Genomic DNA, 144,179 nt, shown 5'->3' on the forward strand with positions numbered 1-144,179 from the left:
ACACTGACTCTAATTATGCAGCACATGGAGATAGTAGAAAGTCCACTTCTGACCATGCGTTCACTTATACAGGAGGGGCTATCTCTTGGATGTCCAGGGCGTAGAAGTATACAACTCTTTCTACTATAGAGGCCGAGTATATTGTAGCCACAGAGGCTTACAAGGAGGCTATTTGGTTAGGCCGTTTGATTGTAGACCTTGGTATGACAGATGCCATGCCTAACTGCATTCCGATTCTACGAGTGCCATTTAGTTGGCCAATAATCCGGTCCTCCATGCAAAGACGAAACATATTGAGGTGAGGTATCACTTCATTCACGAGGTCATTGAGGATAAGTCTGTTGACCTTGTCAAGATTTCGACTAAGCAAAATCCTACAAACTTGCTCATGAAAAGCCTCACTACTGAGCGCTTTGCCTTCCTCAGGAGATTGATGGGCATTGGATGAGATGATGTCTTTTTCCTCATCCTGTTGTACATGTGTACATGTTATACTGTTAACCCTTAGACGAACAAGGTGGAAAATCTGGAAAATCTAAAGCAAAAGACAAAGGCCAAGGAAAAAGTAAACTGAAGACGAAGGCGAGCCAAGAAAAATATGGAAACACAAGGAGTGAAAAAAGGTCCTAAATAAAGAAAAAAGCCACAGCACAAGTCAATACTTTTGTAAAAGAGTGCAAGCGCATCATGATTTAATTTAAAGAGCGCCGGGCTCTAACCCGTGCAACTTGTAAAGGTAGATGGGCAGTAGGAAGGAAGCTAGGAAGATAGGAGGACAATGGGAAAAAGGACCTGCCATGTAAAAAAAGGAGATGGCCGCCCAAAAGGGATTTAGGATTTTGTATATAAATTTGAAAAGTGAATGAGAAGCTCATTCTTGTGTGTAGCCAAAAGGAGCTCTCTTCTTCTTCTTCTTTTGCTTCTTCTTGCTTGCTTGAGCTTGTGCTTGAGAGAGGGAGTGTGAGAGTATGAGGGAGTGAGTGTGTGAGGGTGAGGGACCGGGGAGGAGAAGCTCTCCATCTTCTCCTTTCTTCTTCTCTTCTCTTCTCTTCTCTTCTCTTGCTTGTGGCAATGGAGCTTGGAGTGCGGAGCTTGAGGACGGAGCTTTCTTGAAACTTGCACTTGGATTGTGGAGCTACCGGAGTGCTCGGGAGAGGAGGTAACTTGATCGGGCATGGAGGTAAGCTCACTACACCCGTAGAGATGGAAGGCGCATCGGCTATGTGAGAGATAGCCGTTAGTGCTCGGCTTGGAACGCTTGAAACAATAAACGGTCCGTGGGTCTTGGCAGTTGAGCGAGAGTTCTCACATTTTGGTTTCGTAACCGGGACAATGGATTCAAGTCTTAGCGCTTGTGCACTTCGAATTGAGCATCAAAGTAGGGTTTTCCCTGAACCGGTGCTTGAGGTAGATAGGTAGGAAGTGAGGGAGTTTGAAGAGATATTCAAACTCCTTAGTAAGTAGGTTTTTGGTTTTTGGACTTGAAAAAGCATAATGGAGTAGTGTAGGTATTTCCCTTATGATTTTTTCTTGCATTTAGGAAGAATAGGAGCAAAACATTGGAGCACACAGTAGGGTCTTCTGTTGCTGTATAACATGCTAAAATAGGGAAAAAAATGAAATGAAATTTTGGGTTAAATGTTAGTAAGAGAAGAAAGACAAAGGCGAGTACAGGCTTGGGCAGGGTGATAAGGGGCCAGGAGTGGCAAGAAAGGCCACATTTTGCATTGCAAGGTTTCACGAGAGGAGGAGAGAGGGAGAGAGCTTCATCGCATGGACTACTGCGATCTGGTCATCTAGGAGTTATTTGCCTAGCCCAGGTAATTCCACACCTTCCCCTACATGAGTAGCTTGAATCTGGAGGTGCTCAACTAGTAGGAAGGCCTCGATCGCTCGATGCGACAAATTCTTTGAAGTTCGGTGAAAAAACGCCAAACGCTCGGCCCATCCAAGTGACGGTGATTCTGGACCGAGTCCCAGAATCGGCCGTCGGACCACTCGGCCATTTGGCCCTCTGCAGCTGAATCAACCCTTCGGCCCATCTTACTCGGACACTCTCTGGTTGGCCCGCCCGTCCGAATCAAGCATTCGGATCAACTTTGAAATTCGGCCCTTAGCCCTACCGATTCCCAACACCACTTGGATAAGTTGACACTCGGCCCGAACAAATTCACCATTTGGCCCTCAGCCCACTTGACTTGGTCCATCTTACTCGGCCCTCGACCAGTCGGCCACTCGGCCCCTCCGACAACCACACTTGGACTGGCTGAATTTGACATTTGGACCAGTTGCATTTGGCCCTTTCTCATTCGGCCCTCGACCATTTGGGTGGGCCGAATCGGGCATTCGGCCCCTGCAATTTGGATCTGTTGGCGAATTTGGATCCTTTCAAATTTTAAGTGGTAGACCCTGAAATTGACCAAGAGACCATATAGAGCCGCAACCACATCATAGATCTATCATTGGGTTGAAATCTAGAGCAAGTAGTTCAAAACTTGGCTATAAACGATCCTTCAAATCGCGCATGGTGTTTATCGTAACGGCCCTACGGGCCGAGGGGGACTACCCCCCCTCGCCAGACCCTCGTAGAGGGGGCTCTACCCATTCTACGAGGTGCGGAGGGAGCTCTGCCCCTCCGCACCTCCCCCAAGTAGGTTGAAGAGAAAAAACGTGCCGTGATAGGTCCTCCAAATTATACCCTAGTGTAGTAATGGCTCTACACGAGCATGGATTCTCACTTGCAAAAGAGCAACCAAAAGCCCATACCCGAACAAAGACAAGCAGAGACCGTAGAACCTCAATGAGCCAATCTAGCCAACAAGGGTAAAAAGGCCACATTGCAAAAACATGTACGTGTTGCATTCGGACTACATCTAGTCAAAGAGGAAAGCAACAATATCAAGGTACAATGGCGAGGATGACTAGATATGACAGTCCTAACGATAGATATACCTTGAATAGCACTGCACAAACGATCCAAGACATCAGTGGAGAATCCACATCTGGTCATGCAGTTGGGGACTTAAGGGCATGCATTTGTTGGAAGGCTTAAGTTTATAAGCCAAGACCTGGAAGATGAAGACATAGTACCGCCTGCTTATCTTAGGGTCAAACTCACTGCGAAAAGAGAGCACACTATCGATGCTTTGATTGATGAAGGAGCATATTTTAATATCTTGTCCTATGAATCATGGACCCTACTAGGCCAATTAGAGCTCACACCGACTAATGCGACTCTTAGTCCTTATGGAGGATACCCACAAGCACTTGTAGGGAAGTGCAAATTCCTCGCGACAATTGAAACTGAAAGCTTGCCTATTCTATTTCATGTTCCTACAAATAGTGCTAGTTGCAGAAAGGAAACCCTCCTAGGAAGACCCTTCAAAAGGGCGACAAAGTGTAAGGCTGATTACGTAGCACAGAGGATACATTTGACACTACCGGGTGTGAGGATAGTCACAACCTTTAGCAACAAGGGTGACCTCATCGAACCTCGAGGGAAAGGCAAAGAAGGTGCTAACATAACAGGCAAGCCTAGTAATGAGAGCAAGGACCTGTTGAAAGAGTTGATACAAGCACAGGTTGAACAATGAGAACCAGTGAGTGAGGCCATGCTTGAAATAAGAAGGTCATGAGACAATGCTGAGGATAGGCTTTGGACTTACAAATATCATAGAAGACCCCAAAAGAAGCCCAAGCCTTATAGACGAAGGCATCAATGGAGAGCTAGCACAACGCCGCGATGGATACCCAAAGCATTGCTACGTGCACATGGGTATTACACAAGTAATCAATGGATTTGGGTACCAAAACCCCCTGCTAAACCTCCTCTGTCGACTGAAGGCCAGGATGTATCAAGAGAAAAGAAGCGTAGAAGAAAGTCCAAACGAAAACCAAGTCTCAAGTCAAAAACATTAGAGTGACCGAGCCCCTCACAATTGAAATCAAGAAACCAAACGAGACTAATCAAATGGTAGATCCTCAGCCTAGCGTACTTGATAAGCAGATATCAGATGTAATCATTGAGGATACGCAAAAACCACTAGTGCCCAATAAGCTTTTGATTTCCCAAGTGGATAACAAGCATCATAGGCACAACTTTGCTCACGGCAAGGCAAAATGCTCAACAAAGCAAAGGGAAAAACCATTTAGCAGCCACGAGCAAATCTTCCAGCCACAGTTTCAAAGCCACTTAGGAGTCCCAAGTCTCCTACACCCTCTTTCCCTAAACGGACACATGAAGCACAACAATAGCCGTCAAGTGCCGCTGCTCAATCCCAATCTCTATCTCCATCTAAGCTTCCAGATGTCCAAGAGGTGGGACATGACACCACTCGTAGCTCTCGGCCCAAGGATATGCCCCTACTATCTATTGTGACTAGATCAACCGAGGCTCGATCTGCATGAGTGAATGCTCAAAGGGCAACAAAGGACACAACCACTTCTGATCCGTTTGAGGACCTGACACTACAATCTACTAACAGTGGCCAATCCACTGAACTAGTTGCTACTACTTCCAATCAAGGATCACGGTAGTCATAGCCTGTGGCCATGATGACACCCCTTGTGGAATACATCCTTAGCAATTCACCTATGGAAGAGGTTTGGCAACCAACATCCTTGACACCCCTAGCACTTCCAAAGCACCGAAAGCCTAGGCTTGAGGAGCTAAACAGAGAGGAATTAGCTGAAGAGCTAGACTCTCCAAAAAGAGAGGCAGTTGTACCCTCATAACCTAGCAAGGTTGTCCAGCAGGTCGCAGCTATGTCCCATGAGGACACACCAAAGAAAGGGAAAGCTGAGGCCCAGCCAAGCACATCAACGGCTGACCTAGTTCAAGGACTTGAGTCGTTAAGAGATACATCTTCACTAACAAGAAAAAGAGGAAAAAACAATGAAAACAATAGCAGTTATAAGTGGTTGTGGACCCCAAGGACATTGAGACCAAGAGCATTGAAGAGCCGAGGAATAAAGCATTGAGTCCATCCACCAATGAACCCATTGATGTCTCTCCTAATAGCGATGAAACCTCAGACACATTTGGTGTTTTGAAAAATCAAAGCAACCATTACCATAAACAATTGCTTGCAACACCTCAATCCACCGACAACAGAACTCACATTGACCAATCAAGAGTGGATACAACAGTGTCACAACAGGGTGACAAGATTATACCGATCACATCCAAGGAGAACCATGACACAATAGCAATAAGGCCTCAGAAGAAACATGGAAACCCCAAGAGCATAAGCAATCCTAGCATTGACCAATCTTGCTCATCTGGGCCTGAGCCCCCAGCTATGCTAAAGCCTAGGGAAACTCCTAGAACCTTGCATGAGATAGCAACCGAACAAGCCCTCATTGAACATAGAAGTGTTGGAGAATGCTTAACTGAGTTGAATGCTGAGCTCAAAGTGTTTACACATGTCTACGTCCTTGCAGACATGGGTGCATTCCCTAGGGAGCAGCTTGAAGAATACTTGCCATTTTCCCTATCCTAGGAAGAGCAAGAACATATTGACGAGCACTATAACAAGCTCCTGCATGAACGCATGCGACTCATCTCTGACGAGGAAGTCGATGAACTATGCTTAACTGTGACATTCAATTATGTGCTCTGCCAACCAAATCTCTTAGAGATAGAGCAACTAAAGTGACAATCAAAGAGTCAAAGTCAATTTGAAAAATGCTATTTTGAAAACCACGTTACAATGGCCAAACTAGGAGCCCAAATTATGACGGTTTCAGAGGAGCAATTGGCCAAATGGCGGTCTCAAAGAGACCCAACCTACGTGGTTCCGACTTCCTTTCGAGTACTGACGACCAATCTGGGCATGGATTTAGCTGGAACTAGCCAAGAGAACTCTCTAGTTGATAAGGTTCTCAGTGAGGAGGAGCTACATATTGCAAGTAGACTCAGACAAGGTACCATGCTACTCGATGTTGCAAAATATCTATTGTTATTGAGTAAGCTGCCACAAGTACTGGATGTCTGTGCCACACTCCAGTACAATCTTGAGTTCTACAATTGGTTTTTAAGTGACATGGATTCGTAAATATGTACATAAATAAACAATGAGTTTTGTGACCCTGTATAGATAATATCAACACACACAAGCAATGATAGTCAAGCATAGGGAGAAGAGTTGGGTTTGATAGGCTGAGCTCCTCAGGTCCTCTCACCACACGTCTAGAAGTTGTGTGACCATTCCCGCCTCTAGGTGGAGGGCATGCAACCCTCATTACCGCCATAGGAAGCCCTAACCAACACCTCTAAGGGTGTAGACGAGGCGTCATCCCCTTCTATACTCCTTTTTCCTTTCCCATCTATCCTTCCAAGGACGAGCCCTACTCCACTCCATGACAACCAGTCCACATAACTTAGCATAAGCCAAGATCTACTATAGTTGGAACACGCCCTGCAGTTGAAGCAAGACAAATGTCATCATAGGGGCTGTCCTTCTACAACAAACACTGCATGCCTCACTGTACTCCTCCTCATATGCGCTTGATAATCCACTGTTTAATCCCTTTCATGCAAATAATTCGATCCTGCCTCAAAGCCTAACCTTGGTTCTCATTTTGCAGGTTCCTCTACAGTAGCTGTCATGGAGCACCCAGTGCAGCTGGCTTGCAAGGACGCTATCCACCTAGATGGAGCATGTGGCACAAGCTCCCTCGCTAGAATGCTATGTGCCTACTCTTAAGAGGTATGCAAAGAAATGAGGCCCCAAGTGACACCACCCTGGACGTAGGCCAAAAACTTCCCAAGCCAGGAAAACAGAAGCTCAGGGGAATGCCCCGGGAGTGGCAACCCGACCGTGCAGGCCCTCCCCAGAAGCTCGGGCACTAGGTGCTCAAAGGAGGAGAAGGAAGCTCGATCCAAGAAGGAATTTGATGAATTATTTCAAGGAATTCTTGAGATCGAGGCAGCCAGGGACTATACCTTTTGGGTCCCAACCGACGTCTTCCCTACCCAGGCTGCCATGAGCCCACCATCGACACAGCCTCAGTCGCCTGATCACCCGAATTCACCCCGCCTCATACAAATCAAGTAGGCCCTGTGTTGTATGAATTGCTTGCCAAATGCCATCCTGCCACAACTTTTTATTTTAAGTGGTTAAAGGGGCAAGCCTCCCCCAACTGTACAAACCTTCCTTACTACTAATGCATGGCACGTCTTGAACAAGCTCTGATGAGATGCATCGCAATCAACACCATAGGATTTAGATGAAGTAATATATTTTTACATCGCAGTTGTTCATCATAATTGATGCATGTGATTTTCATATACTCTCACGAAGCGTCAAGTGGATGCATGATGACACAGGTCTTTGTATGAAAGTGTTCAATGCCAAGACCACCAACCTCACAAGAACCATGACGGAAAAAGAAAAAAAAAAGGAAACAAAAAGAAAAGAAAAGAAAAAAGCACTCACAATCACAGCACGACACCTAGGGGTCCTCAAATTAGGTATGCCCAGTGACCTTGGTTGGCTAGCTTCGTCCCTAGTCCCCTAGCCCTCTACACATCCCCCACAATTGTTCATGGCACATCAAGGGTAGGACATACCTAGGAAGCTTGTCTCGCCTATGGTTAGACCTGTCACCCTGACCCATTTTCATGATTCATTTTTGCACTCCGCCTTATTATCATTGCAATCGATCGTGGTAAGCATCGCACGAATGGCCATGAAATGTACACCGTACTTATCGAGCAAGCCAAGTAGCAACCCACTATCAAAAGTTCGATGTCAATGTGTTCAATTATGCTACATCATGTTGTCACAACGCAAAGGATGTCTCATACACCTTCATGTGTACTTCTTCTCAACATGGACAACTTTGCTTCATCCATACGTTGTAACGAGGAACCAACCATCGATCTTCTAACTACGTAATATCTAAGTATGCACGAGCACTCACATAATATATGCACCAAAATATATACACTATTTGGGTCCTTAAGTGCAGGACAATACTCTCAGCTTGCTTAGAGTTCAACCCATCTCCTAAACTAATCAAACTACGTCTTGTGCACGATATGAAGACTAGAACTACCCCCAAGGAGAGACCACATATGAGAGGGTTTCAATCCCAGGTACTGAAGACTCCATCAAATGCATCATTAGCTCTTCATCATCACTCAATTCTGACCTCTTGACCATTCCTATCATGCAAGCCCACCAAACAAACAGCTTGTGCAGAATCCCCACAAATCACCACCTGTACCTGCCCCCAGTGCAATTTCCAGCAACGAACAAATCTTTCCCCAACTCCAACCACCCTACCACCAGCCACCCATGCCAACAACATGGCCCCAATGACCTTCATCCACCCACCACCGGAAATCCTCCAAGGCAATCACAAATGTCCCTTCCACCTACATCTTTGATGCATGCTAAAGCCTGCTACCCACAACTATGAGTGCCATGGGACCGGCACTCGTCTAGGAGGGGAGTAATGTTAACCCTCACATGAACAAGGTGGAAATTTTGGAAAATCTAAAGCAGAAGACAAAGGCTAAGGAAAAAGTAAACGGAAGACGAAGGCATACCAAGAAAAATATGGAAACACAAGAAGTGCAGAAAAGTCCTAAAAAAAGGAAAAAGGCACACAAGAAAAAGTACAAGTTAATACTTTTGTAAAAGAGTGCAAGCGCATCATGATTTAATTTAAAGAGTGGCGGGCTCTCACCCGTGCAACTTGTAAAGGTAGATGGGCAGTAGGAAGGAAGCTAGGAAGATAGGAGGACAATGGGAAAAAGGACCTGCCATGTAAAAAAAGGAGATGGCCGCCCAAAAGGGATTTAGGATTTTGTATATAAATTTGAAAAGTGAATGAGAAGCTCATTCTTGTGTGTGGCCAAAAGGAGCTCTCTTCTTCTTCTTCTTCTCCTTCTTCTTGCTTTCTTGAGCTTGCGCTTGAGAGAGGGATAGTGAGGGAGTGAGTGTGTGAGGGTGAGGGACCAGGGAGGAGAAGCTCTCCATCTTCTCCTCTCTTCTTCTCTTCTCTTCTCTTCTCTTGCTCGCAGCAATGGAGCTTGGAGTGCGGAGCTTGAGGATGGAGCTTGCTTGAAGCTTGCACTTGGATCGTGGAGCTACCGGAGTGCTCGGGAGAGGAGGTAACTCGATCGGGCATGGAGGTAAGCTCACTACACTCGTAGAGATGGAAGGCGCGTCGGCTATGTGAGAGGTAGCCATTAGTGCTTAGCTTGGAATGCTCAAAACAATAAGCGGTCCGTGGGTCTTGCCGCTTGAGCGAGAGTTCCCACATGTACTCTCTTTTTTTTTCTCCCTTACTGGGGAAGATTCGCCTTTAAGTGGGAGGTTGTTGGGGGTAAAGGCGCCTCTACCTAGTCACATGTGTATTACTACACTAATAGTACCCACCATTGAACATTGCAGGTGGCGGGCGCCTGTCACAATCACTTATTCTTTATTCTTTTAGTGAGAGTTTGAATAAATGAAGACCCGGCCACACATTGTGGTTGTTGGAGTTTCCATTTCTTGTTTGTCTCTTTCTTGCTCTTGCTCTCCCGCCATAGCTCTCGCGTGCACGCTTCGATCCTTCTCACCTTTCACGCACCTACCAATAGTGATGGGCTACAAATGGGAGTCAGCGTGCCACCCCTGGGCTAGATCCTGAGGGGAGACTAGAGGGTTGAGGAAGTGGCAATACTCTATAGGCAGGAGCTATAGCACATTGTACAAGTCATGAAGAGAGATGATGAAGCCCATTTCATGTGGATCATGATACATACAAACTGCCCACGGGATATATATGTCGCAGTATGCTACTTCGTCCTGGCAAATTCCCCATATACGACACCAGGAGGGTTGTCCCCATACCTACCCCTATATGAGGATATCATGCACTACTCAAGCATAGGAGACGTCCTACTGATGAGGGACTTCAATGCTCACACAGAACATAGAGCCAAGTCCCCTTCTTTGAGAGCGAAGACCACATGTATCAAGAGCTGGCACTAGATGAGTTGGGGATCAGTGGAACATCACATGACACAGCTAAGTGCACAAAGTATGGAGACTATTTACTAGCACTAGGAGGAGCACATGGACTATCCATCCTTAACATATTGGCGATGCACTCACATGCTTTCCACATAAGCATGCATCCAAAGGCTTGGGAGGAGGCACCACAGTGGACTACCTGTTAGGGCCGACCGCCCTAATCCCGGAGATACAGGCCTTCAACATCTCACCACTCCCACTGGCGGTAGCTACAAACCATGCATACCTCCAATTTAGCATCACATGTAATTATGAGGGGCCTCCCCCAATGAGTAGCCCTCAAAGATTCCCCAGATACCACTTCACCAAGATGATGGCAAGTGCCTATTCAGATCATCTATACTGGAGCCTACATGAGATGAACCCACACACACCGCTGGAGGAGTTCATGACACAACTGGTAAGGACCCTTCACACATCAGGCATCATGTACTTCCCCCACACATGTCCCCACTCCACCCCTCCTAGCAAGAATTCCCTGTGAAAAGCTGGTATGACAAGGAATGCAAGGAAACCCACCTCTGCCTCCAACAAGGGGGGAAGCCGAGGGACATACACACACCACCAAGCTCGCACGATCTTCCATTGCCTAGTGTGAAGGAAGAAGCGGACATACCTATCCAGGCTAGAGCATGAGTTTTATTAGCTATTCCTAGGGCAGGACATCAAGGAGGCGTGGAAGGCATTCCAAGCACCCCGAGTAGAGACAACCATTACCTCCCCACAAACATGGCATAGCTACGCCACCTCACTGTACCATGTGCCAAGACAACCCCCTACCTCGGCCGCCAGCCAACTGCCTCCATCTTCTTCAAGACCAAAACAGTCTGTGATGCCATTGATAGACTCGAGAATGGTTGGTGGGCCCAGGACCATGTAGGACTAGTAGCAGAACACCTCTCATTCTCTAGAGATACAATTGCCCCCCTCTTAGCCCACCTATTCAACATGGCACTACGTGAAGGCTTCCCAACCAGTTGTTCAGCTAATACAATAGTACCAATCCTAAAGGTCAGACCCCATGGTTCCCACAAACTACTGAACGGTCATGCTCGGTTGGCTAAGCTCTATGGATCCATCTTGGAGCATGAGCTTGGCAAATCAGTGAAGACACACCAACACCGGGCACCGGGGAAAGCTGGCTTGAGGAGAGGCTTCTCTACACTTGACCACATCCTCACACTCCGAGCCATCATTGAGGAGAACAGGGCATAGGGAAAGCGGGTGTACTGCTACTTTAAGGACTTTCGCAAGGCCTTTGATACAATTCCCCCAACAAGACTCATGCAGAGACTGCAGGTGCTCGAAGTCCCGGTAGAGATGAGATAGGGAATCGTGGCTCTATATGAGTTTATCTCACTGGACAAGTTCGAGCAACAAGAGGGCTGTCAAAGAAGATTATTAGCACTATTGGGGTAAAGTAGGGATGCCCCTTCTCCCCCACCCTATTCGGGCTCTACATCGAAGAGATATTAGTTTATGTGGATGGACTTGGAGGGGAGGGGTCTTGCCTGGGGGGGACACTAATACCCATGCTACTATATGTAGATGATAAAGTTCTCCTCTCTAGCATGTCAGGGTCTGTAGCCCCACCTAAATGCATTACGCACCTTTTGCAAGACATGGACCTCATAGTGAACTTGGTGAAAACCAAGATCATGGTATTCAACGGATCCACCCAATGGATCCGTTGGTCAGTGCCCCACTTCAAATATAGAGAGGATATAGTCGAGGTTTATATGGCAATCACATTCTCAGGGCCGAGATTCACCCTGAGGAAGGCTGTGGCAGACTTTGACTAACACACAACTACGCTACCCTGGGATCCGTGGAAAGCCAATAAGCACGTCTATAATTTCAGGAACCTCGAATGAAGCTATGGCTCTTTGATACCTTGGTCACACCAGCACTTCTATATGGGGTCCTGGTATGGAGGTCTAGCCTCTACTATACATGGAGAACCACACAAGATTAGCCTCTGCCTGAAGGGGAGGAGAGATACGAAGGATGGGAGCAGACGGAATACCCCCTGGTGATGATGATCTCCGATCTGATCAGGAGTAAACCATCAATACCACACGAAATCATGAGGATAGAATTGGGAGTACCACCTATAGTGGTCGAGACCCTATCCTAGACAGTGACCTTCCTGCATAGGCTTTGGAGCCTACCACAACACAGATACTCCTGCCTCACACTAGAATCATCCAAACAATTCGCATCACAAGGGGACATTGAATGTCGGTATGCCCATACTCAGGCCTGGCTGCAGTTGCATGGGCTACACATGGACCACCTTCTACCCCTACAATATAGTCTGGACTACCCCCACCTGAAGATTAGCCCCAGGAGGAGTTGAACTGCATCATCAGGGCATATATTATTTAGGTACACACTGTTAGGACATGGGTGTTACCAGCCAAGGATCTAGGGAAGAAGATGGCCTTCTATCGAGAGCACCTCCTACGCCTCACACATGATGGATTCATTATATGGCCGAGATACATGGATGTATACATGTCCCATGGGGTTTGAAGTGCCATCCAACAACTCCGTATGTCATCACACCAGCTACAGATCGAGATAGGCAAATACAAAGCGGACTCTCTCCCCCTAGAGGACATGATCTACCAACTCAGTCAAATGAAGCCAGAGACAGAAGAACATTACTTATGTAGATGCCCAGTGTACTACGAGATCAAAGGCCACTTCCACTATCTCTTCAAGGTGGGCCACTCTCCCAAACATTAGACTTCCCCGACCAAAGATGCCTCGGGCTCTTCCTCTTGAAGCTATGCTGACATAGAGACCACCTTCTACGAGTCTGGGAATACACAACAACACACCCTCCAAGAGTTCTACAGACCCTCAACCACCCCCTCTACAACAAGGACTATAGCCAACCGATGAGTGGCCCCACCTTGACGAGTCACCTCGGATAGAGCTACAGAGAGAGGTAGAGCTCGCTGCCCACGCCCCCGCAAGAGACATCACCTACAAATACAATAGGTACTACAACACCACTGGGGAGCCATACCTTGCCCCTTCAACCTCTCCATGCTAGATAGCAGGTCCATGCAAGACATCTTAAGATGACCACGCTCCATGGGCAGTTCCACACTGCACTTGAAGTGCATCTAGATTGTATCGCATTTGTATACCATTTTGTACCTACTCACCTAGTTCACCATTACACTAGATAGTAGCTTTACTGGGACTTAGAAAACTTCCCAGACATTTTGTATGTAGCCTTTTGGTCTCATAGGCCAACTTGGCCTTTTGTAGATGTTAATATGACTTTCTTTCTCTCTCTCTCTCTCTCTCTCTCTCTCTCTCTCTCTCTCTCTCTCTCTCTCTCTCTCTCTCTCTCTCTCTCTCTCTCTCTCTCTCTCTCTCTCTCTCTCTCTCTCTCTCTCTCTCTCTCTCTCTCTCTCTCTCTCTCTCTCCCCCTTTTGATTTTCTTGACAACTTATAATTATCCAATTGCACCCTATCTATCCATTATCACAATAGACCTTCTTGGCCAATATAAACTCCATCTATATCACATTAGAAAACTTGAAAGCAAAGATACCTACATGTGGTGAAACATATATTTGTCAAAGGCCCAAGCTAGTTTGCCTTAATCCAATGCAACATCTCTTTGTCAAAACCAAGGTACTATTCACCTTGACTATGACTCACCACCTCCATTGGACCACTTTCATTGCACCATATAGGCTAGTTGCACATTGCATCACACTCTAGCTAATGCATCGACTTGACTAGAATTAATCACCTTCCTTGATCTCAAGGTGATCATCGCCTCTACTCATTTTGTAAACCACTTATGGTGATCCTTCACCTTGATTGAAGTAGCCCATTCAAGGTGATCCATCACCTTAATTGCACAAAGACTACATACTATCCACCACCTCCACTCAAGGTGGTCTTCAATGTGAGTGATCTTCACCTCTACTATTCATCACCCGAATCGAGGTGATCCATCACCTTGATTGGACCACCTGACCACCTTGACCAAGGTGATCTACTACCTCTATTGATCAAAAGGTCAGCTAAGCTATCCATCACCTTGATTGCTTTGGGTCAATGTATTAACCACATACTTAGATTGCCTCACCTCTAGCGCACTTATATAGCTTCAAGCTTGCACAAACTCCACACATATCTATAATACCTCTTAGTAATCTAGTAGCTAACTAGTTTATCAAGTAGCAAGTAGTGTTGATTGCTTTGGTCCAATAGCAATTGGACAATTGCATATCTTTTAGTATGTATCTATCTACCTCATACAAGGTCCTATTCCTTCTCTTTGATACCATTTTGCTAAGGTGTATAGTTGTAAGTAAGTTGGATATTTATCCCACGTTTTAGGAGGTATTGGTTGAATTATTTGGATAAGAACTCTCCCCCATTATTTAATGTGAATAGTTTGATTCATCTACTTATCATAGTCTCAACCATAATATGGATGTAGTATATATGTCCCCTATTGAAGGTGTGTGGGCTAATTCACATGCATCAGCATGAACGAGAACAAGGAATCTCTTTTGATATTTTTGTTATTCTTGATAATCTAATTTTTTATTTCTTTCCAATGCAACATAATTTACAAACTTTGCTAATACTTTTTATTGGTGGTATGCCCAAAACCATGCCTTGAGACTTCAATATACACATGCTTCAAAAATATAAGTGCCCATACCTATTGTGACATAGTTGAATAAGAGAAAGATGGGCTATTATTTCATCTTTTATACCTATAAATATTGAAGGTGATTCATCGTTTGAAGAGTTTCCCATGCTTCTTTCCTTCAATTACTACTTTGTAGTAGCGATCTTTTATGTCTTTAATGAGGCATTTCTAGCCTTCAAAATCCACTCTGAAGCTTTTTCTATCATGGATGTAATTGATGTAGATTGTTGGGCAATGAGGATACCAATATGACATTTCCAAGTGTCTTTTTCAGCCCTCTATTTTGAGCTGGACAAGTATGTCTCCTTTACTTGTAATAGCACTAGGAGTACTATCAATAGTATAAATATTATCATTATAAGCAGAATCCAATTTATAAAAACACTCAACATGGGAAGTCACGTGGGAGCTTACACCACTATCAATCCACCATGGTTCTTTGATGATTGCAAAGTCCACACTATCGGCTTGTGTAGTTTCTTTAATAAAGAATAAAGAGTTAACTTGAGAGAAGCATTGAGAGCTTCCTTATCCATCCACAAAGCTAGCTGATTTTTCCTTCCAATCAACTTGTTTCTTCTTATAATCTTTCTAAAAAATGTCCATAATTTGAATAATAATGATATTGAATTGAGTTATGAGAACATCTACTTCTACCTCTTAAGGAATGGTTCCCTCTTCTATAAGAAGATTGATTATCTTCTTGATGTATTTGATTATTATTATGGCTGGGCTAGTCTGATTGGTGTCTTCCTCTTTCTCTATGGGTGTTGAATCTTTCTCTTCTTCTTGCTAAAAAGAGGGCTTTGTCAATTGTGTTAGTAGAGGAAAATGTACAATTGCCATTGTGAATGTTCTTCATAGTTGCTTGTCTTTGAACTTATAACTATGAATATGTCCTTATACAAGTACTTCATATCCTTCCTTCAAACCATGAATGATGATTATAGATAGATCATTGTCTACCATTTTATCTCCCATAATAATCAATTGTTGATGTAAGTCTTTGACTCTTTTGATGAACTCTGTGATAGTCTTTCCTTCAATTCCCTTTGTATTGATCAACTTAGCTCTCAAGGTTATTTGCTTTTATGTTCTTTTTGATTCGTATATGTTCTTCAAGGTCTTCCAAGATTTCTTAGGAGTTGTCACATCTATTAGATGGATGAGAATATTTGAGGAATATCCTCCTTGGCACTCAACTTCATCCTATGGACAACAAACATGGATTTATTGTCCCATTTGGTTAATTCTTCTCTAGTAACCTCATCTGATCTTGGTCTATCATAGAGATCAACTCCTAATAATCTTGAAAAAAGAGGAACAACTCCATCTTTACTTTCCAAGTCGCATAGCTTATGCCATTGAGCCTATTAGCTCCCTACAAATGTAGACTATGTAAACTATTCAGGATTTTCAACTTTAAGCAAATAATGTAATGAATGAGAATTTTCACACACGTGAGGCTCACACTAGGTATGATCCTAAGATGTCTACTCTAGTACCATGAGAAAATTTGGCGCGTTGGTGTGAAAGAGAAATGGATACACAATTGTAACCGTATGACAATGTAATAGTACAAATAAATGTGTGTAGAGAAAGAAATAGTACTAAATAGTGTATTCATAACAGAAGGGCAACAATGGTTGCCAAGTATAAGTGACGGGCTAATCCCTAAATCTAAAACTAATAGTGAGGAGCTCAGATATCTATGATCTATCAATATATACAATGATGAGAGTGTGAGCTACACTTTATACTCTCAATAGTGCACCTATGTGGTGTATGATTGTCTATTGCTATACCCACAATCCAAGACTATTTGAAACTGATTTAGAATAGTTGATATATTTTTATAGGCCAAGTGAATCTTGAGGAGCCTCTCATAGTTGGATACTTCATGTTGTAAGGAACAAATTTTCTTCAAAGTTCATTTTGAGATAATGTATGTAGCTCTAGATATTTACCTTCCCAAGTAGGTAGGTGTAGTCTAAATTCCTATGAGTAGGTAACCAGTGAAATTTTGGCTATAGAGAATGATATGTTGATTAGATTTGGAATATTCAAATAGTCAAGTTGTAGAACGCAAACATGTGAACATTTCATCTTTTTACTCTTCCAAAACTTAATGTCTAGATTCATAGATATTAGGTTTAAAAATTTGCCTATAGCAAAGGTCATAACCAAAAATCTACTCCTTGATTAAAGGAGATTTTTCCAACACCCAATGTCATGTGTTCTGTACTATCAAAAGTGCCCTCATAGGTTAAATGTATGACTTTAGGAATATATTTCCACATCATATTACTATTGTTAGTTTATACTTAACCTTTGTTAAACCAAAAGCATTGTTCATACCTTAGCATAGAGATGGTGTGAGCTTGTATACTTTAACATAAGCTCCCTTATTTTACTCTTGATATCCATTTCTTGTGGGAGGATTTTGGGAGAGAAGTTGTCTTAGAGCTTGAAAATAAGCTATATCATACCCAAATCATCTACAATTTTCATGCAATCATAGGGACTTCAAATATTAAGAAGGTAGATGGTTGCCTCCACAATGTACATGTGGGAGCTTTCGCTCAACCACCAAGACCCACATGCCGCTTATTACTTCAAGTGTTCCAAGCCGAGCACTAATGGCTACCTCTCACATAGCCGATGCGCCATCCATATCTACGGGTGTAGTGATCTTACCTCCATGTCGATCGATTTACCTCCTCTCCCGCGCACTCCGGTAGCTCCATGATCCAAGTGCAAGCTTCAAGCAAGCTCCATCCTCAAGCTCCACGCTCCAAGCTCCATAGCCACGAGCAAGACAAGAGAAGAGAAGAGAAGAGAAGAAGAGAGGGGAAGATGGAGAGCTTCTCCTCCCTTGTCCCTCACCCTCACACTCTCACATTCCCTCTCTCAAGCACAAGCTCAAGCAAGCAAGCAAAAGAAGAAGGAGAAGAAGAAGAAGAAGAGACCCACTTTTGGCCACACACAAGAATGATCTTCCATTCACTTTTTGAACTTTATATACAAGCCTTAAAATCCCATGGGCACCCATCTCTTTTTTTACATGACCGGCCGTTGTGGCAAGGTCCTTTCTCTATTTCCTCTTCTAGCCTTATATCTTTAGTCTACACCTGTCTAATATTTTACACTTGACACAGGAGGAGCCTTGCGCTCTTTTACACAAGTTTTTGGAGTTTTTTGAGGCGCCTTTCGTTTAAAATTGCGCTTTTGGCCCCAGCTTAGCTTTAAAGGCTGCATGCATGTCTTTGCTCTTTTTCCATCATTTTTTCACTTTTTCATTCATTTTTCCACCTTCTTGACTTGGGGTTAACATTACCCCCCTCCGAGACGGGTGCCAGTCCCATGGCACTTTTAGCTAATGTTGGGGTTTAATAGATGGTTAGCAAAGTAGTCGTGTGAGGGTAGGGCCACGTCTAAACTCGAGTGCTTGTGGAAGCTTGGTAATGAGGTTTGTTGGAGAAGCCAAATGGATAGCAAGTGGATAACGAGGGCCTTCGAAGTCGTTGGTTTGTCGCCTTTGTGATGCCGAAAAGGAAAAGGTGCGGTGCTCTACTTAAGGGGGGTGTCTACCTTATTATGTAGGGCATTGTGCTCGTGCTGGTGGAATGGGGAGTTGGGTCTAACCACAGGCTAGCCTGGATGATGTCCCACACTTGAGGACCCCATTTGTACAAAGGGAGGTGTGGTGCAAGTAGCTTAGGGTGACAGGTCTAACCAGAGGCGAGTGTTACCTCCCTAGGTATGTCCTGCCCTTAATGGGCCCTAAGCGTAAAGTGGGGGAGCAAAAAGGGCTAGGGGGTTAGGAGCGGAGCCAGCCGATTGAAGCCACCGAGCATGCCTAACTTGAGGACCCCTAGGTGCAGTAATCGTGCTTTATGTGGTGCTAAGTGCTTCTGCAAGTGAGTTGTTTTATCCAATCCGTGTGTAATATTCTTCTTGCTTTTCCTTTCATGTTTATTAAAATATATATATAATAGTATTACATTAGTAGAATGACATCCAATGCCTAATTCTCCTTGTCTGAATTAGGCAGAGGAGGGGGTCGGATGGATTTGCTCAAAAATTGATAGCTTTGCATGTATCCTTTCAGATTCATACGGACGTGGAGGGAGGTGGAGGAGAGGAAAGGATGATTGCATCTAGTGAATTGACTGTTGTTCATATCTTCTAGAAGAGCTAGGCAAAAAGAGGGGAGGAGGCAAGCCCTCATCATCATATGTGCCATGGCATAGCTGTCAATGGCGTTAGGGTCAAAGTAGAGGGGAGACATGGCACGTTCTTGTGGAGTCGAATTCTGCTTAAGTAATAACTTAAGTAACCTAAGATAATTACATGTAGTTACAAAAGCTGGATCGGGGCATGAAGAGAAATCCACGAGGAAACACGTCATGGAGTCATCCAAGCTTCCCAAGTTGAAAAGGAGGGCATGTTCGAAGGAGAGAGCATTAGCATTATAGATGATAGGAAAATCATAACGCCCATGGAGGGTGGCAACAAAATCCACACCTACCCTACGAGGGTATGCCATGAACATGGGCTTATTCCTCTCGTAGGGCAGGGTGTTGCAAAAAGCCATCCAGGCGAGCATGCTGATGTCTCACACCTGCCTCCTCCATAGGGGTTGGTAGTTATATCCCTGTACGGTATGTGGTACTTCAAACACCTTGTTTTGCCAAAACTCAGCTTCTTCATTTCCCCAAAGAGTGGGGGTCTTCTCCCTTTCCTACAGCCACTTCTGTCCGCGTCGGCTGCCAGTCACAAGCACCTCCTCCATCACCTTGAGTGGTAAGACCCTCCGCAGGCTGTTGGGCACGAGGAAGCTGAAGGTAAATGGGTCTTTTTCTCTTTTTTGCCACTCCTAAATCACCAGCTCTACGTGGAATCTAGCAAGAATGTCATCAGGGCACGGTGGGAGGGGTGCGAACAACTGCACGACTGGTTTGGCCCTTCCAGGCTTAGCCTAACCTTCACAAGTTGGGGTGGCATCTGCAACCCTATGTGCAGAGCTCTACGTGCGATACTGAGTTTTTTCTATACCACCCCCAATGACTCTCCTTCTTCTGGGTGGGTGGTGTCCATTAGTGTGTCAATGAGGCCTTTTGCTGGGCACTGAAGGCTATCAAGGTGGCTTCTGCTTTGTTCTCTGCAAGGATCTTTTCTTTCTCTACCAGAGCGAGGCGCTGAGCCAGTGTCTTAACCCTCTTTTCGTTCTGCATTGCCCATTCCTCTGCTCTCTTGTTCATCGCTTCCATGCTCTCTCCCTGCTTTTGTACCAGGGTTACGAGCTTTTGCTCTTTGTCTTTAAGTTCCTTGCTCATGTTCTCTTGCTCTTTCTTTCCCACGTGTAGCAATCGGTCATAGATTCGATCTCCTTTTGTTGCTGCTCCATCTTTTGCTTTCTCTCTTCTTCTTTGGCATTTAATTTCTCCATCATTTGCTCGATGTTTGCAGTTTTTGCCTCCAATTTTCCATGTTGCATCAGGAGTAGCTTATACTCTCTCTACATTTGCACCAATTCCTGATTTTCATCCTCCAGTCGTTGCTTATAGCTCTCCTTGATGTCCTCCTTGGCCTCCAATTCATGTTTGAGATCGGAGATCTCTCTTTGCTGCATGGCTATTGTGCGAGTCTTTTCAAGCTGGAATGCAGCTACCGACTCCTTTTCCACCACCAACTCAGCCACATCTATATTCTTTTCCTCCTTAGCCTTCTCTAGTTGTTAGGAGAGCAGCTCGGCGACGTACTCGTCGTAATTGGCTGGTGGCATCACTGTTGTGTGGATTGGAGTGGTCGAGGCCTCCACTTTCTAACGTTTCTCGTCCTGTCTCGACTCAGCATCTTCGGCTGGTCTCTTTTGCCCCGTGGCTGTGGTCTCCATGCTCTTTCCCTTGGCCATTTCTTTATTAATAAGATACTGTATCCATGCTATGAAGTTGGAGACCTCTGTGCTGGTGGGTATTCTAGGGGTGAGGGTGGTTGGTTCGGTGGGAGACACCATGAGGATAGGGATAGGGTGGATAAGGGCCTTGCCTTTTCTTTGCCTTTTCTTCTTCCTGTTTCTTCTTCTTCTCCCTCTCCTCGGCCTCCTTGAGGGATTCTCTTTTTTCCTTCTCCAAATCCTCTTTCTCCTTTTTGCGGCCTTCATCCTGCTTATTTTTCTTTTGTGTCGTCTTCTTCTTGGGTTTCTTGGCCTGCTTTTTGCCTCGATTGTTCTTCTTATTCATGTTCTTCCTTATCACTCTCGGTCTTGCACTGGACCTCTCTTGGTCTTGGTGAGGGGGTGACCTGTCAGGTATTTCTCCTTCTCCTTCTTCTCCGCCTTGTGTCTCCTTCACTGCCTCCTAGATGAGCACAGTCAAAATGCTTCCATAGCCAATGAATGAGGCTTCTTTCTTTCTGTGGCCTTGGAAGCTGGGGACTTCCCACCTGTTGGTGTACTTCCTAAAGCTAGTGCTTTAGCCGCCTGGTCAATGATTTTATGTACATATCTGTTCCATTCGACTTCATGCAAGGTATGAGTTGCTACATTCTCCAGCACAAGCACGCTGATTCGATGCATTAAGGAGTTGTAGTGCTGGCTGGAGAAGAGCAGATGCACTAGCTTTGCTTGTAGTCTAGCTTCCGCATCAGGAATGTCCTGGATACTGATGCCGTCATTAGTTAGCACATCCTTCCTTTTCATTTTCAGCATGGCATACACATCCCTCTTCTGCTTTTACTCTATCCTTGGCTCCAATCCCAATGCCTTCTCCACCAAGGCTAGGTTTAAGTGAACCTGCACATGTTTAGCATTTTCTCCCCTTCCCACCGTCACGGTGCCACACTCATGGTCAGAGTCGTATGTCCTAAGAAACTCCACACACTTCGTGTGGTCAGGCTCTTGTGCAAATTTCTCAAGGTACTTGGTGAGGTTGCACTGCTCGATGACTCTCTTGGCCGCTTGCTCCTTGGCTACCACACCCTCTATGTTATGAATGGTTCAGAACTAAAGCTAGTTGTAGGCGCGGCTTTCAAGGGTGATGCGGTATTGCGTTTTTTCCTCCTCTGTGAACGGAAGTCGGTTGGCACGATCTTGCTACGACATCTTTTGTTCCTGTCATGATCCCAAGTTTCCATTAGTGCTTTCAAAATAATAATTTGCTGGAAAAGTCATAATTAAAAAGAAAGACTCTATATATTTATTGAATGAAAGCATTAAAATCCAATCCAGTGTAGAATCTTCCCTTCAGACTTTAACTTTTTGCCCTTTATTTCAAAGCTCTCGTGCCATTTTTCCTACCTCGTTTGTTGTTTATGTGTTTATGCGTTTTGCTTGATTTTCCTTGGTTTTAATTTGATTCACCTCACCCAGCTCGAGAAGAATCCTTTCGAGGATTGAATGTTAGGAGGTTGAGGGCATTCTACAATGGGTTTAGGAGTTACCAGCATAGGAACCAAGTATAGAAATCGGGGGTTGTACTCTAACTGAGCTTCGCAGTCCAGATCAAAAGGTTGAATGCCCACGTGGGTGATGTAAGTGAGAACATTTGTTAAAAAGTCACCGGAAGCGACACGACTAGCAATATGCAACTCTTCCTCAGTTAATAGGCGATCGAGATAAGGGTGTCCTTTGATGTGCTCTTCCATGGGTCGGCCACAAAGAGTAGTTAACACTCTATAAGAGGTTGGCACGATGTAAGTGGGGTCGTACTCCGCTGTTTTGATTGCGCGGTGTTGCTCAGCGTTTGTCATGCACCTTCAACTACCCATTGCAACCTAAGAGTGTACCAGTGCCTCAATAACGGGGATTTAGTATCAACAAGTTTTGATAATTTTGCAATTTCTTAGTCAGTGATGGCAGAAGTGGTTCGGTGATCATATGACGTGATGAGGCACTGCTTGAGGGCTTGCTCTTTGGAGTTCTCGCTATTGAGCAATTCAGCAGCAAAGTTAGCTGCTTTTGCGAAGGCAAATTCAAACGTCTCCCAAGAACAAGGCATTGTACAAACTTCGGTTGCAAAGGGTTCGGGCAACAAGCCTAAGTCCAAGTAGTCGTAGCTTAGAGCTAGCTCTCTGAAAGTGGCATCTAGTCGTGTAATACAATCAACCACGTCATCCCCCATATCTTCAGCTAGATCTGAGGCCAGTGTCAAAAATGATTTTCACTCATAGGAGGGTTTAAGACGTGCTGGTGGTTGGAGTTTGATAGCACTAGAGCCTTTGACAATGAATAGTTGTGGTTGCGGGTGTTCTTGAGATTGCGATTGGACCTCTTGGATTAGGACTGGGGAAGTAGCAGCTACATCCGATGGGCTACTACCTTCAAAATGGATCATTGTAGTCGGATTGGCTCTAGCGGGTGATGGATCATGTGACAATGTTTGTCGTTTGGACCGATAGGCTTGTTTGACTCTCTTGGGCATGGGAGTGGATGAGCTTGATGGATGTGGGTCTAGAAAGTGCTGCAACTTATGGTTTTGAGGTTCTATGGGACTTGGGGTGATCAAGCTTGAGGGCAGCGTACGAGCGGTGCCTTTGGCCGTGTGGGCTTTAGGGATTTATATCCAAGCATTTCCCTCATAGGAGCCTTATGCATGCAAGAGGGCTTTAGGGACCTATCTTTACTTGATCATGCATTGATTTCTGTGATGACTACCCCTTGGTTTCCTAGGTTTAGAGTTTCGGGTCTTATGAGGATGTGTGCGTCGACTCCTAGGCGGTGATTTTGCGCCTGTTTAGGCTTCCATTGGAACCTAGGCTATTGGGCCTTAGCTTTTGCTGCTATGAGCAACGGTTCTTGAGAATTGGTGGGTGGTGGGGCTGAGCACTACCCCCCTCCTTAGATTTGGCTGCTAATACTTCTACCGGTGGCCTTGCGAACTGATTAGGTCGCGAAGCCCTTGCTAAAAGTTGTAACAATGCGAACGTTGCCCATGGCGAGGTGGATGCACTGCAACTCAAAATCAACGTTGCAATGAGTTTGCTTTTTGAAGGTTCGCCCTAGTAGCGACTCCATGCCTGCATCTTTGGTGCTTGGGAACATGTAGAAGATCATCGGTACAGTCTCAAACTTGATAGAAACGGCGGCTTTGCACTTGCCGAAAAGTGCATATGAGCGGCCCCCATGTGGGCTTAATTTGGCATTAGTGGGCTGTAACGGTGGTTTGCCAAGTTGGGTCCAATGCTCATGAGTCAAGACATTGAAGTTAGCTTCCTCGTCGATCAAGGCATTAAAGGCGCATGTTCGCTTAGCAGTGACCATGATGTGCAGGTATGCGGACTCTACGACTTCCTCATCCTCATCATCGATTTCAGTGATTGTGGCTACTCGTACTTTGACATGCGGTTCCAACATTGGTGGCTAATGCAAGGAGGTAGTACTTCTTGACACGATTGCCATTGAAGAAGCCTATTCCCTCACCATCTGGAGTCTCGAGCTCGATGTTGCCCGTTTGGCCAATTGCACAAACTTTGAAAGGTCCAAGACCTCTAAACTTCATTTTTTGCTTATGCCCCTTAACTGAGTATAGGAGCACTAAGTGGCCTGGTTTGAAGTCGCGTTGCTTAACGTACTTGTCAAACCAGCTCTTGCGTCATGCTTTCTCACATATGAGCGCATGAGTGGCTAGAAGGCGAGTCTTCGAGAGATGTTCGAGCTCAAATAGGCTTTGCATCCATGCCTCTTTTCCTTCCCATCGTTCCTGAAGTGCTATTCTCAGGCTAGGCATGAAGAATTCTACGGGGAGAATTGCTTCGGTTCGGTAGGTCAACCTAAAGGGGGTCTGACAGACAGCCATTTTATAAGCTGTGTAGTAAGCCCACAAGGTTGCTATCAGCTTGTTATCCTAGTCAATGCGCGAGGCAGAGATTACCTTGGTCAGGATGTTGACAAGAATCTTATTTGTGGATTCTGCCTGGCTGTTTGCTTAAGGGTAGTATGCAGAGGATTTCCGATGGATAATTAGGAAGGTGGATAAGAGATGTGCTATCACTTCATTCATGAAGTGTGTGCCCTGGTCACTGACTAGTTTGATGGGGCAGCCGAATCGTGAGATTACATGCTCCCACAAGAACTTGGCAATCGTTCGAGTATCGTTCTTTCATGTTGCTCTCGCCTCTACCCATTTCGTTAGGTAGTCTGTGGCCACAATGATGTATTTGGCCTGTGAATACTGTGCAGCGGGGCTGATGGGTCTTATGAAGTCGATTCCCCATTTTTCAAAGGGTTGTCATGCAATGATTGGGGTCAAGTCCATTTGATCCTTGCGAATCGGAACCTTTGTTCGCTGACACTTGTCACAATGCTTAACAAATCGTGCTACATCACGAAACAACATTGGCCACCATAGTTGAGACTGCAGCACCTTGTGGGCCATCGTGTCTCCGCTAAAGTGTCCACCAGCAATTCTGATGTGTGCCTTTGAGAGCACGTCATGTATCTCATACTCACACACGCATCTGCGCAGCAATCCATCTTGCCCTAGGCGATACAGTTGTCCTAATATCAACTGGTAGGGTTAGATCTTGAGAATGAATCACCTAAGTCTTGCCTTCTCTATCAATCGCTCAGGTAGTCCGTGCTCAAGCACTTGGACTATATCATCTGCCCAATATGGCATTAGATCGGCCTTGAATAAATCTCTCTCGTTGGAAAGGTTAAAGAGATGGACGTCTGGCAATTCATTGGCAATGCCTTCTCCAATGGCTTCTCCTGTGGGGATGCATGACATATGGTCAGCCATGTAGTGTTGTTTTCCCTTTCGTACAACCACGAAGAAGTCAAACTCCAAAAGCAGAAGGAGCCACCAAGCTATGCGTCTTGTAGCGCAAGGTTTATTCATTAGATATAGCAAGGCTTGATGGTCCACAAAAAAGGTAAAGTGTGTACCCAATAGATAATGCCGGAACTTCTTCATATCAAACACCATGGCCAAGCCCTCTCTTTCTGTCATCGAGAAGTTTATTTTTGTCTCAGTGAGTTGTCTGCTAGCAAAGCTCACTAGATAGTCTAGGTTGTGTTCACCAGGTTGGCACAACATTGCCCCCACAGCAAATTTAGAAGCATCGATATGCACGTAGAAGGTAATGGTCCAATCTGGGGCTCGTAGAATTGGTGCTGTGGTTAGATCCTTCTTCAACTATTCATATGCTCGTTGACAAGCTTCAATCCATTCAAAGACAATCAGTAGCTTGTATAAAGGTCTAGCCATCAACGCGTAATTCAGCACAAACCGCCGATAGTATCCTGTATGGCCTAAGAAACATTGGGCTCCCTTATAGTTGCTTGGGGGTGGAAGGTCAACAATAACCCTAACTTTCGAGAAGTCAGTGGCAATGCCATTCTTCGACACCACGTGGCCTAGGATGCATCCATGCTTCACCCAAAACTGGCATTTTAAGGGGTTCAAGGAGAGATGATATAGGCAACACTGCTCAAAGACTGCTTGGAGTTTGTCTAAGTGTTCTATCCAGGTCAAGTGAATGCAGAGGTCATTGACAAAGACTTCCAACTCTTTGTGAAGAATGTCTTTAAATATGGTGCACATAGGGCATTGGAAAGTGGAAAGGGCATTAGTCAACCCGAAAGGCATGACTATGTAAGCGAAGATGCCCCACTCAGTGGCGAAGGCAGTCTTATGCCTGTCAGGAGGATGCACTTGCACCTGATTGTATCCTGAGAAGCCATCTAGAAAACTGTAGGCCTCCTTTCCCGCCACTCTTTCAAGCATGTGCTCGGTGTATGGCAATGGGTAATTGTCCCTCTTAGTAGCAGCGTCCACCTTCTTGTAATTAATGAACACTCTGATTTTTCTGTTTTTCTTCATCACGATGACTATGGATAATACCCAGTCCGTGTGCTCAATTTCGTAAATGAGTCCTACTCTCATCAGCTTATCAATCTCTTCCTTGACAGCATGAGTGTGTTTTGGATTCATAAGGTACGATTGCTGCTTCATCGGCATTGCGTCTGGTGTCATGGGTATATTATGAGTCATTACACTCGGATCTACCCCTTTGAGCTCTTCCAAGGACCAAGCGAATACATCTATGTACTCTCGCAAGAGAACAACAAGACTCGTTTCTTCTTCCTCGGTCAAGTCATCAGCAATGAAGGCTGGTCGGGGTGTCTCCCCTTCTTGGGCTAGGTTCACCTCCATGACCTTGGCTGGTCCCTCGATTGGTTCGCTCGTTTGCCCTTGCCGTTTGGCACCCAACAGGATCACTACCCTATCTCCTTTCTTGAATTTCGTAAATCTTTTAGGGAGGTCCCATGGTTTTTGTTGTTCGTCTGTTTGTGTGTCCCTGGATTGTTTCACCCCTTCCTACTTCAATCGTCTGCGCCTCAAGTGGACGGGTAGGTCGTCCTTGTTGCGTCGGGTCTTTGGCGACCCAAGTATTTTTGGGTCCCTATCCAAACTTACCTCGGACTTAAAGTCGAACTCCTCGTCTTCGCTAGAAGAAGTGGTCTCCCCTGGTGGTCGCAGTTCAGATGGTGATTCTGTCCTAAGCACTGGTGTCATTCTCGGTTGGGCTAGGCCTGCTTGCTCAAAGTTTATGGCTCCTACATGTTCTAACCAGGCACAATCACAATCCATGTGCATGACCCCTTACTCTATCCTGAAGACACTCTTTTTCTGTGGCTTGGAGTCTACTCGTATTTGTTCTATTTCATGTCCCTCAGTGTCATATTCTACGGTATCTATCTCACCCTCACTTTCGTCACTGAAGGATTGGCAGTCTTTGTACTCATCATTAGAGTCCTCTGCGTCAGACCACTCGTCGTCTCCTAGAGCTTGGTATATCTCTTGTTGTTGATCAGAACTAGGGCCCAATTGTACATGAGGTTTAAGTCATGCACCCTCGTTTCGTCTAAGAGGTCCTGGAGTGGTTTGAAGTTTGCTGTTGGATTGTCAGCTAGCTTGTCCGTTAAGTATTCTAGAATCTCCTGGAGTTCTCTTTTGTTGTTTAGCACTTGGAAGGCGATGGGCTTAGGTCTCCCACGAAGGGTTCCTGCCATCATGCAAACTGGTAATGGAGGGCATGCCATTAGACTTGCCCATCATCTTGATGGCTTGCTCATATGCCTCCTAATCCGAGAACGGCAGGTCGACTGTAGCAAGGACATGCATCCAATGTCATTCCTCCTCTGGGCATGGGATATACTTGGTCAAGGGTCCATAAGACTTATTGACTTGAGCGTTGCCTTTGAGCATCGCAAAGATGGCATCCAAGCCGACTGGTGAGGTCTTTCAAGTGTCCATCTCTACCCTCACAGCTTCCGTTCTATTGCCTAGGACAATTAAGCCGTTACCCCAATCTTCGATAACTCTGGCATTGCGCATCCAGGGTCGGCCTAATAGAATATCGTAGTCCACTCCCTTCATGACTATAAAGTTAACAGAGAACTGGACACCTGCAATTTTCACTGGCCAGTTTTTAAGTACCCCGAATGGCTTCACTCTCATGCCATTTGCTAATGTGACATTAAATCTAGCGGTCTCGACAGGTGGTGCATGCATCTCGAACCTTCCCAGAAAGCATTAACGTGCAAGGATTTTGGCACAAACTGCAACGTTAGACTCAGTATTTGTGTTTCTGCATCATGGTTGTGCAGATCAACAGCTTGTTCTCATGACCCCTCAACCCACTGCTTCAGGTCTTGCCAGAGGGTGGGATGCTGCTTAAGCAGGTCTCCCTGGCTTAACGTCACATGAGTAGTCATTAACATGGTAAGGAGGTCGTTGGCTACTCATCTCTCTTCTAAAGTGGATTGTCCTAGCCAATGCTCATGATTGATTTGCGGTCCTACAGCATCAAGGCTTGGCCTAAGCAGTGCTACTTGTGGTGCAGTTGCATCTCCAAACTTTGGCCGAGGGGGTGAGACTGGCATGGTTATGCTGGGGAGATCATCAATCTTGTCCTCTAGGATGGGCTCAGCATCCTTTAAGTACTCTTGGGCCTCTTTTACCTAGTCCTTCACTTTCTCTATGGCCTCCAGTTGGCGCTTTGGATGCGGGTATTCCCCTACCTTGGCACTTCCCTTTTCGAACATCTTAGGGCCTGAAGTTTTTGCCTCTGCGTCCGTAACCTTCTTTCCAACAGATAGAGTTGTAGCAGTCTCAATTTTCAGTGCAATCTTAGCTTTCGACCTCTTCTTTCTCCGCCTGTGGCTCTTTTTCCCTATCGAGGCTGTATCGAGATTGCTAGGTCCTGGTAGTGATATGCCGGCCTCCTTTGTCTAGGCATGGGACATGACCCACAATGGGATAGGTGTGGCCTCCCCATCAAGATTCTCGATACCAAACAGCCCCAATGAAACAGATGGTACGTTGGCTGAACTTGAAGAAGGTTTTCACTTTGGGCAATCGATGAAGAGATGGGTGATTCTGCACCCAACGCACTTAGGTCAGCTTTGTCTCTATTCTGTTACTCCCTCTCAGGGCAATGTGATGAGACATGACCTGGGTGACCACAAGTCCAACAGATGATTGGATCATGTGTCTGCCCTCCTAGGCCTCTACCTTGTCCTCTCCCTAACGCCATCACTGGTACTGGTCGATAGTCCATAAGGACTACGTTGCCCTCGTCGTCATGAGAGACGTAAGGGTATACGTAAGTCTCTTCCTCATTTGGCTCTTCCATGTAGTGGATTGGAGCATCACTCGGTGGATGGGTCACGTAGGGACCAAGCGGTCTCGGTATGCCTGTAGGGTTTATGTCCATCCTAGGAACAGCCGGCTTAATGTCGTTGGAGCAGGAAGGGCCGATGGGGCTCCCCTTCTGAAGAGTGGCAGGGGCCTGTTTGCTAGGTAAGGCTAGCCATATGGTTACAAGTACGGAAGTCTTCTCGACAATCTGCAATGCGCGACGTCGTGACCGAACCTGCCGTAGTTAGCGCAAGGTTTCAACCTAAGGTCTTGACACTCGGCTGGCAAGTGGTTTCCACCACAATACACACATTGGGCGTGTGGGTGCATTGGTTGTCTCAACATGTCTTGTAGCTTGGCTATCTCCATCTTGACATCATCCAAGTCTTGGTTTGTCTCGATGGCTTTTCCCTTATCTTGGGATGATGGGACTGATCGTTCACTAGAGGCTGACGCTCTCTCTGAGCTTCGCGAGTTGGATTCTTCTGAGTTCGAGCTCCTGGAGCTCCACTCTTTCAGCTAATCGTCAACTCTGATGGCTTCCTCAAAAACCCTAGCTAGTGTGTCTCACTGCAAGCTCGAGTTGCCTGCCAAAGCCTTATATAGTTCCTCATTTTGCTACATCAGCATACAAAAGCAATGCATTGGAATTGCTCATGGCAGTCTTGAAGGTATCCCAGCTCTCTGGCAAAGTGCAAAGCAAGAACGTAGCTTTGAACTCATCGTCAATATTGAACTTCAAAGCAACAAGCTGGTTGAAAATGGAGTTAAACTCACTAAAGTGAGTAGACATTGCAATACCCTCTTTCATACACAAATCCATGAGTTTCTTCAACCAATAGACTTTGCTAGCAGCACTCTTCTGGACACACAATTCTTCCAGTTGCTTCCAAATGTCATAAGCAGAATCCAACCCTTCAATGTTAAATAGCAAAGCATTAGAAATCAATAGCTCAATGTTCGAGCGTGCAAGCTCATTCAGCTCATCCCAGTTGTCCTGCTCTACATCAACTGGTTTTGTTCCCTTTACTTTAATCGGCTTTGCTTACTTCTTCTGCAACACAATATTATAGCACTACTTTTTCCAAACTACAAAGTTGTGTGCTCCTTCAAGCTTCTTGATATGCATAAGATGATTGCCACTACTACTAGCCATGATTCACATCAAATAATTGTATGACAATAAATGACAGCTAATGCCAAGCAATGGAAGCTCCAAAATCCACTCACTAGTATGTTAGGAATATCCCCAAGCATGTACAACAAGAACATACATCAATTCATTGCCAAAAATGCCTCAAAAGCATTCAATGACAGTAAATATACCAATTTCTTGACAAAAAATAGAGTGCAATCCTGAAATTCCTGACAATACAAGTGGTTGTCTTGCAATTGAAGAGTGTAGTCCAAAATTTCATGATAATACAGGTGGTTGTCCTGTAATTTAGGAGTGCAGTCCCCCAGACATTCAAGAAAAATCTGTCCTAAAAATTCAAAACTGAAATAACCTCTCAGGCTGACTAAGATTGAGCTCCAAAGACCATGTAAAGCCGCTCAAAACATCACCATAATGTTCTTGCATAGAAACATATTAAATTTCCTGGCAGTGAGGTATGCTATCTTAGATATGCAAGGAACCATCTTGAATGTAAAGTAGTAGACCTGTAAGTAAAGCTAATCCAAAAAACGAGCTTTAATCACTTCTCAAATGCATTTTGAAATCAAATCCAAGCATGTAACATCAACCATAAGCATGAATACATGGTATAGAATGCCCAAGACCAAGTCTAGAAGCAAGACATACTGCATACACAGTCAAGATGTCATTCAGCCCTATTATTCTAGCAGCCAAATCTATGTCAACAAAACTAAGTGAAATCTTAGTCAAAATCATCCCAAATGCACTTCAATACACATGCATATCATTCCTCAGTGCATTGACATCGCTTAAGCATATATATGCATCAACATGCATGTCTAAGGACCAATGTCATTAAAGGACAGAGAGCTACATGTAAATTGTAGCCTATGGATTATGTATTCCAGCCATAAGAAAGTCTACAAAGTGAGAAAAATGATTGCCAAGATTAGGTCCAAATAACCTTAAGACAATGCCACATGGTCCCTGGGACATCCAACATCCATTGACATCCAATAACCATCAAATGAGCATGATCTATATGCACAAGACACACAAAGATATATGATGCCCTATTTATTTTAGATTTAAATACTGTGTATTTTTTACCTAAAGTTGAATGTATATCAGCCCCAAGTGTAATACTACACTTCAATGCTCAATGCTAAGCATTAGATGCAAAGTTTGGAGCACAACCATGATGCCAAATGAAGAGGAGCACTTGTTGTAGGTCCTAAGCATGTTAAAAACCAGATATGCATACCCATACCAATGATGCCTTCAGCCCTAAAGAGATTGGAATGCTAGTCTAAGTGTTGGAGATGATGAGGAGGGTCCCCAAGTGGCCAATAATGGCTACCAACAAGCTCAAATGAAGAGGGAAGCATTAAGCTTCAAGAAAAAGCTTTAAACCTTGTTGCCCTGCCTGCAAACTCTTCACAATGAACTCTTCTTCAACTTCAAGCTCCTACACCTGAAGAAATGCCAGGTTCCTAATTGCTTGAACCAAGCTCTGATACCAGTTTGTTGAGTTAGTTGCGATTGAGCTTCTATGTAGAGATGTAGGTTGAGAGAGACAGAAGAGATAGAGACAAACGATTTGTGGTACTAAAAAGTATCTCAATAATGTTTTAGATAGGTATATGTACTATGTACAGCCTGGCCCTTACAGGAGGACATGAGCACTGCCCTTTATCCCAACAAAAGAAATATCAACAAACAAAACAAAAAATGAATTGATCTCCCGTTGATCCACTCTCCCTAAAGTAATTTGAGTATTGTTTCAAGTGTGAGCTTCTATTTTGTTGAATGGTAAATAAAGTGTATGCCTTCATAGTCGATTTTGTGAGTCCTAACAACGGAAAAAAATATTGCCACATTCACAAATGCAATGCAATTAATGCAGGATTTGAATGAACTCTAACTTTTTCAAGAGCTTCAATCAATGTAGTTATTGCTATCTATCACCTAACCATCTGGTGCTCTTTCTCACCGATCTATTCCTCCATCTTTTAACACCAAAAGCATGAAAAGTTGAATGATGAGGAGTGTAGTGAACTTGTTGACTCACCTTCTCATTGTAGTCAAGGTTGAAAGGTGTATTAATGGCTCCATAATTTGAATGCAGCTCTCGAGCATTCTCTCTTTCCATTCCTCCAAAACTAATCCATGCAAGCTCTATGCATTGAGAGGAAATAAGAAGAAGAAGAAGAAGATAGAAGATAGAAGATAGAAGATAGAAAATAGAAGAGGATAAGAGCTTCTCCAACTATCTCGTCCAACACTCATAGTCACAATGAAGTGTAATAGGACATATTTGAGGATAGCCAAGCTCTCCTAACAACCTCCAAAGACACCCTATCTTAGAAGTGGTAGAAAATGTTGCTCTATACTGCACCTCAGTACATGATGGGACAATAATGGACTACTTCTTACTACTCCTAGAGACTTGATTAGAACAAGTCACAACATTCACAAGAGATGAACATGAATATGGTTGGAATCAAGAACCCTAATCTTGAATGCTCTATGAGTGGCATTGCATGAATGATCTATGATTTCAATGCACGAACTGCATCTAATAGTGAGACTATGAATTCAAAGATTGTGTGAATCTAGGCCCAAAAGACAATGATCTTATACCATCTACCTATCCAATAGTGCAATTAGGAATTCAAAGGTTTGCATTTGGAAAGTTGGGTTTGTGAACCTAGGCCTAGAAGATGATGATCTTATACCATCTATCTATCTTAGGGTCAAACTTACATGAAAAGAGGGTATACTATCAATATACTCATAAATGAAGGAGCAGACTTCAATGTCCTAATGTACAATGTATGGATTGAAATAGGTTAGTCAAAACTCACTAATGCAACCCTGAGTCCTTTTAGGGGAAAGTTGGACTCTCTCCTAGGAAAATGTAAAACCCTCACTATCAAAACTAAAAGCTTCCCCATCTTATTCCATGTACTCCTAAACCATGAAGATGTGGGAAAGGAATTACTCTCAGTAGAGCTTTCGAGTGGGCAACAAAATCCATGGTTGACAATGTAATGTAATGAATACATACGACCCTTTTGAATGTGAGAATAATTACAACTTTTAGTAAGAGTAATCTCATTGAAACTTGAGGGAAATGTGAGGATCAAGGCCTCGACTCAAAAGAGACACTTGGTGAGGGAAGGAAAGAGATACTTGAAGAGTTGCTTAGGGCACATACTGAAGCAAGGAAACCACTTAGCATAATGACCTCTCAAGTAGAACATCAAGATGATAATACTAAGGAGTCTAGTTGAGAGTTAGGCTTAGCACTCATATGAATCGTAATATATTTTGGTGATGGAAAGGAAGATCTCTAGCTTGGTAAAAGTGCATAGGCTTTTGTTTGCTTTTGAAATTAGTCTATCTAAACTTCCTAAGTGTGCATGAAGCAAGAGTGAAAAAGGAGGGGTGGGTGGCCAAATTGAGTGGAAGCCTTGAACTAAAATCCTATGTATAAAAGCTAAAGAGTGAATGGATATGCTCATTCTTGTAGTGTGCAATAATGAGTTCTCTCCTCCTTCTTTCTTATCTTCTATCGTCTTATGCTTTGTCTTGAGAATGGGGAAGAGTGACATTGTAAGAGTGAGGGACTTGGGAAGTGAAGCTTCTCTCTTACTTCACATTCTTCTCATGTTCCCTTCCTCTTGGATGCAAGGAGGAGTGGAGAAGAGTTTGGGCTCTTCTTCTCTTCTCTACATTTCTTCTCAAAGATCAATCACTCATGAATTGGACCAAGAGCTATGGAGCAGTGTAGGTGAATCGAGGAGAACCAATCGAATTGCGGAGGCACTTGCAAGCCTTCAAACCATGGTATTGACGGAAAGGTAAGGAGGTCAGCTCACTACACCTCTTGTCAAATTGTGCATTTTTGCTTTCATGGAAATTTAGAGAGGAGCGAGTAGATTTATGAAAGAGACATATATATCGATTAAGTAAGAGATAGCTATAGTCAGCACATTTGAAGTGCTTGAACTAATGAGCGTTCCACCAAGTCTCACATTGTTCAAGAAGATTTGACAAAAGCAGCAACAAATAGAACCATTGCAAGTAGGATTATGGATACGGTAACCTTCTAGGTAGTAGACAATGCATGGCTTTGTGTCCAAACCATCCACAATTTGTGCAAGTTCAAAGTTGGGAATCATTGCATTCCACGAGAAGGTGTTTTGTCACTATAATGAATGCATCACACATGTGGACTTATGGATTATTTTAAGGCATCTTGGAGCTTCACAAGCTCTAGGTTAATTATTTCCTAGGTGAGATCCATGTCCTTTCCCTTGTCTTGCACTTTAGAGATTGGCTCTTCACCACAAATGCTGGATGTCTTACTATATATGGTAATGAGCTTGTTGGTTAAATAGTTGTAACATTTCTTTCTTTCAACATGTCATTCACATGTATAGCTCCTTTTTAAACTTTAGCTAGCACCCATCTTTGCAAAGTTGAATTGTAGGCTAGAGCCTTATAAAGCTCTTTGTACAATTCCTTGTTCTCAAAGACTTGGTTATTGCTTCCCTAGATGTGACTAAGGATGTGCCAAGGTGTTATGTTCTATTTGAGGATATTATAAGCAAGTGTTGTGGACCCAAATGTGTGTGCATGTGAAGTCCTTTCCTAGTCCTAGATTTTATAGCTGAGTATGTTAGTATCCTAGTAGGTGAGAAGGGATTTGCCTATTGGGCATACTTATATGCTTGTAAATGTGAGTGCCACCTTTATGCTTGTTGTATACTAAGTGCTTGTGAGTATACTCTATGTGGTCCAAGAGAGGTTCCTATCCATGAGTGCCCACCTGACCTACGAAGTTGATTGTGACCCTAAGCATTATTGGTGGCTCCTATGTGAGTAATGGGTGTTTGCATGTTTGTGCTACGAGTGGAGAGTGCTAAGTATGTGGTGCACCTCACTAGATGTGCACAAGTGAGTTGTTAAATATCCTTATTGCCTGTCTTTGTAGGTCCCCAAATGGTTAGCAGTTAAAATGAGAGAGGTCTTATCCAAGTTTTCTAGGTGTTCCATACATTAAAAGATATGCATTCAAGAAGGGGAGTTCTATAGCTCTATGTCCACAAGTCTCCAAGGTATGTACTTGCCCAAAGGTAGCGTTTCTAGTGCAAGACCCTTGAGGGTCTTATCCAAGTGTTCTAGGCAAATCATATGCTCAGGGACTTGTACTCAAGAATGGGAGTCCCATAGCTATATGTCAACAAGCATCAAAGGTGTTAATTTCCCAAAGGTAGCATGTCTAGTTCAAGTTCCTTGAGGTATGGCCAAGTTTCGAGTCCAAGACTCAAGTCATCCACTATGGGCTTTGGTGCGATGGTAGAAAGGAGGATTTTGGCCATTCAAACTCAAAATCGGTTTGGTCCCCATGAGGTCACTAGTTAATCCAAAATCATTTAGGGTATCCTTATTAGCCAAGGTCTTAATGGATTTGATTGAGGCTTCATGAGAATATGAATTCCAAGATTTGGGTAACCTCAAACATGGTAATGCTTGAATTAGATGACATAATCATAAGCCTGTGCAAGTCTCTTGATCAAGGTAATGCACAATCTTGGTTTTGTTATTGAAGTCCAATGCCTTAAATCATGTAAGTAGCAATCATATCATGGTGTGAGTACCCAAGCTAATGTTAGTGGGCCGAGGTGATGGCACATGGGTGATATGGAGCATTGTCTGTTTGGTGGTGGAGTTAGAGCTTGAATAAAATTGGTTCATTTCTTCTTCTTGTGTTCGTCTTGAATTACTTCTTCCTTTCTGCTTAGTCTTGGCTCACCTTGCCACCAATTGTGTAACCTCAACCCTTAGCTAAAGAGTAGTTAATTTTCCCTTTTACCACCCTCCTTCCTTCCTTTAAACAGGGTTGCCCATTGGTCTCAGCCCTCAACTTCGTCCCTTAAACAAGGTTGTCCAATGGTCTTAGCCCTTAGCTTCATTCCCTTGGTTCCTCATGCCAACAACTCAGCCACCCTATTGTAGGCTACATTAGGCCTAAGTGGAGAGCTAAGGCCCACTAGGCACAACATCCACTAGTCTCGACCCAAATGGGGTATGTGTATCACTACCTTGGCCTACATGACTTGGCTCATCCCTGTGGACCTTATAAGCATCAGCCCTTAATTGGCCCATCACATGTCTCAAGTCCACTTGAATGGCCGAGCCACTTGAACGGGGGTCAATATCATTTGCCTATGCCACTTGAACTCATCCTCAAGCCTTGGACACGGACCCTCCATAGGTCCACACTCACTTCCATCTTGGATGAGGGTGCTCGGTAAATGCCACCAACCTTGGACATCAATGTCCATTTGAAACAAGTATCTTGGTCAAAGAGAACCACCTCAAACATGTGTGCCTCAAGCCTTAATAATCACAAATGATCATCACAACACACTAAACTTAGCAGCTGGCTACCTATAATAGCACTTCAATCTTGCACTCACACATCATCACGATCCTTGTCACCTCTGATGGTTGCTACTTGTGAGTTGTGAGTGCTACCTCTCTCTTCTTCTTCTCTTTTCTATTGAATGCAAGCATTCATATCCTTTCCTCATGCCACTATCCTACTCTCCCTCTTCTCAATGTTCCTTGCTACCTCACTTATTGCAAAAATTGATAGAAGTAACACCCTCAAAATGGTCTCCCATTCTCTTTTTCCTTCTCCCCCAACCAAAAGAACTTAAACACATTCCATGATTTTCTTAGTTACCCCGTGCGAGTAGCAAGAGACAATACTTTGAGTTTTTTTTGGAGTTTTATGAACCTTACACTTTCATTTTTTATGCTTTTTCAATCCTACCTATCCAATGCTCAATTACGAAAGAAAAATTAATTTAAAAAAAGAATCAATCTCCCCTCGATCCACTCTCCCTAAAGTAATTTTAGTTTTTTTTAAAAGTGCAAGCTCCTATTTTGCCGCACGGCGAGAGTGTGCCCCTTGCGGGTCAATTTTGTTAGTCCTGATAATGGAAACAAAATGTTGCCACCTTCACAAATGCAATGCAATCAATGCGGGACTTGAAGGAACTCTTATTTTTTGAAGAGCTACAGTTAATGTGGCTATGGCTATCTCTCACCTAACCATTATGTGCTCTTTCTTGCCAAGGTATTCCTACGTCTTTCAATACCAAAAGCACAAAAGATTGAATGACAAGAAGTATAATGAACTCATTAACTCACCTTCTCGTTATATTCAATACGATATTAATGGCTCCAACATTTGAATGTAGCTCCTCAAGCATGCTCTCTTTTTCTTCCTCCAATTGATCCATGCAAGCTTCGTGCATTGAGAGGAAAGAAGAGGAAGACGAAGATAGAAGACGATAAGAGCTTCTTTAACTAGTCTCTCACTCTCTTCCTCAACCTCTCTTTGTGTGTGTGTGTGTGTGTGTGTGTGTGTGTGTGTGTGTGTGTGTGTGTGTGTGTGTGTGTGTGTGTGTGTGTGTGTGTGTGTGTGTGTGTGTGTGTGTGTGTGTGTGTGTGTGTGTGTGTGTGTGTGTGTGTGTGTGTGTGTGTGTGTGTGTGTGTGTGTGTGTGTGTGTGTGTGTGTGTGTGTGTGTGTGTGTGTGTGTGTGTGTGTGTGTGTGTGTGTGTGTGTGTGTGTCCCTCTCTCTCATCCCAACACAAGCAACCAAGAAGAAGCAAGACGTAAGAGACAAGGCTCTATCAAGTTTGTGTATATACTAGAATGAGCTTATTCATGTACTTTTTGTGTTTTATACACAATGTTTTCAAAAATGAGATCTCCCTTCAAAAATCCTCCACTCTTTTGGCTCAAGTCTAGGCCTTGTTACTTTTATGCACATTTCTTAGGTTAACTGGACCATCCCAACCTTGAGGTGAGTGGAAATTCCATGCCCACAACCTTCCAACCATTGCGGATCACTGTTCCAATGCAAAAATATTTTTGCAAATTACATGGGAGTGAGCGCAACTCTTGTATTAGATCGAAATAATTCTTTGAAATTTTACAAGGGCCTAAAATTTATATTACACACAAAAATGTATTATCACACTTGTCCCACACTTGTCTCCACTTCCACTTTTTCCATTGTTTGGTTTTTTTGCCTTCTTATGCCTTTTGAGATTTGGGATGCTTTGATCTTGAATGGTGGTTAATAATCTCATTAGAATTTATCAAATGTTTGAAAAGAAATAGATTGAAGGAGAGCTTAATGGTGCTAAGGAAAGAAATGGCTCCTAGATTGTTTAGAAGGCAATAACCAATTTGTGCATGGATTATTTATATTCTTTATATCGACAACCTAGATCCTATAATCAACATGTAGTGGTGGAAATTCTTAAGCCTATCCCCAAGTTGGTCACACAGGAATAAAATAGGGCATTGATTAAGAGCTTCTCATTAGAAGAAATAAGAAAGAGCTTATGCAACAAAAAACTCTATCGATTATGATGGCATCGCTATAGAGGCAATGATACAATTTTGGCCCAAGTTTCAACATTCATTGTAAATCTTACTTTGGGAAATAGAGGAGCTCTTAGACTTTTGGACCAAGATCATCATATGTCTTATTCCCAAATAGTTCAAGTGCACACAACTAAGCCAATGGAGGCCCATCTCTTTGATGGGGGTTCTCTACAAAATATTCATTAAGGTGCTAGTTGAATGGGCCCTATTATGTAGGAATACAAAATTCCTCACCAATATGGTTTCATCAAGGGGAGAACCTTGTTGATAATGTGTTAAATGTAGTAATAATAGTTGAACAAATGGAATCATCAAGGTGGGAATTTGTTTTCTTGCAAAGCAATGTGGAAAAAACATTTGACTTTGTTAGTTAGGCTTATATAAGGCAACTAATGGTGAGAATGCAGTTTGATAAAGAAGTTGACTGATATTCCATATTTGATAGTAGCAAGAGAAGTGTATGCATTCATGTTCATGAATGGAGCCTTAATTGAGCCATTTAGAGCATGCGAGGGTATTTTTTGAGGATGGCCTTTGACTCCCCTCCTATTTGCAATTGCAACACGTCTTCTTTTTGTTTTGCTTGACAGTATAGCACAAGAAGGAAGTTTGGAGGGTATGAAGTATAAGGGGATACAACTAGTAGGTTAAGGGTTTGCAAATGATCTTTTAATGTTGCTTAGGGCTAGCTGGGCTGATATGGACAATGTAATGGCTACTCTTTGAAATTATGTAGCCTTGGATTAATTTACATAAATCATGCTTGATTAGTGTGACAAAAGCCACATTGCACAACTTAGGTTGGAAAGGCAAAGTGGTGAGAAGACATTCTATTTTTAGATATTTGGGATTTTCCTTCGGAACAGGAGTTAGTGAAACTACTAAAAAAAATAGGATTTTAGAGAAGCTAGATGAATGTTCACTTATTAGCTATTGCATGCTAAAACTAAAATCACGAAAGTCTTCATGTACCCAACATCGAGCTTTTACTTGCCATTGATGACATTGAAGAAAAAGCTACAATAGAGCTTGAACTTATTATCTGTAGAATTTAAAAACACAAAAGATATTGGACTTATTATTGGTAAATTCCTCTAGGGGAAGTATGGGAAGGATACTTACTTAGCACCCATTACCATGTAATGTCTTAAGAATGATTATAAATTTGGAGGGATCCAATTAATGAGGGTGGATATTGAAGCTAATGCTTTTTGAGTGAAGCTTTTGAAAGTTTACAATAATGCCCACTTGAATCCATCATAGCAAAGAATCAGAAATGATGTGAAAACTAGGGTTTAAACTAGCTAGATACGCTTTTTTATTATCCTTAGATTTATCTCGTCTTGCCGTCACACTCATCAAAGAGAAATGCACAAAGTAGAGCATTGGTTGGATGCATTAGAAAATGCGGCATGTAGGAATATGGGGGAAGACAAATGGACATTGGCCAAGGTTTTTAGTTTGACTTGGCAGTTAGTTGCAAGGATGCTTTATTACACAACAATAGTGGAATAATCATGGACAATAAAAGGTTTCCCCTTCTCAAGCTAGTCATAGGGAAAAACCTAGACATACTCTACATAGGGAAGGCAAAAACCTTAATGTAGTCCAATTGTAGCATAGTGAAAAAGGTAAGTAATGCTAAAGGAACCATGATGTCTAAATATAGACTAAGCAATGTGATTAAAGGCATTTGGGCATTGAAATTAAGGGAGAAGGTCTTTGCTTGGAGGGCAGTGGTTAGAGCTTTTCTATCAATGGACAAACTAACCTAAGGAAAGGGAAATTATAGATGGAAGATGCAGATGTGGTGAGGAGATTCCTCGAGGCACACATTTTTGGCATGGCTTTATTGTAGTAGAGGCTTGAAAGAATGTCCTACCTCACATTGGCTTCGAAGCCATGAATGAATTTATTATGCATGCATGCATGTTTAGGGAATGCAAAATAAGAGGGTGGACCAAGTGAATGATAATAAACTCCTTTGAAGTCTTGATGCTTTAGGGAATCTGGGATGTAAGAAATAAGTAGCGTGGATTGTAGGTAGAATTGAAAAAAAGGGCATGGCTAAAGAAAATCAAGCTCATTGCTTATTAACTAATAGAGACAGAGGAGGTACCTGCACGAGAGAGAGAGAGAGAGAGAGAGAGAGAGAGAGAGAGAGAGAGAGAGAGAGAGAGAGAGAGAGAGAGAGAATGTGTGCGTATGTGTATAGGACTAGGTAGGTGCAAGTCAATTGGTTAGGTGGAATGCGTAGTGAACTTGAAGTCTTGGGTTTTGACATGGTCATTTAGCATGAGTGTAAAAAAGGGAGATTTGAACCCGAGTCACTTGATTAATAAAACAAGTGGCCTCCAAGTAGGATAACTAGTAGATTATCAAAAGAGAGAGAGAGAGAGACAAAGGGTGTGCGTGCGTCTCTCTCTCCCGCAGGGTTCTGGAAGGGCTTAAGGGTAACTTAGCTTGGCTGAAGGATTTGCATCTGTTACCTCAAGGTAGACGGTTTCCCCTCGGCAGAGCTATACTTTGAGGCAGTCTCCAGCCATGAATTACCGGCAGGGAGAAATGGAAGAACTGCAGCGCCAACTTCAAAGAAGGCTAGAGGCGGCTGTCAAGGACGCGTTTGCTGAGATCCAGGACCATGCCAACTTCACCCTTCAGGTCTTCTCTCGTTGCGTGCGTGCGTGTTAGTTGTTTTCTGACGTAAACAACAAAAAGTTTGGAAACTGATGCTGTCTGAGCTATGGTGGATTCTTGTAGTATGTAGTTCCACTCAGAAATATGAACCACAAGCAGGGTCACACGCACATGTGCATGTGCATTTGCGTGCGTGCACACACACACACACACACACACACACACACACACACACATGCATGCACTCCCACAAGCATGCATGCATGCCAGCATGCACATTTTCTTGGTGTCATGGGAGCACTATTGAATCAAAATCAATGGACACTGTTTTTTTGAGGTAACATTTAATGTTACTGTGTGGGAAACTCCAAATGGGTGGAAACTCACCATGAAGCTCAAAGAATATCACTATACCCTGTTTTCTTCATAGACTAACAGTTAAATGAAAAAGCCAAAAATCCAAAAGTTGATCAACATATGCACCTGCATACTAATGTGTTTTTGTAACATTTTCCCTCTTTTGCTTACATATGCATGCACATGCACCAGAAGTATGCAATGGAATAAGACCTTTTTCTTACATACATCTGCCATTTATCTATCAGGATATTTTGTAGCCCTCTTGTATTTTGTGCACATGCTTATTTTTTACTGAGGATATTTTTGGTTTTCTGCTGTGTTAGCGAGCATATTTCAAGTGCGCATATGAATGCTTCGATAGGCGTATTGAACAGCAAGAAATCACTCATTGTGTTGAAAAATGCGGGGTACCAGTTCGCAAAGCAAGCTCACTTTTTGACAATGAGATTGCAAAATTTCAGGTGTGTTCAGTGCACAATACTTTCACTATAAGTTGGCTTCACTTTATGGAGCTATAACCTGAAACCAGTGCCAATATTGATGTTACCAAGATAACCCTTCGTCTCATGCAGTTGAGCTCTTGTTCTTATGTGCATCATATGTTATGTTTTTTCTGGTTTTAATCACGAAACAAGGGTGTTTTTTAATAGCTGACTTGGAGCAAATGAAAGGTGTTACAAGCATTGGAAGTATTATTGCCCTCTAATTTCAAGGTGTCCAAGATATTTGTGGATGTATCTCATTGAGCCTTGATGGCAAAGATTCTACAGACTAAGAAGGTTAAATGGGCCATGTTATTGACTCGCTCCATTCTACAGACTAAGGAGGTTAAATGGGCCATGTTATTGACTCGATCCATTAGAGAAAACTTGTAGGATTCTAGAAAGGTAACTTGTGTGGATTTGCAACACTTGAAGGAAGCTTCCTCAAGAGAGCCATTGGCAACATCATGACGACCACTCCAGTAAGCCATGAGTGATTGTAATCAAGGAGAGCCAATAGGATATTGATAAGTCTTCATTAGAAACAAGGAGGAGATAGGTTTGAGACTACTCAAGAAAGATATTATGCTAGCAACCCTATCCCTTATACAAAACATAGGATTTGACTTGTTTTGAGCCTAAACCTACCCCCATGAGTTCTTAGACACAAGTGATGAAAGCTCTATAGATTTGTTGGATACTCAAATCTATGTGAGTCTAATAGATGCTCAACCTAGTAGTGCCATGTATGATACTATCAACACAGTGTATTCGTGCTGAAACAATAGAGGTCAACAACAAAACGAGACTTTGTAAATCAAGTGTGCGTCTAACAACTTAAATTGCTAGCCCAAGTATATATGGTGGGATCATAAAGGAATGGGCTAGCCACTATGATTGAGCTAAAAAAGGGTGTTAAGGCAAGAGCTAGATCAAGAAAAAGCCATCTAATAGATACTCATAGCAAATTTTTGAAGCATGAGAAGCTTAGTATATGTAGTAAGTTTACCAAATGGAAAGCTCAAACTACTGCTAGAAACTATGGATCAATGGGACATGCTTGGGAAACTTCGGAATCATATGGGTTTAGAAGCCCTTAGTGTAGTAAGGATAAAAAGGAAGATTCAAGAGCTTGAAGGCCAACATGACAAATATTCAATTATTCAATTGGTGCTAGTTTAAACAAAAACGGTAGGGTTTGATAGCTTGCCTATGTTAGTTATGTCAGCCTATCATCTCTTGGTTGCGAGCTTCTTTGACGGAGACACAGGAGCTCTGGCAGTTTAGATGTATTTTCTTTATTTGTTGGTTTCTTGTGTGCATATCTAGGCCAATTACTACTTTTCAGAGTTTGCCTATACTTGCTAGACATTGTCATAGTCATCCGGGATATTTTCGGGGTCACCCCTATTTTTTGGTATTTTTTTCTTCAATGACCAGCATTTATTGCTGGGTAGCTAGCATTAATGGCCTCTCTTGGTGCAGGTCAACCTGATTTGGGCATTTATAGCTATTTATCGCTAGCTTCCCCACTTGGCAGATATACACACTCTTCAGTCTTAAGTCTTCCCTTTATAGGTGCATACTCCGACACTTTTGACTCTTTGTGCTTGGTGTTGCCATTGTCATCGGCTTGATGTGGTGCCCTCATTGGCGCTTTGGGCTGCGTGCAGGGATTGATCAGTCCAAAAAGTAACAAAGTATCGTGCACCCCCATATGAAATAATAGGCATAGTGCACACATCAAAGTGTACTAAATCAAGAGCATTGGACTTCTTAACGACACTAGAGTAATAAGGAGACTTTACATGTTTTTCATGTATGCAATCATTACAGAAGTTGAGACCAGAGCCTTTTACATCTAATCTCTCGAAAGAGGAGAGTACTTGAAGGCCTTTTTGGCTCATATTGTCACAACTCTATAGAAACAGAATTTGTATCCTTTTTCATTAATTTGTCTATATAATGATTTATTAAATTTGTTTCCTTTGCACTAATTAGATATAAAGAAAAGTGCATTGGAGCTGGCCACTGATGAGTGGTCACAGGTTATGGTGGACCCACGCGGTGGGTTAGAGAAAAGATAGTTCACACTTCCACCTATATGGGCCGATTGGGTGCCTGTGACCAGAACTCACGCATATCAGGGTTAGACTCGCATACAGAAAGGATTGATGCCTTGAAGTGTGGGCTAGATCCGCCAGAATAGACAGTTACAATCAATAAGATGGCATGGTCATGAAATGCTTGTACACTGTGCATGTGCGGGCTGAAAACTTGAAATGCACATTTCTTTGCATAGGAAAGTCACATGAAGATTCTGATACCGTTTTTGCGATGTACACGGAAAAAGCTTTCATATGACACCCATATTGGGGGGGGGGGGGAGTCCCTAAATTTTAGAAGGTCCCTAAATTTTAGGAGTCTCGAATTAGCCTAAAAATGCTAGTCCTAAAAAATAGGGATGCCATTCTAAAAATAGTAAATTCTGTACTCTGACTGTGCTTACTAAATTTGGTTGTTTCTATTTTTGATAGTATTCAGTCCAAAAAGGAAGGCCATAGAGAAGAGACAAGTGTCAAGACACTTGTCACACAAGTTTTCAACTGTCCCACCACTTATCACATCTCATGACATGTGGCTGGACACTTGTCTTGTGCTACTCCACTTTCCCCTTTTGTACTAGCTCTTCCCTCTTCTATAAATAAGAGCTCGTTTTTTTTCATTCAGCATCATTTTTCTTTGCTGTAAACTCATGTACAGCATCCACAGATAGCTAGAAACTGGCCTTATCCATCCCCATTATCATCCCCCACTTCTCCATTATCAAATTCCTCCATATTCCCTCTTCTATCACTGCTGTTTTACAATATAGCAAGCCTGTAAATTCATTACAGCACCTTCTCGAGCTCTTTCTTCCATTTTAGCAACAAGAAGCAAGCCCTATCCATGTACTGCTGATCAACGATGGAGAAAGGTTGATTTTCCCTCTTTCTTCTCTCATACTGTAAAGAAATAAGTTCTTATCATTACATAATAGATAATGCATGTGTGTTTGTACATCTTTGCATGATCTTGTGAGGGTGAGAATTACTTCTCCTCACTCTCAGGTTGATTGTAACTAAGCCCTTCCCTAAGGGACTTGGGTTGAGCAGAAATACATTCCTTCGGGGGGAGGGGGGATTGCCCATCTTCAATCCTCAATCTTGTCTCCATTACTTTTACATTTTCATGGCTGTTATTTTGTGAGTAATTTTACATTTTCAGCTTTAAGTGTTCATTCTCTTTTATATTAAATCTCGAAAACAAGCGAATATCGTAATTATTAAGCATACTATGTTGTTCAGGGCATTTATAGTGGTATCAGAGCTTTGGCTCGGTCCTCACCCCAACACTGGTAGTGCTTACAATTATAAGTCTGTTTGTTTTCAGCCCTTGCATTGAGTGCTTGAGCATATTTTTCTTAGAGTCTCAATGGATCAGTCGAGTGCTATCCTTACAAGCCATTCAAAGTCTTAGAGAGGAGAATCAGCAAAGTCATGAGCAACTTCTCAAACTAGAAAAAGTTGAGAATCCCAAAGAGTTCAAGGAAAGAAGCCCATTTGCTTTAAGGAGACAAAGCCATACCAATGAAAGGAGCCGATCAAGAAGTCCAATTACTTCTAAGAGGCAGTCCCATTCTACTTCAAGACAAAGAAAGAGATTGCGTCGAAGCTCATCCTCTTTTTCAAAGTCATCTGGCGCGTACTCTGATGGACCCTCTTCTAGTGACGAAGAGTCACACCCTTCTCGTGGAAGACCTCATTATCGTGAAAGGCGTCGACATTCTTCACCCTCGTCTCCATCTCCATCAAGCACTTCATCATCTTCAACCTCAAGATTCGGGCATGGATGAAGGCGTAAGAAGAAGAAGAAGAAGACTAAGTCACTATCTCAACTTGAAAAGAAGATCAAGTTCAGTATGTATGATGGTTCCCGAAATCCTAATCTTCTTCTGAAGTTTATTCGTCAATTTCAAATTTTGTATGGTCGTGACAAGTATAAGGAAAAAGAAAAGATTAAGTTTGCAGCTTTACATTTGACCGAGTTAGCCCATACTTGGTGGACGGGGTTGGAATATGATCATGCTGTCCCAAAATCATGGCGGTCCTTTGTTCGCATGATACAAAGCCAATTTCTTCCTGTTCATTTCAAAAGAGATGTAAAAATGGAATGGGATCGGCTTTGGCAAAGGAAAAATGAGTCACTTGGTGACTATACCAAGAGATTTTGGGAGCTACTTTTGAAGGTCCAACATTTCAAGAAGATCAGCAGTTCGGAAAAGCTTAGGAAGTTTCAAGGAGGTTTGTATTTTAAACTTCCTAGTGCTCTTAATCATTATCATTGTTCTAGCCTCAGGGAACTCATTGACCATGCTGAGATATGGGAAATGGAGCACAATGGCAACAAATCATTCCAAAAGAATGATAAGAAGAGAGTAGCTGATGATGAGGAGTATTCAGCCCCAAATGAAGGACAAAAACAACGGCAAAAGCAGCCATCAAATCAAAAGAAGATGAAGCCCTATGCACCTCCTAATGCTCCTCAATTTCGCTCCAATCTATATCCACAAGCAAAGCAACTTTCCGAAGAAGAAAAGCAGCGCCTCATGAAAGAAGGGAAGTGCTTTAAATGTGGATAAACATGCCACATAGCGAAGCAATGTTCAAACAAAGGACAAAGCAAGGTTTTTGACAACAAGCCTAAGTCGCCAGTGAAAATCAATGCTATCAGTGATGTAGTTGCAAACACAACTCACACTCTAGAGATGCGCAAATTATTAAAAGCTTGGGGACAGTTGCAAGGTAAGCAAGCACTATTCTTGATAGATCTTTGGGCGAATGAAAATGTCATTTCCTTGCAATTAGCTAAAGAGCTTGGATTAAAGAATGAAGAGATGGACACTTCGGGAGAAGTTCGCTAAGCTTTAAATGCCGATGAAGGTGACACAGTGAAGACTGTGACACCTTACATTGGCAAGCTCAAGTTTCAAATTCAAGGCTATAGTGACGAAGATACCTTTTGTATCGGAGACCTTGATGGTTGCGATGTGATTCTTGGCATGCCCTGGAATCATAGAGTAGAGTCAACCATCTCTCAGAAAAAGAAGGTAGAACTCACCAACAAAGGCAAGAAGTACGAGATCCAAGCTGGAGTTTTTGGAGACACCATACCTATGGTAAGCCATATGCAAGTCTCTAGAGCAATTAAGGATTGTGTTCAATGTTGTTTGCTTTGTGTCACTGATGTAAAAGATAATATGAATGCTGAAAACCAAGAGTGACTTCAGCTGTTGGAAAAGTATAAAGATTGTTTTTCGGAAGATCTTCCTTATCAGCTTTCCCCAGAAAGGCCAGAAGACCATCATATTGATATTATTCCGGGCAGTTCTCCTCCTAATATAGCACCATAACGTGTGAGCCATCGTCAACAAGAAGAAATCAGAAAGCAAGTCGAAGACCTACTCAACCGTGGGCTAATTAGGCCAAGTAACTCACCATTTTGTTCACCGGTTCTTCTTGTTCAAAAGAAAGATGGCACATTCAGGATGTGCATTGATTATCGAGCCCTCAATAAAATCACTGTGAAGAATCGGTTTCCTATTCCCAGAATTGACGACATTTTGGATCATCTAGGAGGCTCAAAGGTTTTCAGCCGCATTGATCTAAAGAGTGGTTATCATCAAATTAGGGTAATACCATAAGATGCACACAAAACTGCTTTCCGCACTTCATACGGTCTTTATGAAATCTTGGTGGTTCCTTTCGGATTAACCAATGCACCAGCCACCTTTAATCGAATGACGAAGTGCATCTTTAGAGAGCATCAACAATATGTCGGTACTTTCTTTGATGATATTCTTGTCTTTAGCAAGAATGAAGAGGAGCATTATCAGCAGTTGGAGATTGTTCTACAATTACTTCAACAAAATCAACTCTTGGTAAATGGTAAAAAGAGTGAATTTTTCATGCATAAAATAAATTACCTTGGGCATGTCATCTCTTTTGAAGGGATTCAGATGGATCCTGAAAAGATAAAGATAATCCAAGAATGGCCTCATCTTCATGATGTACATGAGGTGCGATCGTTTCTTGGCTTATGCTCTTATTACCGCCGCTTCATCAAGTATTTTGCACGTATGGCTTCTCCACTTCATGACCTTACAAAGAAGAAGATCTCTTTCCAATGGAAGGAAAAAGAGAAGGCAACCTTTACAAGGCTGAAAACAGCTCTTACTTCTGGATCTGTTCTTATCATTCCAGATTTGGTAAAACCATTTGTGGTGGAAGCAGATGCTTGCGGTGATTATATTGGTGCAGTGCTAAATCAAGAAGGCCATGCCGTAGCCTTTGAAAGCTGCTGTCTAAATGATGTGGAGAAAAGGTATGACATTTATGAAAAGGAGCTCTTAGTAGTGGTTCATGCTTTGAAGATATGGAAACATTATCTTTTAGGCAATGAATTCCTTATTAAACCTGATCATCAGAGCTTGAAGTATTTCAAGACTCAAAAGCATTGGCAGGAGAAACATGCAAGATGGGAAAATTTCTTGTCTATGTTTCATTTTCAAATTATGTACACTCCAGGGAAACAAAATGTAGTTGTGATGCACTTTCTAGAGTGCTTCGCATTGCAACTATTACAGTGGCTCATCATGAAGATTTTCAAACGATGAAGAATACTTATGATGAAGATATTGATTTTGCATCAATTTGGTCAAATTTACAGCAACAAGGAGGTTCTCATCCAGGTTATTCCATCAAAGACAGTTACCTTCTCATGAACAATCGCCTTTGTGTCACTCTTCCTGTTCGACAAAAGGTGCTTGAAGAAAGTCATGAACCCCCTTATGTAGGGCATAGAGGGAGGGCAGCCACTCTAAGTGCAATTGAGCGCTATTTTTATTGGCCAACATTACGAAGAGATACACATAATTTCATTGAGGCTTGTCTAGTATGCCAAAAATCCAAGTATGATAGGCAGAAGACTCCAGGATTGTTGCAACCTCTTCCAGTGCCCAAAGATCCATAGGAATCTATCACAATAGATTTCATCTTAGATATTCCAAGAATACCTCAAGGTCATGATATGATTTGGGTCATAATTGATCGATTCAGCAAGCAATCACATTTTATTCCATGTCATAAAACATTGAAATCCGCACAAGTTGCAAGACTTTTCATTCAACATATCTTCAGATTACATGGTATGCCTTTTGAGATCATTTCAGATAGAGACTCCAAATTCACAAGTAACTTTTGGCGTGCTTTATTTGAGAATTTGGGAACCACTTTAAAGTTCTCCTCAACTTTTCATCCTCAAACTGACGGCCAAATAGAGGTGATGAATCTCACTCTTTTGGATATGCTGAAAGCTTATGTTAGTGAACATAAGTCACAATGGGAGAAATATCTTCCATTATTGGAGTTTGCTTACAACAATACAGTACACTCATCCACAGGGAAAGCTCCAAATGAAATAGTACAGGGTAAAGTGATTCCTCCTCCAATTATTCGCACTAAAGATAAGATTTTTGCTGCTGATGAGTTTGCTTCAGATTTAAAAACAGCAATGGATCAAGTTCGAGCCACTATCAAAGTTGCCCAAGAGCGACAAAAGAAGCAAGCAGATAAATGAAGAAGACCTTTGGCTTTTGAAAAAGGTCAATATGTCTTGCTAAAGTTTGATAAAAGTAGACTCAAACAAGGTTCCTGTCAAAATTCATCTTTTCCAAAGCTCTCCAGTATATACTTTGGACCCTTCAAAGTGATTGAGAAAATAAATGAAGTTTCTTATCGACTTGAGCTTCCTGCTCATTGGAAAATACACAATGCTTTTCATGTAAGTTTGCTAAAACCTTACATAGGACCAGAACCAAAGGAACCCATTACTGAAGATCCCCTAGAAGTTGAAGAAACAGAGCAACTCTTGGAACCTGAACAGATTTTGTTTCACAAGGATCGAACCACGAGAAGTGGCCTTGTGATACGAAAATTCTTACTAAAATTCAAGAATCTACCCACAATAGATGCACAGTGGTGGGTAAACGAAAAATTCATGAAGGATTACCCAGACATTCTTCAGCCATATCAGGAAGCTTTTCAACTGAGGACGGCTGAATAAAAGCCAGAGGGCTGTCACAACTCTATAGAAACAGAATTTGTATCCTTTTTCATTAATTTGTCTATTTAATGATTTATTAAATTTGTTTCCTTTGTACTAATTAGATATAAAGAAAAGTGCATTGAAGCTGGCCCACTGATGAGTGGTCACAGGTTATGGTGGACCCACGCGGTGTGTTAGAGAAAAGATAGTTCACACTTCCACCTATATGGGCCGATTGGGCGCCTGTGACCAGAACTCATGCATATCAGGGTTAGTGTTTACCGTGTTTACCGCAGCACAGAGGAGCGGGAAAATGGAGCAGAGGAGCGGAAAAATGGAAAAAAAAGAAAATAGCAAAAAGGCGCAGTATAAAAGAAGGAAAAGGCGCCTTGATCGGTAACCAGACCCCGAAAAATTTAAATGTTCGGGCATGACCCCCAGAAGTCTCAGTGTCGCCCCGAGACACCATTAAGTATGGAAGCGCTCCCGAATCCTTGTAAAAGAGTGCTAGGCTCGCTCCTGTGCAAATTGTATGGATTAGTTGGGAATAGGATAAATTAGAATGGTGGGAAATGAGAAATGGGCTTAGGCCAATGGTCGGCCTTGTAAAAAAAGGGGATGACCGCCCAAAAAAGAGAGGGCATATATATAAAGTTCAAAAATGAATGAGAAGCTCATTCTTGTGTGTGGCAAAAAGTGGCTCTCTTCTTCTTCTCTTCTCCTCCTTCTTGCTTGTGTGTGCTCTTGAGAGAGGGAGTGTGAGTGTGAGGGAGTGAGTGTGTGGGAGTGAGGGATCAAGAGGGTGAAGCTCTTCACCATCTCCTCTTCTCTTCTTCTCTTTTTCTCTTCTCTTCTCTTCTCTTGCACGTGCGGCTATGGAGGATGGAGCTCATGGGAGAGGAATTGAGGTTGCTTGAGCTTGCCACAAGGATCGTGGAGCTACCGGTGTGCAAGAGAGGAGGGTTCTCGATCAAGCATCAAGGTAAGCTCACTACACTCGTAAGGTAGGCATGGCACGCTGGCTATGTGAGAGGTAGCCATGGCCGCTCGGCTTGAAACGCTTGATCAATAAGTGGTCCGTAGGTCTCGGGGTAGAGCTTGTAGCTCCCCTTCATTTTGGTTCCGTTGCCGGGACTGACGGAATCGAGCCTTGAGCGCCGCGTGCATCAAATCGAGCATACAAGTAGGCCCTTCGCCCGAAACGGTGCTTGAGATAGATAGGAGATTTAGGAGGTTTAATCGTTGGAACAAGCAAGTATTTTGATGAGTGCTTGAGTAGGTAAATACAACTTATGCTTGGTTTTGTGATTTTTTGTTAGCATTAGGTAGGATAGGATTAAGATTCAAAACTGAAAGGGTAGGGTTTTTGTTGCTGAAAATCTGGTTGCAATAAGAAAAAGAAGGCGAAAATCGTGTTTTTGAGGTGAAAATCGCAACGGGGAAAGGCTCTAAGGTTAAAGAGTGGTTGGGCAATGCTATGTAAGGCTGGGGTAAGGGGAGAAGAGCTCATTTGCATTCTGATTGAGTTGAGAGAGAGTAAGAGAGAGTGAGAGAGCTACAGGCACATGAGAGGAGCGGACGCCCTTTGATCACTTCCGGGGTGCTACAGGTATACAAATCTCTTCCCCGGCATGCACTTGTGTGTATTTAACAACCTAGAATAGCTAATCGTCAGCAAAACACTAGATTCGGCACCATTTTCATTGTCCGAAGTGTGCCGACCCCGACGCGCTCGGACGCTTGAACCCCAGAATTGGGTAGTTGGCTGCCCCGAACCTAGGGTTTGGCGTTCGGTCTTCGGGTATTCGGCCACGTGCCATTCGGGCTTCGGCCTTTGGGCCGCCCGAACGAAGGCATTCGGGCTTTGGAGTTCGGCCTTCAGGCCATCTAGCCATTTGGACCTTATCATTCGGGCTTTGGCGGTTTGGCCCCTCCGAATTCGGATTCGGCCATTCGGTGTTCGGACGGTCGAGTCGGCCCGCCCGAACCCGGCCATTCGGCCCAACTCGACTTCGGCCCTCGGACTCGGCCATTTGGCCTTCGGCCCGGCCGAACGAGACATTCGGACTTCGGCGGTTTGGACATTATTTTAATAATTTAAGCCCAGACCCGTGTTGCCGACACTAGTGCGACCTTATAGGTGCGAGAAAACATAGAAAACTTGGCCGTGTGGCTAGGAAACCTAGTGGAGTGTATTGACACAGCCTAGTCGCAGTCGCAGACCAGACATCAGACCCCCACATACCTGAGAGACACGGCAGAGACCCAGATTTTAACCAGGAAGCTGTGTGCTGACCTCGTACCCAGTGGCCTGATTTTGCACCAAACGCACAGACATCACACTGAGTGTACATAATTTGAGGATTGGTTATAATAACAAGGAATATACTCGGACATAATCATTCAAGGAACCCACCAATAGGAGTGAACCCCAAGACTTAGCAGACAAACAGGGTTAGGACCCAGGAGGACGTTAAGTGGACGTGAGGATCCAGAAGACGACAACATAGCGGATCGGGTGCTGCCAGAACTACTCGAACTGATCGACGGCCTTGTAGAATTGGAGGCAGAAACAATGTCAGGATCAAGAGACGATCGAGAAGAGGACCGGCTAGACCTAGGAGAATTCCTAGTCTCAGTACAGGAACTAGTCCATGACTACGATTTACTTACTAGGACCCTCCCAAGTTTCTGTATAACCTTGTGAACTCGATCGTCACGCTCAACTTGAGTACAACCCTGCATTTTATGAGTGGCTGTTGGCCGGAACACCCCATCACAATCACCTTTGATATCCTCACCACTTCGTTCAAATCCTAGGAAGGATTTTCATCTTTCCGAGGGGGAGGAAGGCCAAGAAGGCATAAATAGTTGTTGAAAGGTTGAACTCAGTAGTGATCAAAATAAAAATTAGTGAGCAAAATTGTTCAAGTTCTTTGCATTCCTGTTTGCGTAATTTTCATGCTTAGCTTCATTTAGCCATGTTTCCCTTTTCCACTTGTGATTAATGAAAAGTATTTTTGCCGGGCAGGAACCCAAGATGGCTCATCACGATCGCGCTCATAAGCTTCCCTTCACGGAAGAAGAAAAGCAAAAATACATGCTGAATCTGGAAATTCAAGCTTACGGACGGCTGAATTTCCGAACTGTCCATAACCTATCCAGGGTCGTGGAAACAGAGGAAGCAGCTAAGCAGGTTATAGAAAAGTGCAAAATGACCAAGTATGTGGAGAAGACGGAGCAAAGGGTGGATCATGCAAGGTGTGTTGAGTTTTTACGAACTTTGGACTCTGCCTCCAAGAGTGCCACGGTGACTGTGGGAAGGGGGGATGCTGCCAGGCAAGTCAGGGTGCCCTTAAGCAAGGAACTGGTAGAAAAGGCACTGGGCCTGGAATCAAGAGCCGTAAAGAGACCAAAAAGGGACGTCTTCGCCATGCTAAAAATGGACAGGAACCAGGTGCGGTCCAACGACGAAGTCAACATCCAGGACATTCCTGATGATGAAATCCGCATGCGTGCTAAAGTTATGCACACCCTCTTCTCCATCCATCGATATACTGCCTATATGGGCAGAATAAATGTGCCTGTGCACGAAAGCCTCGCGGCCAATGCACCAGAAGAGGTCGATTGGAATGAGTATGTACGACACACAATCGAGAAGGCCGCCGTAGCATTGGGTTTGGGAAGCCAACCTGCTAGAGGTGAATCCCCAGTAGCAAAAGACAGGAAGAAGGCTGCCTCCAAGGCATCATTCGTTGGATATGGAGGTGTACTAACCGCCCTCATTGAAGAAGCGGTAAAGGATGCAGGAGCAGCAGAGGAGCAGGAGAGACCGCCACCCTCACCACACTATAAAGAATCCTCTGGCTCTGATGAGGAAACAGAAACTAATGAGACTAGCGATGAAGAAGAAAAACAGGAGGAACAGCGCCAGCAGCAGCAAAGAGAGCAGCACACGCTTCCAACAGCAAAGGGAAGAAGAAAGAAGAAAGAAAGAGAAAGAAGAACTGCAAAAAGTACAAAGAGTGTCAAGAGCCCAGGAAGCAGAGAGGAAAAGGAAAGAAAAAGAGGATGCACAAAGAATGGAAGAGGAGTCTAGAAAGGCCGAAGAGGAGAGGAAAAGAAGGGCTGAGGAGGAGGAAGAAGCCTGGAGGAGCAAAGAAAATACCTTACACAGGTAGGCCTGACGGTGCAAGAAATTGACGAGCTTGGCTTCACAGAAGAGAAGGCGCAAGAAGACGTGCAAGCAGAAGGGGGTGAACCAGAGTTTGATCTGGGACCTCAGGAGGAGGACTACGTCCCACCACCCCCTCCTCTACGACAAGATGAAGTGCAACCCACTGACACATCCGCTGAGAGGAAAGCAGCCCTGGCTAAGTGCAGAAGAGAAATGGTGGAGAAGGCAAGGAAGAAGCTGAACGTTAGACTTGTCCCAAGACAACCTGCCCCTCTCCCACCGCGCTCTGAGGACCTTCCCGCTGGCTTCCATGCAGAGCTGATCATCTGGGAACAACAGGAATGTGCCGCAACCCCTTCGACTTGAGCTTTGAGCTTTCCACTACACTAAATAGAGTAATGCCCATTGAACTTGTAAATGATGTAATCGCTATGGGTGCAAGGCTCAAGGACAAGTGGCTAGCGGAGCGAGAGGCCAACCCAACTGCTTGGGGAGCCGAGGACCGCGAATTTTGGCATGATAAAGTCCTCCAGGTGCCTAGATCGGTGGAGGGCTACAATTGCCAACCCACCTGGAGAAGACACATTTTTGATGTCAACCTTGACACTTAGATGGCGTTTTGTAACACCCTTCCTTCTGAGAGAAACGATCCCATTTTCATGCCGTATCCTCCAAGGGTAGGCGTGGATTTTAATCCGTCCATCCACGGCAGGTTCGACTTCCCTATCATCTATAACGCCAATAGCACCTCCTATAAGGATGCCCTTGTATTTACCCTCCCTAATTTGTACAGTTCCATAGATAGATTCCTTAGTGAGTTCACATCCTGTCCTGACCCCGCCTTCATAACAACCTGTAATTATCTTAGACTAATTAGGGTCCTAATCTACCAAGAGTTTGCACCTCAAGAACGCCACCTCCCACCCCTTTACTTCGACCCCAATGCCATAGATAGCAGCACCATGACTCGCCTCATGATGCGCACTACTCTTTTGCCATCCTTCTGTATTGCACTGCTTGAGGATATGAGCGATAGTAAATTCACACAGTGCAACCACCCTTTCCTTTCCACCACCACTCTCAAAACCCGCCTCAATCTCAAGGGCTACTTGTTGGGTCGCAGATTCCTTAACAAAGCCCCCCGCCCTCCACAATCCCCTACCCGCCATTCGGATGACGAGGATTAAACTCCCGTCATGCCCTTGTATCACATGCATCTATGTATAGCCTCTTAAAAAGAAAAAGAAAAAAGCCACAAGGCAACAAAAGAAAAGGCGAACTTGAGAGAAGAGACAACAGCAAAGAATAGCAAACCCAAGGGATGAATCTACTACTAAGCAAAGATAAGAGAGAGGACTTCACATGATGCGCTTGTAGCTTTCCTTCGCCTTGTAGTGCACCACAGTCATTGCACCTAGGGTTCTCCCTAGCCCCTTCCCCACTTCACATTTAGGGCACATCAAGGGCAGGACTTTCAAACCTGTCACCTTAAGACTTGTACCGCACCTCCAACGACACACGAACTGGGTCCTCAAGTGTGGGATATTACCAAGGGCTTGCCCAAGGTTAGACCCATCTCCCTGTTCCACTGCCACGGGCACCACGCACTACACGGAGAGGCAGACACACCCCTTAGGGAGTACATAACTTTTCTTGCAGGTTATATTCGAGTTTCAAGAACCGGCTACTCAGCTGACGAAGATCACCCACGGCATCCTGTAATGACCAAAACTTTTTCCATGTGCCGGACATGACACCATTGCTGCTGTTTCAGGAGCTTTTCCGCATTGGATTGGACGGACCAACATGCTTCATGTCGCCAATCATTTGCCTGTTGATGACTACCATGATTGAACCAAAGCGAGCAAAAGGAGTACTCAGTAATAGATCTGCCATTGGCATAGATCTTGGAACCTCATCTTCCAAAGATGCATGCCTAACGCCTCAAGATCTACGGATCGCTTATTGATTCCACAAGCCTGAAGATTTTCAATGCAAGGGTGAAGATCTTCAACGCAGCTTTGAAGATCTTGAAATTAAAGACAAAGATCTTCAAATCAAAGATACAGATCTTCAATACGAAGACGAAAATATCTTTGTCAAAGCAGACTTCGGGGGGTTTCTCCAGAATAAATCCCTCCAATACCATCCTCCTAAGGGATTGCTTATTGATCAAGCGTTTCTGATGCACGAGGGACGACCGGCTACATATTCTTCACCAGCCAACTAGATAACCTATCAGCCGTTGCCGAATGGAAACAACTGTGTGAGAAATGCCGAGCATCTTCATGAAGCCTAAAGCACACCGGAATCTCTCCTGGCATCACCATTCAACTCCATCACCTCTCATTCACACCCTCACCTTTGAATCTGTATCATCTACCCACCAGTTCCGCTTAGCAGCGACCCAACTATCCCACTACTTCCCACTGCAGTGCCATGGGACTGGCACTTGGCTAGGAGGGGGGTAATGTTTACCGTGTTTATTGCAGCACAGAGGAGTATGAAAATGGAGCAGAGGAGCGGGAAAATGGAAAAAAAAGGAAATAGCAAAAAGGCGCAGTATAAAAGAAGGAAAAGGCACCTTGGTCGGTAACCAGACCCCGAAAAATTTAAATGTTCGGGCACGACCCCCAGAAGTCTCAGTGTCGCCTCGAGACAGCAAAAGAGTAAAAGGCGCACCATTAAGTGTGGAAGCGCTCCCGAATCCTTGTAAAAGAGTGCCAGGCTCGCTTCTGTGCAAATTGTATGCATTAGTTGGGAATAGGATAAATTAGAATGGTGGGAAATGAGAAATGGGCTTAGGCCAATGGCCGGCCTTGTAAAAAAAGGGGATGACCGCCCAAAAAAGGGAGGGCATGTATATAAAGTTCAAAAATGAATGAGAAGCTCATTCTTGTGTGTGGCAAAAAGTGGCTCTCTTCTTCTTCTCTTCTCTTCTCCTTTTTGCTTGTGTGTGCTCGAGAGAGGGAGTGTGAGAGTGCGAGGGAGTGAGTGTGTGGGAGTGAGGGATCAATAGGGTGAAGCTTTTCACCATCTCCTCTTCTCTTCTTCTCTTCTTCTCTTCTTTTGCGCGCGCGGCTATGGAGGATGGAGCTCATGGGAGAGGGATTGAGGTTGCTTGAGCTTGCCACAAGGATCGTGGAGCTACCGATGTGCAAGAGAGAGGAGGATACTCGATCGAGCATCAAGGTAAGCTCACTACACTCGTAAGGTAGGCATGGCGCGCTGGTTATGTGAGAGGTAGCCATGGCCGCTCGGCTTGAAACGTTTGATCAATAAGCGGTCCGTAGGTCTCGGGGTAGAGCTTGTAGCTCCCCTTCAGTTAGACTCGCACATAGAAAGGATTGATGCCTTGAAGTGTGGGCTAGATCCGCCAGAACAGACGGTTACAATCAACAAGATGGCATGATCATGAAATGCTCGTACACTGTGCATGTGTGGGTTGAAAGCTTGAAATGCACATTTCTTTGCATAGGAAAGTCACATGAAGATTCTGATACCGTTTTTGCAATGTACACAGAAAAAGCTTTCATATGACACTCATATTGGGGGGGTCCCTAAATTTTAGGAGCCTCGAATTAGCCTAAAAATGCTATTCCTAAAAAATAGGGATGTCATTTTAAAAATAGTAAATTCTATACTTTGACTGTGCTTACTAAATTTGGTTGTTTCTATTCTTGACAGTATTCAGCCCAAAAAGGAAGACCATAGAGAAGAGACAAGTGTCAAGACACTTGTCACACAAGTTTCCAAGTGTCCCACCACTTGTCACATCTCATGACATGTGGTTGGACACTTGTCTTGTGCTACTCCACTTTCCCCTTTTGTACTAGCTCTTCCCTCTCCTATAAATAAGAGCTCGTTTTTCTTCATTCAACATCATTTTTCTTTGCTATAAACTCATGTACAGCACCCACAGATAGCTAGAAACTGGCCCCATCTATCCCCATCATCATCCCCCACTTCTCCATTATCAAATTCCTCCATATCCCTCTTCTATCACTGCTGTTTTACAGGATAGCAAGCCTGTAAATTCATTACAGCACCTCCTTCTCGAGCTCTTTCTTCCATTTTAGCAACAAGAAGCAAGCCCTATCCATGTACTGCTGATCAACGATGGAGAAAGGTTGATTTCCCCTCTTTCTTCTCTCATACTGTAAAGAAATCAGTTCTTATCATTGCATAATAGATAATGCATGTGTGTTTGTACATCTTTGCATGATCTTGTGAGAGTGAGAATTACTTCTCCTCACTCTCAGGTTGATTGTAACTGAGCTCTTCCCTAAGGGACTTGGGTTGAGCAGAAATACATTCCTTCGAGGGGGGGAGGGGTTGCCCATCTTCAACCCTCAATCTTGTCTCCATTACTTTTACATTTTCATGGCTGTAATTTTGTGAGTAATTTTCATTTTCAGCTTTAAGTGTTCATTCTCTTTTATATTAAATCTCGAAAACAAGAGAATATCGTAATTGTTAAGCATACTACGTTGTTCGGGGCGTTTACACATATGGCCAAGTCTTTTGTGCCAAAGTTCCATTTGTGAATGAACTTTAGCCACAACCAAAAACTTGCTAGGTAATGCTTTACGATGCAAATAGTACAAAGTTTCCTTTTTGTTATCTTTAACAATTAGCATAGAGCCCTTGTGGACAACCTTTCAAGATGTACCACCAAAGGTAGTAAAATGTCCTCTTGCATCAAGCTGCCCAATTGACAATAGACTTTCCCTTATGCCAGGTACATATCTGACATCCTGTAAAATCAGCTCTTGGCCATTTTCAATGGCCAAGCTAATGGTACCTACATTCTTTATCTCGCGTTTACACATATGGCCAAGTCTTTTGTGCCAAAGTTCCATTTGTGAATGAACTTTAGCCACAACCAAAAACTTGCTAGGTAATGCTTTACGATGCAAATAGTACAAAGTTTCCTTTTTGTTATCTTTAACAATTAGCATAGAGCCCTTGTGGACAACCTTTCAAGATGTACCACCAAAGGTAGTAAAATGTCCTCTTGCATCAAGCTGCCCAATTGACAATAGACTTTCCCTTATGCCAGGTACATATCTGACATCCTGTAAAATCAGCTCTCGGCCATTTTCAATGGCCAAGCTAATGGTACCTACATTCTTTATCTCACATGCATAATTATTACCCAAGTAAACCTTGCCTAGATAACCTGCAGTGTATTCAGAAAATGACTCCTTTGACCTATGTTTAAGATGATAGGTTGAACCACTGCTTTCTCCACCGGACTTTATTACAATCTCATTGAGAATAGAGCCCCCTAACACCATCAAAGATTAAAGCAAGATTGTTGCTTAGTGAAACAACCAAAGACTCCCAGCTATCAAGCAAAGTCATCAACAAGAAAATAGCCTTCAATTTATCATTGAAGGGCTGCAAACCAGAGTCTTGCAACTGACTCAAAATCCCTGTGAAAGCACTCAAATGCTCCGATATTGGCTTAAGACTCGTCCAACTCCATGTTCACAAGCTTGCACATGAGATGCACTTGATTTACTGGAGTTGTATTTTCATAAGTGTCCATCAACTTTTTCCATATGGCATAAGCCGTATCAAGACACTTAATGTTTGTAAGTACATCATCAAATATAACCATTTTAATGTATGCAATGGCCTTCTTGCTGAGTCTAGCCCAATCCTCATCTATCATAGCTGCAGGCTTGATTTCCAAGAGAGCATTATGACAGTCCTTGAGAAACAAAATGCCTTGCATCCTTTCCTTCCACAAATCAAAGCCAGTGCCATCAAACCTCTTGATTTCAAGAAGGGATTTAGTGTTAGTGTTGCTAGAAGCATTAGTGGCCATTGTTAAACAAAGTGCCAAGTACCAATGCTGTATTTTATGACAGTAAATATTAGGCTGAATATTCAGCTAATTTCAGCCCAAAATTGCAGGAGATAAGAACAAGATTTGATCCAGATTCATGTATAGCAGTAGAAGGGATGCCTTCAACAATATAACTGAGATTTCAGCATATAATCCATGCATACACCATTGCAAGGTGATTTCCACTTCAGCAATGTCAACAAAAATACATTTCCAACAATCCTAGATCTACAAATGATCACTAAAACTGTTGCACCATGAATATTCAGCAATACATAAACTCAATGGGAGCTGCCAAACATGTGTACTGCATACATATGTGCCCAAAAGCACTTTTGATACACAAAAACATCAAAATTCTTTGCAATTTATTCAGAATATCACAAGTGGGAGATAATAAACTCAAATTTCATTGCTTACAGCACCAAGATTGCTTCAGCAATGTCCCCAATGTGCATCCTACCCATCAATTTTGCCAAAATTCACGAATTTCAGCAAAAGCCCCAAAATTTCATTGACCAGTCTGCCCCAATTGCATTAATATATGTTCCGAAGAGCATAAGACAAGCAAATTTAGCAAAATTTTGTAAGAGCCCCAAATTTCTTGGGTTCAAATGTGCATCAATGTTAGTAATTTCGGCTTAGTTGAGCAAAATTTCTCTGAGACATGAAAATCCCCAAAATTTTCAAGACCAATGTGCACAATTTTTGCAATTTTTGGGTCCAATGTCATGGTTATGTATGAATAGCATTGAATCTGGAAAAACCCCCAAATTTTGAGACATAAATATGCACAAATCTGAGAGCTGTGCTTATGCCTATGAACCCTTTTTAGTAAGAAGGAAAATAGACTGCAGCATTAAAAAAAAAGAGATGAAAAAAATGATGAACGTGATGCCATTGATCTGCCCGCTATCACGTTGTCTCTACCAGGTCGTCGCCTAATCACCCTTTGGTCTCCAACAGGCCGTCTCCTACTCATGCCTGTCCTGACCAGGCTGTTGCCTGCTTACGTTGTTGACTGCTTCAGGCTTGTCCTGACCACGTCAAAAATGACCTATCGCTTGTTGATCCATTGCCACGCTAGCTTGAAAAGATGCGATTGACCAATCTTACCAGTTGCTTGATCAAGATGAATGCTTGCTGCCCATCGACTGGCTAAAAGATGAATGATCTAATTCCTTCTTTGCATGCGCATGCTAAATTGACTCACACTATCCTCGTGAAGCATGCACACTCTTGCCGCAACTTTGACTAGTTTGTTGAGGTGAGTGCGCAATGAAGTGTGAGATAGAAATGGAGCAGGAACAATGTTGAGAGTGAGTGAGAGAATCCCAAGATGAGTGTTGACACACAAAAAATAAAATGTATTTACATGTTAGGGTACAAATGAGGGTCTGTTCACACCTGTATAAGTTTGCACACACGAAGATTAAGGGACTTTACACCACACCCAACACAGGAATGGCTTCGATATCTGAGTGCTAGAGGGGGCAAAGTCACCATTGGTGACAACTCTACCGTTCCTGTTCGAGGAGTGGGGACTATTCTTTTATTGCCAAATAAGCAGTTTTCTTTGGCTAGAGTTCTCTATATACTAGATTTAGGTTTAACCTATTGTCTGTTCATGGTCTCTGTCAGAAGTGGAGCAGCGGTGGAAGCATAAACATGTGCTGAAATAAACTGCTGAAACACAAGACAAAAAGAGAAAAGAAAAGAACACGATACAGATGAGAACTCAGATGTATGCACGGGAAATGGAATCCATATATCTGAACACGAGACAGTCGCATACAACAGTGAGTCACTGGCTGCGTGGGCACTGGCACTGGCTCCTCTCTCCACAGAGTCTGCAGATGGTGAAGATGATGTGACTGACTGAGGAGGCGCCACTGAGTATAAATAGGCTGAAAAAGTGGGGAGCAATAATGCTGGTCGGACAGCATTAAAGCTGGCCGACTGGTGCATAAAATGCTCCACTGGCATAAAATGCCACACTAGAAAAAACCTAAAATACCTAAAAAATGCCCAGCCCAGATCAAGCTCAGACTCACACATGAGAGTCGTGAGGGATGACCTCATCACCACCACTAGAAAGCAGCCGAGGAAGGGGCCACCAAGCCTTTCCCACGATCCAAAGAAGAGGATCCCTTCCGAGCCTTGGACTTCACCTTGGTCGGAGGATCGGAGTCGGAGTCTAATGAAGGAGAGGACTCATCGGTAGAGTCAACATCCCGCTTTGTCTTCTGCTCCTTCTTCCTGGAAGCCGCTAACTTCTTGCAGTCCTTCCGCAAATGTCCCTTCTTGCCACAGTGGTAACACTGGGCCTTCGACTTCTTCTTCCCGTCACCCCTCTCTGAAGCTACATAAGCCTCACCTCCATAATGGGCCGGAAGCCGCCCCTGTAATCTCAAGGATGCATCATGGTTGTCCTCATCAAAGTCTTCAGGAAGAGGAAAAGGACGGAGAGGTCGAGCAATAGCTCCACAGACGATGTACCATAGCCGCTTCTGCACAAACCAAGCTTTCATGACAGCACTCCACGTGAGATAATTAGGTCCATGTAACTTATCATCAGTGGAAGTGCACGGAGGAGCCATATGGAGAGGATAAGAAGAGAAGTAGAGAAGAGATGGAATTTAGAGAGGAAACACAGCCAAAACACAAGCACAGACTACAGAAAACGAGAGTTCACATGCAATAGAACCCAAAATCTGATCAATAGAAGACAAAATCTGCTGCAGAAAGTCAAAAAATCAGTCTAAAACTGCCAAAAACAGCAAAAACGGCCTGAAGTAACAGCCACCCAGCCACGAGAGATGCTGAATCAGCAAAACGCAGGCTGTAAACTGGAGAAAAACAGGTAGAAAACTGTCGCCAGCAGCTGCAAATGAAAAACGCAGGCAGCAGAGGGTGCGTAGGCAGCAGAGGGTGCGGAGGCAGCAGGCGATGGCAAAACTGCAAAAAACGCAGGCTGAAAACAGCTCCAAAACAGGTCGCCTGGCTGCGACAGCAGTCGTCTGATCACCAGGGGTACAAAACAGTCCTGAAATCAGCAAGAAAACACAGCAGAAACACAAATCTTGAAAACTGATACTATGTCAGAAGTGGAGCAGCGGTGGAAGCATAAACATGTGCTGAAATAAACTGCTGAAACACAAGACAAAAAGAGAAAAGAAAAGAACACGATACAGATGAGAACTCAGATGTATGCACGGGAAATGGAATCCATATATCTGAACACGAGACAGTCGCATACAACAGTGAGTCACTGGTTGCGTGGGCACTGGCACTGGCTCCTCTCTCCACAGAGTCTGCAGATGGTGAAGATGATGTGACTGACTGAGGAGGCGCCACTGAGTATAAATAGGCTGAAAAAGTGGGGAGCAATAATGCTGGTCGGACAGCATTAAAGCTGGCCGACTGGTGCATAAAATGCTCCACTTGCATAAAATGCCACACTAGAAAAAACCTAAAATACCTAAAAAATGCCCAGCCCAGATCAAGCTCAGACTCACACATGAGCTGACAAATACTCTGCTAACAGTCTCATGCGGTTTGGAACCCATGTGGTCTTTACAGAGGATGCAAAGACAGTGGAGGATGCTTCTACAAGTACCATTCTTTGGATAGGGTCCTAGGAGGGGGGCTTTACATACTCATAGCCTTAGCTGCATGGTTTTCCCATGAGCTTGGGCTGCTTTGGCATGCTTGTTATGATCATCTTCATCTTGATGTGATGTGACCGGCTTCTTAGAAGAAGATGGTGGAGGGACTTCCTAATTTCCCTCCTATTCACACTTTGTGCCCTAGCTGTTTGAGGGGCAAGCAACATAGGCAGCCACATCCCTAGGTTGCTACTAAGAGGGCTTCTATAACGCTTGATTGGTTCACACCGACCTTTGCGGACCTATGGGCACAGTCTCCCTTGGGAAGGCCAAGTATTTGATGTTGATCATAGACGATTTCAGTCGTTATGTGTGGCCTTATTTTCTGGAGTATAAGAGCGAGGTGTACTCCCAATTCTGCGAGTTGAAGGTGTTTGTGGAGACATAGACTACTTCGAAAAGTTTATGGTGTGCGAGCAAATCATGGTGGCGAGTTTACTTCTAACCTCTTTTCTTATTTTTGCAGGGATCATGACATTTTTGTGGAGTATATCTATGTGAACACACCTTCGGAGGATGGTGTGGTGGAGCGTGCGAATTGAACCATGCTAGAGATGGCTCAATTGTTGTTGGAGCATCGGGGTGTTTCTCATTTCCTTTGGGGTGAGGCACTGGTTACTGCGGTTCATATCCGCAATTGCTCCTTGACTTCAGCGTTACAAGGCATGACTCCTTGTGAGGCGTTCTTTGGTTGAAAGCCTTTCATGTCGCATTTTTGCATCTTTGGTTGTGATCCTTTTGTCCATGTGGACAAGAAGAAGAGGAAGACCAAGCTTGACTCGAAGTCAAGGAAGCTCATCTTCATGGGCTACAACACTATCACGAAGGGCTATGATCCAATGACATGGAAGATTGAGGTGAGTAGGGATGCGATCTTCGATGAGGCTTCGACCTTCGAGGATTCGATTGATGGTTCTATTGTAGGTGATTCTTAGTCATCGGCTGACCCTCCCCTATCCTCAATTCCTCTACTCCCCTCAAGGTTGCCTCTTCGCATCCCTTTTTCATCTTCGGTTCCTCTCGCTCCCTCTTCTTTTTCCTTTGCTCCGATGTACCTACCACCCCTGATAGATACGACTACTTCTACTTCATCGCATACTACTATCCCTTTTGCCTCCCCTTTGGAGGCTTTTAGGAGTGTTGAGCTGTCTGAGAGGGAGTTTTCTTCAGATGAGGAGGATTTACCTTCGCTTGGTGAGGGGGAGTCCCTACCCCAGAGAGGTGCATTGCAGCTATCGGAGACTCCACAATCTCCCTCGTAGCAGGATGAGCCTATTTGGATTTTCAATGGTACCAACAGCTCATGTAGGATTCATGTGCTTCTCACTTTTTTGCTTCTCCTACACATCCATGGAGATCGGCTCGCTTGTAGGTCAAGTGGAATTGCTCACTTTGTGTGAACTATCCTTCTACGTTATAGATTCTTCAGGATAGTAAGCCTACTACAGTTGAGGAGGCTCTTGCACAGGATATCTGGCGTCAAGCCATGTTGGAGGAGCTCGATTCCATTGAGCATAATCAAACTTGGGAGCTAGTTCTGCATCTCTCGAAGCAGAAGGTGATAGGTGTGAAGTGGGTCTATAAGACCAAGTACCTTGCAAATGGTTCCTTGGACAAGCACAAAGCTAGGCTTGTTGCCAAGGGTTTTGCTTAGTGGGCAAGGTTGGACTATTTTGAGACTTTTGGACCTTTGGCTTGGATGTCTACTATTTGGGTTATTTTGGCTCTTGCAGCCCACCATTGTTGGCCTGTTTATCAAATGGATGTAAAGTTTGCCTTCTTGAATGGTGTCCTTGAGAAGGAGATTTATGTTTTACAGCCTCTTGGTTCTCTTGTGCAGGGGTTTTGCTCAGTGGGCAAGGTTGGACTATTTTGAGACTTTTGCACCTACGGCTTGGATGTCTACTATTTGGGTTATTTTGGCTCTTGCAGCCCACCATCGTTGGCTTGTTTATTAGATGGATGTAAAGTTTGCCTTCTTGAATGGTGTCCTTGAGGGGAGAGATTTATGTTTTACAGCCTCTGGGTTTTGTTGTGTAGGGGAAGGAGGTGTTGAGAAACCCTTTACCCGCAGTTTGCGTTTTTGCGTTTTTGCGTTTTGCATTTAGGGTTTGCAGCCCCAAAAAGGGGCGCCATCCTAGACTGACTCTGCCTATTTATAGGCCACTCTCTCATTCATTTCTCAGGGCTGATTCATTTAGTCCATCACCTCTTCTCTCTAGCCTCTCCACTACCCTCACACCCCTTCAAGAGGACATTGTGGTTCGTGGTTCGTAGCTGTCTTCATCATCTTCCTTGTGCTACGGTACCCTTGTTCCCTTGTATCACATTCACTCCATGATTCATAACTTCATTCCATTCATCAGAGTTTCTTCTCTCTTCTCTTCTCTTCTCCATGTTTGCCGAGTTCACTCTGTGTTCCTCCCCGCAAACCCTATTGTCTCGTTGGTGCGTCATCTTTTGACATGGTATTAGAGCTGGATTTGCTCAAACAACGGCAAAGTTCCTCCACTCCAGTGAAGGCAAAGATTGGTGGCGGGTTCGGCATCCACTTCTTTTCTTCTTCTGCTGCATCAAAATCTCGTTTTTGCAGATTTCAGGTGTTTCAGCTTGTTGCCCACACCCCGTTCGCGGATGATATCTCAGCCGAAGCTGTCCATTGTTGTCTCCATCAGTTGGTGCTTGATTTCCAACCCCCTTCCACCCGCAGTTTGCAGCTGTTTACAGCAGAACGATTGTTGCTGATCACTCTCCATTCAGGAAACAATCTCGTTTTTGCAGATTTCAGGTATTTCAGCTTGCTGTCCACACCCCAAACACGGAGGACATCGCGGTCCAAGCTGGCCATTGCTGTCTACAACAGTCTGGCGCTTGTTTCCAGCCAATCACACAATGTTCGGAGCTGATTTCAGCATATTGACTGCTGCTGCTGTTTTTTTCTGCGTTTTTTAGTCTTTCTCTCACCTATTGCTTACGTTTTTAGTCATTCTCTCTCTTGCAGGCTGTCCTGCCTGCGTTTTTAGTCTCTCTCTCCTGTTGTGTGTGTTTTTAGTCTCTCTCTCCTCACGTGCGTTTTTCTATTGGTTGCGACCTCTTACTGCTGATACATCATCTATTGACATGGTATTAGAGCCAAATTTGCTCACCTAGTAGCGAAGATCCTTCACTCTAGTGAAGGCAAAGATCGGTGGCGGGTTCGGCATCCACTTCTCTTCTTCTTCCGCTGCATCAAAATCTCGTTTTTGCAGGTTTCAGGTGTTTTCAGCTTGCTGCCCACACCCCTTTCGCGAAGGACATTGCAGTCTCAGCTGTCATCTACAGTTTGGCGCATGTTTCTAGCCTTCCACCCACAGTTTGCAGCTGTTTACAGTAGAACGACTATTGTTGATCACTCTCCATTCAGAAAACAATCTCGTTTTTGCAGATTTCAGGTATTTCAGCTTGTTGCCCACACCCCAAACGCGGAGGACATCGTGGTCCAAGCTGGCCATTGCTGTCTACAATAGTTTTGGCGCCTGTTTCCAGCCTATCACACACTGTTCGGAGCTGATTTCAGCATATTGATTGTTGCTGCTGTTTTTTTCCGCGTTTTTAGTCTTTCTCTCTCCTGCAAGCTGTCCTGCTTGCGTTTTTCGTCTTTCTCTCACCTATTGCCTGCGTTTTTAGTCTCTCTCCTCACTTACATTTTTCTATTGGTTGCAACCTCTTATTGCTGGTTGCATCCTTCTCCCACTGGCAGTCCACTTCCAGCCCTTGTACTACCCTCCCACCCCTTGAGGCGGACATTGCGGTTTGTGCTTCATACTGCCCTCACACCCCTTGAGGTGGACATTGCAGTTCGTGGTTCATGGTGGTTGTCCTCTTCCTTCTTCAGCAAGGCACATTGGTATCCCTGGCTTCTTTACCAACAGATGACCAGAATACTGGGTGCTCTTATTGTGGCATCACTGGACACACCACCGATGCTTATCGACTTGGACCTTTGCTCCCCACCCCTTCGGAGTACATGCGTCTTCCACTAGGCACTCCTTGTGCCACCTCTCCTTTCTGGGCCACAGAGATTGTTCTGCATCGGCTATCAGAGTACTATGCTCAAGGCAAAAAGACGCATGTGATGCGCACTAAGTTCTTTCGAGCACATGGAGGATCGATTGGCGCTACGACCTCTTGGAGATCGTCGCAGTGCCAGCGCCAATCTTCTCCCACTTATTTTCAAGTACAATGGCTTTCACGATCTACGGATTTGCAGTCCGCTCCATTGAGAGATAGTGATTGTTTGATACTGTCTTCTCATCAGTCTGCTCCTTCGAGAGACAGTGATTGTTGGACTCCTTCCTCTTCTTCGACTACCCAGTGTGCTCCACCAAGAGACAACGGCTGTTGCCCATCTCTTGCTCATTTTGAGCCCCACCCTTCCCCACCCTCGACTACTCAGGTTCGAGAGCTATCTCTGGGAGCTCTTTGGCACCCCAGATATCTTCTTTAGCACCACCGGCGGCAATTCCTTCATCATTAGACATTTCAGAGTCCGTGATCCATGAGTTTTTTGGATTTTGTCTCTACTTCAGAGGGGAATGTTATTTCTTTGCTCTCAGAGGGGGCGTCTACTTCTTCGACTTTAGTGGGAGCCCCTCAGAGGGAAAACCTACTCCACATGAAGTTCTTCATCCATCTTCTACTTTCTTGGGGTGGCTGTCTTTGACAAGCCATCTCTTCTATTGATACCCAAGATCTTCAGGTACCACCTAGATCGGGATCTCGGAGGTTCCGCGACTTGGTAACGAGGCCTTCGTATTCCTTCAAGCATGGATGCACGGAGTTAGTGGCTTCTTTCTCGAGGTTGAGTTAGTTGTTCTCCAGTTCACTCTGTCTACCGTTCTTTACTACAGGTTTCTTTTCCGGTGGAAATCTTGGATCTTAGGGATCCTCTACATCTTCTTCCTCCTCTTCTTCTTGCCTTGGTCACTTGGTTAGCATGGAGCCACCTCCCGAGATTGAGTAGGGGCATATTCTTATGGTTCTCAGCACCACACAAAGTCCGACATTCCTCCTATGCATTGCATGTTTTCATCATCTTTGTACTAGGGCGCTTAGGCAAGTGAACAATTTTCACAGGAGGGACACTGTCCAAGTGGCACCTGCTGCATGAGCATTCTTCAGGATGTAGCATTGCATCTCCACCTCACTCTTCTCTTGTTTCCCTTTTGGGCTTGAGAGGGGGTGTTGAGAAACCCTTCACCCGCAGTTTGTGCTTTTGCGTTTTTGCGTTTTGCGTTTAGGGTTTGCAGCTCCAAAAAGGGGTGCCATCCTAGATTGACTCTGTCTATTTATAGGCCAATTTCTCATTCATTCCTCACGGCTGATTCATTCAGTCCGTCACCTCTTCTCTCCAGCCTCTCCACTATCCTCACACCCTTTTAGGAGGAGATTGCGGTTCGTGGTTCGTGGCTGTTTTCATCATCTTCCTTGTGCTACGGCACCCTTGTTTCCTTGTATCACATTCACTCCATGATTCAGAAGTTCATCATTCCATTTATCAAAGTTTCTTCTCTCTTCTCTTCTCTTCTCCATGCTTGCCAAGTTCACTCTGTGTTCCTCCCCGCAAACCCTACTGTCTCGCTGGTGCGTCATCTTTTGACAGGAGGATCATGTCTACAGATTGCTAAAGGCCCTCTATGGCTTGAAGGAAGCTCCGAGAGCTTGATATCAAAGGATTGATCAATTTTTTTTTCAGAGTGGTTTTGATTGGTCTGCTCATGGTCCCAACCTGTACTTCCAAGTTGAGGGTGAGAGGTGTGTTTCGCTCATCTCTTATGTGGATGATCTTGTCATTACAGGGAGCCATATGTAGGAGGTTGATTGTATGCGGGAGATTTTGCAATAGGAGTTTGACATGATGGATCTAGGGATTCTTCACTTTTTGCTTGGATTGGATATTTATCAGATGGCATAGGGCATTTTTGTTTTGCAGCACAAGTACATTTCCAAGCTTCTCTTGGAGTTTGGTATGGCCGATTGTCAGCCTATTTCATGCCCCATGGACCCAGAGTCCTAGCTTTTGGCAGCAAGAGTTTCCCTTATAGATGCCATTCGTTACAGTTGTCTTGTTGGCTCCCTCATTTGGCTTATTCACACATGGTATTTTGTTGTGGCCCTTTTTTCTTTCATGAAGATTCCCACTCAAGAGCATTGGAGCGTGGCCTTCCATGTTCTTCGTTATTTATAGGAGATTCGATTCTACGGGATTATGTATGGAGAGGGGGTTACTCTCTCTGGTTGGAGTGATTCTGACTGTGCAGTTGATGTGGATTCATGGAGGTCCACTACAAGTTATGCCTTCTCCCTTGGATTGGGCGTGGTCTCGTGAAGTAGCAAGATGCAGGCTACTGTGGCTCTTTCTTCTATAGAGGTAGAGTATTGTGCCTTACGTTCTACTGCTATGGAGGATGTTTAGCTTTGCGGCATGTTGGCAGAGATTGGCTTTCCTTAGCCAGGACCTACGGAGCTGCATGTGGACAATTAGAGTTCTCTAGCTCTAGCCAAAAACCCTGTGTTTCATGCTTGCATGAAGTACATCGAGGTTCAGTAGCACTGTGTTTGAGTGTGGATCGTGGATTTTGAGTTGGTGGTAGCCTACTGTCCCATGGGGGACAACACAACAGATCTCTTCACAAAGGCTTTGCGCGAGGCTTGTATGCTTCATCACATGAGGTTGTTGGGTCTTCAGACCCTCCTAGGATTTGAGAGGGGATGATAGCTTGCTCGTGTTAGTCACATCAGTTTGTTATCTCTTGGTTGTGAGCTTCTGTCAGAGTTTGATGGAGACATAGGAGCTCTGGCAGTTTAGGCACATTTTCTTTACTTGTTGGCTTCTTGTGTGCATTCCTAGGTGAGTTATTGCTTTCCACAGTTTGCCTACACCTGTTAGACATTGTCATTGCCATTTGGTATTTTTTTGGGGTGTCCCCTATTTCTTGGCATTTTTCTTTAGTGATTAGTATTTATTGCTAGTTGGCCAGCATTTATGGCCTTCTCTGGATTAGGTCGGCTAGTTTTTTGATGTCTTGGCTATTTGTAGCCAACTTGCCCACTTGGCAAAGACACACACTCTCTCTTCAGTCTTTAGTCTTCCCTTTGTAGGTGCGTGCTCCGACTCTTCGTGCTTGGTTTTGCCATCGTCATCAGCCTGATTTGGTGCCCTCGCTGATGCTTTAGGCTGCGTGCAAGAACTGATCAGTCCAATCATCATTGTATCAACGTTCTTTTCCATTAGTGCAATATTCTTCCCTCATCTTTTGCTTCCTCTCTCTCTCTCTCTCTCTTTGTTTGTCTGTCTCTCTTTCTGCTTCTCTCTTTGTTTGCGTTTCTCTTTTGTTGCGCACTCACACCATCGTCATCAGCTTGATTTGGTGCCCTCATTGACACTAGCAATTGTGTGCAGGGACTGATTAGTTCATCCCCTTTGTATCAACATTCTTCTACAACGAGTCTCTCTCTCTCTCTGTGTTCGTGACAGGTGATAGCTTTTTGTGTGTAAGTGGCATATCTACTGTCATTAGCGGTTTGCTTCTTACCTTTTGTGTTGTTTTCATCAAAATGCAGTCTTTTGGTGATTGTAGGAGTGAAGTGTCTTACAAGTTGATGAGCTTTTGTGACTCGAAGGAGGACCTTCTTCTAGACACTCTTTTGAACGAAGACATGATTATTGCAATTATCATTAGTGTGAGTCTTTCATTTGCACTCATTCCCCAACTATTCATCCATCACAGAAGGCTCCATCCAAAGTGAAAATGTTGTCCTTGATACCCTTAGTGTAGGTGCCTATTCTACCTTCCTTACCCAAAGCAGACTGCCACGGGGATGTGAAACTTTGAGATGCTTTAATCTTGCTAGTAACATTTGATTAAGTTTGTCACGGGGACGTGAAATTTTGAGATGCTTTAATCTTGCTAGTAACATTTGATTAAGTTATTAATCAAATATGCAAGGTTGTTTAGCACATGTGATGCCCATGGCAGTTATTTCATGGAAACGGGCCAAGGACCCCGAGGATGCAGTGGGTGTTAAAGGCAAAAGTTGTGTTAAGTTATGCCGATTGGGTTTTGGTGGTCAATTGGTGCCAGGTTGGACCCTGGGACAATTGTTTGGCCATTAAGTGTCGATGGTGACACTAGGGACTAGCATTAATTAATTGCTAGTCTAAGGGTCAAGAGAGGTTGGGAACCACTCCAAGTTGTAAATGGCCTAGCCAATTTCATTACAGATGGGCATGTTTAATTTTGGGCAGGGTCAAAAGGACTGAAATTAATTTTCAGAATTAATTAATTCTGAAAAATTAATTTAATGGCTGAAAATGCATTAGGAAGGTTGCCACTTGGCAAAACTTTCCCATGCAACTAGGGAGAAGGCCGTTGGAGGGTGGTGGAAGTTGAATGGCAGCCATTCTGAGCTTGGTGGAGGGAGAGGAGGTGATCAGATTTGGCTTTGAGAGGTGACGACGACTGATCGCGTGCCGCGACAGGACATGGGGCAGCAGGTTTTCTCTTCCGCCTCAAGAGAGACGGCGGTAGAAGAGGAGGGCTCGCTAGCAGAGCTGGTGTTTTACCCCCCTTTTGAAGCTGTTGGTGCCATTAGATTTGTCATCAAAGCTACGAATCAAAAGATACATTTCAGCTGATTTTTCTCTCTCTCTACAGCATTCTCTCATCTCTTCTAGTCTATGCTCAAGCATTGTCAGTAATTCTCAGCCATTGGTAGTAGAGTACAGCCAAATTTGGTGGACAGCAAAGAGTTTACTGCTGTAAATGCTAAATTACAGCATTAATTAGGGTTTAGCAGCCACCTTGGGACTTGTGCCATCAGTCAAAGGCATTGTACACTGAAATCAGCACCGAAAATTCGTGGAATTGTGAAGATTTCAGATGCCAGCCCATCTATTGTGAATTTGGGGCAACATTTGACCAGTTGGGGTTTCATTAGAGCAAGTCCTGGGTGAAAATCAAGGGGCAATTTGCCTGAATGCTTTGCTGATTATTGGAGCAGCAAGGGGCTTTTGAATTAGCCAAGGAGATCGTGAAATCTCAGCTTGTAAATTATCCATTAGCAATTGAAATTAAAGAAATACCGAAAGGGGCGCCAATCTTGGGGCCAACAAGGTGTCCACTGTCCAAGTTTATGAAGGTAAAGTGAGCATTTCAGTTTATGTTCATTTGCTGATTGCTGTAATTAAGTGCTTAATCAGGTTAAACCACCCTATCGGAGAAGGAAAGATGGTTCCATAGACAAACTGGATGGTTCCAACTATTCATTGTGGTCGTGTAAGGTCGAGTGCATACTTGACACCTTCGATCTTTGGGAGCTTGTTTACGATTCTATCCTCTGTCCTAAGGAGGATCCTACAAATGGAACTTCTATGGACCATGTAGCCTTGTGGGATTGGCTAAACTCTCGAGCCCAATCCTTTCTGTATATGAGTTTGCAAGATTCTGTCCTTGTGCATATTTTCAAGTTGAAGACTGCAGTGGCGGAAGTATGGAAGAAGCTTGCGTCTTTGTATCAGCACAAGATGTTTTCCCACAAGATGTTTCTTGACAAGAAGTTGTGGATCCTTAGTATTGATGACTCCTCCATGAAGGGGCACATCACTAAGATGGAGGAGGTGAGGTGTAAGCTTGCCTCTCTTGATTGAATGATATCCTCTGAAGACATCACTATGATCCTTTTGGTGCAGCTACTATCTCCTTGAATTGATGTCTTTTACATCAGTAAATCACACGGAGGATCCACGTGACACTCTTATGGGAGGAGCTTTCATTGCTCGTCTTGGAGCATGATAAGCGACTTAGAGAGGTTGGGGCTAGTCGTTCTTGCTCCACCAAGGCATTTGCTTGTAGATATAAGTGGAGGGAGGAAAAAGGCCAAGGAAAAAAAGCAAGGGGATACGAAGGATGAGGAGGAGAAGCAGCCCAAGTACCCACATTGTGGGAAGGGCACTCATCCCGAGGTGATGTGTTGGTAGAAGTATCCCCATTTGAAGCCGAAGGAGAAGGATTTGAAGGCCACCCCAGCTACGATAGAGTCCGTCTTTGTGCATGTCTTTGCCTAGTAAGATACAACTTTTGCTTCTTTTGCACACGAGAAGCCTTAACACGTGGGCAATGGGGCCTCTTCTCACATGACCTATAAATCAGATTGGCTTTAGAATATGAGTGTTAGAGGGGCACAATCACCATTGGTGACAATTCTACCATTCTCGTTTGAGGAATGGGGACTATTCCTTTATTGCTAGACAGGCAGTCTTCTCTAGCGAGAGTTCTCTATGTATTGGATTTGTGTTTTAACCCCTTGTTTGCTCTAGGTTTTACACAGCTAGGTACTTGCGTTTTTTTACACATGATGCAATGAGCGTGGAGGATGCTACTATAGGTGTAGTTCTTTGGATTGGTTCGAGGAGGGTGGGCTTTATACACTCATAGCCTTAGCCGTAAGGTTTTCCCATGAGCTCTTGCTACTTTGGCATGCTTGTTATGGTCATCTGAACCTTGATGCTATTCGACAGGCTTCTCGAAAGAAGATTGTGGAGGGACTTCCATATTTCCCTCCTATTTACACTTTATGCCTTAGCTGTTTAAGGGGCAAGCAACATAGGCAGCCACATCCACAGGTTGCCACTAGGATTGCTTCTACCCCTCGAGTTGGTACATATGGACCTTTGTGGACTTATGGGCATAGCCTTTCTTGGGAAGACCAAGATTCGATACTGATTGTTGACAACTTCAGTTGTTATGTGTGGCCTTATTTTTTGGAGTACAAGAGCAACGAGTACTCTTGATTTTGTGAGTGGAAGGTGTTTGCGGAGAAGCAAAATACTTTCAAAGTCCATAATGTACAAGTGGATCATGGTGGAGAGTTTTTTACTAACCTCTTTTCTGTTTTGCAAGGATCACAGTATTTGGGTGGAGTATTTCCATTTGAATACACCATCGGAGAATGGTGTGGTGAAGCATGCGAATCGGACCATGCTAGAGATGTTCCGATCAATGTTGGAGCCTAGGGGTCTTTCTCATTCCCTTTGGGTGAGGTGGTGGCTATTGCAGTTCATATTCGCAATCGCTCTGCGACTTCTGCATTACAAGACATGACTCCGTATGAGGCTTTCTTTGGCAGGAAACCTCTCTCTCTCTCTCTCTCTCTCTCTGTGCACCTCACTTTCCCTCTTGGGAGTGTACACTCTTTTCACTACTAGTCTCGCTCTCTTCTTGATTGGTTGAGAAATGTTAGACTTTGTGAGTCTTCCTCTCTCCGTGACTAATTGAGAGTCATTCTCTCTCCTTGGCATCAAAATAACGTTAATAATAAAATTTGTCTAATTGTTAAACACAATGTTAACGATAAAACTATTAGTAATTTCAGCATAAATGTTAAATGTTATGATGACAATAACATTTAATGTTACACTAATATTAAAATTAATGATAATAATAACATTAAATTTTAAGTTGACAAAAATCACTATCAATCAAATTATCGATGCTTATCTGGGTTACAAGATTTCAGCTTCCAACAATGGTCTACCATAGCCTTGGAGTGGCAGCTCCTTGAACTCCAATCATTAGAACCATTGACAATGCTTGTGTACAAGCATCTTCCCAATACAAAACCCGAGTACAAGTTACAGGCAAGAAACATACTTTGTCGTTGTATCCATTGCCCACAACCTGTATCCCCCCTGCATGCCCCTCCCAGTAGTAGTGTCCCATAACACCCTTAATGAGATAAGGCATACTTGTTAGGGGTGAACTATTACGGTTCCATGAGTAAAAGTGGTTTTGTGCACGTCTTCGGATCTCACATCCAACTGTAGGTTGATGCTTTGATACCAATGAGACATTCCACTAGGATCAATTGACATATGAGACACGACACAAGCCATATCCATAAATAAAAGGGATCGGACATGAGACTTACCTCTTCGCCATAGAGGCAACAAGCTCACCCCTAAGCCTGGGAGCTAGCATCAATTTGGGTCACGACCACATCCCAAGTGTTGGCATCCCATACCACCAACCCATACCATCTCGGTGTATGGATGGGTTGGCCAACAGGCTAAGAGTCTAAGAGTGGTGATCACACAATGAATGTGCACAATAGGGCTTTGAGTTCTATACATAGGACTCTGCTACCCTAACACTAAAGTGTCCTTAATGCCTTCGCAATAAGTCACTTCATGATCGATGTGACTTGTAAGGGGGACATAAAATTATTGAGATGCTTTGCTCTTGCTAGTAACATTTGATTAATTTAATAATCAAATGTGCAATGTTTTAAGGCACATGCGATGTGCACATGGCAATTATTTCATGGTGATAGGCCAAGGACCCCAACAAAGAAGTGGGCATCAAAGGTAAAAGTTGTGACAAGTTATGCGAGTTAGGTTTCGAGTGTCGGTGTCATTTGGCCCTAGGACAATTCATTGGCGAGTAAGTGTCAATGGTTACACTAGGGACTAGGCACTAATTAATTACTTTGTGCGTGTACAAGGGTCAATCAAGGTAGGGGATCACTTGGGGTTGCAATTGGCTTAGCTAGGCGAATTGTGGACGGGCACATCTAATTTTGGGTAGGGTTAGAAGGGTTGAAATTAATTTCAGAATTAATTAAATTAATGGTTGGATAATACTGAAAAATGGGTTTAGAAGGTTGCCACTTGGTAGAATACCCATGCAATTGAGAAAAACGTTTTTGGGCTGGTGGAGGGCGCTCTTCATTCATTCAGCTTGGAAAATAGAGAGAGGAAGAGCTGTTGATCAGATTTCAGGCCGGGTTTCAGCCACCATTGGAGGCCGGAGACGGCAGCCAAGAGGGCAGAGGGAGTAGGTGATAGCATTAATGAGTCTTCCAGCTGCTGGTGACAGCAATTAGAGGTAGGTGACAGCAGTTTGGGCCTCTCCAAGCAGGAGGTGACAGCCTTAGGGCTGAATCTGTCAGGGCAACAGCCAATTCCGGGGCTTCTTCGTGAAGAATTTTTGAAAATTTTCTCTCTACAGCTCTCTCTCACATTCTCTCAGCAAATCTCAGCGTTTCTCAGCCATTCTCAGAAGATCTTAGCCGAATTTGGTGGACAGCAAAGACATCTCTATTCTAAACCCTACTTTATAGCAATAATAGGGTTTATCAGTCATCTTGGGACCCGTGTCAGCAGTTAGAGGAATCGTACACTACAATTAGCAGCTGGAATTCAAGGAATTGCCAAGGATTTCAGGTGCTAGTCCATCCCAATTGATTTGGGGCAGCATTTGGCCAAGCAGGGGTCCAATTTCTACAAGCTAGATCAATAAATCTCAGTTGTACTCCATCCAATTGCAATAATTAAAGAAATATCGCAAGGGGTGCTAGTTTTGGGGCCAATAGGGTTTCCAATGTCCAAGAATGTTATGGTAAAGTGCGCATTTTAGTTTCATTGAATTTAGTAATTGTTGTAATTAAGTGCTTGATCAGTTTTTGCCACCTTCTTCGAGAAGGAAGGTTGGTTTGAGTGGCCGATGCTACTAGTGTCCATCTGGATGTCCAGGGGCGTAACATTGGCCTCTTGAAATTTTGTGAAATTCCCAAATTGCAACTATTGAATTTTAGGTACTAGTCCCTAATTTTTGAGTGCTCTTTCTAGGGTGGTTGATCAACCCCAATTAATTTCTAAAGACACTAGGTACACACACACACTACATTGATACTTTAATAAGTGTCCACACCACACAAATTACATGGGCATTGCCTAGAATTGGCAAATTCTAACACCCCCTGTAGTGCCAATGTGATGAATTACAAGGATGATGAATCTCATCAAAGGATAATAAGTTTGAGGACTTTGAAAAGCCTCAAACTTGTCACGGGGTAATGCTTTGGTGAAAGTGTTTGCAACATTTTATTTTGTTCGTACATACATCAAGCTAATCTCTCCTGCATAGCATCTCTTTGACATAGTGGTAATGCACCTCAATGTGTTTCATGCGAGCATGAAACACAGGATTTTAGGCTTTTGCAATAGCACTCTGACATTCAGAAAGAATGGGTGTAGGACCCTCCAATAGTATATGTAGATCAGCCAACAATCTATGCAGCCATGCACATTTCATTGTTATCGTGAAGGCTGCTGTGTACTCCGTCTCACAAGATGAGGTAGCCGTTGTAGGCCGTTTCTTGCTTAGCCATGAAATGCATGAATGGCCGAGAAAGAAATAGTGTCCATTAGTAGACTTTCTAGTATGTAAATCACTAGCCCAATCTAAATCACTATAAGTTTGTAGATATAAGTCTCCCACCCTAAAAAATAATAATGCATGTGCTTAGTACCTTCTTGCAAATATATAAAGATCTGCTTAACAACTTTCGGATGTATGTTCTGTGGGCTGTGCATATTTCTGCTTACCTCAGATACTGCATATTGAATGTCAAGGCGTGTGTTGCAAAGATAAATAAGACAGCCAACAGCTTGGCTGTAAATTGCAACATAAAAAATCTCTTCACCATCATGCATAGAAAGCTAGCTCCATAGGAGTACACATAGGTTTGCAATCTTGCATGTTAAACGTTTGCAAAAGCTTGTCCATATATTGTGATAGTGACATTATGATGCCATGCTGATTTTGGGTGAATTGAATCCCTGAATAATAGTGTAGACAACTCATATCTGACATAGCAAATCCATGTTTCAATTCAGCCTTGACATTTGCAATTTTATCCTCTTTAGGTCCAGTGAGCAGGATGTCATCCATATAAAGAATGGAAATCAGCAATTTCCCCTGTTCATTCTTAATGTAAATAGAGTGGGAGCAGTTGGACTATTTTTGAACCCTTTGCTGGCCAAAATAGTTTCAATTATAGAGTACCATGCACGAGGAGCTTGTTTGCGACCAGAAAGAGCCTTATGCAACTTGCAAACCATGTGCTCTTTTTCTTAACCACAAACCATGGAAGTTTTGAAACAATAACATCCTGATGTAGATGCCCATTCAAAAATGCCATCTTTATGTCCAATTGATGTTCAAAAGTAGCAATCACACATCTCATTGGACTCATACGCGATATAGGAGCAAAGGATTCCTGTGCATATGCCATAGCCTTACGCTACCAACTATGCCTTGTACCTGCCAATAGTACCATCAGCCTTGTGTTTGAGTTTAAGAATCCATTTTGTGGCTATAGCCTTCTTACCATGTGGTCAGTCCACAAGATCCCATATGTAACTAAGCAACAACTTCATCCATAGCCAAAGAGGAGTCCACTGATGAACATCTTTTCCTCTCATCTACATACATTCATATCTTCTCTTCTACATTTTGAACATTGCTTTTCTGGCAAGATGAACAAAGAAAAACTCCATAGAAACAATGAGAGGCTTTCCCAATTGCGGATTGCATTGTTCGGTACACAGCTGATAGCTTCCAAGGCATAGCCTTCAAATCCGTGCAAAGCGAAACCTACCTTTGCTTCGTCATCCACAACATGAAACCTTTGCATGTGCATTTCTACATAAGAAACTCATGTATTGAATCTTCATCCAATCTCCCATAATTGTTTTGCATGGTGTGCATCCAATGTATTGTTAGCCTGCTCTTTATCATTCTCAGTCTGTCATCTCCTGGTTGTGAGCTCCTGTCAGAGTCTGACAGGAGACAGAGGAGCTCTGTCAGTTCATTTTGTGGCTGTCTTGGTTAGCCAGCAGCCTGTGGGTGTCATACAGCCCAAACTGGGCTGTTTTTTGTGCAGTCTGCCCATTTTCTGGGCAGTCAGCCAGATCTGGCCAGATCTGGCTGGTCGGCCAAATCTGGCCAGGTCGGCCAGTTTTCTGGCCTGGGGGCTATTTATAGCAGCCCCCCCAGTCATTCCAGCATTGTGCTCTGCAGGTTCAGCTCTGCCTCCGTCGTTTCCGTCTCCGGCATTGGTGCTGCCATTGCTTTCAGTCTGTCCTGGTGCCCTCATTGACGCTCCGGGCTGTGTGCAGGGACTGCTCTGTCCATTTCAGTGTATTCAGCATTCATCTCATTCAGTGCAGACTTTCTTCCTTCATTCTCTGCTTTCTCTCTCCTCTCCTCCGTGTTCGTGTTCTTCTTCCGTTGCGCACTCTCACATGGTACCATCGCCTGATTGAGAGCACGGAGGACATACCCTCAGGAGTGAGATACCCTACTGCTGTTGCAAACTGATCAACAACTGCCAGGCGACTTCTACAGGAGGCCTTTCAGCCTGCGTTTTGCTGCCCACGCTGTCTGCAGAGGCTGCCACGTCATCCAGCAATGCAGAAATCCTGCGTTTTCCATCAGGCTGTCCCTCCTGCTGCTGGGCGACCTCCCTACAGGCTGCATTTTGCTGTCCTGCTGGTCGTTTTCACTCCAGGCGGCACATTCCTGCTGGCGACTTCTTTCCTGGTGCTGGTGGTCTCTTTCCTGGTGATCGACATCAGTTATCTTTGCGTTTTGCAGATCTAGGTGTTTGTAGGCACTCTCTGCCTGCGTCTTGGTGATTGGTGACCACATTGCTGGTCCTATTTTGACAGCGGCACAACTTTCTTTTGTATTTTGCAGATTGGAAGATGTCTTACCAGTTTTCAGGCTTTGAAGACTCAGAGGATGAACTTCTTTCTCATCATTCCTCTGAGCGGAGGCGGGATTATCGTGAAGTTCGACATCGGGAAGAACCTCCTCGCACTCGTCCTTCTTCAGTCCATGCATCTCAGAGGGTTCCATCTACCGCGAAGGTTTCTTCAGAGAAGACTGCTTCAAATGTGCGGATGCCTTCCTTGATTCCCTCTATTCAGGTGCCGATTCTCCCTTCCTTTCCGAAGGAAGATAAGTTGGATGGTTCCAACTACTCCCTATGGTCATGCAAGGTGGCCTGCATCCTCGATACCTTTGACCTTTGGGAGCTTGTTTCTTCACCCATCGACCGTCCCCCCGCGGATTCGTCTGATGGCACCTCTATGGACCGTGCAGCCTTATGGGATAGGCTCAACTCTCGAGCCCGTTCCTTTCTTTTTATGGGTCTCCATGATTCTGTTCTTGTACATGTTCACAGGTTACAGACCGCGGCGGAAGTGTGGACGAAGCTTGCGTCTTTGTATCTGCACAAGACATTTGCTCACAAGATTTCCTTGGAGAAGAAGTTGCGGATGCTCAGTCTTGATGGTTCTCCTTCCATGAAGGAGCACATCACGAAGATGGAGGATATGCGAGGCGAGCTAGCCTCTCTTGGTCGTCTGATATCGTCTGAGGATATGGCGATGATTCTGTTGACTCAGCTGCTATCACCCCGTTATGATGTCTTCTACACCAGCCTCATCACTTCGAGGACCCGTGAGACACTCCTATGGGAAGAACTTTCCCCGCTTGTCTTGGAGCATGACGAGCCACTCAAAGAGGTGGGAGCCAGTGGCTCCACCAAGGCATTTACGGCCGGCACAGGAGGCGGCACGAAGAAGAAACAAAATAAGGAGAAGGCCAAGGACAAGGAGGAGGAGGACAAGAAGGATGCGAAGGAGAAGAAGCCCAAGTGTCCCCATTGTGGGAAGGGCACTCATCCCGAGGAGAAGTGTTGGCAGAAGTATCCCCATTTGAAGCCTAAGGAGAAGGACTCCAAGGCGGCCCCAGCCACAACAGAATCTGCGTTTGTGCATGTCTTTGTTGAGGAGGACACTGCTCTAGCTTCTACCACACAGGAGAAGCCTTGGCTCGTCGACAGTGGAGCATCTTCACATATGACCTTCCGTCAGGATTGGCTTCAGGATCTTCGTTCCAGAGGGGGTACAGTCACCATTGGTGACAATTCTACAGTTCCTGTTCGAGGCGTGGGGACTTTACCTATGTTTTCTGACAGGCGGTCTTCCTCCGCCAAAGTTCTCTATGTCCCTGATTTGGGTTTTAATCTCTTATTTGTGCATGGCCTTACTCAGTTAGGTACCCGAGTCATTTTTACATAGGATGCAGTCACAGTGGAGGATGCTTCTATAGGTGATGCTCTTTGGACAGGTACACAGGAGGGTGGGCTTTACACGCTCACATTGGCTGCGCGGACTTCCCATGACCTTGGGCTGCTTTGGCATGCTCGGTATGGTCATTTGAACCTCGATTCTCTTCGCCGGGCTAAGAGGAGGAAGATGGTGGAGGGACTTCCTGATTTTCCTCCTCTTCACACTTTGTGCCCTAGCTGCTTGAGGGGCAAGCAGCATCGGCAGCCTCACCCGCAGGTTGCTTCTAGGAGGGCTACTTCTCCGCTTGAGTTGGTTCACACCGACCTTTGCGGACCTATGGGTACGGCCTCCCTCGGGAAGGCCAGGTATTTGATGCTGATTGTGGACGACTTTAGTCGTTATGTGTGGCCTTATTTCTTGGAGTACAAGAGCAAGGCGTACTCCCGTTTCTGTGAGTGGCAGGTGTTTGTGGAGACCCAAACAACTTCCAAGGTTCGTGGCGTTCGAGTTGATCACGGTGACGAGTTCACTTCTCACCTTTTCTCTCAGTTTTGAAGGGATCATGGTATTCGGGTGGAGTATTCCCATCCGAACACACCATCAGAGAATGGTGTGGTGGAGCGTGCGAATCGGACCATGATTGAGATGGCCCGATCTATGCTGGAGCATAGGAGTCTTCCTCATTTCCTTTGGGGTGAGGCGGTGGCTATAGCGGTGCATATTCGTAACCGCTCTCCGACTTCGGCGTTACAGGACATGATTCCGTATGAGGCTTTCTTTGGGAAGAAGCCTTCCGCGTCCCATTTTCGTATCTTTGGGTGCGATGCTTTTGTCCATGTGGACAAGAAGAAGAGGAAGACGAAGTTCGACTCTAAGTCGAGAAAGCTTATCTTCGTTGGTTATAGTACGACCACGAAGGGATATCGGCTCTACGACCCGATGACGCGGAAGGTTGAGGTGAGCAGGGATGTGATCTTTGATGAGGCTTCGGCCTCTGAGGATCCAATTGATGGTTCCATTTCAGATGTTTCTTCGTCATCGATGGACCTCCCCCCACCTTCTCTTCCTTCACTTCCTTCCAGGATGCCCCTTAGCACCCCCCCTATTCCTCCTCCTTCGGCTTCGCTTTCCCCTTTGGTGGATGTGACTCCGTCTCCTACGAGCTCTACTACCGCCACTTTGGGATCTTCATGGGATACACAGCCTTCTTCAGATGCGGAGGATCTACCTTCACTGGGTGAGGGGGAGTCCCTCTCCGATTTGGGTGCTTTGCAGGTTCCGGAGACCCCCCGGTCTCCCTCACAGCAGCAGGAGTCTCTCAGGATTCCTTTATGGTATCGCCGGCTCATGCAGGATTCAGGTGTTACTCACTTTCCTGCTTCTTCTATAGGTCCACGTCGATCAGCACGTTTATAGGCCCAGCGGGACAGTTCACTATGTGTGAACTATGCTCTTATGTCACAGATTCTTCAGGATTCCGAGCCTTCCACTGTGGAGGAGGCTCTTGCACAGGATATTTGGAGACAGGCTATGCAGGCCGAGCTCGATTCCATCGAGCGAAACCATACGTGGGAGCTTGTTCCGCGTCCCGCGAAATGGAAGGTGATTGGTGTGAAATGGGTCTTTAAGACCAAGTATCTTGCAGATGGCTCCTTGGACAAGCATAAGGCTAGGCTTGTTGCCAAGGGTTTTGCACAGCGTGCAGGGTTGGACTACTTCGAGACTTTTGCTCCTACAGCCAGGATGTCCACCATCCGAGTTCTTTTGGCTCTTGCTGCTCACCACCGTTGGCCTGTTTATTAGATGGACGTCAAGTCTGCTTTCCTGAATGGCGTTCTTGAGGAGGAGATTTATGTTTCACAGCCTCCTGGTTTTCTTGTGCAGGGGAAGGAGGATCATGTCTACAGGCTGCGGAAGGCTCTTTATGGCCTGAAGCAGGCCCCTCGTGCTTGGTACCAGCGGATTGACCGCTTCTTTCTACAGAGTGGCTTTGCGTGCTCCGCTTATGATCCCAACCTCTACTTACGGGTTGTGGATTCTCTTTCAGTGTTCCTTATCTTGTATGTGGATGATCTTATCATTACAGGGAGTGACACTCAGCAGGTGGAGCATACACGGTCCATTCTTCAGCAGGAGTTTGACATGACGGATCTCAGGATCCTTCACTTCTTTCTAGGCCTGGAGATCTATCAGATGGCACAGGGCATTTTTATCTCGCAGCACAGGTACATCTCCGAGCTTCTTTCGGAGTTTGATATGGCTGAGTGTCGGCCTATCTCATGCCCCATGGACCCCGAGTCCAAGCTTTTGACAGCTGGAGTTCCCCTTACCGATCCCACCCGTTACAGGTGCCTTGTCGGCTCTCTTATCTGGCTGCTTCACACTCGGCCGGATATCTCCTTTGTGGTGGCTTTATTGTCTTCCTTTATGCAGACTCCTACCCAGGATCACTGGCAGGCGGCTTTGCGGGTTCTTCGTTATTTACAGGGGACTCAATCTTTCGGGATCATGTATGGAGATGGGATTACCCTTTCTGGATGGAGTGATTCTGATTGGGCAGGTGATGTGGATTCGAGACGATCCACTACAGGTTATGCTTTCACTCTCGGATCTGGTGCTGTCTCTTGGAGCAGCAAGAAGCAGCCTACTGTGGCACTTTCTTCTATAGAGGCTGAGTATCGCGCCCTATGTTCGACCGCTATGGAGGCAGTTTGGCTCCGTCGCTTACTCACGGAGATTGGCTTTTCCCAGACCGGACCTACGGAGCTGCGCGTGGATAACCAGAGCGCTCTTGCTCTGGCCAAGAACCCGGTGTTTCATGCTCGCACGAAGCACATTGAGGTTCACTATCACTATGTTCGAGAGCGGATCGTGGATTCGGAGCTGGTGGTGGTCTATTGTCCTACGGCGGCCAATGCAGCTGATCTCTTTACGAAGCCTTTGCCTCAGGCTTCTTTGCTTCATCACATGCGGTTCTTAGGTCTTCAGACTCTCCCAGGAGTTGAGAGAGGGTGTTAGCCTGCTCTTTATCATTCTCAGTCTATCATCTCCTGGTTGTGAGCTCCTGTCAGAGTCTGACAGGAGACAGAGGAGCTCTGTCAGTTCATTTTGTGGCTGTCTTGGTTAGCCAGCAGCCTGTGGGTGTCATACAGCCCAAACTGGGCTGTTTTTTGTGCAGTCTGCCCATTTTCTGGGCAGTCGGCCAGATCTGGCCAAAGTCGGCCAGATCTGGCTGGTCGGCCAAATCTGGCCAGGTCGGCCAGATTTGGCAGGTCGGCCAGTTTTCTGGCCTGGGGGCTATTTATAGCAGCCCCCCAAGTCATTCCAGCATTGTGCTTTGCAGGTTCAGCTCTGCCTCCGTCGTTTCCGTCTTCGGCATTGGTGCTGTCATTGCTTTCAGTCTGTCTTGGTGCCCTCACTGACACTCCGGGCTGCGTGCAGGGACTGCTCTGTCCATTTGATTGTATTCAGCATTCATCTCAGTCAGTGCAGACTTTCTTCCTTCATTCTCTGCTTTCTCTCTCCTCTCCTCCGTGTTCGTGTTCTTCTTCCGTTGCGCGCACTCACATGTATATCTTGCTAAGCTTCCTCTAAGGAAGTAGGCTTATTATTGTCTAACAGTGAGCTTATAAACACATGCTTATCACAATCATCTACTTCCATAAAATTAGCCAAATGGCCCCCCACCACCACCCCCACCACCACCAAAATCTGTACTGCATCTTCCATTGCACGAGGCAAACCAAAATCAAGTGCACGTTGTTTAGGAGCATGTGGTGTAGCAACCGCTCAGTGTAATAAATCTGTCCGGCCATTTACAACAGGCATTTGGTGCAGCAACTGCTTGCTTTAATAAATCTGTTCGGCCATTTACAGCAGGTATGAACTCCAAAGAAATTAGCAAAAGACCCTCAAAGACATCACCAATGTCATGGGTGGCTGGCATCTTAAATTGATCATGTGAAAATGTACTCGACTGACAAGTACTTTCTTCGTGCATGGATCATACAACTGATAGCCCTTGTTTTCCAAATTGTAGCCAATAGAAATGCATTGGACAGCTTTATCATCGAGCTTTCCATGAAATTTTTTAAAGAACATGTATATAGGCTATACATCCAAACACCCGAAAGTAATCAACTTTGGGTTTCTTGCCATGCCAAACTTCAAATGGTGTGGTCATCTTTAATACTTTGGTGGGTGCACAATTAAATACATGATTCACACACTGAAGGCCTTCAAGCCCAAAACTCATGTGGCAGCCCATTGCTTTTCAGCATGCAAGGAGTCACTTCCACAAGTGTCCGAAATTTCCTTTTAGCAATACCATTTTGTTGAGGTGTCATTCTAACAGTGGCTTGATGCGTAATGCCATTTTCGAGCAAAAATGTCTCAAAAGTACGAGACATGTATTTCCCCCCACTATTTGTGGAAAGTTTTTGCACCTTCAAGCCAATTATAGTGGCAAGCTTTGCAACAAGATGTTTAAAATGCATACACACATCAGATTTTACCTTGAGACCATACACCCATGTATATCGAGAGTAGTCATCAATGAAGTGAACAAAATAAAGATGATCCCCAAGTGCACGTTTCCTCATGGGACCATAAACATCGGTGTGAATAAGTTGCACTTTTTGGACATCACATATTCTTTTTGAAAGCAAACTTGTGTATTTTACCCAAAATACATCCCTCACATGCATGGGGAGGTGGGGTCTCCATTGGAGGCAATGCATCTATCATCTGACACCATTGAAAGGTCATTAGATTGCCGAAACTCATATGGCTATATCAAGCATGCCATAGCTCCGCATTTTGCATTGTAGTTGAAAGAGTACTAACTACTAGAGCATCATGAGACCGTCCAATAAAAAGAGGCCCTTATATAGGGTGCTAGATAGCGTGATTGCATAATTGATCTCTTTGTCTCTGACAATGCATTTGTCATATTCAAAGATGATATGAAAGCCCATGCTTATTAAAAGCATGTATAGACAACTGATTCTTTGTAATGTTAGGTACATAGAAAACATCCAGAAGCATGAAATCAGAACCATTTGTAGCAGTAATCATGATTGAACCAATCCAACATACATCCTAACTAATGCTGTTCGCACATGTAACGCGCTTCCCTGCAAGAATGAATGCAAAGATGTGAAGAGACACTTCCTAGAAGTGATATGCTTGGACACCCCGCTATCAGCATTAAATGTTGAATCAGCCATCAAAGAATCAAAAATGTATATAAGAAATGCATAGTCCTCCTCCACTAAGTTGGTTGAAGTATCATCATTAGGAGATTTGTTGTCTAATGTCACTTGGACAGCCAAATTGGAGTCCTCCTCTTTGGTCAATCACTTCTTGCTTTCATCAATATAATGACCGGGGTTTTTGCAATAATGACATTTTCCCTTTTTCTTAGACTTTTTTGTGTCTTGGTCAGCCTTATTTGATGGCTGTCCAGCATTGACCTTTTGCTCCTTTTTCATATTTTACTTGACTTTCCCTTTGCCTTTGCACTTTGAGAATATAGCCACATTACCCAAATGCAATGTAACATTTTTCTGAGTTTGTTTCTCTTGCAGTAAGATGTTTTTCAATTCCACAAATGCAACGGCTGCCCCCTCTGCCACACCACCACCCCCCCCCGGCGGTCAAAGACAACATCAACGAGGTGTGGAATCCATGATATGACTCATGAAGTGAGTTCAATGTGATGGCTACCTATTTTGCATCTTGAATTATCTCATCAACATTAAGTAGCTACTCATGAAAATCTTGTATGTGTGTAAGGTGATTTGTCATGCTGTCACCCTCATCCATGTTTACATTAGCTAGCTCTTTGTGGAGATAAGATATCTTGGCTTCATTACGTGTTGTGAACAGACGCTCTAGTACATCCCAAGCAGTTTTTGAGGTCCTATAAGATATAATATGCGGAATAATTGCACTTGTCACTACTAAGGCAATTAAAGATAGGGCTTGTGGATCCTTTGAGTCCCACCTCTGCTAAGATCCTCAGCAGGGGGAGGGGGTGCGACAGTAGCAGCAACAATCTGCCCTCTAGCATTATAGTAAGGTGTTTGAGGTGCAAGACCTCTTGGTCACTGCAGATCACCAGTGATATAGTCCCACAAATCCTTCGCCACAAGGTTACGCACCATGAAGCTCTACAGAGGGTAGTTGGTGCCATCGAGCTTGTCCCTCGTGAGTGAGAACACTAAGGATATTACTTTGATCATTATGTCCCTGACATGCCATGCTGCCAATGATGTACAAAAGTCAGCAGCCAAATACTTCAAGCTGAAGTATAGAATGTACTCTGTTGAGTACCAAAAATCCCTATACGGGATTAGAATGCAAGTACCAAACTGCTACAAATCTTGACAAATGTGTCCAATGTTATAGAAATCAGCACTAAACCTGCAAATTACAGCAATACACTGCTGTACCGCACTTGCCTCAAAATGTATGCCCAAATAGACAATTTGCAGCAATTGAATGCTGAGTTTTCACAAATTCAACTGAAAATCCCCAAAATTCATTGCCAAATTTGACTGACATAGCAAGATAATGTTCCTACTTGTTGTTGGCCTTGGAATGTGTGTTGGGCAGAAGTCCCAAATTTCTTCGCAAAATTTTAGAGAAATTGAAGAAATTTATATCTTACAGTCTGAATTTTTGTTGAAATGTTGCCTCAAGATGTGTTTGATAGTAATCGGCAGCTAGAATCCACATTGTAATGCGTGTCAAGCCTTGTAGACCAAAAAGCCCCAAATTTGGTGCACAAATCTAGAAGAAATTGTGCCATGTCGGCTTGCCCGGTGTCAATTTGCGCATTGGAGGCTAATTTGGGCAAAAGCCCCAAATTTTCGGCACCTCAAGATGTGCATGTAGAGCTTAGAATCTTTGGATGTTGCGCACAAGCACAGGAGGAGGTATAGTCCGTACTAGGCAGCATGGACATTGAGCTGATGAGTGAGGTAGGCTGTGACATTAATGTGACATTAAAGTTAATATTTAATGTCACATTAAGGTCATAAGTGTGGAATGTGACATTAAAAGGGATATTTAATGTTACATTAAGGTAAATCTAGGGGAACATGCACGAGAATGACCGTCCGGGCTCTGGGGCGCCCGAACGGGGTTAAGGGGAGCCTAGAGAGTAAGGGAGTCCAGGAATAGTAGGACTCCAGGAAGTTGACGGCTGGCAAAGAGATAAGCTTGAGGGCCAGCACTTATCTAGGCGTGGCTGGGAGGTTAGTCTGTCTCGTGCTTCCATCTTTTCAAGAAAACTGTCCCCCGTAATCTAACATAGGCGGATGCTACGGAGCGTAGTGGAGGTGCTGCAAGGCAGCATGAGCAAGGTGGTGTGACATTGGCGGATCTGATGACTGGTTACTGGCAGGTAGAACAACCGGACTTGTGGTGCTTTCAAAGCCGACGGGGGGTTTTGTGATGCTGATTGAGGTGGCAGAATGTCAAGCTGGAAGCGGTGGCCACAAGAAAATCCTAGCTGAGCTGAGTGGCTTGTAGCTGCCTCTCCCCCTTGCACATACGAAGGCTGGTGGTAGCAGGACCTGCGATGGAGCGGCATCGTTAGACAGCGGTTGAGCGAAACGTGCGTAGAAGTTGTGTTGAGATTTGCAATCACATCCATGCTACCTCTTTGTAAGAGCAGATGGGTTGAGGACATGCAGGTTGCAGGAATCCCATAGGCATAGAGGGAAAGATTGGCATCTACCCATCTCTATATAACATTATACTTGTTTGTCACTTTCATATGAGATGAATGCAATGTCACTGCCATTTTGCTTTTCAGTTTAGTGCACTTGGTGCTTGGTTTGTGTCCTTCAGTCAAGTCACTTTGTCTCTGTTATGCCCAAGTATATATGAGGTTGGTCTATGTCTACGAGTCTCCATAGCTGCCATGCTTTAGATCCCGTGTTTTCTCATGGTATCAGAGCACAGCTGAGCATGGCTGGCATGTCTTAGGTCTTCTCTTTGCTCCCTTAGCTCGGCATTGTCAGATTTCCAGCTTGCTGTCTCAGTCTACGCCCGTCTGTATCCGTATGCTGGCACATGCTCCCTGCGCTGCGCGATTCAACGTGCCATCATGGGGCTTTGGTGGCCTATCTACCAAGCTTCATTTCTATCAATTTTTTTTTTGAAAACGATCAAGTATACACTACACACACAGTGAAAAACCAGGCTGCCCCCAGAAACCCTAATGCAGACTCCATACCCAAAACTCAAAAGCTTCATCTCTCCTTCATTTTCTCTCTCTTGCGACTTAAATCAATCTCCTGTCACTCTGATCTGACATCCTACTCAATTCCCAACAATTACTTTGGCATCAAATTAGCAAGGAGGGGAGATCTTGGCAGATTTGGAAGCATTTCAAGAAGATTCAAGCATAGTGTCTCTTGACACTTATCCAGTGACTCTTGTCACTCATGTCAGCTTTGGGTTACATCAGATCTGAGATTTTTTGGGCTACTCTAGCATCAAATCAAGGAGGGGAATACAACATTGAAGATCCTAGAAGTTCTTGAAGACTTATTGAAGATTTTCCAAGCATCTGGCTCCACAAGTATTTCTTGATACTAGTCACTTAGTGTTTTCTGGGCACTTGTGCTTGTTAGCATACTCAAGTCTTCTACTGCTGAAATCTGAGAATTTTGGAGCTGATTTGTTGTTGTTTTACAACTCCAACATGGGCAAGGACTCTCCGATAGTTCGCTTTAAGGGGGTCGGGTTTCACACCTGGCAGATCCACATCAAGCTTATCCTAATGAAGATGGGTCTTTGGGCCATCACAAGTGGCAAAGAATAGAAGCCTCGTGATGCGGACCTGGCAGTCACTTGGCAAAAGAATGATGATAAGGCTTAGGCCATTATCAAATTGGAGCTAGACGACAGCTATATCCACCATGTGGATAACTGTGATACTTCACATGATACATGGAAGAGACTTGACACTTTGTTTGGTGCACAGTCTAAGTCATCAAAGTATGGTCTCTTGATTGAATTTTTCAGGCTTGATATGAAGTTTAGCACATTACTTGCCACACATCTAAATTACATGGAAGGACTTCTAACCCAGCTTATAGGAATCAACATTAAAATGGAAGAAGATGTTTGCATTAGTGTTTTGCTTAAAAGTTTGTCTCTTGAATATAATAATGTATCAACAACCTTAATCAATATGCCAAACCCTAAGCTTATTGATATCCAGGCATCACTCTTGGAGGAGGAAAAGAAGCTAAAAACTAAGAAAGAACCAAGCACCTCTAGAGATAAACAAGCGTTATATGTTGGCAAGAGGTACAAAGGCAAGAAGAACCAGCTTTTCTATGATTTTTGCAAAAGGATTGGACACACTGAGAAGTTCTGCCGTGCTAGAAAGAGGTCTCAGAAGGCCTATCTTGCTGCAGTTAAAGAAGAAGAAGACCATGGAGCAAAGGAAGAAGAAAAAGACCACCAGGAGAAGGACAAGCCTCATTAGTCCTTCTATGTCTACTCTGATAGATTGTTTTAGCCTTGTAATGTTTAAAGCCCAAATGCTTCTATCATAAGCTTGTAAACTCCTCATGTAGCCTTGTACTACAGTCTATGTACACTTTGTGGGGCCCTTGTTACAGCCTCTGGATGTCCACCACATTTGTGGTACCCACACTTAGCCTTTTCTGCGACAACCTTTGGTGTTTTGCCATGTTTATGGTGTGCCCACACTTTGCAGGTGTTGCTTTCACTAAAGCCTCTACACACTTTGTACTTCTGGTTGTGATTGAGGAGGGGTGTTGAGATTTGCAATCACATCCGTATTGCCTCTTTATAAGAGCAGATGGGCTGAGGACATACAGACTGCATGAATCCCATAGGCATAGAGGGAAAGACTGGCACCTACCCATCTCTATATAACGTTGTACTTGGTTGTCACTTTCATATGAGATGAATGCAATGTCACTGTCATTTTGCTTTTTAGTTTAGTGCACCTGTTGCTTGGTTTGTGTCCTTCAGTCAAGTCACTTTGTCTCTGTCATGTCCAAGTACATATGAGTTTGGTCTATGTCTACGAGTCTCCATAGCTGCCATGCTCTAGATCCCGTGTTTTCACAAGTTGCTTTGATACCGAATGTGAGAAATGCACTAGCTATGGAGGAGAGAGAAATGAGAGACAATGACAGTGAGTGAGCTGAAGCAAGAGAGTATACTTGCTGAATTGAAAGATAGAGTGTAAGTTCAACACTAGTTTAGGTCATGGGTTGACCCAACTAGGCTTCCACCAACTAACTAGAGTTAGGCTTACTCTATCTAGCCCCTAGTGTCACTGCTTTAATGTCTAAAGACAATAGGCACACACACACACACACACACACACACACACACACACACACTTTAATAAGGATCCACACCGCATGCTCTAATCCTCCCTTTTGTTAAGCTTATAATCTTAGGAAAACAACTCACCGTCCTTGCTCTAAATGTCACTTTGTCACACCTCAACTCCTCCAACTCATACTCTCCTACATTTGTTGTCTTATTAATCCCGTTTCTCTCATAGGAGCAAAATATTTCATGGTGTTAATAGATGATTATTCCAAATTTAATGTGGAATGTGAGAAATGCACTAGCTATGGAGGAGAGAGAAATGGGTGATGGTGATAGTCAGTGAGCTGAAGCAAGAGAGTAGAGTGTACTCGCTGAACTAAAAAGATAGATTGAAAGTACAACACTAGTTTAGGTCGTGGGTTGACCTAACTAGCCTTCCACCAACTAACTAGAGTTAGAGAATGGTTGGAAAATTGCAACAATAGTTTTCTCTCCTCCTCTTCTAACCTCCACAATACTAGAATGAGGTTCCATGAGCCTTGAACAGCCCTTTCCCCTCTTGAATGGGAAGGTTTTGCCAAGTGGCAACCTCCTAATTGCAAAATTTCAACCCAATTAAATTAAATTAATTGTTAATTCTTGCTTGAAAAATTAGCCAAACTATCCAAAAATCAAATTGGCTAGGCCAATTTGTCATGTAAGCAATCTTGAGCATTTATTAGCGCTTGAACTAGCATTAGCTAATTAATTAATGCCTAGTTCCTAATGTGACTACTGACATGAATGGCTGATAAAATGATTTTGGCCAAAATTGGCATGAGATATGAACTTGTACTTGTCAAGTACCACTTATTACAACTTTTGCCTTTGACACCCATTGATTTCTCAGGGTCCTTGGCCCATTATTGTGAAATAACTAACTTGCACATCACAGGTTTTAGGTGCTTTGTGCTGCTGTTATTCATTGTTTCAAGGTGTGCAGTCTTTGTGTTTTGTTGCTCTTAGGCCTATTTGCCACTAGGGGACTTGTCTACTAGCTGGATGCCAATTTTTTGGAGGTGCCGTAGCCTGCATTTTACTATTGCAATGCTGTCTAGATGAGATGGTGTCATCTTTCTTTTGTGTCGATCTTGCTGCCCGATTGACGATGGTGACTGATGTAGAGAGTGTCACTGTTTCTTCGGTGGCTTGGCCAGTTCTATCCGGCTACTGGATAGATAGCTTATCCATTAATTCTTGACCCCTTGGATTGATTGGGATAGTGATTTTGTGTCAAGGAGGCAAGCTGACTTCTATGGCATGACATGGTTGGTTGGACCAATGCCTAGTGGGTTTGCCTTTGTGGGTTGTGGTAGTTCCTGATCTCCTCTATTGTGACACGTATGCTCCTTTGATGCATGACTTAGCAAGGAGCAAGGATATCCTTGCTCTATAGCAGTAGAGTGACTCTCCTCATATATCCCCAAGCAAGAGAGGGATGATTTAGAGAGGGCAATGGTTGAGTATGTTGATGCTTGCAGCTTGCTATACATTCATATGATGGGGTGGATCTTGAGGGAGGCTTTCTACATGTATCAATGAAACCAGCCTTCCTTTCATGGATGGGTGGTAAACCCTTGATTACAACTTAATTACAGTAGCAAATAATAAATAAAAATCTAAAAAAAATACAAATTTACCTATTGATCTTGGACAATGCACACCTGATTGGCCCCAAAATTGGCGCCCCTTTTGGTATTTTTTTAGCTTTATTGAAGAAGAAGTTGGTTTACAATGGGATTCTCCCGATCCCCTTCGCAATTCAAACTCCCCTTGTTGTCTAGAGTGACCAGCAAGTCTTCAATCTGATTTGCCCCTTGATTCAGGCACTTAATTTGTCTTCATCTACTTCACAGACGATGAAATGCCCCAATTTCAATGGCTTGCTAGTCCTCCACTTGAATTTAGTTGAAATTCACCTTCAACCTTGGAAAATCCAAGTCTTGGAGCTTCCAAATTTTGGCATGCTTCTCGAGGCTGTTACTAAACTTTAATTTCTATTGAGAATTAGGGTTTACAACAGAGAAATTTGCAATTTCTCAACTTCCAAGGGTCCAAATGCTGAGATCTTTGGAGCAAGGCTATGAAATGGTTGGGAGATGAGAGAGAAAGTTGTAGAGAGAAAATTCAGAGTTTTGTCGTGAAGAATGAGTGAAAATCAGTCAAATGCAGTTGTTGCCCTGCCACAACAACATTAAATGCTGTCGCCTACAGCTGAGACATCCAAATCAGCTGTCACCTTGTACTTGGATGCAATCGCTCAGTTGTGGAGGGTCCGAATCTGCAATCGCTTCCTCGAAACCCACTCATGGCTGGCTGCAATGGTTGAAAATAGGTTGGCCATGGTTGCTCAGAGCTCTCCCACATTTGCTATAGCAAGAATGATCTGGTTTTTCCTCTTCTTCAGTCTTTTACTAGTGTATATGGGTAAGTTTGCCAAGCGGTAGCCTTCCATTTTTCAACATTATCCATCATTAAATATTAATTTTCAGCCTTTAATTATTGAAAATTAATCTAATAATTATCTAATAATTATTTTGGTGCCAAAAAAAAAAATCTTGACTAGCCAATAATTAAATTGGCCAGGTATCTTCCACTCTTGAGTCTCTTTGTGTCATCTTTGACCATTAGATTGGCATTAGGTACCATGAAACGCTACATCTCTAGTGTCACCAATTGACATTTATAGCCAAATGAATGACCTAGGGCAACAATTGACACCAGATACCACAAGTACTTGTGTAACATAACTTATAGCAACTTTTGCCTTTGACATCCCGTGATTTTCTCGAGTCCCGGGCTCGTAATTTTACTCTAACCCCAATTGCACCTCACATATGCAACACTTACTTAATCATGTGATTAAAAATTAATCCACATGCTAAGTGAGGTTTTAAAAATACATGTCCTTATGACAATCATCATAGTCTAGCAAGTCAAGTGAAGTTTGACTTTGTATCCATGATAGGAGGTTAAGTGAAACCAGCCTTTCTTCTCGGATAGGGTGGTAGATAACCAAATTAAACGTTTATTATAGCAAGCAAATAAATTCACAAATCTGAAATAAAACTTTACCACAAATATCTTGGATAGTGTTGTCAGTCTGTCATCTCTTGATTGTGAGCTCTTGTCAGAGTTTGATGGAGACATGGGAGCATTGGCACTTTAGCATGCATTTCTCCTATCCTAGGCCCAGTTCTTATGCCTATTAGTTGGATTTCATCTCCTGTTAGTCACACAGTATCGCGATTGCAATGACACTATTTATGGCATTTTTTTCAGCAGTTAGACTGCATTTATTGCAGTCCTAACATTGTTTTCAGCAAGTCGGCCATATTTTGCCCCCTATTTTCAGGTTGGCCAGATTTGGGGGTTTCCAGCTATTTATAGCTGCCCCCTCCCACACTTTGGCTATCATCTTTTGTAGGTTGGTGCTTTGATTGCCTCCATCTCCAGTGGTGCTGTTGTTGTCATCATTTCAAGCGAGATCTGGTGCCCTCATTGACGCCTTGGGTTGCATGGACTGATTTGTCCATCTGTTTGTATTCAGCATTTATTTCAGTAAGTGCAAATTTCTTTCTTCCTTCATCTTCCTATTGTCTTCTTTCTTTACGTTCGAGTTCCTTCTTCCGTTGCACACTCTCGCATAGCTATCACCCAATAGGCCCCAAAAACAATGCCCCTTTGGTATTTCTTGAACTTGTATTGCTATGAATTTATAGTACACTGAGATGTAGATTGATCTCTCTACAAATTCCGATATTTCGGGCTGTCACCAATGATTAGTAGCATCAAGATCCAATTTGTCCCTTGATTCTAACACAGTTCTAGCACAAATTGGGTCGAGAACACTTCCATGCGTATCAACTTCAATGTGGATGTACAATCTCTATAAGGCATGTTGTAATTAGGAAACTTATTTCATACCTCCGTGTCTCCAAAACGTATGAAACACCTATTTTAAACTTCCAACAAAAGCTCTACCCTAAAAAAAGCAGTTGAACATTTGGAATCAACATGCATTGTAAAATTGTTTTATATCTTGACATGGATAATGACATTGATTGTAGAAATTGTGGTTGAGCAGTTGTCTATGATGTATGTACGTATTGCTGGCTTCTTTAATAATCAAAGCTAATATTGTCATGGATAATGGATCATGATGCATGTAAATATTGTGCTACATTGAATCTGCATTTCCATTGTACAGCTCATGAAACACAATAGATTACATTATATGGACGGCACTCTATACATATAAAGGCTCACAATTTTCTTCCATCTCGAATGAAGCTTGTTTCTAAAGTTTTACAAAACTCATGAAACCTATTTCATATCTCCCATTTCAAAAACCCCTGTCAACAATGATGGGCACACAGTTTAAGCTGGCTGAGAAACCCTAATTTTTACCCTAAATTAGGGTTTTGATAACATAAACGTTGATAAACCCTAATTACAGCAAAACAATGTTTAATATCCTTAGATTTGTTGAGATGAGGGAGAAGGACAACAGAGGAGAGAGACCTTCAATCTAATGCCAAAAAAGTGCTGCAAGAAGCAATCTATTTAGAGAGAGAAAATCAGGTCATCTGCTGGTTTTCAGGGTTTTGCTGCTGTGTGAAACCCTAATTTCTGCATGACCAATTGTCAATGACCCCATTTTTAGTGTTTCCTATTGTTTACAGCCCCAGAATCTGCTCCAGATCAGGTTGCCCTGCTGTCTTGAATCTTCAGCAGCTGTCTCCCTACTTATAATTGAGTTATCCACCCTCAAATATGTCCCAAACAGCCCAAAATGCGAGAAAAACAGCCCAACATGGAAGAAATACTTGCAAGCAGCCCAAAACTGATCCAAACTTGACAATGGGCAAATTTCTATTTTCATTGGGGCCTCCACATGCCAAAACGAGCCAATAAGGCCTTTGGTCCGGCCCTCATTGAAAATAACATTAAATGGTGTCCAACCTCAAATTTCAATTCCTAACCTTTTTGAATAGTCTTGAAACTTTTCGCAAACCTTAGTTCAAACTAAAACATTAAATAATTTAAAAATCTTACCCCCATGACACCAAAAGTCATTTCCAAGGGGAAGTTCAATTTTCTTGACCAAGACCTATTCTAGGTATCCCACACGCATCTGTCCATGCAACTTCTACCATGTCCCCCATTGCAAAGGATAGGATTGTTTGTCACCATGACACACACTTAATGTCACATTTAGACCTCACATGTGCACAACTCAAGTGTCACAACTTAAGTATACAAAGAGCATGAGGTTAACAATTCATGTTCTCCTGACATCAAGATGGCGAGTGGTTTTTTTTTCCTAGTTTGTGTCCACATTGGGGGCCACTTGGGCAATCAAGCTAAAGGCAAGGAATCCATGGTTATGACGTACTTCTACAAGGCATTAGTGATAGATAGAGAGATTCAACTATTTTCATTTTTACAATCAGGGTTTTAAGTATAATCGAAAGGAACTTGGTGTCTCTTCTTAGATTTCTTCTTGATCAAGGGTTAATAAAAAAAAGACTAAGAGACTAGAGAGACAATAGGGTTTGCAGGGAGAAACAAAGTGTGTATGGCAAATAGTGAGAGAGAAGAGAAACTCAAAAACACAAGAACACGGTGATGATGCACTGAATCATGTTGAGGATGATTGCATTGTCTTGTTTGACTTAGACGACAACACTTGTGGGGAAAAGCAGTGAAGGGAGCGAAGCGAGATTCATCATCACCTCATAGTTCACTCATATTCAAAGTTCACTCACATCATAGTTCACTCACATTCAAAATTCATGACCCATATATATATCACATTAATCCACTTATCACTTGCACCACCCACTTGTACTTGCACAACTTGCACCATCCACCTAGATGACATTGCACTTGTACCACTTGCACCACCTAGGTCACATTGCACTCATCCATATTCTTAACATCATAAGAAAGTTGGACATACTCATTAGAGTCATGAAAAGTGCCCCTCTTAGCCACTAGTTCATTGACATTTGGGTTAGTGAAGGAAACTTCCTCCCCATTTGTCATACTATTTCTAACAAAATTCAGCCATCAATAGAGGCAATAGCTTTAGCATATTACTATTGTCCAAGTAATCATTGGAAGGTGAAGGATAGTTGTCAAGGGAGCGAACCACAGTTCTCAGATGTTGGGAAGATGGCTTGGGCAGCAAACTCAAATCCTAGAGTGTGTCAGAGCTATCAAACGTAAGGAGAGCAGCCCAGATGTTGATGCCAAGTGTTAGATGATGACGCCAAATGTGGAGGATGTCCGTAGGCAACAAAAAGCAAATACAAGGGGCTCAAAGTGTTGATGCTAGGAGAGAGAAGATTGATGCTAGGTGTTGAAAGTTGATGCTAAGTGGAGGGAGTTGACGCCAGGTAGAGGAAAAGCCTCCAAACTACAAAATGTAGATACCAAGGTGGTGCTAGGCTGATGGGAGTTGATGCCTACTAGTGAAGAGCCTCCAGATGCTACAAATGCAGGAAGTAGGATGATGCCAAATGATGGAGATTGAAGCTTGGATAAGGACAGCTGACACCTGATGAAGAAAGATGATGCCAGGGTGAGTGGAGATTATTGGAGTGACGGAAGGACAGGGTCTAGAATGATTGAAGTAGTGGTGGTGAAGAATGAATGAAGTGACGGCCTATTTATAGGCATAAGCTGTCTAGTATGACGCGCCACTGAGTGGGCGCCCATTGATCACGAAATGAGCAAAATGTGGACATCAGTACTTTTTGGGGTTGGTAGTGTGAAACCCTAACTGAAATGTATAAATTGAAGAATTAGTTTTTCAACACTCCCTCTCAAGCCCAAATAGGGATTAAGAAAGAGGAGCAACGAGAGATACGAAGATGTAGAGGATCTCGAAGATCCAAGATTTCCACTTGAAAGGTAACCTATAGTTAGGAACAATAGATGGGATGCTTGCAGAACCTAACTCCACATCGGGAGAAGCCACTAGCTCTGTAACTCCATGCCAATGGGTATCAACAGGAGAAATGACTGCTCGAAGACAACCATCCTGAAAGAGTAAATGGTGGTGAAAGAACTTCATGATGAGCAGGTGCCTCCTTTGAGGATGGAGGAGGCTCCCTTGTGGAGCTGGAGTAGCCCCCTCTGAAGGCGAAGAGAGTACATCTCCCTTTGTGAGAGATATGAAATCTAAAAACTCATGGATTACAGACTCCGAATCATTTGATGATGAAGGAGGTGCCGCCAATCGTGTCGAAGAAGATATTTGGGGTGTCGAAGACAGCAAAGAACACGTAGAGGTGGCCTCTCGAACCAGAGTAGTTGAGGGTGGGGGAAGGTGAGGCTCATGTTGAGCTAAGGGTGGGGAACAATTGATTGCTCTCAATGGAGTGGACTGCGTAGTTGAGGTAATGGAAAGTGTCAAACAACCACTGTCTCTTGAAGGAGCGGATTGCCAAGGGGTTGGTATCCAACAATTAGTGTGAGGTAATGGAAAGTGTCAAACAACCACTGTCTCTTGAAGGAGCGGATTGCCAAGGGGTTGGTATCCAACAATTAGTGTCTCTCAGTGGAGTTGATTGTAGAACTGCGGGTTGTCTAGGTGGCATTTCTAAAACCCTAGAAGAAGTAGAAGCAGCCTTCATAGTGCATTGCGGCAGTTGCGAGGGGGGTCATGGCGCCTGATGATCCTGCCTGATGATCCTCCTTTTGCTAGAGAGGACTTAGTGCGTCGGATGTGTCTTATTGCCTTGAGCATAAAAATTTGAAAGTCGGTGGAGAATAAACTATGTGGCCTAGAAGGGAGAGATGGCATAACGAGTGCTTGGGAGTAGATGCATATACGTTGGTTGTATAGGGAGGAAAGGTCCATGTTGGCAAGTATCAGTGGTAGGTCCGGTGATGCCACAAGAGAAGCACCCAATGGTTTGTCCATTTGCTTGTGGAGAAGTCATAGTACGGGAATGTCAACTTGTAGAAGGAAGGGTGGGTGGGAGAGGAAGAGAAGAGTATCTTTGTCTCCTATTGATGCAGCGGAAGGGGGGACATTGGTAAATGATGTTGAATTTGTAACTTGTCTTTGTCTTCTCTGATGTAGAGGATCTTTGTGGCTCATTGAGTACCTCTAGCTTTGATATCATGTTAAAAATGGCTAAGAGACCAAAGAGACAGTGTGGTTTGCGAGGAGAAACAAAGAGTGTGTACGGAAAAAAATGAGAGAGAAGGGAAACTCAAAAACACAAGAACAAAGTGATGATGCATTGAATTGCTATGAAAAGAAGTTGATACAATAGAACTAAAGCTTAGAAAATGACTGCATTTCCTTGTCTGACTTAGGCGCGGCAGCACTTGTGGGGAAACTGCTAGTGAAGGGAGTGAAACGTAGTCCTTTGGGCAATGGGCTATCGAAGTAATCATCGGCAGGTGAAGGATTGTTGTGGAGGGAGCGAACTGCAATCCTTTGATGCTGTCGAAGATGAGGAAAGATGATCACCAACTGTTGAGGAAGGGAATTGCAGTCCTTAGATGATAGGGAGATGGCATGGGCAGCAAACACAAATCCCAGAGCGTGTCGGAGCTGTCAAACGCAAGGAGAGCAGCCCAAATGCTGATGCTACATATTGGGTGCCTTTATGGGCAGTTGGGCAGCCCATTTATGGGTAGATTATTTGTCACTAGTCTCGCCCTAAGGCCTCTATATAGTCTACCCCATTCCTGTTGTATTGGATCATTTCCATCTTGAGAGAAGGATTTTGGAGGTAGTGCTGGTCACCACATGTGCCATTCACCTGTTGTATAATACATCTCTTCGATTGCATGAGGGATTCCATTACTTGTTTGTTCATTGTTTGAGTTTTTGTCTCTCTTTTTCACTGTTCATTCTTCTCAGTGTTCGGCACTTGTGCTTCTTTTGCTTCTGTTGCTCGTTTTCACATATGGATGATCAAAGACAAGGTTCTTTTTTTGGAGAAAGAGGATCTTGAATTCATGGTTACTTGGGTGCTAATTAGAAAGCTAGTAATAGGTATTAGGTAGGCATTACAAAGTATTGCTGCATATGGCCACCACGTGCCATGGTATGTTCCAATACTTGTATGTTATGTGGGTCCTCGGAGCATGGGCTGAACACGATGAGGACTCCCTATACTTTAGACTCATCAGAGAGGAGGATAGAATTTTGAGATAGATTTGATACTGATGCATACTTGAGAGACTTGGTTGGGTCCATATGCATCAAATTGCAACACTACAAAGATCACTTTCTAAGATTCCTAGATGGGAGGTTTATCAAACGACCAAGCAACATGGATGTGTATATGTCTCATGCTATGAGGTTTGCTGAAACCAGCCTTCCTTCTCGGATAGGGCGGTTTAACTTGATTAAGCACTTAATTACAGCAATTAGCAAATGAACATAAACTGAAATGCTCACTTTACCTTCATAAACTTGGACAGTGGACACCTTGTTGGCCCCAAAACTGGCGCCCCTTTCGGTATTTCTTTAATTTCAATTGTTGATGGATAAATTACAAGCCGAGATTTAACAATCTCCTTGGCTGATTCAAAAGCCCCTTGCTGTTCCAATAATCAGCAAAGCATTTAGGCAAATTGCCCCTTGATTTTCACCTAGTACTTGCTCTAATGGAACCCCAACTGGTCAAATGCTGCCCCAAATTCAAATAGATGGGCTGGCATCTGAAATCCTCACAATTCCACGAATTTCTGGTGCTGATTTCAGTGTACAATGCCTTTGACTGATGGCACGGGTCCCAAGGTGGCTGCTAAACCCTAATTACTGCTGTAATTTAGGGTTTACAGCAGTAAACTCTCTGCTATCCACCAAATTTGGCTGTACTTTGCTACCCATGGCTGAGAATTGCTGAGAATACTTGAGCATAGACTGGAGGAGATGAGAGAATGCTGTAGAAAGAGAGAAAATCACCTAAAATGTATCTTTTGATTTGTAGCTCTGATGACAAATTTGATGGTACCAACAGCTTCAAAAGGGGGGTAAAATTCCAGCTCGGCTGCTCGGCTGGCAAGCCCTCCTCTCCTACCGCCGCCTCTCTTGAGGCGGAAGAGAAAACCTGCTGCCCCCTGTTGTGTTGCGGCGCGCGATCGGCCGTCGTCGCCTCTTAGAGCCAAATGTGATCACCTCCTCTGCCTCCACCAAGCTCCGAATGGTTGCCATTCAGCTTCCACCACCCTCCAACAGCCTTCTCCCTAGTTGCATGGGAAAGTTTTGCCAAGTGGCAGCCTTCCTAATGCATTTTCAGCCATTAAATTAATTTTTCAGAATTAATTAATTCTGAAAATTAATTTCAGCCCTTTTGACCTTGCTCGAAATTAAACATGTCCATCTGGAATGAAATTGGCTAGGCCATTTGCAACTTGGAGTGGTTCCCAACCTGTGTTGACTCTTAGACTAGCGTTAATTAATTAATTAATTAATGTTAGTCCCTAGTGTCACCACTGACACTTAATGGCCAAACAATTGTCCTAGGGTCCAACCTGGCACCAACTGACCACCAAAACCCAATTGACATAACTTAACACAACTTTTGCCTTTAACACCCACTGCATCCTTGGGATCCATGGCCCGTTCCCATGAAATAACTGCCATGTGCATCGCATGCGCTAAACAACCTTGCACATTTTGATTAATCAAATGTTTCTAGCAAGATTAAAGCATCTCAAAATTTCACGCCCCCATGACATTTGCCATTAGCCAAGTAGCAGGACCATTACACTCTTGAGCAAAGCAACATGGTAGCCAGTTAGGATGGGATATGCAGGGTTTGCCATCAAAAGGCAATGTTAGAGGAGCATTTACAATTGAGATTGAGGCAGGTGAAGCAATATGGGTAGCGAGTTAGGACTGGATATGCTGGTTTTGCTATGAAGAGGTAGAGTCAGAGGAGCATTATGTTTACAAATGCCAGATATATTGTGAGACATGGGGGAGATACCATTGCTTGCTAACAGAGTGTTTTGGCTTGATAGAGTACTCTCAGCAAAGATGCCTCCTATCTTTTCCTTATGTAGCTCTAGAGGCATTAAGAGGGGCTTCTAAACTAGCGATCCCAGCCGAAGATCACCTGCTTCTTGATGTCCACTAGCACACCATACCTCCGTCCAGATAATCCACTGCACACTGGGGGCTCACAGTATACAGAGCTTTGGACATCAGAGCTGCTAGGATACCCAAATTACAGGGATGTAAACCACTGTGGCTATATCCGATTGGCATATATTATTCAGACCCCAGCACAACATCACAGAGCCATGGTGCAGATATTCTAGGGCCTACAACAGGCTGGAGTAGATATAAGGGTGGTCCTGTCCCCTTGATATGTTACATCTTGTATACCCACTGGATGGAATGAATGGTAGATTAACATGCTAGACAGGGACTAAACATGGGACTAGAATTAGTTTCTTTCCAGTTTTAACATGATAGTTCGAGATATGGACTTGCTGTATATTGATTTGTCTCATAGGCCAATTTGGCCTCTACCTGTATCACGGACTTGCTGTATATTGATTTGTCTCATAGGCCAATTTGGCCTCTAGTAAATGTAAATATCTTGTGTGTGTGTGTGTGTATAGGTGCTGCCAATGTCCTTGCCTAACATGGCAAACCTATGGCAAATTATTTAAACGATCATGACTAATGGACTGTGCAGTTGCAAAATATTTATGACCAAGGTACTATTCAGACTGTGTCTGACTAAATCCAATCCCTACGTGCATAACGATTACATCTTGTTCGATATGGATCTCATCTGTCCTCACTTCTGCTCGACTATCTGACCATGCCTGCATTTGAAGGCATACGTGGGTCAATATGCCCCTTTCTCCCTTCTCTCTTCCTGGACATTACTGATGGAAGTTAAAATATATTGTGATAGACCGTATTGCAATGTGGTTGCCATCATATTTTAGAGGTTGCTTCCAATTTAGTTGTGTGCAATGCTGAAAAGCACATGTCTTTTGCTGAGGTTTAGTCTTCTTAATTGCTGCTCCAGAAAATAATCACTCCTATAAACCTAGTCAACACACTTTATTTCTGAAGCCTGTAGACTTGCTGATTATGCTTGTGTGTGGATCTAGAGCATACTTTTACCATGTTAGCATTGTGATGGTGGTTCTGTTTTGTTTTGCAGGAACGGTTGCAACGAAACTTGATGGTTTGCCAGGATAAATTTGAAGATTCAAGGTTAACCAAACAAGAAAGTTCATACAAGGAGTTGGAGCAGTGCATGAGAGCAACTGTTGATGAACAGATAAACACTCTACCACATCTTGCAGCAAAGCTGAAATCACAAATGCCTGCTGATCCATATCAACAATCATAAAAGAGAGTTCTGTGGGTTTAGTGCAAGTGTTGGAGTAGATAGATTGAATTATTATTCTCATTAATAATTCAGAAGTTAACATAGTAGGTGAGCTGTTTATATAAAGGCACAATTTTGTTCCCAGTGTCACCTCACTGTGATTATTTACATACTCACAATTGTTGATTATTTACGTACTCACAATTGTTTATGAGAATTTGTATAAGTTCTCATGAAAAGGTGAACAGGAACCAAAACACCCCCCCCTCCATGCCTGTTTTTGCAATGGGCTCTTGATGTCTTCTATTTATGGACTACAGGCTAGCGTTGTCTTTTATCACTCATTTTGGAAGGCACAGCAGAACTGAACAACATAATCTGTCAAAATTTCACTTCTCTACATGTCACTTCTGGATGAACTAGGTAGGAGTTAGATCTTGAAATTTGTGTGGTGGCAGGTCTAATGTTCAAACATTGCCTCCGCTTCACATTCATTGAATTCATGCTACTATGTGGTCTGTAGTCATGTCTCAAGTCATTTCTTTAATGAGTTTCTTGCAGTTATTTTAGCTAACAGGGATCTGGTCTGAGTCTATTTCTCAAGCTTAACTTGCATTATGGAAGCTATATGATTCATCATGCTATTTTCTTTTTAAACGACGGTTCAAGAAGTGAGGCCCTTGCTCATTTTGGAGCAGATATTCCTGGAGTCACCCCAATAAAAAGACATTGACTTCTTCACTACGAACTCCACCATTTAGCTTTCAATGGGCAGCAAGAAGCAAAAGGGATGGTTGCCTGGGATGCAGGACCTTCAAGGTCCTACAATGGTGGCTCTCTTGCTGGTGGGAGGTCACTGATCTAGCTTGTAAGTACCCACCGTGCCATTTCATATAGTACAGCACTTCGGTTCTGTAAAGTCAAAACTTAATTCAAATGCTGATAAATGTAGACATGAGCATCACACTACTAACACATCAAGAACAGTAGCTCATGATTGTTATAGAATTGCCGAGTTTGCACACATCTAGGCTAAAAGCAATGCATTAGTCGTATTCATAGTTCTCATTCATTAAGCATCTAAATGTTTATCCACTTTTGAACTTTTGCAAGCGTGCTTACATTCATGGCTCATGGCTATTGTAAGATGGCCTATGATTAAGAGTAAGAGCGCCCATACATGGTCATTGATTGCATAGAAGCATTGATGATGAGGTGGAATTGGCAATGTTTCCAAGCTGTCATCTAGCAGTTGGCCTATTTTGTAGTTAGCTTGGTAGTAGCTTGATGGTTTCAAGTTTATCCATCCAGTGGGGCTATTCTACTCCGCGTCACAAGCGGGTTTGTTCACAAGTGCAGAGCACTAAACCAGGATAGTTATTCCTGTTGTCGATGGAGAAAGGTGGTCCCATGACTATGGATTACCGAGTGTTATGCCACGTCTCCACCACATGTCATGTATTATACCCCTGGTAGGAGGTAGCCACCATATACTGCTGAGAACTCTCCCCTTAAAGCGATTTTCTTTAATATGGTTGCCAAACTGGTGGGACATAGCCACCATATACTGCTAAGAACTCTCTCCTTAAAGTGACTTTCTTTAATACGGTTGCCAAACAAAGTGGTGCCTTACACATATAGTGAGCTAGATGATTAAAATCATAGATACAAATGCAAGCAGCTCTAAATTACACCATATTCATGTAATTAGAAATGACCCAAGTAAGCTTACTAGTTTGATATTACCCATGGCTCTTAGGAAGGTGTGGAAGGGCTTTAAATTGTGTGAGCTATTGTCAAAATATTTGATTTATGAGACATGCCAATGAGCACAGAAACAATGGTTGATATTGCTTTATATCACTTCGTTGATTATAGTAGAAAAAAAATGTGGGGATTTTCTTTACATGTGAAGATCACATTGGCACTCTTATTTGGTTGTTAAACCAAGCTTTTATGGCACCTTCTATCTAATATTATTAGTAAGGCTTCACTTGTTTGTAGGAAGATTGCAAATTGTTCGGCTTGAATGAGTCATAATCATTAGATGAGCAAATGAAATTGTCCTAAAGTTGTAACTATAGCTATGATGTTGTGGTAATTTAGACAACTCGCAAGCGCTCATCATTTCTGTAAGCATCCATGTAATTATAGATCCTATACGTGAATAAAAATTAGGTCTAATTTCATAGCTATTTGTGTGGGTAAAAAGCTAATCATATGTTAAGGCTATTGGAATGTGTGGATGCTAGGTTGTGATCATGATTGCACAATGGTGGATGCTAAAGAAGAGTAATAGATTTGTGTATCTTTGTGGGTTTGCTTTGGGGATGAATACCATTGCCTTGTGGGCAAATGTGAGTAGACATGATTCCTCTTGGAGGAAGTGCATTGTGGTCCATACTTGATACTTGGAATGCATCTTGTATGAGCTCAATATTATTGATGATAATGTTCTTACAATATCTTAGCATGGACTTCACAAATATTATTAGTTCTTTTTGTTCCATTTTTAGATATATTGTACAATTATTAAATGATCTTACTCTAGGTAGTAAAATTGAGGAAATATGCCTCGTTATTGAGGTGCATATGCTAGCACTTGTGGTGCATTGATTTTGAAGTTAGAGCTAGCCTTGTTGCAAGCAAGGGTTGTAGAAAAGGTTTTGGTAATGTATATTCGATAGAGATCTGATTGTAGATTGTGGATTGTAGATTGTGGTGGACAATAGGGTTATGGGTTGTAGAAAAGGTTTTGGTAATATATATTCGATAGAGATCTGATTGTAGATTGTGGATTGTAGATTGTGGTGGACAATAGGGTTATGCTCATGGATAGGAGCAACATGGCTACCAAAATAAAACATTTAAGCAAGGAAATTGGACCAAGAGTACATATTGGTGATTGGCAATAGTGAGCATGTGCTTGCTCAAGTGAATTAGAAATATCATGAGCAGTTTGACACCAAGGAATTTAGGGTTCATGTTGATATGTTGGCCTTGGATGTTGTCTTGGAGCTTTAGAATAGTGGTTATTTATTTCCCACTAGCCAATTCTACAATCAAAATTTTTGCAGTGTTGGTACTAGGTGCAATGTCTTTTCTTTATTTGGAGCTAGAAAAGAATGAGTAACTTGGTAATCAATCACAATTCTAAAAGACTTGCCCAAGTCAATAGTTGGTATTTGGATGATTGAACATTAGGAATTAGCTTCCTTGTTCTCAATGGTTGCATGAAAGTATCCCCACTGAACCTGTGTCCCAAAATGAACTCTTCTTTGGATGGTTGTTCTATCATGGAAGCTTTGGTTATTCTTCATCTTCCTTGGCTCCTTGTGTTATTTCCATATCCTCTACTTCTCATGGCTAGTTGATTAGGGTTTGGATTTTATAGATGGTTTAGATAGTCTACCCATAGGTGTTCATCTTTCCACACTAGAAGTATTGCTTGTTGCCCATCCCTCTTGGCTCTCGAATGATCCCAAAGGCTTCCCCATTGGTATTTGTATAGTTTACTCGGCTGTCTTAGTTTAGAAAGTTGATTCCATAGCTATTGTTCATGGTGTGACCTCTTTGGATATGCTTGGTGATTTCTTGAGCTAGGGTTTGGCTTGGATAAGGATGTCTTTAAGAGTCATGAGACTTATTGCCTCAAGATGAGTGTTAAGAGGGGAATTCAACTCTTGGTAAAAACTTGTAATCTACTGATATGCTATGGTAATTGGTATGTACTTTTGGAGACTTACAAACTTCAAATAATAGCCTTCCAAGAGTAAGTTCAAGTGGTAGAGGCTATATAACTCAATTATCTTGATGGATTCAAATGACGGGGTTAAGTGTTGCCCTTGCATTGCATCCTTGATTTGTTTCCACATTTCAGAGGCTTTGGTTACCCCATTATCTTAGTATCATTACTTCCACCAAATGTTGGCTTCACTAATAGCACGAAGGTATGGGATTATGGATAGATTTGTGGTAATGGTTTTTGTAGCCACCAAATGTTTGCTTCACTAATAACACGAAGGTATGTGATCATGGATAGATTTGGGGCAATGGTTTTTGTAGCATTGAAGTAACCGTCCATGGCCACAATCCAAGCTTTTGCATCTTGATCAACCTGGGTTCCCTCTCTATTTGGTGGCCAGATTTGCTTTAAGAGGAACTTGTTCCCTTGAAGTTCTCTATAGTTACTACACGTTCTCAAGACTCGATAATGTTGAGTAAAACACAAGTCAAGTTTTCAAAGTTAAGATGCTTTGGAAGTAAAACCTTGTCTCTCACACTCTTAATAAACAACAAGGTTTTATTTCAAAAGGAAACTAATTTTTGAGTAGAATGGAGTTCTATTCATGAACTTCACAAGTTGGAACTAGTATAAGTGTTCAATATCTTCCCATTATATCTAATATTTCATAGAGTAGTGGCAAAGTAGTTGATTATAGAACCAAAGATTAAGGTAACCATTTCTCCTTTAGTCATAGTATCATTCGTTCTTTCTTCTTTGATGATGTAGGGATGAATTAGGTTTATTTTCTTTATCCATCAAATCCTCCTAAAATCCATACTTAGATTCCCAAGATAGTTGGGATTAATCACAAAGAAGTGATGAGAGATCATACATGGCATTCGTCAAGACCGGTCTCACTGAATTTGAGTGAATTTATGCTTTGAAGGATTCTCTAGAATAGTAAGTACTCTGTCCAAAATGTAAATTTGAGGTTTAACAAGCTCTTTGATACATTCTTATAAATATCATGAATAGTGAGTAGGCATATTCAACATCGTATAAATTTCATAGTGCACCTATTAGACACAAAAAAATAAAGAAGGTAATATACCTTTATTTATTAAGAACAAGTACATATATTTCTGGGTAACACACATATTTGAGTTTCTTGTATACACAAGTAGATGGGCTAGCTTTTTGTATCCAAGATTTGATAATGTATTGGAAGATTGGAATATTGAGAGAGTTGATGGTTCTTAGACTTACTTTGTCTTACTAGGCAATTATATTTGAAGGAATACTAATATTATACTGACCATAGATCCATTGTTCCTCATGATAGATTTTCCATTCTTAAACCTTATCCTTTTAAAAGTTCCCGTACTTGTAAATTTTGTTTGAATTTAGTTTCTCAAACCATTTAAGTAGATTAAGATGGGTCTAAGATTTTAGGAAGTCATAGAAATCAGGAACACCTTTGCCCCAAGTCATACTCCAACCATAGCCTCTCTATAGACTAAGGGAGGTGAAGACTATTTTCTCTAAGATTGTCATAATGTTCTCTCAAAATTCTAGAATATGTGATTGATAAGTTGCCTCATATATAATCTTGAATATTAACTACATATGATTGACTTCATTACTTACTTGCTCAAATATCTTTATCTTAGCAAATTTTGACCATCTTATAAGTTACTCACAAGAATACCCTTAATGTTACCATTACAGTAATAAGTGTAAAAAATTGGTAATTCAAAGATTGATCTACAACATTGGAGACCCAAATGCTAATGTCTCACTTACCTTCCTGTGCTCAAAGCACCAAATGTTGTAAGGCCCCCAATTGAGAAGAAGCCATGATGGGCACTCAACATTAGCAAGGTCCCCAATTTAGACATGAGAAAAGCCTTGAAGTTAAGATGTTTATGAGAATGCCTATGTGGACTTGGCCATTGGATCAAGTGTAAAAGAGTTAATAGAGATAGTGATATATACCAGGTGACGAGTTATCACATGTACCTCTATCTTGAAGGGTGAAGCCTAAGTGGAAGCATGAGCAAGCAAAAGCAAGAGAGATGCGAGCTATGGAGAGAGAGAGAGAGAGAGAGAGAGAGAGAGAGAGAGAGAGAGAGAGAGAGAGAGAGAGAGAGAGAGAGAGAGAGAGAGAGAGAGAGAGTGTGTGTGTGTGTGTGTGTGTGCGTGGAAACTCGAACAATCACAATGTGTGATCGGCCTTGCCTTATTCAATAGTCATTGAAAGAATAAAGAATAAAGTGACAGTGATGGGTACTTCGCCACCTATAGTGTACATGTGTGTAGTCATGGTGTGTATTAAATACATTGCGGTATAGGCACATGGGAATTCACCCCCCAAAAACCTCTCACTTAAAGAACATGCCTCTAGCGAGGAGAGAACAACAAAAAAGTGACAAAGTATAAGTATACATAAAGTACAATAGGATGAGGAATAGATGCCATTTCATCCTATGCCCATCATCTTACTAAGGAAGGCAAAAATTTTCAATGAGAGACTTTAGTAAGCAAATTTATAGGATTCTTGTCAATCGAGATCTTGACAAGCTTGAAAAACTTGTTCTCTATCACCTCCCTAATAAAATGATTGTGCACCTCAATGTGCTTTGTCTTCAAATGGAAGATTGGATTCATAGCCAACTGAATAGTACTCATAGAATCTGAATGTAGTATACGAATAACAGTAATACCAAGGTTTGCCACTAGATATCCTAACCATAGGGGCTCCTTGTAAGCCTCAGTAGTTGCAATATACTCTGCCTCAATAGTAGATAAGGTTGTTACATTTCTGCACCCTGGACATCCAAGAAACAACACATCCAACAATGAAGGCATACCCAAAGGTGGAATTTCTACTATATCTGCATGTCCTGCATAGTTGAAGTCAATGTAATCCCCAATTGTAGTATCCTGGACACCATAGCAAATTCACATATTTGCAGTGTCTTTCAGGTGCCTCATGATACCCTTCACAACGTCCCAATGTCAGTGGCCATGTGTAGCCATATAGGGTGCCACAACTCCCACTACAAATGCTATGTGAGGGCAAGTGGCTATCATGGCATACATTAAACTGACCACTGCAGATGCATAAGGGATCTTGGCCATCTTGACCTTTTGCTCATCTAATAGGGGGCAATCATCTTGACTGACCTTTATATGGGAAGGTAAAAACAATTAATAGGCTTAACATCCTGCATATGGAATCGCTCAAGCACCTTTTATGTGTACGCTTACTGTGACAAGTAAAGGAGCCCCTTAGGGCGATCGCACATGATGCACATACCAAGAATTGTGCTATGTCCTTCAGCTCTAAAAGATCTTCTTGAGTTGAGTCTTCAAAGCATCTAGCTTATCATGAGTTCTCCAATAATCAACATATCATCAATATAAAGTACCAAGATAATAAGGCTACCATCATGGGCCTTCTTCATGTATAAACACAGATGCATATCATTGTTGTGAGTATATCCTTGTGAATGTATGAAAGCATTAGCCTTACCATACCATTCTTTGGGTGCCTGCTTAAGGCCATGAAGGCTCTTTCTCAACTTGCACACTAGGTATTCCTTGCTCTTTTTCACAAAGCCCTTAGGCTACTGTATATAGATATCCTCATGCAAGTCCCCATGCAAAGAAGCCATTTTCACATCCATTTGATAAAGGTCTAGATCTAATTGCATAACCAAGGCAAAAAATAATCAAGGGTAGTCATCGCGACTATAGGAGAAAAAACTTAATCAAATTCAATACCATGCTGCTACTTAAAATCCTTTGCAATCAGTCTAGCCTTATATGCTAACTCGGGGCATCTAGGGGTACTCTTCAACTTGTAAACCCATTGCATTTCAATGCATGTTTCCCATTGGGCGAAGGAACCGAATTTCATGTATGGATTTTTGTAATGAATCAAACTTAGATTGATAGCCCTCTCCCAAGAGTGATTATCACCTCTAAGCATGGTCTCCTTATATAAGTAAGGGGCTGTATGGAGTCTGTTACTATAAGATCGTGTTGATATCTATGTCTAGTAGGCCATGTTAAAATATTCCGTGGGGCTTGTACATCTTGTCCAACACCATGATTATGGGACATTGGAATATCACCTTCAAGCTATCTAGTTAGGTATATGGTAATAGGAGGCTCCTCCTAAAATATTACTTTACGTATCTCAACTACATGCTTAAGTTGCTTATGCATCTTCTTCTCATGAGAAATAACATCATGGCTATAGGATAATCTTCCAAGCCTATGGATCCCATGGACAATAACCCATCTCACTTGCATCCTCTTAACTACGAAAGATGCATTTCACTAACTTAGGATCTAGCTTATTACATTGGTCCTTGGGATCCAAAGACTCTAAGATGCGCATGAGGGAGGTTTTCTAGACTATATCTCCTTTGCAACCTGACAACCAATAGTCGTATTTGGGGATCTATTGATTGAATGAACGATAATAGTAATCGCCTCAGCTCAAAAATGTTATGGTAAGCCTACCTGACTAAGCATACCACAGACTCCTTCATGAATGGTCCTATTCATGTGCTTTGCAACACCATTTTGGGGTGAGGTACATGGGGTGATTGATTAACGCTTAATCCCCTCTCATCATAAAATTTCTCCAAGGCTTTAGAAGCATATTCACACCCCATTGTCAAATCTTAGGCATTTCAGTTGATACATAGACTAGTTCTCAACAAGAGTAAGCCAACACTAAAAGGTAGATAAGACATCTGATTTTTGCTTCATAGGATATGCCCAGACCTTATGCGCGAATAATCATCAAATGAATATAAAAAATTACTTTGTGCCACCCAATAATGACTAACATGGCATGGAACCACATACATTAGAATGCACTAGGGCCATAAAGACACTGATCACAAGAATAAAAGCATTTGTTATCATGAGGCAGAATATACTGCAAACAAATAAGCATTTTTATTTCCTTTAAGAATATGTGCCTAAGGCGACAATGCCATAAATATATATGTAGTATGTTTGTCATAATCAAAACATGGTCAAGGGATTCATATACAAATAAAGGATAGAGGCTACTACCCTTGGCACCTTGAGAAAAAACAAGATTCCCAAGAGTAATCTTTCATGTGGAATCACCAAAAGCTACACAATAGTCTAGATCATCCAACTATCCAATAGATAGAAGGCTTTTGGTCAAATCCAGTACATGATATACATTATGTAGAGTCAAAGAGTTGCTGGAAGGGAACTACAACCATACATACCTAATGCCAATAATATCCAATGCCAAGTCATTTTCTAGTCTCAAAGAATCTATCATGCTACAATAGGACTGAAACCAATCCCTATGTGGGGTCATATGAAATGAAGCCCCCGAATTAAGTAGGCAACACTGAGAATATGTAGATGAAGCATTGGTCAAACTGTGAAGTATCAAGAGAGGAAGCCGCTAAGATGTACTCATGATCTAGCTCAGGCTGTCGTACATTTGTCTCTTCAGTTTTTACATTGGATTTACTAGGGACAATGTTGCGATTAGCAGAATTTTCCTATACTTTACTCTTACCTTTCTCTTCAATTTTTACATTGGATTTACTAGGGACAATGCTGCGATCAGCAGACTTTTCCTATACTTTACTCTTACCTTTCTCTTCAATTTTTACATTGGATTTACTAGGGACAATGCTGCGATTAGCAGACTTTTCCTATACTTTACTCTTACCTTTCTCTTCAATTTTTACATTGGATTTACTAGGGACAATGCTGCGATCAGCAGACTTTTCCTATACTTTACTCTTACCTTTCTCTTTGCACTTATCATCACGTATCTTATGGCCTTGGACAGCTAAATATGACCTTACTTCCTATAGTAATGACATGTCAAAGAGGACTTATGACCACAGGACTTATTGTGAGACTACTCGTGAGACTAGGACCTCCATGAGTCTCTACCATGGCGGTCATTATCGCTCTTACCATCATGTTTCCTCTAACAGTCGATGCATGGGAAGTGCAGGTTGCATCCACATTCTTTTTGTTTATCTCCTTTGTGAGTAAAGCACCCTCAACATCTTGGAGCTTCAAGTCATCCTTACATATATTAGCACACATGGCTATACAAAGAGCATTCCATGACTTGGTAGTGTCACAAGTAAGAATAAGGGAGGTAGGTTATCCTTGAACTCAATGCCTTGCGAAGTCAATTGAGTGAAAATTGAATGAAATTCATCAAATGCACAAACACACTAGTCCCTTCATGCGAAGGTCCATAAGCTGTTTCAATGGATATAATTGTGATGCAGGACTTTTCTTGTCATAAAGTGCATATCTTTTTCTATAACTACAAGGCATTATCCCCAAGTGCAACAACATTGAAATAAATCTGTCTAGACAATGATAGTATAAGGAACTCCATATTCGGGAATTTCCCATCAATATGGGAATTCCAAATCAAAATGGATTTTGTGAATTTTGAGAATTTCATTAATTTGGAACTTGGTGCAATGGAACATATTATTAATTATGGTTGTTTCCAAGAGATTGAAGAAAACTCAAAAAGGCGGTGTTAATAAACACCTTAGCTTTAATATCCTTGAAAATCTTTAGTCAATGGATTGTTGTAGACTTTGTTTGGCCTTAAATACAACCTTTGGGGGAATTTTAAAAATTTTGGGAGATTTTGTACCTTTCTTTATCCAAGAGAAGACAATGCTATCTATTGTTCCCTATCGTTCAATATCTTTTTTGTTGCACATCCAATATTTATCCCAATAATTAATATACATCTTTGCGTTTGTAGCATTTTGACGACTACAAATTGGTGCCCAATATTGTATACGTACCTTGTTGAAGTTTTTGGAATTTCCATTTGTATCCATCTCACTTTGTGCAACACCAAACCATATTGGATATACTGGATCTGAAGGTCTAATAAGCACAAGTCATCTTTCTTAACATCAAGCATTGGTTCAAATGTATGTTTGGGTCATTTACTGAGAGGACCACAATAGTGATCATTCAACTCTTCCAATCCAATAAAGTCATCTACATTATCTACATCTATATTGGTTACATCGCTTTGTGTTCTTGGCCAAAAATCTATGAAAAATATATCTTCTTGGACATTTGGAGTTTAAAGAGTGTAGATCATATGTTTCCAATAATCAACCATTGGTGTTATAAACTTCGTGAACTTTGCTTTAGGTCCTTGTACATTTGACCATCTTTCCCAATACTTCAAATAATCTTTAACTCCACTTACTACTTCTTGATGATCCTTAACATACTCAAACATGGGCAGCAACATTGGAACACCCTTTGGAAGCGTAGCCTTTCCTGCAAAGTCTCTCTTTCATAATTCAATGCCACCTTCTCTTGGTAACCAATCAGGGGACTTTGGATGCATCTTGTATTGCATGACATGTGCATCTCCTTGCATATAAAATCGACATTGAAGAGGTTTTGAGTGACCAACAAGTGTAACTTTGGAATCACACAAGTATCCCTAAATGTATCTTTTAAAGTCAGGCACATATGTCAATAAGAAAGGTGTAGGACTTGTTATCTCGCATGATTGAAAACGTTGCATAAGATGAGGAAAAGTGAAGGTCATACTCATCCTTAGCTTCTCTGAAAATTTGCTAAACATTGCATCAATGTCTTCATGTGTATAACCCACCATGAGAATCCCAAGCTAGATCATCTTGAATGTTCCTTGTGCAACAAGCAACGATAGATATACAAAGAGATAGCGATTTTTATTTTCTTATCCACAATTATCAAATTGAAGTAGTAAGTTATCTAGCAATTGTTTGAAATGATGATGGCCATCCTATGGTGTATTATCTTCCATGCACGGTTTATTTTGTGCAACACCTTAATGGTGGTCCAATGCTTTTTTCGAGTTGAGGGCATTTAGTAGCACGGAGGTTGATCTCGGCATTCCATCTACTTATAGATCACCATTTTCATGCTTGTGTAGTCGCTCCAAGTTCATGAAGCACAAGGACAATGAGGCAATTGTGAAGTAAGGATTGTGAGGCCATAGATCAAGTGAGAAATGTCCATATCTGCCTTCTCCATCCCCATGTGTAATCATGTCTGTTAAAGAAAATGGTAGTTGAGTAGATCTTTCAGTCTCGTTTGATCAAAGCCTTAACCTAGGGATAACTGTCTTTTGCTGGTCCATCTTATCATGTATGATATACAAATTTTTCTTTGGATCTAATGTTGAGGCCAAGCGGCGCCAATTGTAGTATATGTTCCGACAACTTTGTTGTAGCATGTGACACTGATGCTTTTTTAGAAGCACATTTTGCTCTTGAAGACACTTTGTTGCTGCAAGTTTCTCTTTGATATATGAGAAAATACTACATTTGGAGAATTCACTTGTCGTCGCTAAGGTTACATGCTTAAACTCTGTGTTCTAAATACGCTTGAAGGTGGACAAGGACATTTGCTTACATCCAATACCATTCAATGTTGTATTTACTTTTGTCCATATATCTACATGCTTGTAAACATTTGGGATGACCAATTGTGTCTCCCTTGATCCATCTTGCATTGTTCTACTCTTGTGTGGCATTTATTTTGCATTCTTCTTGACAAAGTCTCTAAGGATGGCTCTTTCCATCTCTGTGTGACACCAAGCTACTCTTATTACCCCCCAGTTTCAATGCATTGCCCTCCTCATGCCATGCTCAAATTGTGTTTTGTACCTATAAAAAAGATGTCTTTGGGATTCCATGAATCTCATACCATGCCCTTCCACATACCACTTGTCCATTGAAGATGAAGCTATATTTCCTTGTTCCCACGTGATCAATCTTGCATGATGATTCAAACTTGTCATAAACACATTTTGTGCGGTCTTCAAATTGCAATCCCCAAAAGTATTTGCATAATTGTTGCATTGCTTCTCTATTAGCAAATTGACAACACTTTTCTCGGCACAACAATCAATCGTGGAAACCTGTAAAATGGAGTCCATAGAAGTTCTCAAGTTTGCACCTTTAGGGGTAATAATTTGAGGCTTTCTATTGACCATACAATATGATCTCTTCTGAACAAAAATTGATTTTTTTGCAGAATCAAAATCTTCATTGGTATCTTCCATTTTTTTGGCACAAGCATTTGTAGAGATAAATTGCATGTATAATTGTTGTTATATCAACAGTCTTCCATCATCAAAGGCGACCTGTTTAATAGGCCATCTTTCCAAAGTGACATAGTGGAGGTTGTCACCTATATATGTTCTTGTGGTTTCATCAAGGGATTTATCTACCACTACACCAACATCCTCTTCTCCCAGAAATTCAAAGTTTATCACATCATATGGAAAAGACAATAATATAATCCCTGTCCCAACACACATCCTATTGGCTTCTATCCATAGCATCACTCTATGTTCTCTCCCAACTTTCACAAATGCTAAGCACATCAATATCCTTAGAAGATAGGACATGGTTTGATTCGTAATCATCTCCCTAAGGCGTCATGAATTGTTATTAAGTTTGAAAAAACCACTATATCTCTCTTTCCCCATTTTGCAAAACCACCTATAGCTTCATGAACCTTCATTGCATCAATTGTTGGGAATGGCAAATATGCTGCTACATTTAGACATTTATCAATAGTCACTGAAATATATCCATCTTGAAGTGTTTCTCCATGGCATGTCTCATTTGGCTGTATTGCGTGCACTCTCCCAAGTGCAACAATCTCATGATCAACTAGCAAATTCACAGTTTCTCCAAAATAAAATTTGTTATTCATGATACCTGTACAAGTGAGAAAATGGAGATTTTATAATTTGTATGTTGTCTCCCTCAAAAAGAAGAAAATAGTAATAAAATTGATAAATACAATGAAGTATCAAGTTTCACTGAAAAGGAAAAAGCACTAAAACATTAGATAGAATGAGTCCAACATCCATAATAGAAAGTATTAATGAAAACATCTTACAAAAAGGGGATAGATTTGATTATATGGCAAAAAATAAACTTTCTCATGAACTATGCCCTAAACTAAAGAAGAAAATATTGTTCTATTATTTTTAGTTGTCATTAATTTTACTTTATTTTATTAGCTACTCTTTGTGTAAGCAAAAACTTCATTGTGTGTTCTCATTGGGGAAAGATATAGCAAATGTTCAAAACTTGTACTATATCTATTTAACACAAGAACAATGATTAAAATTCTTTATAATGTATATATGAAAATATTTAGTCACCTGGTCAAAAACCTATTGTGTATGTATTCCACACACCATAGCAAATATAAAAATTCTTTGTAATCACCATAGGGAAAGACATAGTCAAATGATTGAAATCTTTGCTGTATGTATTTTATATGATAAAAATGATAAAAGTTCATTGTGGTCTCCATAGAAAAATATTTAGCCAGATGGTCAAAACCTCAAGCAATAGACATACAACAATGATAAAAATTCATTGTGATCTTTATGGGAAAAGATTTAGTCAGATGGTCAAAACCTCTATTGTAAGTATTTTACACAAGACTTAGTATTAAAATTCTTTGTGATGTTCACAAGAAAAGACTTAGCCATATGGTCAAAGCATATATTGTATGTAACCTAGATGATAGCAAGGATAATAATTGTTTGTGATATCCATAAAATAAGATTTAGCCAAATGGTCAAAGCATCTATTGTATGTCAACAAGGATAAATAGTCTTTGTGATCTCCATAAGAAAATATTTGATCAAATAATCAAAACCTTTATTTCATGTATTCCACATGACAACAAGGATAAACATATTTTATGAGAAACATTGACCTCGTGCTTAAATGTTGAAATCACAAGGACCTCCAAAGAATAGGAGATTTCATTCCTTATTACATGAAGCTATAAAGATTGAGCAAATTTCACAATCAATTAGAAGCTATTTGAGAAGGAAAGATAATTTGTATCATGGTTAAATATTTATAAATCTTATAGTAGCTACTTGTTCATAATAGTAAAATGTATCATATTGAATTTTATTTTTAAGTTATACTATTTTAGTCTAAACCATGTTATATTAATATATCATACTATATACATATTATGAAATGTAATATCAAAATATATTAAAAAATATAATAAAATGTAATTTTATTGATAATTAATAAATATAATTAACATATATGAAATCATGTTTTGTAAGATTATGTATATGCAATGTGTCTAATATATAATGTGTAATATCATTGAAGATTTTGAAGCCACCTTAGTGATAGTTCGAGAGTAGTATCTCTAGCAGGGTAGGATAGGGAGTGTGTAGGTAATATCTCTAGCTGTGGAAATAGGGGCAATATCCTAATTATGGGTTCTTAGGGGGACGGGGAAGAGGGGGGGGGGGGGGAGGAGCGGATCTAGGAGAAGCGCCCCCAGTAAGAGTTTGGGGGTAGCGTTCTCCTTGGTGGAGGTTTGGGGGCAATGTCCCCAATGGTAGAGTCTTTACACGTATTTCGTAACAAGTTATGGTAATTCAAATAGTGTGATACATTAAATGATGGGCCTTTCACAAGGTCTGTCTTTAACACTAATCATGACATTTTTCAAAATGAGTTTCTCTTCCCCTACCTCTCTCTTCCACACAACTCTCTAACTTGAGTGTTTTCTCTGTTGCATTTTTATAGTTGTAGGTTTTGCATCCCTAATCCTTTGCATTTTTATCTCTGCTCCTGTCACCCCTCTCTTACCGCAAGTTTTGTAGCCCTAATCTTTTGCGGTTTTGTCCCCTTGGTCTTCTCTGAGTCTCAGTTGTTTCATTTTCTCAATTGAAATAGATTGTACAATGCAAATTTTGATTCACATCTGGGTATTGTGACCAAAATTGCATGTGTCTTCAAATAAGAAATCTTGCTCCAAGGGTTCAACAATTCTACAGGGTACTGAATGATCACCAGTCCACAATGTGTCTGCTCTACTTCATGGGTGATTTTTGTTACGTTGGCACAAATTGCTTACTTCTACTAACTACAACAGGTTTTAAACTCTTCTCTACTTTATTTCTGATTTTGAGTTAAACTACATTGATTTGGTGCTAGTGATTCTCCACTTCTTTTCTAATATCTTCTAATGCATACTCTCTCTTGATCAATTCAATCCATACAATTACTACAAATCACACTACTACTCTTTCATATGATTAGTATAGAATAGTATTAAGATCAAACACCACAAGCATGATCTAAATAATAATCACGTATGTAAACTAAATATAATCTTTATTTCTGTAGCAATGAGATTAGGCACTTACTCTTGAAAATTCAATTTATTATTCTCTTCCCGATTGCTTGATTAATCTCTTGGAGTGCTTGTCTTTTTTGATGCTCGCTACCTTACAAATGATAGCTTCTTTGTTGTAAATATGAAAAACATGATTTTGTGCACTGTTGAAAATACTCTTTTTGCTATGAATATAAAATATATGATTTGTGTAATGTTGAAAAAACTCTCTTGGATGTGAATGTGGATTAAATGGTTTGTGTAATGCTTTATTTAATGAGTGCTTTCAAAATACTAACCTTTCTTTCTATTGTGTGATCTCAAGACAAAATCTAGCCTTATATTTATTGTATCCTTTAGTAATATTAGAGCATTTTATCAAGTTTTTATGCATCGTATTATACTTTACTATAACACTCTCTATTATGCTGTATTTTCATAGTAAAAGCATTTTTGTAAGATTTGATCGTTATATTCTTTATGATTTTGTAATAAGCATATGGCCATACAATACTTAGCGATGCTCAATAAAGCATATTACATGGAATGCAATATATAATTTTTCCATAGGATGAAAATTGATATTCTAACAACACATATCATGATCTTTCATCAATCTATAGATTAGACCATATGGTCTAAAATTTTCTTACAATATAAGAAGTTTTTTTGTTATTTTATTCAATATGATCTGAGATTTTGCCATGTGGTCAAATATTTTTTTATAATATAAGATTTATTTTTTGTTATTTTTTCCAATATACTATGAGATTTGGCCATGCGACTAAATCTTCTCCTTAAGCTATCTCTTGGCCAAAACAAGGACTCTTGCAATATTACAATATATTGCAACACATCAACCATTTTGTTCATTCTACTACAAGAATGACATTTCACCATTTGGTCAAATACTTTCTTATATTATCTACCCTTACTTACTTTCAACAGGAAAGACTAGTTTCTACTTAGAATTCCTTACTTTCTATAATTTGGCCATGTGGTCAAATCTTGCCTTGCAACAAATAAACCACTTTTTTGGGATTTGATCTTGAAAAATTAAGATTAAATCTATGGTGGGTTCAATCACACAAATTTTGGGTATGCTAGATTTGGCCGTATGGCAAAATCTTCTAAGACAAATATATTCTATATTATCTCCAAAAAGAAAGACCATGTTCTACTTGGAACTCCTTAATTACCTACTATATTTATAGGAAGTTTGGCCATGTGGTCAAAACTTGTTGTGCAACAAACGAACCCCTTGTTTCCATAAAACATTTGTTTCATTTTTCCCATTCTATATGGTCATATATAAATATCATATCATTTTGCCACAAATTAGTCACTTTTTCCATTCCACTATAAAATAAAAATTGGCCATATGGTCAAATATTTCATTTTTTTATCAATGCTAGCATCCAAGAATTTTCCATTCTTGTTTCATTTGGTCATATGATAAAATCTAATCTCATATATCTTGCAAACCATGAGACCACTTTTTTCATTCCACTATAAACGATATTTGGCTATATAATTATATCCAATTTCACAACATGTTGCAACAAATGAACCACTTTCTTTATATGGTTATGAAACTAGATTTGGCCATATAGTTAAAAGTAATTTATAAAAATATAGATATCTTGTAAGTTTCACCATGATGTCAAATCTCCACTTTTCAAGTGTTTTTCACATTACCTTATGTTGATATCTATAGAATTTTCTACATAGCCATATTTGTTTATATGTGAATCTCATATCACAATAAACCACATCCTCTGTTTAACTGGCCTTTAAAAACTATATGGTAAAAAAACACGGTAAAGTTTCGAATCTCATAGATAAGTCTTATGACTAAATAGGATTTAACCACATGGCTAAAACCAATGGCAACGTTTCTACAATATGACTCCTTTCAAGGGAAACTTACATATATACTAATTAAAATGTTAACTTTGGGCCAAATGGAATCGTGAGATTGCTACATAACCACATTGATATATGGATGGATCTCATATTGGACTAAATCTCATTCCTTGATTAAATAGGGTTTAACCACATGGCCAAAAATCTTAGCAAAGTTCCTAGTGTACGATCCTTGCATAGGAAATTTACATGGAGAAGAAATCCAATGTTAACTTATAGACAAAATCAAACTTACGAACAAAATCATCCATGAGATTTTCTACATCAAACGGAAGAGCAAAGAAAGCCGCAGGATCTCCCGAGGAGATTTATGAAGTTCAAAAAGGGTGACAGGGTAGTAATCCTGTTGGGTGCCAAACGCCAAAAGGGCAAATGAGTGAACCCATCGAGGGACCAACCAACTAAGGTCAAGGAGGTGAACCTAACAAAGGAAGGGGAGACACCCCGACTGGTCTTAATTGATGATGACTTGACTAAGGAAGAGGAGACGAGTGTTATTTCTCTCTTGCGAGAGTACATAGATGTGTTCGCTTGGTCCTTGGAGGAGCTTAAGGGGGTGGATCCGAGTGTGGTGACTCATAACATACCCATGATGCCAGACGAAACACTGGTCCAAGCAGCAACCATACCTGATGAATCCAAAACACACTCATGCAGTCAAAGAGGAGATTGACAAGCTTATGAGAGTAGGATTCATTTACGAAATCGAGCACACAGATTGGGTGTCACCCATAGTCATAGTGATGAAGAAGAACGAAAAGATTAGAGTTTGTGTCAATTACAAGAAGGTGAACGCTGCCACTAAGAGAGACAACTACCCATTGCCGTACACCGAGCACTTGCTCTAAAGAGTGGCGAGCAAAGAGGTCTACAGCTTCTTGGATGGCTTCTTTGGATACAATCAGGTGCAAGTGCATCTTGCCGACAAGCATAAGACTGCCTTTGCCACCAAGTGGAGCATCTTTGCTTACATGGTCATGCCCTTCGGGTTGACTAATGCCCCAGCCACCTTTCAACGCCTCATGTGCACCATATTTAAAGACATGCTTTGCGAGAAATTTGAGGTCTTCGTGGACGACTTGTGTGTTCACTCGACCTGGCAAGAACACTTAGGCCAACTTCGAGCAGTCTTTCAAGTGGTGTCGCTTATATCGTCTCTCCCTGAACCCCTTAAAGTGCCAGTTTTGGGTGAAACATGGATGCATCTTAGGGCATGTGGTGTCAAAAAACGGCATTGCCACTGACTTCTCAAAAGTCAGGGTTATTGTTGATCTTCTGCCCCCAATCAACTATAAAGGAGTCCAATGCTTCATAGGCCATATGGGGTATTATTGACGGTTTGTGCTAAACTATGCATTGATTGCCAGACCTTTGTACAAGCTGTTGATCGTCTTTGAATGGACTAAAGCATGTCAATGAGCATACAAGGAATTGAAAAAAGTTCTGACTACTGCACCGATCCTACGAGCTCCAGATTGGACCATTACCTTTCACATACATATTGATGCTTCGAAATTCGCCATGGGGGCAGTACTGTGCCAACTTGGGGAACACAACCTCGACTATCCAGTGGCTTAGCCATGGTATTTGCTGTAAAAACGTTTCGACATTATCTTTTGGATACACCTTTTACTTTCTTCATGGACCATCAAGCCTTGCTGTATCTGCATAGCTCGATGGCTCCTTTTGCTTTTCAAATTCGACTTCTTCGTGGTTGTACGGAAGGGAAAACAACACTACATAGCTGACCACATGTCACACATTCCCACGAGAGAGGTCGTTGGACAAGGCATTGCCGATGAATTGCCAGACGCGAATCTATTCAACCTTTCCAGTGAAAGAGATTTATTCAAGGCTGATCTAACACCATACTGGGCAGATGACATCGTCCAAGTACTGGAGCATGGATTGCCTGAGCAACCAATAGAAAAGGCCCGACTTAGGTGACTTATCGTCAAAATCCAACCCTATCAATTGATAGTAGGCCAACTATATAGGTTAGGGCAAGACGGGTTACTTCAAGAACGGTGGGAAGGGAAGGAGGCATGGACGCAACGCTTGGTTGAACTTGAATGCCTCTCGGAAACACTCCTTCTAGCCACTCATGCGCTCATATGCAAGAAGGCACGATGCAAGAGCTGGTTTGAAAAGCATGTCAAAGAGCGTGACTTTGAATAGGGTGACTTAGTGCTCCTGTACTCAGTTATTAAAGGACACAAGCAAAAAATGAAGTTTAGAGGTCTTGGGCCTTTCAAAGTTCGTGCAATTAGCCGAACCGGTAACATTGAGCTTGAGATTCTAGACGGCAAGGCCATAGGCTTCTTTAATGGCAGTCGCATTAAGAAGCACTACCCTCCCACGCATTCGCTGCATGAGCCACCAATGTTGGAACCCCCTGTCACGGTACGAGCCACCACAATCACAAAAATTGTTGATGAGGATGAGGAAGCCGTAGAACCCGCATATCTCCACATCATAGTCATTTCCAAGCAAACATGCGCTTTCAATGCCTTGATCCACGAGGGAGCAGACTTCAATGTCTTAACTCATGATCATTGGGACCCAACTTGATAAACCACCACTACAGCCCACTAATGCCCAATTAAACCCATATGGAGGCTGCTCATACGCACTTCTCGGCAAGTGTAGGACCGCTGTTGCTATTGAGTCTGAGACTGTACCATTGATCTTTTACATGTTGCCAAACACTAAAGACGCGGTCACAGAGTCACTACTAGGGCAAACCTTCAAGAAGCAAACTCACTGCAATGTCGATTATGAGTCGCATCGCATCCAGCCACCTCGCCATAGGCAACGTCCGTATTGATACAACCTTCAGCAAGGGCTATGCGATCCCATTAAAGTCTGCAAGGCCACCGATAGAAATACTCGTAGCCAAGTCTACGGAGAGGGTTAGTGCTCATCAAGTCTCACGGGCCGCCGCTCATAGTGGCAAAAGCTAAGACCCAACAACCCGAGTTTCAATGGAGGCCTAAACAACCGCAACTGCTGCCTAGGAGTAGATGCCAATGTCTTCGTAACACAAGAAATTCTAGACCCAAGAGGTTGAGACGCAGTTACAGAAATCAAAGCATGATCAAGCCAAGATGGATTCCTAAAGCCCTCTTACACGCCCAAGGCTAATATGAGAAAAATTCATGGCTATGGATCCCTAAGGCCAGAATGGCGCACAACATCACTCAAATGCCACCCTTGCGCTTAATCACTCCGAGCCCCGTAGAACCTTGGAACCAAAATCCATAGCGTTTTTCGAACCCGCCTCCTACCAGCTCACCCACACATAAGCTAAGAAGAGTTGAGCAAGACTATCGGCCCCCCAAACCCCAAACAACGTTACCCCCTTCAATCCCTACTAATGCCAATAAGACTTGCCCAACCCAATCCGAGTGTAGCAGCCCATTCGTAGCAGCTACTCCGACGCTTATCCATGAGACTCAACCATTGCTTCATGGGCAACTACCACCATCTGCCACACCGAGCTTACTAGCCCCATCAAACCCCAGCCACCTGCGGGCCTTAAACCATCTTACAAGCGAAAATCATTCTTAACTCTAGCCGCCGCAGACCTAGCCAAAGACACAGGAGATGACGTTATTGCTTGTCTTAGACACTTAGATGCCACGTTCATGTCACTGGCTCTAAGTTATGACCGCTTGGACTTAGGCCTGCTGCAAGAGCCTTTAGCGATGGAATTTCACACGATGCCTTGTTCTTGGGAAACATTGGAATTCACATTTGTCAAAACACCCCACTCAGCGGTTGAGTTGCTACGCACTGAGATATCAAGAGAACAAGCCATCAAACAATGCCTCATTATGTCTTACGATAAGCATGTGACTTCTTCCATCACTGACAAAGAAGCCGAGGAGTTGAAAGCATTAGCTAACACCGACTCTCCATTTTTATGAAGCTAGCACACTTTGTGATTGTAGTGGGAACTCGAAGGATGTCAAATCATGACCAACCCTGAGCAGCGCTGTGTAATCAAGACATCGGAGTACGACCCAACCTATGTTGCACCCACCTCATATAGAGTGTTAACCACTCTTTGTGGTCGACCCATGGAAGAGCACATCAAGGGACACCCATATCTTGATCGTCTCTTGATCGAGGAAGAGCTCCATATTGCTAGCTGCATCAATTCCGGTGATTTCGTAACAGATGCCCTCACTTACATCACACACGTAAGTACTCGACCCTTCGCTCTGGACCCCAAGGCTCAGTTGGAATATAACCCGAAATTCTATACTTGGCTCATGCACAAGTAACTCTTATATCCGAACACTGAATGCCCTTGATCTCCTAACCTTCGATCCTAGGAAGGTTTCTTCTCAATCTAGAAGGGGAGAGGGTACAAGGATAGGGTGAAGATGAATCAAATGAGGGTACGAGGGTAGGGTGAAGGTGAATCAAATTAAAACCAATTAAGATCAAGTAAACACAATAAACACACAAGAAACGAGTGATGTAGGAGGAATGTCACAAAAACTTTGAAAAAAAAAATAGAAAGTCTGAAGGGAAGAATCTGTATTGGATCTTAATGCTTTCATTCAACAAACACAAAATCTTTCTTTTAAGCAAATTCTTATATGTATATTAATTATAGCACTAATGGGAAGTATGGTTCATGACAAGAACGAGAGATGTCGCAACAAGATCGTGCCCACTGACTCCCCTTCACGGAGGAAGAGAGAGCACAGTATAGCATCAGCCTCAAAAATCGAGCTTATAGTCAGCTAAAATTCCGTAGCATTCACAACCTTGAGAAGATGGTGGCCAAGGAGCAAGCCGGAAGGAGAATAGTGGAACAATGCAACCTCCACAAGTACCTAGAGAAGTTTGCACACGAACTTGGCCACACGAAGTGTGTAGAGTTCTTGAGAATGTACAACCCCGACCGAGAATGCGGAATGGTGATGGTGGGAAGGAGGGACAATGCCCAACAAGTGCAGGTACCACTAAACCAGGCCTTGGTGGAGAAAGCACTGGGGTTGGAACCTAGGGTGGAGAAAAAACGTAAGAGGGATGTGTATGCTCTGTTGAACACGAATAGGGAAGAAGTCTTGACAAATGATGGCATCAGCTTTACAAGACATCCCCCATACAGAGATTCACATATAGGAAAATTTGGTGCATGCCCTTTTCTCCAGCCAACACTACAATTCCCTCATGCATCGGATCAATATACTTGCGTTGGAGAATGTGGCAGCCCGTACCCTGGACGAGGTGGATTGGAATGGCTATGTGCGCAAAACACTAGACCAAGTGGCCAAAGCATTAGCCCTGGGCAACAAACAAGTAGGTAGAGAATCCCTCACATCTAAGAATATAGAGAGGAAGAAACTTCCTCCAAAGCCTCCTTCATCGGGTATGGAAGCATACTGGGATAGCCATCATTTAGGAGGCTGTGAAAGAGGCCCAATAGGGAAGCAAAGGAGCAGATGAGACCCCAGACAGGTCACTGACCCATCAAAAGGAGGAGCAATTGAGCGACCGGACATAAATTGAGATAGAGAAGGAGGAGCGGGAGGCTCAATCCAGACGAAGAAAAAAAAAAGGAGTTTGTTGGGAAGGCAACTCAGAAGAAGAAATAGAAGGTGGGCAGGAAAAAGGAAGAAGAAGATCTAGAAAGAGCAAAAAAGGAATCCTTGAGAGAGGCGACGGAGTGGAAAAAGAAGGAGAAGGAAGAAGCTGAAAGGTTGGTCGAGGAAGCAAGGAAAATAGAAGAAGAGAGAGAAAGAAGAGTTATGGAAGAGGAGGCAGAGTTGAGAAAACAAGAGGAGGAAGACATGGCCGAAGCAATTCGCCGGTCTATAGAACAATAAAGCCGACTCAATGGCCTAGGGACCTTAAGCCTGCCTAGGGAAGATATACCCGGCTCAAGTGCACAAGTACTTGAAGCCATGCCATCCATGGTCATCAAGGGCAAGGGTAAGGTCCCCATCCATCCCATTCCGGCCCCCTTGGTACCCGCCAGCGAAGCCACTACTGCCACCCCAAGCATCCCAGCCAGCATCGACATGAACAACTTTGTGGCGTGGATGCAATACTTTATCAATAAGGAACTAGCACAAGGAAGGAGTGGGGAGGCCACAACCACCGGGTAGAAAAGGCGAACTATAGATGCCGAATCCAGGCAAGAGCCAAAACGCCAAAAAATAGAAGCCTCGACCACCCCGATCCCCACCACCATGATGCCACACGCAAATATTGACGAATATGTCAATGAATTGCTCTCATAGTTGGAAAGGGCAAGGGAGGAAAGGAGGATCGCGGTGGCCGAGTTGGAGGCAGAAAGAGAAGCGATAGCGGCCTTCTAGCTCGAAAAAACAAAGCAAATGGCAACGGAACAAAAGAAAATTCTCGACTTGAAGAGGGAACTAAAGACCAAAGAAGAAAAGGAGCAAAGCTAGCGGTGACAGCTCATAGATGAAAATCACGAGCTCGAGAAGATACAAAAAGAATATGACATGCTGATCATGCAACATGAGGATCTAGCAACAAAAATAGGGCAGATCGAACATGGCATGAAGGAGTTTACCGCAAGGGAGGAAGGGAGGAAACAAGAAGAGGAGCACCACCACCGAGAAATGGAAACAATGACTGAAAGACTAAGCCTTGAAAGAGAAGAGCAGGAGCGAATGAGCAGAGAGTTGGAAGATCAGCAGTGGGGGCTCATAGCCTTGGTGTAAAGACAGGGAGAAGGCATGGAAGAAATGAAAAAGAGGGCTGAAGAGTGGGTAGACTAGAATGAGCAAAGAGTGAAGACCTTGGCACATCGCTTGGCTCTAGAGGAGAAAGATAAAATCCTAGCAGAAGGCAGAGTAGAGGCAGCCCAAGTGGCCTTCCACACTCAACAACGAATCTTCCTGAACACCTTGATGGATGCCTCTCATGAGGAGGAAGGGGAGTCCTTGGAGGCAGTAAAAAAGAAACTAAGCACATCGCAGAGAGCCCTGCGAGCAAGGCTACACATGCCCTCCCAACCCATTACAGTGGGGCTAAACCCGGGGGAACAACGTAGGTATCTCCAATCGATCGGCCTAAACCCCTAGGAAATTGATGCCCTGGGGTTCGTAGAAGGGATGCAATCGCAAGAGCGCCCAGGGAGTGAGACAAAATTGCACATCAACCTAGGCGGATTCGAAGAAGAAGTTGTTCCATAACCCTCTTTACCCCATCTTGAAGGGCAAGGGTAGCCAACAGACGCATCTGAGGAGAGAAAAACCATCGTGAGGGAGAAGAGGAGGAAACTGGTGGAAGAAGCTAGACAAAGATTAAGAGCTAACCCTATGCCCCAGCCCTCTGTACCCCTCCTGCCATGCCCAAATGACATGCCTCCCAGTTTGCATGCGGAGCTCATACTCTGGGAGAGACAGGAACATGAGAAGTAGTTCTTCACCTTCAGCTTCCTTATCCCCAATGCCCTGCGTAGAGTCCTTCCCACTAAAATAATGGACAGGGTGATCGACATCAGAAGCTGACTAAGCCGATAGTGGCTGAAGGAAAGACAGAAGAATCCCACCCTCTGGGGCACCAAGGATGCAGAATACTGGGAGAATAAAGTTTTTGAAGTGCGTCGATCCATGCCGAGATACGAGTGCTAACCACTGTGGCGAAGGTGTATCTGTGACGTACATGGCATACCCTCAATGAATAGGAGTAGACTTCGATGCAAACGCCCATGGCCATTACGACTTCCCTGTAATATACAACCCATGTACCACTACTTTAGCCCAGGCCCTCACCTTCATCTTTGACAGCTTAGATGCCACCATGACACACTTTATCGTTGATTTCTCCTCCTGCCCGGATCCTGTCTTCATCACCACTTGTAACTATCTTAGGCTCCTAAAAATCCTACTTAGGCAAGACCCTAACGTGGTCTTCCCCCGCTCTTTTTTGATCCTAACGCAATCGACAGTTGCACGATGACCCACTTGATGATGCGAGCCAGCCTCCCCATTCTTTCTGCCTCGCTGTTCTTGAAGACATGAGTGACAACTGGTTCACTCGTTGCTGCCATCCTTTCCTCTCCACCACTCCCCTTCAGGTTTGCTTGAACCTTAAGAATTTCATGCAGAGTTGGAGATTTTTGAGCAATTCCATTAAATCTCCTTCACCACCCCCCTGAGGACGAGGACTAACAGTTTCCTACTACTAAACTAAAAAAATAAAATAAAATCTGCACATAGGTCACGGCACATGGCTCACAATCCCTCCACCTAGGGGTCCTTAAGTTAGGCGCATCTGATGACCTCGATTGGCCGACCCCATTCCTAACCCCCTAGCCCTTTTTTGCCCCCACTTCACACTTAGGACACCCCAAGGGTAGGACACACCTAGGGAGGTAACACTTGCCTACTATGGTTAGACCTATCACCCTATGCTACTCTAACTGCACCTCCCTACCACACGAACGGGGTCCTCAAGTGTGGGACATCACCCAGGCCTACCTGTGGTTGGACCTAGCTCCCCATTGCACCAGGACAAGCACAAGGCACCCCACAGTAAAGTGGACACTCCCCTTAGGTAGAGCACCACACTTTCTCCTTTCAGATATTGTAAGATGTGCCAAACCAGCAACTTTGAAGGCCCCATCATCCACTTGACATTATTGCCCACGCTTCCACGGCAGCCCAACCCACACATGGCCCTACCCCATCGCCTGACCAACAACTTGCGCAACCACCTACCCTTTCCCAAGAAACAGCTTGACGTGCCATGGGGACTGGTACCCGCCTCAGAGGGGGGTAATGTTAACCTCAAATCGAAATGGCAGAAAAATGAAGGAAAAAGTGAAAAAAATTTGAAAAAAGAGCAAAGGCATAGAGGCGGCCTCTAAATTGAGGCAAAAATAGAAATTTTAAAGGAAAGGTGCCTCAAAAACTCTAAAAACTCTTGTAAAAGAGTGCCAGGATCCCTCCTGTGCCACTTGTAAAAGAATAGACGGGTATAGGCTTAGGGCATGAAGCAAGAAGAGGGAATTAGAAAAAGGGACCTTGCCACCATGGCCGATCATGTAAAAAGGGATGGGCGCCCATGGGGGTTTTAGGATTTGTATATATAAAGTTCAAAAAGTGAATGGAAGCTCATTCTTTGGTGTGTGGCTAACAAGAGTCCTCTCTTTTTCTCTTCTTCTCTTCATCTTGCTTGTGTGTGTGCTCTTGAGGGAGGGAGTGTGAGAGTGTGAGGGAGTGAGTGAGTGTGGGAGTGAGGGATCAAGAGAGTGAAGCTCTTCACTATCTCCTCTTCTCTCTTCTTCTCTCTTCTCTTCTCTTCTCTTGTCTCACACATGGCTATGGTGGATGGAGCTTGGAGATGGAGAAGGGTTGAGGATGCTTGAGCTAGCATCTAAGATCGTGGAGCTACCTACTTGTGTGAGGGAGGAGTCAACTCATTTCGGCATCAAGGTAAGCTCACTACACCCTAAGAGGATCGAGGGCATGTCGGCTAGGTGAGAGATAGCCATGAGAGCTTGCTTGGAACACTTGAAGCAATAGGCGGTCCGTGGGTCTTGGCGGTTGAGCGAAAGCTCCCACACCATTGATGGAGTTACTGGTGATTTTGTGTATCCATGGTATGTGGATGTTTATGATAGTCAAGGAAAAAGGGCTGACAATGTTCTCTTATTTACTTTAAAGAGTGATATTGCATTTTTTTAACAAGATGGTGTCATAGAGAAAATAACAAATGGATGTACTCGGAAAGAGAGAATTTCATGTAATTTTGTTAAGATCAAGGGGGAAAAAAATGGGTTGGACCTTATTTGAGGAGGTAAAGGGCACAAAATACATTATATTAGCATTCCAAGCTATCCAAAATAATGAGCTTCTTTCCCTATCAAGAAAAGGTGATTGCCTTGAAAAAAGAATGAAGCTCCAAGCTAAACAAATAGACTTGAGATCTTCAACTACTCCTCAAGAAGAAAATAATTCATCGAATCCCACAAGCTCAAAGTCAAAATCACCTTAACAAAGTTCCTTGTCACAAGCTCTAGTTGTTAGTATGGCTGCTAACACTAGTGAGAATGAAGCCACTTTACCTTCCATGCTGAAAGTTACACCAGCAAATCTAATAATTTCTCTTGAGGTTAAGGGAGTAGAAAGAATATTGAATTTTCCCGAGATGGTTAAGATGAAGGGAAAGAAGGAAGAATCTAGATTTCACATGTTTGAAAAAATTCTTTTCATTTGGTCCAACAACACAATTTCCTATTCTCATTGATAGATGCTATGAGAGGCACCTCCTTTGTATGCTTATAGGTCACAATGTTGGGATTATGTGGAGAAGATAACCATGCCTTTCATAAAGAATCCCATGAAACCAACAACAACAACATATCTTATGCATTTTGTACAAGACAACAATGAGAAGAGACCCATGCATCATGATGAGGTGGATGCTAATAAGTTGGACACTTATAGTTATTGGATTATATCAAGGCTTCACTCAATTCATGCAACAAAGATATATATTTAGAGTAATACTACACATTGTCTAGCAACCAAGCATTTATACACCATGAGAAATGCTAGAATATTAGTTGATTGTCATGTCAAAATGTGCATTGAGCTTTCATGAATGACAAATTATGGGATTTCTTTGCTATCAATTTTTTTTTTTTGTAAACCATAATTCTTGTGGTACTTTCATGCATATCTATTAGCCACTTCTATTGCATCAAACACAGTGGACAGTTTTGGAGCTATTACATCAATAGAGAGGCTCAATTCCAACTTATAGATATACTTGTGTAACTTGATATCATCATTGACCCTTTCAATACGCATTGTCAAATTCATAAAGTGATTTGTATACTCTCTCACTATGAGGTTCCAATGGTCAATTGATAGCATGCCTTGTCAATAGTTCTTTTTCTGTTGGGGGCACAAATACTTTCACCATATGCATTAAAAAATCCTCAAACCAATGAAATGTTGATTTTTCCACCTTATGTAATGCCATTATGTGTGGGTAAATCCTTCTAAATGAAGAGAAGAAAAGAGAAAATTTTCATCATCAAGGTGTAGGAAAATATTAAAGTAAGACTCTAGCTTAGAAGTTCATTCTTCCAAGTCAAACGGGCACGGTGACTACCCACTATACTTTGTAGGAATGATCTTATCAGAAGCTCACTTGGGCTATACTACCCATTAAATCCTTCCTACTCATACCTACCATGGTGTCCATTAAAACTATATTGTCCATATGCTACCCATTAATGCCATGCTTGCCATGGTTTTGTTGAGCCAAATAATTTCCATTTGGACCATCATTATTGGAATGGCTCCTAGGATAAGTGGGTGGGCTCTTGCCAATGATGGGATGCTATCTCACGAGGGGGATGGCTACATTTATAACAAGAGATCTTAAAACAAGTTCATTTTTGTGCAAAGGCTCACCATCCTCATAGGTACTAGATGGGATACCCCTAGCCCCAATAATGCCATTTGGGTCATGTACATGATCCAATAGGGAGAGGCCATTTGGATTTAAGCTTGGACTCGTTCACTTTGTCTTGCACTTGAGTGGTGGCTAAGTGACAAGAATGATAAGGTACTCAAGTGTTTGTCGAATCTGAGAGTTGGAGAAAACTATATGTTCAATCATCTTATCCATTTTTGGATCATGTTATTATGTCTCTTGAAGTGGTGAATCTCATGCCAATATAGGGTATGATTTAACATACTATAGGGGTCCATTTTAGGTACCTCTACTTACATATCTCAAGATTCTCTTGGGCAAAGCTAGGCTCATTCATAGATGTCCAAGAGTCTTTGATTTCCCTTTGAATGTCCTCCTAGGACTTCTCTTTTCCTCTATACCCTATCATTTTTAATGCAATCCACAAGACCTCCCTACACTAAAATTACAATAACTTTCAACCCATAACTCCAATAGAGAATCTTTTTTATTCAAATTGAAGCAGAAAATTCCCTCTTCACAATGAGCTATATATTTCTCATAGAATTAATATTAAAAATTTTCTAATCTATTTTTTGTGAACGTTTAAAATTTCATACACCATATCTATTGTTTGTTTTGATCAAATTTTCATAGTTTGACCTCCTTATGGGATGAAATCCTTGTGGGACCCACTATGAGGCATATATGTCATTGTAAATGTACAACTAATCCCATACATGGTCTAAAACAAATGCTTGCAATTCGCTAAGCAACCCCTTGAAGAGCTCAGAATACCATATGTCCAACCCTTTCTCCAACCCTTTCTCAATCCATTTTGCATACAACGAATTGCCACATTCAACCTACTTCAAACAGGGTAAACGGGAATATGTATGTATCTACAAAAAAATTTCGTCTCTAAGACATGAGGGGTGTGCAAAGTTCATCCTCAAGCCCGGTTGTACACCCATTTAGCATCATTAGTAGCAAAGGAGGGTCGTCTCACTCTTGTCTTACCACCTAGCCTAACATCGACCTTTTTCTCAATTGGAATAGACATGGCAGTAGCATACTAAGCTAATTTTAAAAAAATGCAATGAAAATTTTATTGAAAGAGAGATTTTGCTTTCAATGAACTCTAGTAGCAATTTCAATAAGGAAAATGGTTTAGGAAGAGATTACCTCAGTAGTTTAGTGACTCACTAGCTATTAGTAACTTACCCCTTTTACAAATTTCATTTAGATTTATATGTTAGGATACAAGTTTTCAACTCAAGGAAGGATATTGTGGTGATTCATAACCATTGATGCATGCAATGAGTGATTGAATGGGGGCTAATGCAATCATTTGATCCATTTTATGCAAAGATAATGACCAAATATAGAAGAGGGCCGAATGCCTAATGTCTCTCTCACAAGAAATTGTCCTAGGCTCAATAAATGGATATAGAGAGAGAGAGAGAGAGAGAGAGAGAGAGAGAGAGAGAGAGAGAGAGAGAGAGAGAGAGAGAGAGAGAGAGAGAGAGAGAGAGAGAGAGATTAGGGTTCATAAGATATACATCTTCCATGCTTGAAGGAGCTTGATGGAGCTTCTACAACAATCAAGGGACCCAAATCCTTTACCAAATTAGCCTCCTATAGGAGAAAAATACCTTCAATATCTTGCAATTTCCAAGAATAAGACTCATGCGCTATTGTGGGAGACTCCCTTAAACCTTGACTGACCTTCTTTCAAGAATTAGAAAGCTTATGTGAAGCTTTCATGGCTACCATAAAGAATCCATTTGAATTTGAGCTCCATGTCTTCAATCTTGAGCAAGATTGACAAAAAGCGGATATAGATTGACCCTAGAAATGAGAACTAAATGTTTCTTGAATTTGCAAACATGGGGCTGAGTGGCTATGGCCACCCTTTGCTGTCCACATCAAGGTTTTCTTCAAGAGGAGCAAACTATCAAGAAAGGGAGAGAAGGACTTCAATATTGATTGAGAATGGGGCCATTTTCTTAGGGGGAGGAGGCTAGAAGCAATAGCGAGTGTGTGAAGTGTGTTAGCAGCAAAGGCAAGAGCAACAAAATAAGTGCAAATTGTGGTGGAAAATGCGAATAGCTCCTAGGATCTCCACATGGCCTACAACACTTGATGATGGTGCTCAATCTGCTTTAGATTAGCAGAAGAAGACTCTTATAAGGTCTTTGATTCATGTGGAGTGGAGATCAAGAAGAAAAGTGAAGATTTCTTCTTGAGAATCCATGGCAATTTGGCAAGAAGAGGAGAGAGAAAGTTTTCAACAAAAAGTAGTAGTTTTACCCCTTCTCCAACTTCTATGGTGGCCTCGTGTACCAAGAATCCCTAAAAATTTGCATGAAACTTAGTAACAACATGCAAGATAGCCTTGTTACATCTAAATATATCCATGACACCAGAATAGCTCTTATGTGTCTTCCAGGAAAGCTACGAGTTACTTATAGGTGAATTGCTAACTCCTATAGTCCTCCATTGTTATACACTACTTGTTATCACATGAGTAAATAGGGTTTTCTACTTGAAAAGGGAACCAGATATGAAGAAAAGGAAGGGAGAAAGGAACAAAGCATACAAATTTGATACCAATTGTAAAGAAGAGAACTAAAGAGAGAGAAGGGGAGAGAAAGAATACTATAGAAAGGAGAGAGAAATACTAGAGAAGGAGAGAGAAAGATAGGAGAAGAGAGAAAGAAGGAAGGTAATCCATGGAAGCTATGAGGAAGGTGAAGAGAATTAGTTTGATTCAAGTTTCTAGATGCCATGATTAAGTCCTTTTACATCTTTTATACCCCATCATTGTGACAAATTATTTCTCATGGTTTTTGTGCAATCCCACTTTTTACTCAGATTACTTAGTATTAGATAGTTTATATGGGGTTAAATTAGGTACCAATAATTCCACTTTAGAATAGTCTTCTCTATATTGGACAATCTACAAAGAGTGGGTGGCTTGGTATAGGAAATTTTTTATGATTAGATTATGGCCATTATATTTAAATGAAGGATTGTTTTGAAAGGACTGCTTTCATTTGTCTTTGTATACGTGATCTAAAGGCATGAAACAAGATTATGTTAAAGGATTCATTTAAAAATATGATTTCAAATGCTTAAATAGTATATGCTAGGATCTAATTAGAAAACTAAAGATTTTTTGAGCATGTGCATAGAAAGAAGATGATGACTTAGGCAAACTTGATTAGTTGAACTCTTTCTGAAAGATAAGATTAATATTAGAACTGAAGTGTGATCGACTTAGGGTTTGTATAATAGAACCCAACTTAATGTCATTTTAGGTGGTTGGAGTGAGATAAGGCATCATAGGTAGAGGGGTCAATGTTCTACTCCCCCTCTCTCTCACTCTTATTGAACCAAGTATGATACCAACTTCCTTCAAGTTTTGATTGTTGCACACAAGTGACCTTCTTAATTTGATCCTAGAATGCTATCTAGCACACCAGAGTTGAGTTAAAAAGAACCTAAGTCAATCCTCGTGGGTCAAGCAGGATACTTCTCTATGACATCGAATCAGTAGAGCAGCCTAACCATCTAAGCTCATGTATTTCATAAGATTCGGGTGGTGATGCTTAGGACAAGTAACTGGGCAACTACCCAATGTTGCTCTTTGGTTTTTCTAGGTGGGTACATTTCATAAGGTGAGAAGTAGGGAAGCTCTAATCCATGGTTTAATCTTGTACTTGGAATCTTTATACGAATAAAATTTTTAAGACTATGTTTGTTGAAAGGTGGAAAGGATGAGCAAGAATGAGAGCACAAGGCAAAAGCAAGAAGTAAGAGCTATGGAGGTTGGGGGGGACTTGGATGGAGTGTGTGCAGTGGGGCATGTGCCGTGTTGTTGTGGAGTGGGGTTTTTTTTTTAGGGGGGGTGGGTTGAGCGGGGTTTTTCGAGGTGGGGTTTGGGGGGGGGGGGGGGGGATGCGCCGTGTCGTGGGGGGGTGAGGTGGGGTCAGTTGAGTGGGGTTTTTTGGAGCAAGGAGAGAGAGAAAGACCATATATAGGAACTCCAACAATAATAATGTGTAACCTACCTTCCCTTATTATATTGTCATAATAAAAATAAAGAATAAAGTGACAGTGATGGGCAGGTGTGCAAATAGTAAGTACAAGATAAATATGGGCAGCTAGGTACATGCAGTCTTTAATTCCCAACAACCTCCCACTTTAAGACGAATGTGCTTGAGTGAGGAGAAAATAAGAAAAAAGTGACAAAGTACAATGTGTACTTATATGTACAATTGGATGAGGAATAAACAGAATCTCATCATATGCCCATCATCTTCCTAAGGAAGACATAACATTCCACTAAGAAACTTTTAGTGAGTAGATCACTAGGCTTCTCATCTATAGAGATCTTAACAAGATTTATCTACTTGTCCTCAATCACCTCTTTGATAAAGTGATAATGGACCTCAATATGCTTTATCTTCACATGGAAGACTCAATTACGTGCCAAGTGTATGGATCTCATAGAGTTTGAATGCAATGTAGGAGTCATATATGTGGTACCAATGTTTGCAACCAAGTGGCCTAACCATAGAACCTTCTTGCAAGCCTTAGTGACTGTCCTTTCAGACTTGATTGCTCTTGCTCCTGGGGTGGTGATCTTCCATGTGTCTCCCACACTTCCTCTTCACCTTCTACCTCTCCCACAACTTCTTGGATTATAGTGGTTAGCACCCTGCCAAACCCTATAATCAATGCTTTGGATGATGATTTCTTCCTTGTCATCCCTGTTGTGGAAGCTGGAGACTCCCCGCCTGCTGGTTTTGTACTCGTGGCTAGTTCCTTTGCCGAAGCTTCAATGGTTTTTTGCATGTAGCCATTCCAATTCACTTCATCTAGGGACTTGGATGCAAGGCTCTCTAGTAAGGGCACTCCAATACTACTCATTAAGGTGTTGTACCTTTGACTAGAGAACAGAGCATGGATTGCCTTTGCGTGCAACTTCACCTCAAGGTGTGGAATATTGGCTAGGTTGATATTATTATTGGTGTGGATTAGGGCATTTTCAATTTCAAACATGTGGTAGGCATCCCTTTTAGGTCACCTCTTGACCTTGTTGACCAAGCCCATCACTCTTTCCACCATTTCTGGGCTCAATTCCACCTTGACCTGTGGGGTTCTTCTCCTTCTCTCACTATTACAGTGCCATAGTTTCTATTAGCATCAAAGGTCCATAGGAACCCTGCGCACTTGCTGTAGTCAACAGCTTGTGTCCAAACTTCTCCATGTACTTTCCCAAATTGCATTGGTTTACAAGCCACTAAACAGCTGGTTCTTTGACCACATCGTCCAAGTTCATGATGTTCTTGAACTTGAACCGGTTGAAGGCCCTTGTTTTAGTTGTTAGGACGTACTTCGCCTATTCTTCCTCCATAAATGGAAACTTGCCTTTTTCTTGGCCCGCCATCATAGGTTCTTCTCACAATACCACAACCTTTAATTAGTTTTCTTGGGATAACTATTGCGAAACAATAACCAGATAATGAACATAAGCTAGGGAAATGTGAAACACTCAATTCTAGAAAGAAACTTTTGCTTCAAGCAGTCCACACAATCCAAAAAAATTATGACAAATTTTCTCAATCATAAGTTTATTTTTATACGTCCTTTAAACATTGGTTGAGGTTTGAGACATGGTTTCTTTCTCGCCTTACCCCCTCCCCCCAGAATGATGTGAATTCTTCCTAGGATTGGAGAATGAAGAGTTAAGGGCATTAAGTGCAAGCTTACCATGCTTCACTTTTGTATTAAGTCAGGCATAGAAGTGTGGGTTATACTCCAAGTGGGTATGACGGTCCATGTTGTGAGGTCTAATACCTACGTGCATAATGTAGGTCGTCCAGACATCAGTTAGGAAGTCACCGGAGTTGATCCTGCTGGCAATGTGTATCTCTTCCTTGGTAAGGACTTGATCTAAATAGGGGTGGGTCATGTTATTATCTTCTAAGAGTCAATTGAGAGTGATGGTCAATATTCTAAAGGAGATAGGAGCTACATAAGTAGGGTCATACTCAGAGGTTTTGATGGCGCGTCTTTGCTTGGCATTGGTCATTATTGGGCGACCCTCTTCTTCCAATTGAAGATGGAGAGCATACCATTTACGTACAAAGGAGGAGTTAGTGACAGCTAGCTTTTTAAGTTCTTTTAGCTCTTGGCCTGTGGCAAAGGCTTTTCTCTTGCTATAGGAGGTGATTAGCCTTCGTTTACGAGCTTGCTCACGAGAAATCTCAATGGTGATCAATTCCTCAGCTACCATGGGGAATTTAACAAATGTGAATTCATATTCTTTCCAAGCACATGGCATTATGCGGACATAAGTGTCTAAAGGCTTATTTAGGAGGCAGGCTAGGTCCAACCATTCATAGTTTTTAGCAAGCATTGTGAATGTAGCATCCAAGCATCTAATGCATGTGACCAAGTTATTTTCCCGTGTTCTCAGCTAGATCAGAGGCCAACGTAAGAATAGATATTTGCTCATAAGAGGTTTTAAGTCTTGCATGAGGTTGGGGTTTGACTAGGCTAGATAGCTTAGCAAGTGGTGTCTGCTACTTCGGCTAATCCTTAGGGCACAAGCAAGCCACTTTTGTGGGGGGTTTTTGGGGCTTAGATGTTGTGCTACTTGCTAGTTGTGAAGCCATTAGGGTGCTAGTAGCATTATGTTGAGTCTGTTTAGGGGGCAACCAGTTGCGGTTTTGGTCATCAGTAGACATATTGAGGTTCGACGGGTTTGGTTTTTGGCTCAAGCGGTTTAGCAGGTTTAGGTGGGTCACCAGTCTTTGGAGATGGGCTACTAGCAGATGGTTGAGGGGCACGTGTGCTACTCTTGGTCTTAGGCACTCAAATCTAGTTGTTGCCCTCATAATAGCCTTGTCCACATAATAGGGATGTAGGTACCCATCGTGGCTTGGCTATTCGTCGGGTTCTAGAATGCCAAATGTGTCTCCTACACTTAGGATGTGATGTTCGAGAGTTATGGGTCCATGTGGGTTGGCTCTTAGATGGTAGTGATTGGCATTTAGGTACCCATTTTAGTTGTCATTCAATGGTCTTGGTTGCATTTCCCTTGGGTTGTGATTGGTCAGTCTTGGTAAGGTGGGACAAGCCATGGCCCCCCTCCTTAGACTTTGTGTTACATGTTAGTATCTGTGGCACTTCAGCCTTGGATGGAGCTACGTTATCCTTGTTGCTGAAAGCCGTTACTATTCTCACATCGCCAATGGAAAGGTGAATGTGCTACGAGTCGTAGTCGACATTGCAATGTGCATGCTTCTTGAAAGCATGTCCTAGTAGTGATTCCTTACCTTGGGCCTTAGTGTTAGGTTGCACATAGAAAATCATGGATAGGCTTCTTGTCTCAATAGAGACCGTTACTTTATAGTTTCCTAGCACATGGTAGGATTGTCCCCCAAATAGGTTGAGCTTAGCATTCGTGGGTTGCAGTTGGGGCTGACCAATGAGAGTCCAATGCTCGTGAGTAAGGATGTTGATGTTAGCTCCCTCATTAATGAGCGTGTCAAAAATGCATGTCTTTTGAATAGCGACTTTGATTTGTAAATAAGAAAGTTCTAATGCCTCCTTGTCCGTATCCTCGATTTTGTGACGGTGGCTACTCTCACGTTGACAAGTAGTTTTAGCATTGATGGCTCATACAATGGATGGGTTGGGGGTAGTACTTCTTGAGACGACTACCATTAAAGAATCATATGCTCTCTCTCTCTAAGGTTTCGAGCTCTACATTGCCTGTTCAACTAATATTGTGGACTTTGAAAGGCCCTAATCCTCTAAATTTCATATTATACTCATAGCCCTTCACTTAGTATAGCAATACTAGGTCGCCTTGCTCGAAGTCACATTGTTTGACATGCTTGTCAAACCAACTCTTATGTCTTGTCTTCTCACAAATTAGTGCATGAGTAGCTAGGAGTTGGCCTCAAAGAAACGTTCTAGCTCTACAAGCATTCGATCCATGCTTCTTTCCCATCCCATCTCTTGCACTATTACTCTCAGGCTAGGAATGAAAAACTCTACTAGGAAAATTGCTTTGATTCCAAAGGTCAGCTTGAATGGTGTTTGCCCAACTACTGTCTTGTAGGCTATCCTTATAAGCCCATAGTGTTGCCATGAGTTTGTTATCCTAGTCACTCCATGAGGCAGAGACTATCTTAGTCAAGACATTCACTAAGATCTTGTTCGTGGACTCTGCCCCTCATTGTTAGCTCGAGGGTAGTAAGGTGATGATTTCCTATGGATGATCACCAAGGTGGACAACAAGTGGGCAATCACTTCATTAATGAAATGAGTACCTTCGTCACTAGCTAGTTTGATGGGGCACTCAAATCATGAGATCATTTGCTCCCAAAGGAATTTAGCCATAGTTCTAGCATTAATCTTTCTCGTGGCTCAAGATTCAGCCCATTTTGTAAGATAGTCTATTGCCACAATGATGTGTCTAGCTTGGGAGTACTGTGCCACGGGACCAATTGGCTCAATGAAGTCAATGCCCCATTTTTCAAATGGTTGGCATGCTATGGCTAGGGTCAACTCCATCTTGTCTTTACAAATAGAAGCTTAGTCCTTTGACACTCATCACAATGCTTTACGAATTTAGCAACATGGCGAAATAGGGTGGGCTATCACAATTAAGATTGTAGCACCTTGCAGACCATAGTATCTCCATTGAAGTGTCCTCCAACAATTGCACCATTCACTTCAATTAGCACATCATGCATTTCATGCTCACATGTGCATCTCCGCAACATGCCATCTTGTCCTAACTTATAGAGTTGGTCGGCAATCAATTGATGGGGTTGAATCTTAAGGATAAGGCACCTTAGTCTAGCCTTCTCAATAGGTCTCTTTGGTAGTCTGTGCTCTAGGATCTAGACTATGTCATTAGCCCAATAATGCATCATTTCGGCTTTGAATAAATCCTTTTCTCACTAGACATGCTAAAAAGGTGTGCACATCGGGTAGGTCATCTATAATGCCTTGCGGCCTATCTTGTGGGTATGCAGGACATGTGATCTACCATGTAATGTTGCTTGCCTTTACGTATGACCACAAAAAAGTCAAACTCTAAAAGCAAAAGTAACCATCGAGCTATGCATCCAGTAGCGCAAGGTTTGTTGACAAGATAAAGCAAAGCTTGATGGTCAACAAAGAAGGTAAAGGGCATAGCCAAAAGATAATACCCAAATTTCTTTACAGCAAATACCATGGCCAAACCCTCCCTCTCCATTGTGAAGTAGTTGATCTTTGTATCCATGAGTTGTCTACTAGCAAAGCTCACTAGATAATCAAGGTTATGTTCGTGCCATGCCGGCTGGCACAAAACGGCTCCAATGACAAACTTTGACACATCAATATGCACAAAAAATGTTACATTTGAGTCTAGGGCTCATAAAATTGGTGTGGTAGGGAGAGCCTTTTTCAATTCCTCATAAGCACATTGGCATTCCTTGATCCACCCAAATACAATCAACAACTTGTAGAGTAGTCTAGCAATCAATGCACAGTTCAGAACCAAAGCGCCAATAGTATTCTCTGTGTCTTAGGAAGCATTGAACTCCCTTATAGTTGGTTGATGGTGGCAAGTCGACAATAACCCTGCTGATCTTAGATAAGTCAGTGGCAATGCCATTCTTGGACAACATGTGCCCTAAGATACTTCTGTGTTTCACCCAGATTTGATACTTTAGGGGGTTCAAAGAGAGACTATAGAGCCTACATCATTCAAAGACTATGGGAAGCTTATCTAGGTATTCTTTTCACAGGTAGAGTGCATGCATAGATCATCAA

The 144,179-nt window shown here is 42.7% G+C and overlaps 1 protein-coding gene across 1 annotated transcript; it reads left to right on the forward strand.

Annotated features, from left to right (window-relative positions):
- The first annotated feature begins 41,360 nt into the window (after nucleotides 1-41,360).
- LOC148024293 (uncharacterized) lies at nucleotides 41,361-105,398 on the forward strand. Its single transcript, XM_087693916.1, has 3 exons — nucleotides 41,361-41,656; nucleotides 42,316-42,453; nucleotides 104,828-105,398. The coding sequence occupies exons 1-3, from the start codon at nucleotides 41,540-41,542 to the stop codon at nucleotides 105,017-105,019; spliced, it is 447 nt and encodes a 148-aa protein (XP_087550042.1). The 5' UTR covers nucleotides 41,361-41,539; the 3' UTR covers nucleotides 105,020-105,398.
- Nucleotides 105,399-144,179: the final 38,781 nt, after the last annotated feature.

This window comes from Lygodium microphyllum, chromosome 15 (genome assembly GCF_053477565.2).
Source record: "Lygodium microphyllum isolate KBCC chromosome 15, Lygodium_microphyllum_v1.1.10, whole genome shotgun sequence".
NCBI lineage: Eukaryota > Viridiplantae > Streptophyta > Polypodiopsida > Schizaeales > Lygodiaceae > Lygodium > Lygodium microphyllum.

Excerpts from the sequence above, each read along its gene's own strand:
- LOC148024293 (XM_087693916.1), top strand. The coding sequence starts at position 41,540 with ATGAATTACCGGCAGGGAGAAATGGAAGAACTGCAGCGCCAACTTCAA. Across the intron at positions 41,657-42,315 it reads ATGCCAACTTCACCCTTCAG|CGAGCATATTTCAAGTGCGC; the intron begins GTCTTCTCTCGT and ends CTGCTGTGTTAG. Across the intron at positions 42,454-104,827 it reads ATGAGATTGCAAAATTTCAG|GAACGGTTGCAACGAAACTT; the intron begins GTGTGTTCAGTG and ends TTTGTTTTGCAG.